General features: G+C 40.1%; 1 protein-coding gene across 1 annotated transcript; it reads right to left on the bottom strand.

Moving 5' to 3' along the window:
• Positions 1–2923: 2923 nt before the first annotated feature.
• On the bottom strand, positions 2924–79294 carry NR5A2 (nuclear receptor subfamily 5 group A member 2). Its single transcript, XM_062003624.1, has 7 exons — positions 78864–79294; positions 76456–76574; positions 75025–75166; positions 71658–72304; positions 37524–37643; positions 29046–29193; positions 2924–3710 (listed from the first exon to the last, which is right to left on the bottom strand). Exons 1-7 carry the CDS (start codon positions 78943–78945, stop codon positions 3463–3465), a joined length of 1506 nt encoding a protein of 501 aa, XP_061859608.1. The 5' UTR covers positions 78946–79294; the 3' UTR covers positions 2924–3462.
• Positions 79295–121896: the final 42602 nt, after the last annotated feature.

The raw sequence follows: 121896 nt of genomic DNA, 5'->3' as shown, positions 1-121896 counted from the left end.
CTGAGAGGTTATCCTGAACTTTGCTGGATCCTGTTACCTGATTTTCTTTTGTTCTGTCATTTTCCTTTTCTGATGCTTTGGCTGCTTAACTCTTTACGGGCAACACATAAAATGAAGTGTGCAGTACGGGACAAAACGTAGTAATTTGAAAGTACTGTCTGGTAAATTCCTTTTTGATTAGAAATTCAACTCTTGTGCTCTATTTTGTTTCATTTTGCTTGAGCCTAGGCAATTGCATCACCGCACTCTGAGCTTCTGAAGGCGCTGTTCTCCACCTTTGTGTCTTCTGTTCTGCATAAAATTCTCTTTGGTGCTCTTATTCCTCCTGCATTTTTACTCTTTGGAGCGCCTGATTTTTGACTGGTGCTTTATTTCAATGAAATGATGTTATGATAGAGACAATTATAAAGTGATCAGCACGGGCATATCAATATTTATTGAAATACTGAAAAAAAAAAGATTCCATTGGCGATGAGAAACTTCTGGCAAGTACTGACATGACAATATGTATTTCACCGATACAGTAAGAGAACTTCAACTTCAACAAGTAACTCACTGCACATTCTAAGAGTTGCATGGATTTAAATCCAAGGCAGCTGTAGAACATCTGTAATACAAATAGTCAGACTTTACAGATTGTCTGTTGACAAACACGGAACGACTATAATAAACCAGTCAAAGCCAAACCCTTTGAACTTTAGTCTGCTTTTACTAATATGTCCTGTAATCAATAAGGCAGTCAGAAGTGAACGACTGGTTACAAAGTAGTTAACGATTAACGTGAGGGGGATTTTGGGGTGATTTGTTTTGTTTTGTTCGTGTACTTTGGGCAATCTGTTTGGTTTCTTGGAACTATGAATGTGGGCAAATATCTGTTACTTCATCTGAAACTGCTTCCATTAAGCTGTATGAAAAATAGTTCTTTTCTTCTACGTCCTTATTTGAATTCTTTCATCCCTTACACAGATAATGGTGCTGTGAATACAGTTTGCAACTTTTTTTTTTTAAGCTTTTTTCTTGGTATTCACCGAAATACACTGTAGCATTTCAACAGGAAAAGAAAACAGAATGCAAACACTTAAAATACGCTTTGCTTTTCCTTCAAAAAGGAAGGAATGGCCACACTTACATTGTACACGTGGGCAAACGTATTTCGCAGCCACTGTCAATTGCCACCTGCATCTTACTCTGTTAATTCAGATTGAGGGAGAATGCTGCTGCCCTTTCAATACTGCTTATGTGTCTGCAGTGTGGGATGGCCGAGGGAGCTGTGCTTGCTTTGCTTTTGGTCCGTACGATGGTACGTGCGTGCTGTGATACAAGACAGGCGTGTAGGAGTCGCAGACACTGGGCTTTGCTGTGTTTGTACCCTATGCATGGACAGAATATCAGAGCTGATTAATACAGGCAATTAAAATAGTGCGCTTTGTACTAATGTGGATGCAATAACCGATGTCTTTGGTATATAATGTATGAATGGTTGGAAAAAAAAAGTATGAGAAATGCACCTTTTCAAGTTCACATGAAACAGAAAAAGCTGTAACTCACATAATTTACAATAGATTTAAATAAACTACATTTAAGATTATGAAGATTTACAGACACTTAATTAAGTGAATGATTTTAATTTGTAAAGACCCTTGTGTGTCCCTGAACTATGTTCCACTAGCTTGAAGACATGCTACAGTAAACACATATATTTGGCTTCTTCATTCTGGCTATATCTTATATAAAGATGAAACCAAAGAACAATAAATTAGCATCATAATTGTCTACAGTGAAAACTATCATATACAATATAAATAAACTATTCAAAAGCCAGCAATCTTCATGAAACAAAAATTAAAGGATTAGCATTTTATACAGTTTCTACAAGTGATTGTGCAGCCGATAATCTCAAAAATTAAAGTCAAAATGAAATACCCCTATTGATTTTAGTGTCTCACGACATACAGTAATTAAGTACTGGTAAAATAATTACCAATTTAAAAGAAATAATAAGGAAATCACTGCTCTGCAACTTTAGCACAGTTTTTTCCCCACAGGACCTAAAGAATGTAAACACTATGTTTTTGTTAGAGATTAATACTTTATTTTAAGCATATGTTGATCCACACCTGCACAGTTACCTTTAAGGGTAATGAAATAAGGCAAGACTTATAACTGTGGCACGACATGTTAATACTGCTATCTTCATTTGGACAGAGAGAGAATTGTTTGTTCTTCTCTAATATTTGTTCTGCAGCAGACTTTGGCCTACATAGACATAGTAGTATCACTCTTCTTTCTTTGCCTAAAAGTCGTGTGTTACCTAACTTTAAAAAGAGTTTCATTACATAGTGGACATTTGAGTTGATTTATTTCCTTAATTACTGGGAAGTTTGAAGATGATGCTCCATGGTATCATCAGAGCACACAATTCATTTCTCTATTCTTGTATTGCTAAATGCATTTTTATTAATTGTATTTTCAGTTTCTAAGACAATTATTTGGTGTCCTTAAAATGTGCATGTGGGGTGGGTTGCTGGGGTCCTTTTTGTGTGTGTATGTCAAAGAAGCTATTGTTTGTGATAGCTAAAACATCTACATTCCCTTTATGTGGAAATGGCTGTGAATACACATCAGAGCCATATTTTAGGCATTGCCCTAGTTCAGTATGGAGTCCAATGGGCTAATTTATTTTGGAATAGTTATCTTAGCTATTTAATAGCTATCCAATAACAGTGGTAGAAGAGAGATATTGCCTGATAGAACAACATGAACACATGACAAAACAAACTCCAGAGCATAGTAAGAATGCCAAGCTAACTGGATAACAGACTCTTCAGATGAGTGATTTGTGGGCCTGGGAGACCGAGAGTCAAAACCAGCCTCCTCGGAGTTGGTGTGACACGACATAGCACGTGGCCAACGCCAGCTCTCTCTCACAGGTTGTTGAATGGATGCCACATCATTTATCACAGAAGTGGTAAGCGTTGGGTCCTTGGCAGGATGACAGGAGGTGCTACGGATGCAGTTTTGCATCTAAGTGTTTCAGAAGTCCTACTGTACAGTGGAGGAATTCGGTGCGCTCCAATTCCCCACTACCATAGCTCAATAATATCGATCAGGTTTTGATCTCCTAAGTTTCTCCATAGTGGCAATCAGCAGAGTTAAATATACAAGAATCATTCTGTCCTTTTTCACGTTGACATTGATAAGAGTATCCACTTGGTAAGTTCACGTCACTCCAGTATGAAGTTCTATGTAGATTCCTTTGGGGATGTGTAGCATATGATTCACAGTTTGCAATACAAATACCCTGATACATCACTTATTTACTATTAGTATTTGATTATTACACCATTTTCCAAAGTCTTAAAACCACGTTTTAATTAGTGTTGCTTGGAGCAGTTCAGAATATATATTTTTTTCCCTTTTTTTTTCGTTTTCCTTGAAAGCAGAAGCTCTAATGGGTATAATTTAGGCTCTCTTTGCATGCAGCATTTCAATGAGAAGGTTATTACACGGCACATCCCCGTTCAGGTGTTTGTAGTAGAGGTATTCTTCGGCCTGCATACTGATGGCCCGGATCTCTGGTAGCCGCAGGAGAAGCTGCCCAAATTTGTCTGTTTGCTGTGGGTAATTACACATGGTGTAGTCCAGCAGAGCAGCATTCACTTGTTCCTGAACACCTTCCACAAGCTGGAAGTTCTCGAGATTTTTGACATCTGGATGATAATAAAAAAGAGGTAACAATTCAGTTGCATTTTAATCCCTGTTTACGAAGGCAGTGTTTCACTAAATGGATGTATTTTTTTTTCCTCCTGACAAAAGCATACTTTACAAGCTGCTGAATATTCAGTGAACCCTTTTGCCAACTTTCCTGGGAAAATGATCACAAAAGAGCTTTAGCGGAGTGTCTTGTTGAAATTCTGCATATACCTCAAATCAATTAGACACCAATGGAGTCTGAGCAAGGTCAGCTCTTTTCATAGCTTACAAAAAGAAAGGTTGAGGATTCCTAAAGTAGAAGACCATAATATATTGCTAGCAAATGAGTCCCAAGAGGAAGCCCTATCTTTAACCTAGTATGTTACACAATTCATATAATTCTGTATTAATTTTTCTGACCCAAGGTGAAATCTGTGTCCAGGGTATGATGTAGTTAATTCTAATAAAAAGTGACAGGGTTCTTGTTTCTGTTTGACATTTTCTAAATGATTCTGAAAGCCTTTGACTTGTCTAGCCTATGTTAATGAACCATCTGGTACACTCCAGTGACTGCCAAAATAATCTTCCCTACTAGAAACTCTCTAAAATATATATTTCACTGACTAATGATCTTTATAAAATGAAATCATTGTCCTTTGGGTGGAATACCAGATAAGAATGGTGCCCTTTAACCTGAATATGGTTTCTGAAATACAACACTGATTGGGTTTTTTTTTTTTGGTATTGGACAAGAGGGGCATTTACATCAGTCAGGCAGGTACAGTTTGTTCACTCTGCCTCTGTTTGATTATCTTCTGTTCCTATATAGCAAGTTCAAGCTCTGGAAATGCTGGTCAGAGATAAATGACAGTGTATTAACTCCTCATTATTTGCTTCCCTGACTGAAAATTACACTGATGGCATTGTTTTTCATCAGAAAGTTATTCTAAAACTTGCAAATTAGAGTGTGGAAAAAGTGAAGCAATCCAAGTCCTCTTGCTGGAGAACTTGTCTTGGTTGATGTTTGATCATTTATATCATTGATAGAATAACACAAATTCTTGCAATGCTAAAGCATGGTGACACTGAGCATAACTATGCAGGTAATTCACTCTGAATAAGGACAAAACTGTTTCTCTCTGGATGTTCATGGAGCACAGGAGATGGGGATTTTGGCAGAATTTGGTTCATTGTAAATTCCAGCCTTTGATTGGAGGGGAAGTGAGTGTTTTCCTTTGCAAAACAGGAATACACGTTGGTCTCCTGATCCATCAGCAGTCTGTGTAAATTGAGTCTCACTGCCTTTCCCTAGAAGTGCTTTAAATAGAGCAAATGTGGGTTCCTGAACATATCTGTGTGCTGAAACGTGAGGGAGGTTGTTGGAGGCAGCAAATATTTTCTTCAAAACAAGATGATAGGAAGGATGCCAAGGATCCCAATGGCAGCCCAGGGTAGCACACACAGCCTGATGCCAAGGATCCCAATGGCAGCCCAGGGTAGCACACACAGCCTGATGCCAAGGATCCCAATGGCAGCCCAGGGTAGCACACACAGCCTGATGCCAAGGATCCCAATGGCAGCCCAGGGTAGCACACACAGCCTGATGCCAAGGATCCCAATGGCAGCCCAGGGTAGCACACACAGCCTGATGCCAAGGATCCCAATGGCAGCCCGGGGTAGCGCACACAGCCTGATGCCAGGGATCCCAATGGCAGCCTGGGGTAGCACACACAGCCTCCACAGGTTAGAGGCTTTGAGGAGGAACCTCTATGGAGTGTGCTGCTGCTGATGCCACTTTCACTCTCACGTGAGCTCAGGTGAGCATTTCCTGCTGTGATCATTACTGCCTGCCTCTTTCCTGTCTTGGTTTCACTGTGGAAATGAAGCAAGTGGGTCCTGCATTTGTGCTGCTTGCCTGGGACCTGAGGACACATCTGAATTTTGCCAGCCAGTTTAAGGCACTTGCTAGCAATACTGAAATTATGATGCTGTCCAACAGAGACTGTCTGAACTTTGCATTATCCAGAGTGAGGAGAACTGGAAACTTCAAAGCTGCTATGCCTGGTCCCTTAGCTATTCAAACTCATTTATACAAAGTCTTTTTGCTGGTGTCTCTGGAGATGTTTGGATAATCATGTATTACACTGGACATTTTCTCACATAAAATACAACTGTTTATTTTTTTGACATTCCTACACAAAAATCCCAAGGTATTTCATAAGGAGTGTAACCTGCTTTAGAAATTGGGTGTTCTAAGCATATTTTCATAAAATTAAGTAAGGAGCAGTAGCAATTATTTTAAATAGGTTGCTTTCAGATGCAGAGCACAGTCGTGAATGAATTGTTATAACATAAGAAATTCCCACAGAAAACAGGGACGAGGCTGGAGATTAAACTGTGTTAAATAGCAAGATAAAATGCACAATGATTTCAGAAGCAGGATTTTGAACTTTTTTTTTTTTTCCCATGTTAAAAATAACTTTAAAACATCAGGAAGTTTTAGGAACTTTAGATTCCAAGTGCACCTTTCTGTTGCTGGCTGTCCATTCTGAATTATACTGTGAGATTAAATTGTGCTGACTTCTTGGGAAACCAGGTTCATTTGCATTTTTACTTTCTTTCTAAATGTTACTACATGCAATATATATTTATTGGCAGTATCATAAAATCAATTTTTATAAAGATCAAGAAGAAACAAAATCTGAGAAGTTCAACTTTTCTGTATTTTCCTACAAAAGCAGTGCATTCCATAGGTGTTTTATAGAGATGCATTCTGTCTTCAGCTACATTGGTATCACACACCTGGTTAAAAGGAGGCATGCTATTTGATCTATATTACCCACACGCAGAGGATGGGTTTTGCAGTAGGTTTACTTGTGTGTTGTACAGGTGTTCCTGTAGGCTTCATTAGCTATGTGTCCGGGCTTGAATAGCATGGAAGTCACAGAACTACAGGGGAAGAAGATCTGTGTCGGGTTTTTATTTTTCCTCATCTCAGTGGGCACTTCTTTACATACTCATATGAGGCAACATAAGCAGTGAAGTCAGATGTAAAGCCAAATTCAATTAGCAATAAACAAAGAGTGGTTCTGAGGCTTTTATACCACATCCAGCCCGAGGATATACTTTTAATGTATTTCCTCTGCACAAAATCTTGGTATTTGTGGTGAGGTTCAGTGCTTGTAAACAAGAAGTTATTAAGTTAAACAGTGAAAATATGCAGAATTTTCCTGACTGTTTCTAAACTGAATCAGACACTCGTAGTCCAAACGATTGCAGTTTAGGACATCATTATAGAGTTCCTTTGTGTGTAGACCTCTCTGGGACTGCAGTCATGATAGTGAGAGGTGGGGAGGGAACCTGATGACTAGTTATGTATTTTGGAGTGAGTCTACATGAAATAAAGTCATCAAGTGTTCTTATCTCATGTACACTAGCATGTTCTTATTTCATGTACACTAGCAATAAATGCTGCAGTAAAGCAGATGAAACAAATTGGACAGAGGGAGAGAAGTGAAAGGACATGTGCTGAAAGCACTGCGTGAAGCTTCTTCACCATGTCTCAGGTTCTCGTATGATATTTTGTATACTGTTAAAAAAGAGGTTTATGGAACTCACAGTTGCAATAGAAATGTCATGGTTAATTGGGAGAGAAAATCTCAAACCCTAGCTCTAATAAAGATGAATGCAGAAAAGGCAAACACGAGTGTTATTTCCAGTAGCTCCCAGTTCTGCAGGTAGAACAAGAAATACTACACAGTTTTCACTTCTGGCACTGAGTGTTTATCTCATAGTGATACAAATGTTATGAAATACCAACTCTGGTTTGCAAGCAGATGGTTTTCCTGTGGTTTGGGTTTGTTTTTGTTCTCAGTATTTATTATATAACTCTGGCTAAAGGTATGTGATTTAGTTTTCCAAGTGTTTCCTTATGACCAAAATGCCTTGAATGCTAATGAGTTAACTTGGTTGAAATATCCAGCAATGCTGGTGTAAGTCTGCTGAAGGCAGTGGTGTACAACGAGCGTGAAATCTGCTGCTGATGTCAACAGCACAACAGTCTTTTAATCTTTCCTATAATTCTTCATTCCTGTCTGCTTTTTAGAATTGAAATGTCTCCTATCAATCTTTATGTCGGTTAGTAACAATTTAAAGTACACATGTTTAAGCTTAAGCAAGAAACCATTTTCTGAGGTTTAGATGCTTGTAAATTAAATGGGAAGGAATAGGTTCCCCCCCTCCCACCCACACACCCTTTAAATCCTAGCAGCTAGAAAAAAGTGTTTTGTGTTGCTACAGTAAGTATCAGTCTCTTATCTCTTCTACTTTATTCGCTCAGGGACTAATTACCAACTTTTTACATGAAACAGCCTTACTGTGAGCTCACAGTGGGGCACACATCTTTTTCTATCCTTATTGGAAAGTAAACCCTTAGGTCTTGTAGAATATATTATATGTTTTATAAGAAATAGCAATTGCTTTTCTGTCAAACAAAGAATTTTTTGTTCTCTATAGCTTACTTTTGATGATTAAGACAAAAACAGTATTATAGTGTGTCGGGATCTGCTCTGCAGTCACAGTAAAGATCTGCCAGTATTCCCAGAAATCCCCCCATTTTGATGATTTTCTACATCTGCCATAAAGCTGTGTATTAAGCTGAAACTGCACACAACATTCAGCCCGAGGAGAACACTTTTGCATATTTTTCCCCAAAATGGGTCTGGTCTTTAGAGGGAAAAAATATTTAGGTTTCAGAGAGATTTTCTCCCTCTCATATTCCAGACACGAAATACTGAAAATTTGGTGATGTACTAATCTGTAGAGAGCTTCCCTGGGTCTGGGAATTTGGAAAAGAAAAATGAAACAGAATGAGAGATTTAAATTTGAAAACTAGGAACTCCTTAGCAGCAGCACAAATGTTTCCCAGAGAAAGACAGTTCAGTTCTACCACTTGCATCTTTCATCAGATGCTCCTTCTACGTGAAGTGATGAAGAGAGGCACATACAGAGAGCTCAGGTGCCTCTCTGCATTTTGCACCATTGCAAGGATGAAATAAGGTTGTGTTTAGGCTTCTCCATGGGGAGAAATTTCTCCCTTTCACAAGGCTGGAAACAGTCTTACAGATCTTCCAGTAGGACTCAATACCAGCCCCCTGAATGGGCCGACGAGCCTCATCTTTTGAGGGCTTGATTAAAATCCAACTGGCCCCAATGCTTAGCAGCTCTTTGGAATGACTGTTACAAGTGTAGCTAAAATATGTCTTCTAAACTCTGGTGATGGTATTTTTGGCCAGGATGGCCTTCAGGCTCGTTCTACAAGAAGTTTGTTCTCTCCAACGCTAACAAGCAGCATTGCATCTGCACATAAACATGCTCTTTTATCTGGGAAAGATACATCATGACTCCTCAGCCTGAAGTTGGGTCTTCTGTCATGGGCTTTAGATGTAGGCCAATTCCCATTGACCTTGAAGGTGGACTATGTTAATTCTGATGAAGGTTTTTCCCCTGGTGTTGCTCAGCCTAGAGGAAATGAGGCTGAGGGGAGACATAATCACTTTCTACAACTACTGACAGGAGGTTGTAGTGAGGTAGGTGTCGGTAACAAGTGACAGGACAAGAGGAAATGGCGTCAAGTTGCACCAGGGGAGGTTTAGATTGGAGATTAAGAGGAACTTTTCTTCTGAGAGGGTTGTTAAAACACTGGCACAGGCTGCCCAGGGAGGTGATGGAGTCACCATCCCCGAAGATATTTAAAAGATGGGTAGATGAGGTGCTGAGGGATGTGGTTTAGTGGTGGGCTTGGTGAGTGGTTGGACTCTGTGATTTTAAAGGTCTTTTCTAAGGGCTGAGGTGATGTTACCAAAACTTCCTCTATTGAAACACAGCTTTTCCCTATTTTTTTCCCCACTTTCTGCTAGCCCTGCAAACCCTGTGGCTTATGGGACTTAAAGCAAAGGTAGATTTTTTGACGTGTGAGAAAAAATTTTGTGAGGGCAAGAGTAGTAATAGTTGATAAAGTGCCAATCTCTGAAAATTACCCACAATTCTCCTTCATCGAAACTAATAGCAACAACGGCAGCTCCATACAGCACATCTGTCACAAGGGTAGATGTATGCCATTCTACAGCTAAGCCTTCTTGACAGACAAAATGCTATAATGAAGGAAGATTTATGGTAAAGATAAGCTCCTTACTGCAAAACTCCCCTCAATTTTATTACACCAGGGTTGTGCTGAATATTACTCACTTAGAAGTCATGGGAAACAGTTCTTGATAGATGTGTTTGTTAATCAGCTATATTTAGCACTTCCCAACTTTGAAAAACCTTTACACTATAACAGCAGAAACCACTTGTATTTTCTTCAGACTCCAAAGTCCAAATTGAGTGCATAGGAAACTTGTCCTGTCTTTGGAAGGGCTCTTTTTTGGCAGTGGTTAAGCTACCTGTAACAGTGTAATTACTGATCTCTAACTGTTTATAGAGGTCATAAAGTAATTTTCATATGAACACATAATCAGATAATGGGAACATTGTTTTGAGAATCTTGATTAAATTCTTCTATAGCAACGTATTTGATTCACGCCTAAGTCCTGGGAAAAATGATATACATTGTTAAAGTGAGAACAAGATGCTTGTGAAAGAACAAGCTCTTAATTCTTAGTCTGAATCCTGTTTCATCCCCTCACTATTCAATCTTGATGGACTTCTGGTTTGTTTCAGAATGACTCAAACTCAGAACATATTCTGGTGGTGTTTTATAGTGGTAGGATTCTTTCTAGTGCTATGTAAAGTATTGAAGCATATTTTTCTATCAAAAATATTGTAAAAGATAGATCCTTACTGAGACTATCAGCTCATGATGTTCGTAAGAATTGTGCTTATTGGCTTTTATGAAGAACTTTATAATTGCATTTGCTACTGTTAGCCCTGAGATGGAAAGACAAACGTGGGGAAACATGCTGGATTCCTCTCGTTGCAGGGCTGTGAGATTATGGTACTAAACTTCAATTGTTCCTTGTAGTTCCAGTAAAGACAAAGGGCAAAGCCTAATTTGATTTCTTGAATCTTTACGACTGGTGTAATTACTGAGTCATCACTCAGGAAAATAAACCAGCTTGACTTTCAGCAGCTCAGGCTGAATTTATTGACTTGAAAGTTAAACAAACAAACAAAATCTCCACCCACTTTCTCATCCTGGCACCCCAGGAACCAACATCCTTATTACTTGCAAATGAGGCATATGTGATATGGTGGCCATTGGAACATAATAAAACAAGGTCTTGACAGGCCTCTTTGGAGGAAGAGCTGCTCACGAGTCCTGGCCCAAAGTCCACAGCAAGCTATACCCTTAAATACAAAGTCCAGTGTTTCCCACTGAGATTCACGAGGGAAAAGCATGTCCAGGTACAGCCACACAGGCAGAGATGTGGAGATGCAGCTGGAGAAGCTGAGTGGTGAAACTATAGCCCAGCCCAGAAGATGCTGGGACAGACCACAGGCACCAGGCCCCGAGCAATGATTCCACTGCTGGAGCTGCATCTTAGCCATGCTTAAACTCCAGTACCACCTCACTTTCTTTTCATGTCCTAAAGCTTTCTCCATGCCTGGACTTATGCCCTTGCTGATGTCCCAGACTTGTTCCTGCTTTGGGGGAGCAATTCAACAGAGGGTGCTCTTAGCTACTGCTATCTACAGGCTGTAACCTGTAGATAACCCTGGGTGATTGAAGCCCAAATTTATAGCCTGCCTTTGTAGGCTGGTGGTGAGGGAACCTACCTGGGCTGGTATAGATTTCTGGTTCCTCCTTCCAGGTTTGTTTGTAGATTTGACCTAGTGACCCCTTAAAGTAAATGATAGATTAATCCTAGAAAAAAAAAGTCTGAATCGGTCTCTTTTCCAGGGAAAAAGTGTGTAACCACCATCCGTGGAGCCATGGTCATATTTATATGCCAGCATGTTGACAAACTGGGGCAGAAGTGATTTGGCAAAAATCTCATGAATAAAATGAGAAAGAATGTGAGTCAAAACTCGTTTTTCCTAACTCCTCACTTAATCCCAGCTTCATATTATATGTCTGCACTGGAAATGTTTGGCTTCCGAGTGTTCAGTTGCAATAAATATAGGTAAGAAAACCAGTATGTTAATTATTCTATCAACAGGCTTCAACAGACAAATATATCCTTATATGCAGATATGGCTACAGCCATAGCACTAGTTTATAGCACACTTACAGTTACCAGAAGAAAGTATCACATTGAGGAAAAGCGTAAGCTAGGCTTCTGATAAGAGTTTTAAAAAAAATAGAATAGATAGCAGATTTATTAAACCAAATGGTTTCCCCAGTTAATTTCTGAAGCCATTTTAATCTTCAATAGCACGTGAACAATACAGCATTGTTGGTGTTTTCAAGGAACTGGCTGTTGATGTCTATAACTTGTAGGGTGTGAATAGTTTAAGATGTCATAAATATTTATGAAGTTTCTGGGAATGGTGATAGGGACATCATACAAAATCCTTGAAGTTATGAACTGAGGCAGAAAGGGTGTTATATGCAACTTGCAATAATAGACAGTATGGTATAATGTGGAGAGGAGCGAGAAACAATGTGTTCTTTAGCTGAGAAGCTGAATGTTTAGGTCAAAATGGAATGAAAATTTTAGAAAGATTTGCTTTTATCTAGAAAATATTTGCTCTGCTTTTGCTCGGATGTTTGCAACTTTTCTGAATGACTGGACTTGCTGCACTCCTGAGAAGCTTGCACATTATCTATCCTCTCCCTTTTTATCCCTTTCTTACTAATCAAGTACTATTTAAAATAGGAATAATGTACCAGATAAATCTGAAGAGGTATTTAAACTGCTGCCACTGGAACTACACCAAGGGATGATATAGTCCTAAAAGAAGAAATAGAAATATTTTCTGGAAAAATATTGAATATAAATTTCTACTGAGGTTAAAACACAGAAGTGCAGCTGCCACTGAAACCCTTTTGAGTAGCAGGCTGTATCCTTTTATAAAGCCCATCTGTCTCTGCAGAGTATAAAAAATGCATGATCATAAAAAGCAGTACTCCTTAGGGGAAAAATTTCTCTCTCTACTTATCTTGTAGTCACTTTACAAAACAGTTTTTAATCCCAAATTTGCATTTGATTTTCAGTCAGGAACTTTTATGGTTTTTGCAAAGTTTTCTTATTCCATTAGAATAAGATATGAGGTACAGTTTGTTCAGGTGGCAAGTCCAGACTATGAATAAACCAACGTTATCATATGAAAGAGAATTAAACAGGCAGATCCAAGTGGGGATATATTAAGCCAAATTTAAGCTCCAGTAGTTGAATTTAGCCTGTACTAGATGTCTGGTTTGCCTCAGGATATATTCAGCTTTCCAGCTAATCGACTGAGGAAAACTGCCTCAGGTATGATAAAATTTACAAGAGACCTCAGTCGAATTGCTCTTGTTATAAATACTAGCTTAAAGGCATTCTTCTGGTCTTTGGGATCAGGACTGTATTTGCATTTAATTACTATATTTCAAACTTTTTTTGAACTTGGTTAAAAATATGAGACCAGCCAGTTATATCATTATAATGGTTTCCAGATAAGGGTAGCACTTCCTACAACTGTCGTATTACTTGGAGAATTTTGGTTGGCTTTATCCTTCTGTTTAGATCTGAAGTCCCACAGGAGTAAAAAAAAAAAAAACACAACAATTTTTTCTCTTTAAAAGATGGGAATATAGTTGTGAAGGTGGTTTGGTGATATGCTGATCTAAGAGGTACAACGCTATGACTTTCCGACAATGTAACTGACACATAATTCAGAGTTTAGAGCCTTTTGCACTGTCTCAAGACAAGGCTTAGTATGAGAATCAACCAATCATCTTTCAGGTATTTATTTAAAAACTATTATTTTTGAGACTTTAGAAGATTTTTTTGGATGATTTTACTAGTTTTAAGTGTCAATATTTGCACTAACACTGAACTAAGTTATTTCAGTAGAAGCTGACTCTTGTATAGAATGATCACGAGAAAGATAATCATCTCTGCCTGTGTAAAACATGGCAAGTGGTTGTCAGAGAAAGAGCTACTTTATTATATAATTGTCTTGAGATAATATAAAGCAAAATGCACTCATTTAATTGCTCAGTGCTGAAAGCACTGCAGTAGAAGCACACTAGAAATAAATATAGCACTTGTGTTAGCCAAACATTTGGTTTTTCCTATTATTATGTAGAAGAGTAAGACTCTGGGCAGTCATAATTATTTACTATGTGAATGGAACTGCAGACAGCTCACGAGACCATTGATGGGACATTAAAGCCACTGTGTTTCAGATGCTGTTTCAATTCCATATCAAATTAGCATTCACAAAAAAATTGCCGACTTAGTCGAATGGCACTGGTAAGTTTGGTCTCATCAAATATGTGTGTGTATCAGTCATCATATCATCACCACATCTGACTGCAACAGCCCATGAATTTGCTTAAATGCATTGCACCATGCACTGGTGCTTCTCACTGAACAACAGCAGAGGTGGTGGCCCTGAGACAGGGCTCCTGACCTGACCCCCTGCCAGGTGCTGGAAAAAAGGAAACCTTTTGTTCTCCTAAACTGATAGGTTTCCTTTCATGGACAGTAAATACAACCATAGTGAGTGATTTTCTGCTGCAGTACTTCAAAGCATATTGTTTTCTGACATTGCCTGTTGATCTGAGTGGAAGATGCAAATTTCATTTCTTAGCATGACATATGTCAGTGCTTCACTGTGGAAGTGTTTTGGCAAACAAGAGTGGCAGAAGCCCAAAGGGACATCTGCAACTACATTGACACTGCAAGAGTCAGTGATGGCATGCAGGAAACATTGCAAAGGCACCTAGGTTCATGTCAGCCTTTAGACTCTTTTCTCAAAGGCTTTGGTGTGCCACTGCTCTTCGTCCTCATTGCTTACGCTTTTCAGCATATAAATATGTAAGCTAAAGAAAAGCCCACCTGAAATTCCTCTGGCAATATGGTTACTCAACAGTTAGATGGGAGAGAAGTATGGTACACAGGAAATGCTCTTACACCTGCATTTCAAACGTGAGACCCTTAGAAAAGAGTTTTATTTCTGAGCTGCCTTTGATTTCTTGACAAGAAGCCCTGATCAGAAAGGACTGGAGGCTGTCAAATAAGGTAGTACCTCAGCACAGCCCATTAAGTCAGGTAAACCCCAGATTTGTACTTGGTGCTCAGCTCAGAGTCAAATGGTCAGATAAGGGTGAGACATTTCCATAGACAACATAGCTATAGGTTTAACATGAGCAGCATGAATTAAGGAGCTCCACATCCCCTAATTAGCTTCTGGCTGGAGCCACCCCTAATGTGCTGCGAAAAACCTCATGTTCCCTGTACACAAGCTCAGGCAGACGTCCCCTGAAGCCCCATGCCAGATTCTGACACTGCACAGTGTCTGCTGCAATGGTCTGCAGAGGGGCTTGGGAAGGGGACATTGCTCAGCCTCCTGCAAACTGAAGTTTGCACTTTTCCTCCCCTATCCAGGCTCTCCTCATTTTCAACTAGGTGTTGAAAAGCAACTCAGTGCTTCTCCTAGTGCACAGTCCTAGGAGCACCTTTGAGGCTGCAGAAACACTGTAGCACCTCTTTCACCTCTATTCTTATTCTAACACAGGTTATTGGTTTGTTCACCTTAATCAAGGTCACCTTACTTTGACTAGTAAGATATGGGCGAACTCCACAAAGATGTTCTTACCACTTCTGTCCAACCAAGCCTAACAAGCTTACACTTCAGCACAGCTCCAAAATACTTTATTTTTATATTAATTTCCTGTGTCAGCTTCAGGTCTAAAAAAAAAATTACCCAGATCCCAGCACAGAAAATACAAATCAAGCCTGACACCTGGAAAGAAAGAATCACATGCTGGAAAAGTCTGACACAGTTTTGACACAGTGGTGTCAAAAATCCTAGATATTTGTTGTTTTGAATTCAGACATTCTTCATTTAGAGCAAAATAACAGACATTTATAGTGTATCTTACTGCTGGTGACTATTTAACAGCTAGGTGTTCTCTCAGCATGCTGCTCCTTATGTGCACAGTAATGAAAGTTGGCTATTGATTTTTCTGTAGCTGCTTGTAACTATTATAGTTGATACATCAATAGAAAAGGAAAGCACAATGTTTCACGGGAGGCAGAAAATCAGAGAATACATGACGCTGTGACAGTAAATCATGGCATAATCTCAAGAATTGATAGATGGTTACTGCTAACTTGAAACCCGTGGCTTTCTCTGAAAAGACTGGCCTATAATCGCCCAATATGTTCTAACAGACTGACTGCCCGTAATAGTGGGAAAGGACACAACACAATGTTTCGCCTTCAGAGTAATGGTTTCCACAAGCCCAGTTGTTTTGTTGTGGTGGAATTCGTTTTGTGTGCTACGGCAGAGGGAGGGAGAAAGAATGGTTCGAATGCTGTTTAGGTGAATACTTAAAGGTGGTAGGGAAAAGAAATTCTGTGTTTCAGAAAAGAGCACAGGAGGGTTTTGTTAAAAAAGGGGGGAAAAAAAAGGAGAGAAGTTGTCATTAATTTTTAACTTGCAAAAGTCCTCAGTTAGTTGAAAAGGAAAGGCAAAAGAGCTGATTATTCTTGAGATCAAAATAGTGGAGCTGTTTTGTCAAGACAGGCAAATGCAGAGAAAATACATTTACCACGGCTGTTTCCAGTTCCACAGCATCCTGAAAGGGAGCCAAAGGCACGTAAGTAATTGAGAGCCCTTTTAAGTGTTTGCTTCTCTTGCTGCATTTTTGAGGAGCACAACAATCTTTGAATTTTACAGTATGCCTGGTCAATCTTTAGCGGGAATGTTCTTAATGGCCTTGTTCCCTCTTTACTCCCAGAATCATTCGTGGAAGTTTTATCTATGGTTTTAATTAATTGTGAGGACCTTCTTAGTCTCAAAACAGAAAGGGAGGAAGAAACGTAACTAAGAGCTGGCCAGCTGCTGCACAGTGTGCAGCGTAGGTGACACCCTCCCACAGTAACCTCTTAGCAATGTTCCTCTCTAAAAGAGTATTTCCAGTGTGCAGTGTTGTTTTCCAGCACTTCTTGAGGGGTGACTCTGATACCTGTCCTTTTCATCTTAGCTGGCGACTCCGTTCTCTAAAGGCACGAATCTCCCAGAACAGATTCACTTAGACAAGAGGAAAGGACTTTCTCAAGCTATTACCTCCCCAGCCTGCCTCAGACTGGGCTTGCAGATCAGTCTGTATCCTTTATTGTGCTTAGGCTATGGGTTTTCCACTAGAGAAGGTCTGGATAGCCTCGTCTATCTTGTCCTGAGTGGTTCACTGATCTGTATTACAATTTTTGGTGTTGGGAGAGAGGAAAGATGCTGTTGTAGTATCACTCCTTTTTCTGATGTTGAAATCTTTCTGAGACTTTTCTTCACCTGGCAAACAGGAATTGTGCAATATATTTATAATACACATCAAACCCTCTCAGTAGTGGAGATTATATTAAATATAGGATTTTCCTTATTAATCTTTGAATAATCTTATAAGGAAGAACACTTAAAATATTTTTAGGAGGATGGCCATGTGCAGATTTAACTTTTGCAAGGCACACGGACTGTTTGGGGGCTTTCAATTTGTCCCGCACTCGAGGGCTCTGCAGGGGACCAGAGCAAGGCAGGGAACCCCTGCTCTGCAAGGTTCATCCAAGCTTGGTAGCAGCTTTGCTAAAGGCCAAAGAGTGGCAATTTTCACCCCCTCCCGTTTCCTGCCAGCACAAGTCATCATAGTACACTCCAAGCCACAAGCTTGGGAAAGTGTTTCTATATAGTCCCCTTCTGCCTCCCAATTCACGATCACAGCCGCATTCAAAGCTGGGCCATAAAGTTTCTGTTTTCCTTCACTGTTTCTTTCCTGTTTGTTTCTATTTCCTCTCCCTCCACCTCTGGCTTGGCTTTGATCATGGTTCCATGGTTTCTCCTTCCTTCCTGTCCTTTTCCCGCTGTTTTCTTGACTCCTTTCCTATCTCAAGCCCTCCAGTTTCTGTTCCACATCATTGTTGGCTCCTGCTCTGCCCAGATATCCTCTTCTCCCATCACTTTTGCAGATCCTTTCTTTCCCTGTTGCCTCCTGTTTAATTCTTCTACTTCTTTTCATTGTTTCTGCATGGTATTTCACCTATTTTATCTCCCTCAGACACAGCCATTGCTTTAATTTCTCTTCCAGTGTCCAGTCTTGCACAAACAGCAAAGGGATAAGAAGGGAATTTGCCATAGTCTACAGTGCATGTCCAACAAATGGCTCACAGTCACCTATATATAACCTTTCAGGTAAGAGCCTCTGCAAAGTGCATTTTTAACTAGAAATACACAAGAAGCAGTTTTTAGTCTATACATTCTCCTTAAAAAATATTGAATAAATTTTCTGTTACAGCTGCCGATTGAATTTAGCCATTATATCCCTTTAGCATGTTCCTCATTCAGTGAAGCATTTCAGCACATGCTCAATTTAAGACTGCAGAGTGGTCTTACTGGTTCTAAGATTATTCATTCATTTGTCTATACCTTAGTATACAGGCATTTATTCCTGTGTTATGCTGGGAAACTTGGTGAACAAAAGTAGCCATTGATGTTAAACACTTCTACCAATAGCAGCTAAAAAGATTCTATTTAAGCCCACACTTCCATCTGTTACATATAATAGATTCAAACTTGCACTTTAAACATCTAAAATATATATTAAAAATGGGATGGGAATTGTTAAAGTATATTAAAAGTAGAGAAACAGATAAATGTGGGTTATGTGCAGGTAATTTGTCCCCCTTACAGAAGCTGTTTAAAAGCCACGCTTACTAGTATTCTATAAACATATTAGAGAGGGAAAAAGTGCAGAGCACACTGATTGGGTTATTCTGAAATCCCCACTGTCTACACACAAAGGCAGCAGTACAGAATACAAATATTGCTTGATACCCATGTTTCTAATTACTTGCGAGATTCATATCTAACAAATATATGACCTAATTTTCTCTTAAGCATCTAATCCTGTTGTTATTGCAAAACCTTGTCAAATATGCATTTTAGGAAAAAAAAAATCCAAAACAAACATGAAAAGAAAAAGTATTTGCTGAAGACAGTTAGTCCTTTTTTTTTCCCCATGGCTTGCAGCTGTCAGACAAGCAGACAACAGAAACCAGAAATAATCAGATCAGATCAGATTCATGCCTCGAATAATGCCATTGTACTCAACAGTTAGGTGAGAGATCAATTTGCAACATTCATTGCATTTTATGAAATAAAATCAGGACGAATCAACAGTGATTATTAAACTTCCTCTATAATGTAGTGTAGTTTATTAAAAAAACTCAATCATCCATGAAACAGAAGGAATTCCTGCAAGAATTTTATCATTCAGCACCCCTACACTCAGGGCTGAGATGAATGATTAAAGATTTATTTATTAAGCATACTGGTTTCATTCTATTAATCTAACTATACCTTATAACTTCAGCATTTGTATTTCATTTAAAAAAGACCACCTCACATAATATAAAAGAAAAGAATTTACTGGAGATTTCTTTAAGATAGATACCTGTAAGGTGGACACTGTTCTCTATTTCATACTGTCTACATGGAAGGCTGGACTAAAACCTGGCAGCTCACTGAAAAAAGTGTTCTCAGGAGCAAATGGTGGTTTATCAAAGTCCTGGCCACATATCATTTAGCATCTATAAGAAACTGAAGGAATAGATTTTAATTGTTTGGCTTTGCTATAGGTTCGGACAGATAAAGTGATGGGAACATGACTTTGCTTTTGTCTCCCTGTAAAGAAATCACAAAAAGCATAGAAGAACAGGGCAAAAGAAAATCCACACTGAATGTGCTAAAATGTAAAATTCACTTCTAAAAATAGTCTCTCAAAAGGTGAATTTTCAAATTTCTTAGTTTTAGTCTGAGAATCTGAGAATACAGCAAGGAACTATTTTCATGCTGAGTAACTCATGAAGGAAAGGATCAAATTTTCTCAAACCCTATTCAAGATATTTTAAATCAGATTTCCTTTAACAGTGGTCTTTGTTATGATATCTGTAGCTATTTCAAACAAGGTTGTTTCAATCTGGTTGTACCTTACATAGTGTCTTTAATACTCTGGATTTCACCACCATTTACAACAATAGATAATGATTGTTTTCATTTACCAGATAGGGTGGTTGAGATATCATTAAAGAGACTTCAAAGCTCCTTAGTCAGTAGTGGAGTCAGAAGCAGCATTAGAGACAAGAGGGTTGATTTCTCTGTTGGGCAATGCTGGCTCCATGAAATGAGAATGTCCCTCATGAGATGATTCTGAAATGAGGTTTTGTCCATATTCATTTGCTTTACTTGCCCAGAGGATTAGAGAGTGCATAACCGGCTGGCTAGATGAGGGGAGAGCAGTGGATGTCATCTACCTTGACTTCAGCAAGGCTTTTGACACCGTCTCCCACAACATCCTCATCAGAAAGCTCAGGCAGTGTGGCTTGGATGAGTGGACAGTGAGGTGGGTCGAGAGGTGGCTGAATGACAGAGCCCAGAGGGTGGTGATCAATGGCACAGAATTGAGTTGGAGGCCTGTGGCCAGTGGAGTTCCACAGGGATCGGTTCTGGGGCCAGTCTTGCTCAATGTCTTCATCAACGACCTGGATGAGGGGACAGAGTGTGCCCTCAGCAAGTGCCCTGATGACACCAAACTGGGAGCACTGGCTGATTCCCCAGAAGGCTGTGCTGCCATTCAGCGGGATCTCAACTGGCTTGAGAGTTGGGCAGAGAGGAACCTCATGAGGTTCAACAAGGACAAGTGCAGAGTTCTGAATCTGGGAAGGAACAACCCCATGCACCAGTACAGGCTGGGGGTCAAACTGCTGAAGAGCAGCTCTGCAGAGAGAGACCTGGGAGTCCTGATTGATAATAAACTAACCATGAGCCAGCAATATGCCCTTATAGGCAAGAAGGCCAATGGCATCCTGGGATGCATCAAGAAGAGTGTGGGCAGCAGGTCAAGGGAGGTTCTTCTCCCTCTCTACTCTGCCCTGGTGAGGCCTCATCTGGAGTCCAGTTCTGGGAGAAGTGCTGGAGAGAGTCCAGCGCAGGGCCACCAAGATGATCAAGGGACTGGAACATCTTTCATATGAGGAAAGGCTGCAGGAACTGGGGCTGTTTAGTCTGGAGAAGAGGAGACTGAGGGGAGATCTTATTAACATTTATAAATATCTAAAGGGTGGGTGTCAGGAGGCTGGGACATCCCTCTTTTCTATAGTAGATAGTAACAGGACAAGGGGTAATGGGATGAACCTGGAACACAAAAGGTTCCACTTAAACAGAAGAAAAAACTATTTCACTGTTGAGGTGAGGGAGCCCTGGCACAGGCTGCCCAGAGGGGTTGTGGAGTCTCCTTCCTTGGAGGTCTTCAAGACCCGCCTGGACATGCTCCTATGTGACCTGATCTAGGAGAACCTGCTTCTGCAGGGGGGTTGGACTAGATGATCTCTAGAGGTCCCTTCCAACCCCTACCATTCTATGATTCTATGATTCTATGTGCCGTAGCTCTTCTCGTGGCAGAGTGGAGTAGCCTGGATGCTTTGAGTGAGACCCAGAGAAGAGTGGTATGTTCCAGAAGCAGACTAGCTATTTAACTGTTTTCCTGACCCTCATCATCTCAGTAAGAGATGTACCCCTACTTTCCAAGGCAATGGAGGATGTGCAGTGGTGAGGGACTATATGAGACTGCTGACAACTGCTCACATTAGAAGTTATCAAATGCAAATGTGGCAAATGGAGATAGGTTTGTAAAAACTGTGAAATTAGGAAACTCACGATAAATTTAACGTTCTTGCCTATAAAATAGACTTCCACTAATTTGGGACCAAGAAAGGAGCCATTTAATCATTATTATTACCTCCTCCAACCTTCTGCTCACTGCAAGCCATAGTTCTCTGGATCTCTGGCACAGGCTGCCCAGGGATGGTGGGGAGTCTCCTTCTCTGAAAGTTTTCAAAACCCACTTGGACATGTTCTTGTGCCCCCTGATTGAGGGGAACCTGCTTTAGCAGGACTAGATGATCTCTAGAGGTCCCTCCTGACCCCTACCACTCTGTGATTCTATGATCTCGATCCAACAGTTGGACATCAAGTCTATAACATCTGATTGAACTTTATCATAACAATTTAGAGAGGTGGTCATCTTGAGTTTGGATTTCAAGACATGGAGCTTCCATTACACCCAGATATGAGGTCTTCCAAAGGACAGTGATCTTCACCTTTGAATTTGCCAAACACAAGTAATCCCAAACTATTATTACATAGCTAATCCTGTAAATGTGTTCTCATTGACTTCATGGGATCTGCATAGAAGCCTTGTTTACTAAATTAAACTTTTAACAAATATCACATTGCCTCATCATATTACACCTCAATTAATTAGTTTGTCACAGTGAAAGGATCATCATAGCTATATGTCTCATTCTGCCTTCTCTGGTTTCATTCCCAGCCTATCTGCAGGTGAGATGTTCATTTCAAAAAGTCTACTTGAAATACTGTTAGTACAGCAAAAGACCTATCAAGAATATAAAGAGAGCAAATGTTTTGTCAGAAATTAGTATGTGGAAAAACGTACTTAAATAAATCTTGGTTTGATCTATTAGTCAGGTGTCAGCTAATAATAAATTATATTCAGTCACTCCCTTGTTGTAAATACCTATCGATTAGTTTTAAACTCTGAACTTCACAATGACTTATATCTGGTCATCGCTAAACTGCTCTCTTCACTAAGAAAAAAATCCCCAACACCTATTATACTGCATTTAATTAAGACAAGCATCAGCTTTATGTACCATCATTTGCTTCTGCCAAGTCTCTATGGTATAAATATTGAGCAGTCACATCTCCTGAATACTAATCGATCCTTCCCGAGTTCCAAATGATTACATAAAGTTTAGGAAATGTTTCTTTGCCAGTGTTATCCTCTGATGTTTACTGTAGTTAGACATTAGGGTTGAGATGTGAGCCTGGATTTGACAATAAGTATTATTCTAAATTCAAAGGTAATGTGGGGAAGCTTGTAAACCCTGGCTGAGTGCTAACTGTAGAGAGCCCCTTGACACTTACTGGTGTTTACCAAGTGTAATCTCACAAGTACACTTGGGTAACAAAATGGATGAATATAGGAAAACTGCCAGTGGATTTAATAAAGCCACCTTGTAATAGCAGCCCAGTTATATGTGTGTGCTATAAATAACATATATGTTAAAAAATAATACAGGTGCAAAAGTAGTTGCATATTTACAAACTACAATACATAAAAATGGCTTGGAGTGACTACTTGGAAGAAGAATACATTACACCTGAAGTACCGCTTGTCACCGCAAGTGAGAAATGAACATAGTTGGGATGACAAGGCTGTCCCTGGATAAGTGCTCCATTCATAGAATCATAGAATGGTAGGGGTTGGAAGGGACCTTTAGAGATCATCTAGTCCAATCCCCCAAAGCCATTACTGGCTTGCATAGGCTTGCCAAGGAAGACTGTGATACCTTTTGCTTCAAATTCACAGCACCTCCTTGAGATCCTGGTTGCTTTATGAAGACAAAATAGAGTTGTGAGTTCCTTGGTATCCTGCCAAAGAACCACCAAACCCATTTTACAGGAAGAATAGAAACCCTGAAAAGTACAAATGGCTCACACCTACACCATGAGAGCATGAGAATGGCCGTACTAGCACTCTGGATCATCTAGACCACTGTTCTGTCTTTGACAGTAACCAACAGCTGATGCCTTAGGGAGCAGCGTAAGAAGAAAAGCATGGAGTGATATCTCTATGGAGCAGGTGCTCCAGCTCCAGCAGCTGGAGGTTAGCAACAGCCAGAAGCAGCAGTTTTTGTATTTTGTAGCTTTCAATGGATTTTCCTTCCATTAAGTTCTGCAAGAGATTTTGCTAACCACAAAAACTTTGAAGAATGAATTCTTGCCTTTTGAGCCAGTTACCTGCTAATTTAATAAGTTTCCTTCATATGCTAGAATACCAGAACGATGGGAAGATAGAGAAGCTTTTTGGCTAATCCTTGTTTTTAGTAAGTCCTTATGTTTCCTGGACTGTGCTTTGAAAAGCTGGTGCAGCCTTATTAAACAGTGTAAAAGGCAGATCTGTATTTGCTGAAAGTATAATGTGACTATTAGGAAGGCTGAAAGGTCTCTATGCCAAAATTTGCTAAGTTATGCCTTTATGTCAGTGTTACACTTAGATGTCTACAACCCTGCAGGAACTCCTTCTTGCCTAATTTTCTGGTCTTGCTTGCTGTTCTCCTTTTGGTCTGATAAAACTTGCTGCCTCACTAATTCCTAGTTTCATTTTCCTATTGGTTTTGTTTGTGTGCCCTTAAGCATTGCAAGTAGTACAAAAATGTAATCAATGTTCATTGTCATATTGCTTCCAATTGATGCTTATACACTTATTTTCCTATCTGCATACATGATACCCCAGATTAAACCCTCAGCAAAAACTGCAGAAGTTAAAATATATCCAGCACCATGTTTCATCATTGTTTGCTGCTGCATTTTTTCTTATCTTTTCTTTATATTTAGATTGCAAACTCTCTAAGGCAGAGACTCTGACTAGTGCCTAAGTCTAACAGATCAATGATGGTACATGATGTATATTAAAAAGTGCAATAGCTATTTGAAAATGTCGTTGTTTTTTTTTATTCCAGCTCCAAGGATGCTGCATAACTGCACTGGTGAGAATTGCTGGAACCAGGTAAAAAGGACAGGCAGGCTTTGTGCTGCTGCTCATTGGGTGCAGTTTGCAGGAAGCTCCTAGTCCTGTGAGTCGTGAGGGCAGAGTCTGCCTCAAAAATACCTCATTTCAGACTGTTTCTTCTGCATGAAAATCTAACAGGCACATTTCTTTCCAAAAGTGGAAATGGTGGGGCTCAGTACCTCTGCTATCTCCTCCCATCTCAGCTCTGACACCTTAAGGAGACTAAAGCAAGGAAAGATTAATTTGTTAATATTCCTCTTATTTAACAAAAATGGGAACGGAGTGTTGCAGATCCAGATGGATTTCTGTTGAACACTTCAGGCTGTTGATTGTTTGAAAACTGAGTTCTTTTTCTGTTTGGTCTTTTTTTTAATGTTGTTTAAGCAAGAGCCCATTGTTTGGCATCCACAGAGATTAAATGTTTACCATTTCTACAGGACCCTCTTGTCTCATGTTAACTGAGTTATGAGATCAATAGTAGCTCTGCAATTATTTGTCCATTGATAAAGCCTTCATTTTTTAAATGAAGTACATTTATCTGTGTCCTGACAATGATAAGAGAGCAGCACTAGTCAGCTGCTGCCTAGTCTAGCATTTAGCTCCACAGGCAGACAAGTGCCTGGACATGGGTCAAATGATGTCTAACTTTCCTCCTATTGGCATTTCACTTTACAAACTGCTCTGATAGGGGGTTTGACAAATCATCCTTGCTGAGTTCAGATAATAAAAACTAGCAGGACAAATGGGAAGTTTTGGTAAAGAGAAAACAATGGCTGATTTCAGGTTAAGTGACCACTCTGTAAAGCTGAATGGTAAAATGAAGAGATCTGTTGTGTCAGAGGATGACAGAAAGTATCTCATGCAAGGCATTCATTTGGTTCTTCAAGCATCATTTAAATGTAGTCATTTAGCAAATTTAATTGCTGAAAAATCAATCTGTGATAGGAAGCAAATCAAAGAAACAAATTTTGGCTCCAGTAAAAACAATTCTCTTTAGCTTTGGTGAGGCCAAGGTTTCACTGCAGTGGAGCATGACAATCTCTTCCAGCCCCAGAATTAGAGAATTCTACAGCACATGTAGGGTGAGTTTTTTTGTTGATTTTTTTACTTTTAAGTTTCTAATTCTAATTTAAGACAAAAGCAGTGACTGGACTGAAGGACAGCACGAGGAATCACTCAGGGCAGACAGACAGTCAGTGAAGTACAAAGATCCATGGTCACCGAAGAGGAATTTGTGTAGGGAGATAAGAACTACATACCTGTGAAGACATTTAATTTAAATGTCTTTAATGGTGGGAATTTAAACGTTACATAACTTTAATATATTAATACTCTATAGAACTACAGAGATGTCACACTCAAGAAACTAGTTACCAAACTACTCTGGCTTATTGAATAATTGCTGAGTCAATTGTACTCATTATATATCTGGTAGTGTTGGTCAGATGGGTGCAGGCAGATGAGACAGCTCACTGGAGAAAGGAGCTGAGCTCCTGTGCCTGTGTGTACCACTCACTGGAGTGGGTATGTGCAGTTTGACTGCAGGAAGATTTGTGTGCTGCTAGCCACAAAGGCTACAATAAATATGCATCTGTCTAAGTTTGAACAGTATCTTCTTTAATGTTACCATCAACCAAAAGTGTTTTCCTGTAAAAACTCTTTAGAATTTTTGACTAGTAGCTAACAAACAATTACCTCTCATTTAAAATCTAGCAATCAAAACTGACATGATTTGTGTTTTGAGAAATCACACTATGTGCATTAGGTTTTTTGAGTATTATTTTACTGTTACATTACTAAGATAGTAACTTCTGAAATGTGAGGAAAAAAGGCAAAGGCAAAGTTTTTTGCCCTGAAGGAGATTGTCACCTTAAAATGAGGCACACGACATGGTACAGCCATGAATAACAAACAGCTTTACAAGGCAGCCTCCTATCTGCACGGTTGTAAAAAACAAGCAGCTTCTTAATAAATTAGTTCTGTGGATTACTGACTTTGTGTTGCCTTTAAGAGGCTTTATATTAGGCATTTACTTTTCAACCAAGCACTACACTAAAGAACAATGGCATAAGGTTTTATTGGTTTGGTCAACACTGTGGCATGAGCACCCTTAGAAATGTAAAAAGGCTGCTATGTCTTGAACCACTTTTTATTCCATGAAACATTACAGGGCTAGATTCTCAAAAAGAGACAGCTGAGGCTTTCAAAATCTTTTTCTGAGTAATTGATATATACTTGGCATTAAGACCAGTTTTCTGGTCTAGCTACTTAGGTACAATACTGCTCTTAGCTATTTATGTAGGGCTTGCTTCCTAGCTAGGTTTGACAGCCCTGCTGAATGCCCACCAGCATTGTAAGGCATGTCAATGTTTTAAAAGATCTGACTCACTTTTAGGATGTGAGGTGTCATATTAACTTCAGGCACACAATTCCTTCATACTTTCAGGCACAAAGTTAAATATTAAAGAGTATCTGTGTTTTTCATTTCAGTTTTGTCATCACTGTCATTAAATATTTGCCTCAGTCCTGTGGGTCAAGTGGTAACATCTTCACATTTTACTCTTTGCAGAGTAACATCTAGCATTGACCATCAGCAAATCGAATGACTCTATATGCTAAATGATGAACTAATCTGTTTCAAAGGTGTTGAACTTTCCTTAGCTATGTCATTTTACATTCAAGTGATGTGATTACAAGCCTTCTCTGGGCAGCAGAATTAGCTCTTTTTATATTAGCATAAATGAGAGAAAAAACAGATACCCTAGCTCAGTACAAATTTACAAGGTATTCCTGCCCAACTGCCTCAGACACTGAGCACACTACCTGGCAGAATTAGAGGAGCTAAAGGTATAAGAATGGTTCCTAAATCAACGCAAAATGCTAGAAGAGCCAACGAAAATGATCAAACAAAAAGGCCACCTAAATGTGAGAATTTTTGAATATGCATTTCACTTATTCAGCTAATTTGAAATTTCACTGAACTGAGATGAATTCTCTAAATATTTTATCAGAGGAAAGCTACAGGCTCTTGAGGCTTTTCTGTGCCACAGTCTAATGACTGAAAAACCTACTTATTAGGAATTGGGAAATCTGAATTCTTGTTATTCATCAGATTAATTCCTCAGATATTATTTCTGCAACAGATGACTTGCTTCTCCTTCTCTGAATCTAAGATGTTGAAAGCAACAAAGCCCTGAATACAAAATATGAAGTTACCGGGGAAATCTGTCACCTCTGGCTTGCATTCAGAATGTACATACTTCCTAACAGGCCATTTTGTTGGCATCATTATAATTTGTTAAATAATTCTGTTTCCTATACCTCTGATGTATTGATCTTTTATGCTCCCTGTGTTTAAAGACAACTTAATCTAAAACTTTCCAAAGCAGATTCAAATTCTTTAAACACCACATGGAAGGACATGTTTAAGACAGTAACTAGCACTTTGCAGTGTAACCAAAACTGTTTCTTTTAGTCTAGTTGCAATTGTATTTTAACAATTTATTTGAAGAGTTTTATTCCTTTACAGAAGATTTTTTTTTTAAATCTGAAAATTAAAGTATTACTAATGTCACCACTGCTGATATTTCGTTCATTGTCATGCTTAGCTCAACATATTTTGTAGACAAAATACCTTTTGAGTAAAACAGGAGTCCTGGCTGTGTACAGCTGCATCTAACCTTATTTATGCTTCTAAGTTTTTCAACTGTCTGCCAGTAAATAAAAATTCACTTGGCCAAAGTTTATTTAGACCAACTTTATTAAGTCAACAAAGTGCAAACCTGAAACAGAGGACAGGCAGAAAAATCTGTTCCTATGAAGTCAATAGGAATCCATTTCCCTAAGCCCATTTTTATTCCTGGCACCAGTGATTTTTCTTGACTGATTCATTGGAGGGCACAGGTTTCACTAATTTGTCTTGCATAGGTATCTTTCCCATTCTATGTCCTCTCCACTAGTACAAAACAATCTTCCCTTTAAAGGTTATTTTCTATCCAGATCTGTCATAAAGCTATTATAATTAATTTGCACTTTAAGAGTTCCTTTCACTTTTTAAAAGCTGTGAGATACATTTCTGATTAATGGCTTCCTATGCGACAGCCATCACATGCAAAGAAGATTGTTTATACTTACCACAGATGCCTTTGAAAAAGAGGGGTATTTCAACCATATCCCCACTCCATCTGCTTTATGTAACTATATTTAATCTTACAAAAAAGCAATCTGTATTTTCCACTGGTCTCTAGAATCTCTAACAGAATTTTATCCTTGTTCTGCAACATTCAGAAATGGCATACAGAAATACAGAGAGCTTGTAACACTCTTGGAAATTCCATAGGTTTTAGGAGTCATTTCCATAGAAACCCACTTTTAATTCTTATTCATAATTTTCCTGCAAGTGAAAATGAAAAAATAATCCTCAGGTTACTCTGAAGCTCATGAAATGTATTTCTGAATGGTGTTTTTCAGGAAAAAAACAAAGAAGCCAAATATTTTCAACATTTTTAGAGAAGAATAATGATAATATCAAGTGTGAAGAGTAGAGTGTACCTACCTAAACTAAACAGCACCAGGAATTTGAGACATACAAATTCTCGTAGATCAAACTGCAGAGAACGAAGCTTTGCTACTAGTTCTTGTGCGTGGCTCATGAGATTGTTGAGGGTGCCTCCTGCTTGGGATGCTATTATGGAATAATCCACCTGTAAAAGAGAATTGTATTGCTGTCTGGTTGTCATGCCTGCAGAACCACTTTAGGACAAGCAGAACCACTTCAGTTTCAAGCAATCACATACAACCAGGATTGAGAATCACTCTCAGTTTAGTGGTATTATCGGGTCAGGACGATTTTATATATATAAACTGATTTTAGCACAACAGTATATATAGAAGACATTATTAAACCATATATCTTAATGGTATGTGACATCACTGTGAATGCTGGTTTGTCTGTATTAGCTTTTTATTTCAGAAGCTTCATATATGAGTTGTTTAATACGCTGGTAGCTGTCCCCAAACTACTCTCTTTTATTAATTTGGATGTCTTGTGCTCTCACTGTAATCGCATGATCTTGCAGAGAAAGACTGATGGAATGAGCTTCGGGCCTATGCTGGGTGTATTGGTCCACAGGGACATAACGGTATTCATGGGAAATGGTCCAGTGTCCGTAACTTGACCAGAAACATCTATTCAAGCCCAGAAATGTCGGTGTGTTCCCACAGGAAACAGAGGTATTGTGTGGGTGATTTCTGTTCTCCTTAGCTACACAAAATCCTGGTATTTATTGGGGTTGGTTCCAACGGGCTTGTTCTAGTGAGTCCTCTCCTGCCAGCGAAGGAGCAGCAGGTAGGTGCGTGACACAGGCCACATCTGCGCTTGCATTCTCCCGAGCAGCAACCACAGGGCCTAAAACTGCTTTCTCTGAGGCACAGGAAAATGTGAGACTGCTCTAACCCCATCTCACAATAAAGTAGTTAATAAAGAACTGACAGGTATCACCAGAGGAAATAGGCCAATGCTGCAAAAGTTTGCTTTTACCTTTTGTTTTGTTTTTACCTTAAAATCTCCTTTAAAAAAGAACATCTCTTTTTAAAATAACAATTAAGGAACTTGTATTTTGAAATATGTGTTTTGATTTTGGAACTATTGAATTGTTTTTGCTCCAGCATAAACAGCAGTAAAAGGAAAAAAAAAGGCAGACTTTACACCTGCCAAAATTTCAGGCAGGAAAAACAGATACGACTGAAAGGAACCAAAAATAACTTCTCCTGGTGATGACCTTCACATAATCAATAGGTTACTGACTTTTAATAGGACATTTTATTTATATATATCCTTAGTGCTCCCAAGACATTGACTGAAGGCAACTGTAGATGAAAAATGAAGTTACATTTTTTGTATGGGTATTAAAAATAACACTGCTCTAAATGTGCAAAGCATTTAAAGTTGTGCTTATGTTTCAATTAAGTCAATGGATTACGCTTAAGTATCCTGTGAGGTAGTTTTTATTGCTGTCTTTTACACCTGGGAAAACTGAAATAGTGACAGTAAATCGTTTCCTTGGGGCCAAAGAAACCTGTGACAAAACTACAGGCTGGTCTTTGGAAATGCCAGCCAAACCATCTTTCATAAACTGCTTCATCTGTTATTTCTCTCTTCTTCTGTATATATACTTATACATATTTCTTTATCTATAAGTGTATATAAAAGTGTAAATATTACAGAAATCCCGAGCAAAAATAAAGTAAGATACCTCAAATGGTGTTCACTTTAAGAGCGGTTTAACATAGTGGCATCATTTATCTGCTTCATATTGAGAAACTGGTCCCATATAAATATCAACTTTCACAGCTTAATTTCCCTTTTGTAATTGTTAAGGGGGGAAAAAAAGCTCAAAATCCCTTAGTGAGGTTCCAGCTTGTGAAAGAAATATGCTAGTCATGTCATAATAAGAAGTTAAGATGTCTGGATGTCAAGAATATCAGTGGCCTTAGTGCAGCGATTATGCCATAATGGAAAAACCCAGTAGATGCCTGGATCTCCCACCATCCCTCTACTGGAGAGCTCTCAGGCAACCTGCTACTCTTTCAGGTGCATTTAATATTTGCAGCACTAGCAAATTTGTCTGGGAGGCAAGTCCTCATCTGCCACTCACCAAGAGCAGGCTGTATTAAATTTTTATATTTATTGACATTTCATTACCATAATTGACTGCAGTTGGTTCTCTAGTAGAAGGCACAGGGCTGCCTCCTAAGCAGGAGAATTGGTCCCCTGAGTAGGATTTGCAATTAAAAACAACGCAGAATGGATTTTTTTTTATTGTGTAAATATGATGAGTTGAATTTTCATCTTTAACTAGAGAATACTGGGTGTGCAGAAGGCTTTTTTCAAGAGTGAGCAAAATTATGAGTCAGTGGAAAGACGACCCCCAAAGGTGTCAATCAGTTTATACAAAATCAACTGTGCATGAAAAATCCTCAGTTAATGCCTCTTCTGGAAAGGCAGTCACACTGAAGAGTACACTGTCCTGTTTGCTTGGTCCTGTAGGCAGAAATTGATACTAGGAGGTGTATTAAATCTTTCACCTTCCAATTTGTGATTAAAAATGCTTTTAAAAGATAAAGATTCAAACAGCCTGGATCTTGAGCAAAATGCTTAACTGCACACTGAAGCCTTAGCATTCACTTTACATTGTACCATTAATTGCATTTGGTAAAGTCAAACCTGCAACTGAAATACTCTTGCTTCCTGATTAATAGTACTTCATTTCACAGCTGATTTTGATGTTTAAGGTGGTGTGCTGGACACAGAAGCTTCAGTTAAGCTTCTACGTAACCTAATTTAGAAGTAAAACGGTGGGTGTAAAGTTGTGGCTGCACAGACAAAAGGAAGTGTGGATGTCTCATGTACTGAGACACGGTCCTATCTTGCATGACAAATATAGTAATGATCAAGTAGTAATGATAGAGGCTTCAATGGATTAATTTGGTACCAAAGCAATGCAGGCAGAACAGCACTGAATAATTTACCCTGCTGCTCCTTTCTTGCCATTCTGGTGCTTAAACTGGTACGTTTAAGGTTAGAGTGGACATTGCTATCTGTGTTATAGCACAGGCTTTGCTGTAGTATGCCATTGGCTAACTGAAGGGCTTAAATCTAAAATTACATACTCAAAACCCTCCGTTCTGCTAACACCTAACTTTGTGTTTAAAGTCCTTACATCTCCACCTTCCACCAGGTTTTTAGGTCCTAAATTGCCTCTGCACGTGGCTGGGACTACCCAAGTCATGAGAGCTCTTAGATTTATGGACTCTGTGGCTTTCATCTACCTATGGCTGCAAAAATGCCAAAGACAGGACAGAACAAAAGACAAACCTTCTTTTACAACACAAAACTATACCATGGGCTAAACAAATGCTGAGGCTGAAGGCCAGAAATGCAGGGAGCATTTGTGCTTTTTTGTTTTGCAAATGATTTCTTATGGTAATGAATGATTCTTGAAGCCACATCCCTGGTTTCACTGAGCTTAGACAGAAACTTTCTGGTGGAGTCAGGTAATGCCCTCTGGTATTGACTCCTCTCCATGCCCACAAAATGGAGCTGAAGATTTAATGGTGGAATTGGGTTCCTCCCTTCTAAAATTAAATTGTGTTTGATTCCTAGGATATGACAGTAGTGGGGTCATAAGGTGTGTGGAAATGTTACGTGGAACTGTACCAATCCCTTTTTCAGTGCTTCAGCAGGCTTGAAAGAGTGTCTAGAATTTAGGATTAGAATGTTTTTACTTGTTGATGGCTGTTACAGGTACTATCACTGAATGCCATTCCTTTCAGCCAGAGCAGGAAGAGTGAAAGGAAGGAATAAAGCCCCTGCCATGACTGTATACTTGGGTCACGATCAGATGTTCTAGAAGACTAAGGTAGTTCAAGTTAGTGCAAGATGGATTTACTATTTAATACCTTAGATCAGTGTGTATTTGGAGCAGGAAGGCCAAGGAGGCAGTGGGTGCCCAGACACAGCAAAGGGACTGTTCTGCTCCCTGCTGTTTTGCTCTGTGCAGCCCTGGCCAGCACAGCTGGCTGGTGATGGAGGGCTTCATCCTCACTGCTCCCTCCTCAGGCCTGCCCTGGGTTTTGAAGTCCTGAGCCTACTGAGAGCCTGTGAGTTGACTCTAGGGTATGGCCATGTGGATGGATGAGCCTTTCTCTCGGACGGACGCATTCGGCACAGTACATAGCAAGCAAGTTAACTTACCATCACAACTACAATTACTCTTCCACAGTTTCCTAAAATACCTGTTTTGGTGGCAACTATGGTGGTTATTAAGCTCACTTTCAGCTTTTCATATAATTAATACTTTCATTAAAACATTTAAAGCAGTATTTATGTTTCTAAGCAAATGAACAAGGAAAAAGACTTTGAAGAGGTGCCTATGAACAAAAACTGGGGAGGGCTCAGCATGGACAAAACCAACAGATATGCTTAAATCAGGTTTAGCTACATTAATTAAAATTGTGATGACTTGTACAGCAAAAGATGCTTGTCATTTTACCATGATACATAATAATAGAAGATAATGAATTAAGTTGCCAGTGGACCTTTCCCCTAGGATGATGTTACTGTGCTTGCTAATTAGCTATAATATGCAAGCAGTAGAACTCCAAAGTCGTGCATTTACTTTGTCTAACTCGTTTTCTCCAAAGGCCTCTCAGCAAATACAGCCACATTGGGACAGAAGAAGCCTTCTTTGCAAGCAGGTAAATCTAACAGAGATTACATTGCCACAAAAAGTCCCCAAGCCACACATCACCACCTTTCAGTAAGGTATACCTTAAAGACCTACAGAGAGTCCTATCTAAGGGGAGATTCAGAGATTCAAGTGTGGTTTTGGATGGCATTTTTAATATGAAAGGCTTTGACCAAACTTTGACAGAGGAAAGATTTGGCAACAATGAGCAGAGTATAGGTATGAACAAAATGAGCAGCTTGTGTCTGAGCAGCTGAGGCTACAATTCGTGTGTTGTGTGGTGTAGAATGATGTTCTCTACAGAGCTTTAATATCTGCTCCATATGTGCTGGACCTTGGAAGCTGGCAGAGTATTGCTGGTGTAGAAGACACAAAAGGAAAATGCTTGAGTTGGAGGAATTAAAGTTCTATAATTAGAAATGGTCTGTTAAAATTACATGCCACATGGCAAGCCCACAAAACTTGATGTGTGGAGAGCATATTGGCAATGAGTTACAATTAACCATCACATTGCAAATCACTCCTTAGCTGTTTTCTATTATGAAATTTGGAGAGTTGTAAAATGCATTTGTGCTACTTTATTTCCTTTTGAAATGGTAATTGCTACTGCTGAGGGGCAGTACTTAGTGCAGAAAATGAAGTGTGCAGCGTAGGGAGGAACTAGTTTCTGAGGAACTGCTGAGGAATTGTAATGATCTGAAAAAAGTGCTTTCTTGAAACCCATACACACAAAAGAGCTTCACTTATGAAACTCGAACCAAATAAATAACAAAATAAAACATAGCCTGTTTCTGTGCAAAGGCCAATGCTTACGACTTTGTTGCTGACTGCACTTTTTCCCCATCAAAGTCGGAACAGTGGATTGACACTGAGTAAAACTCATAAGCCAACGGCTTGAGGGAAATGCAGATGTATGGAAATGTGATAGGAATGCCCTAGGGTAATGGGTTTTGAGCCAATGTGTTTGAAAATTATTGAGTGTGCTTCTAACTACTAGCCCATTTTAGATACCTAATACAGAACTGACAGTGGAAGGGCCCTGGGGAGCTGGATGAAGTTTGACTTTTTTGTCTGAGAAACAGAGGCTGTGCAGCCTAAGTGGGGAAAGCAGGTATGTTCTAATTCAGTGGTGATAAGTTCTCCCCTTACAGGTTCCCCCTTGATTGTGATTGTAAAACGAACTGTGTTTATGAGGAGCTTTTGTGGAGGGATATCCTAAGGAAAGCAAGGAGTGAGGCTTCTGAGGTCTTAAGTGTGACAATAATCACGATCTCTCAGGTAACAGTGTAGGCTATCTAGCTCATGTCCTCAGTTTAAAGTTAATATTTTTCGAAAGCCAGGTGATTGACTAATTTTGCTCATAGTGCTTTGCTGGTAGTAGAAAATAAAAACACCTACAGCAGTTTTCATCAGAAGGAACATGTGAGACTGCTGCTGGATTTTAACTGGTGACTTAGTGACAGCAAACACAAACCAGGCTGAGGTACTTAGTAACACTTAGCCTCAGTCTTTCTCAAAACGTCTCCCAGGCTCTGTGCTTGCAGCATGGGCAAAGGAGAATGACCAGGATTGGGTAGTAGTTGAAAAAAACCAGAGATTTAGACCAGAACTACAAACAAAATTCCTCTTCATGAAGATGGTCAGGCAGCGGTGCTGGCTGCACGGGGAGCTTGTGCAGTTTCCATCCTTGGGGATTTTCCAAGCCCAACCAAACAAAGTGCTGAGAAACCTGGTTTGATCAGGGTGGTTAGAAATTCCTTAAAATCCTTACCAGCCTGGATTATTCTGTAATTTTAAGATTTGTGGCTCTGGTGATCCACCTTAAGCAAATGGACTGACTCTAGTTCTTGCTTGCTGTTCTCATGATATGACTACTTGCTCTCCAAGCAGCCAAAATGTGAAGAGGAAAGTGCAGAAGATGATGGGAGATGCTTGGAGTGACTGCCCTGACTTCAGAATGACAAACAACACAGCAAAACAAAATTGGGTTGAAATGAGGATGTATTAAACCTACTTGACAAACCTGGGGCAGGAATGGGTGCAATCAGTCCAATTTAGCCAGGCTTTAATTTAGTTAGAGACTATAATTCTGCCTGGAAATAGACAACTGATTTGCAAGCAGTACACTTAATAAGCATCCTGCAACCTGTTGTCCAACAGTGATGAAATGCTCTGCTTTGCCTTGAGATTGTGTTACAGATGGGTTGGTTTTTTTTTTCAAGAAAAGATAAAAGTGTCTAACGAGGTTAGAATTATTACTGTGGAAAAATGGGGACAATGGCTAGAATTTAAGGGTATTTAGATGTCTCTAATGATTTCAGTGGGACTTTGGCACTCAGTACCTTTAAAAACTAGCTAATCACATAACAAATGAAGCACTAATTTAGCAGTTCTCTCAGGAACAGAAAACGGTCAATGTACTTATAGCTCAGTAAAGAAAGGAATGAGCAGTCTCCCTATGTGGTAAATAAAATAATTGTCCATGTTTTGCAGATGATGTGATGGAAAAGGGATCAGTCATTTTCTCAATAATACCAATATAAATCAAGAGTAATGCAACTGATTTTTGCTCATATAATTGATGTTCAATTCATAAATGACTTGATCTCAAATAGATTAATGACCTTGAACGAAGGTGCAGGAATCAGTTCAACAGCTAGAATTTGAATTTTCCCACTTCTTTTCTTGGACAAGCCTGTCCTTTCTCCCTTCTACTGTACACCTTTTAATCATGAATGCAAACAGTTATTTCTCCTTCTGATTCTTGCAATTTTTAGACGATAGCTAAAGCTATAATGTTGTGGCTTCCACATCATGCAGACACAAATGGTGTACCTTAGAAAAAAAGGAACTCTTTCCCATGTGTGTATAAATTGATGCAGTTCAGTTTGCAGCTATTTAAATACCAATGAACCATCGTTTGTCTTCACTTTGAATCGGGAGCATAATGTCCAGGCACATTTTGCTTCTCTCTGATACTGTGATTTTTTTCTTTTTCTGCTAAAGACATATTGGGAGTCTGAGGAATAAGGTTCTTATTTTACTGTAAAGTTCTTTGTGGTTTGGAAAGTACAAGGAAGACAAAGCTTTCTGTTTCCTTTAGGTTTTCTCACAGCTTTCCTAATATTTGCCACATTATTGCTCTTGCATTTTGGGAGATCTCTGCATCTGACACCTGAAGAAAGACACCTCAGAAAGCTGTGCAGAAACCGCAAAGTGCCTGCCCTGAGACGGTTCCTGACACGATATCTGCTTTTATAGCCTACAGATTGAATACTTTTCCTGGGATTAGATGTCTCAGTCACCCAGTTTCTCACACATGTGCATACTTCTCTAAATGCAAGTTATTTCTGAGGTAGTAGCTGCAGGTTCTCTAGGTTTCTGACCCAGCTGGTTATTCTTTTGAGTAAACCACAATTCAGAAGGGAAAATAAGCTATAATTGCTTAGACCTAAAGCACCAGGTCTGTGAGTGTTGTTGTTGCTGTCAGAAACCATTTTAGCTCCAAGGAAATACAACTTCTCAAGAAACACTTCTCATCTGCTATTTTTCAATCACTGAAGTATACAACTATATTTGAAAAGCAAAGTGCTTATGATTATATCTGCTTTTATAAGTTTAACTGTCATCAGCAGACTAGGAACAGAGTGCACAAGTCATTTTATCTACATTATTTGTGGAGAATCTCAGAGAACACAGGAGTGCTTCTGACCTAGTTAAATTTCTGCTATTTTGAAAATGATTATTAAAAAGCCATCAATACTTCTCTGAGGCCACATACTCACTTGTTGCCCGGTAACCAGAAGGATGGAGCCTTCTTTCCCATGTACCACTTGCCGGTAAATGTGATCTAGAATTAAGAGTTCACTCCAGCAGTTCTGAAGCAACTTCATTTGGTCATCAACCTGTAAAGCAAACACAAACGTTGGTGGCATCACTTTGGGAGCAACTCTTACATCACCCTATGGAGTCAGCCCTTCTTCAAGCATCTGGTTAATGTCATGAGAACAGAAATGCTATCAAAAATTATCCATCCACAAAATTGCCATTCTCAAGTGAGTAAATAGGGCACTGCTGAACCCCTTCGCTGTAAAATACACAGAATATTTACTACCAATTGCACTCTAGGAAAGGAGAAGTATGGTATTGTTGTGCAAAGCAATAATAATAGTGTATTTACAAAATGCTCACAGAAATGGGATTTATTTTTTTTTTTACCCAAAACAAGGATAGCAGAAATAATGCTGAGGTGAACTTTCCTGTACTCCTATCCTTAAACCTCAGCTTCTGGAAATAGTAAGGTATTTGCAGATTCAAGAGCATTGTTGCTACAACAAGCTCAGGTCAGAGACAGGCCCCTTGCAAAGAAAAAAGTGAAGAAAGAGGTAAACACTCCCTATAAAAATTGTTCTGGTACCATGAAAAGAGAAGAAAGCAGCTTCAGGTGTGATTGGTAGGACAAGAAAGGGCTGTATACAAGGCAACAGTGTGCAGTGAGCACTGAGTGCATTTAGTCGCAGAAGGTAGATCGTGGGCACTCGGTACAAGCAACATACATTAAGTTTTTTCTGGGATGTTACTTGGGATGTATATATTATAGGACATCAAAGTATGTCACTACACTGACTCCTGTTGCAACTGGATTGCATTCATTTTTATTCACTTCAAAGACTGAAAAATAATTAAGATTTAGTTGGAAATGGAAGAAAAAAAATCACAAATTAGTGGAAAGCAGGCTATGAATAAGTCATGGTAAGTATCAATATCCTCTGGCCCTGCTCTTATTGAACTTACTGATTTCTTCCAAAAATCAAAGAAAGTCTTTGACTTCAGACATTTCTCCTGAAAGAGTTGAGAGATGTGTACATTTAGACTTGCTACAAGTGTCTGGGGTGGATGTGGTAATAGCTTGTATATAGTTAAAAGGACACTGCGAACCTGTATAGATAGCAATTGCTGAACAGATTAACAATGCCATAAATTAGGAGAAAAAAGAAATCAACAATGGGGTTATTTAAAGTTGAGAAATGCCTATAAATTCCTGGAACTGTTAAAATTGTTTTCAAAGTTTCTAATTTTAATTACTTTAGAACTAGATTTCATAATGCCCAGGAAACTGCATTATACACAGCAATCTTGCATGAGCTGAATTAAATAATGCAATACATGTTTCCAAATGTTATCAGCTATGACCTAATGATTTTTTGAGCTTTCAAGCATGTTTTCTGGTTATGTGGTAGGGAAAGAAGTAATGTGTGTTACTAAATACATTTTTGTAGTGTCATTTGTGAAAGGCACCTAGTACTGTCTACCTCTTTCCAGTCACTTGTCATGGTGCTCAGACTTCAACATCCATCAAAGTCTCTGCCTTTTTCATTCATCTTAGCTTCCTTTCTCTCCACTTACAGTTTTCTACCAACTGTTCTTGTCCCACTTTCTCTCCCTTAGGTATTTGTCTCAAACTATTCCCTCTTGCTGGACTGTGCAAGGAAACTAAATCAGGAGAGAAAGGGAGCAGATTAACACAAAGCCCATGGGGAGACAAGGGCAGAAGAACTGCTGTGCAAATCACGTTCTCCCACACAGCCTGCACCAGGACTCTCTGTTCCGGCTTTTGCCTGCTCCTTGAATGCAAAAAGGTATCCGTGCTGGAAAACCACACAACTCTTTTCCTCCACTACTGCTTTATCTAGAAGATGATATCATTTTTATGGGGTTTGGTTTTCATTTTATTTTTATCCGCACCTTTTCTCTTAAAAAACCCCAAACAATCAAAGCAAAGCAAAAAAACCACAAAACAAAACTATGTCCAAAGATCTGTATCAAAATAATATTTTAGGGTTGCAAACCAAGCACTGCAGAATTAAATCATGCTTGTATTCATCTGTATTTGGGTGTTGTGCAAAAAAAAAATCTCTCATTTCTGATGTTTGTAATGTTTTCCATGCTTTGGCTTTCCAGTATTAAGAATAATCTTTTATTCTTAATAAAGGTAGGCTGTTCTGTAGGCTTTTCTGCCTGCAATCACAGTTAATACAAGTATGCTCAGATAATTCCTATAAGCTACATAACCATTAGCAATAGAGATGGAGGAAAGAAAGAGGTATGGACTCTGTAGATGTATTTATTACTAAGTCAAAGTAAAGCTGGTGCTATCATAAACTCAGGCTGGCTCCGTCCCCGTGTTGTCTGTGCCCATGATAATTCATTTCTGTTCAGATCACAGAGCAAGGTTGATTCTGCATTAAAGAACTTTTTTCTCTGCCCACAACATGCATTTGAGTACAAAACCACTTCAATCAAATGACTTGATAGCTCAAGAGAGGACAGCAAATTACCACATTGATACCTACCCCGACCAAAACTTGGGCTGGGTTTAAAATAAGACATTATTTGAAGAAAAAGTTTGAAAGTGAACAGATTCTAGTACTCTTGCTTGTTATATGAAACTGTTTTGTGGCCATTTTCTCCTCTGTACAGCAAGGTGTTACAAAAATCAAATCAATCGAGCTAACATGATAATTTCATTCACAATTAGCATTTCACACAAAGCTATGGCAGCTTAAATCTGAATGAAACAAACTGTGAGGCAGTTGAAACATTCAGCATCCATGTCATAACAACTAATACCTGAATAAGAGGTCAAGCATTTGATTATATCATAAATGACATGTTTCCAGCTAACACATCTGTCTCAGCCACAGGCTTTTGAAAACAAACTATAGTTTAGAGATCTGGCTTTCTGAGGGCCCCAACTGCAGCTAGTCTGCAATCAAAGCTTACCTCCCAAGCTTTTTTGTATCATTACCAAGCCAGTGCTGTGAGAACAGTGTGAGATGGCAAAATCACAGAAAAGAAGAGTGTTTTGCACAAAGTCTGTTCCTGCTGTTCCACGAGACTCCTAAAACTAGCAACAGCAAACATCTGCTGGTGGTTCACAAAAGCTGCTCCTCTGTATTTACTGTAATTTAACCAGTGAAAGCCTGTCAAATGGATAGCACAAGCAGCACAATACACATCTGAAACACAGTATTGCCTTCAGAAGACTGTTAGATCCAGCTGCTCTTGCCATTTTAAGAAAGCTGGGGAGATGGCAGAATGTTTCCTAGTTTGCACTAAGAAGAAACTGAAATGACTTAGAGAGGGTCACAGAGTAACAAAATGTAGGGCATGCCTTCTGAAAGACATGGAGATGAGGAAAAACACATCTCTGCTCATACATATGAAATGAAAAATAGTAAACAACATAGGTTGTGTTGAACAACACGGTAACACGTTGCTTCTTGTGTTAAAATGAGCTGGTGGCTTTATCGTGTGTGTACCTTTAGCCAGAACACAATCACCTTTGTGTGTCAGTTGCATGTCAACAAATGAATTGCAGAAGCATATTATCTAGCAAAATGACAAAAATCAGCCTTTCACCAAAACAAGTGTCTTAAGCTGATCTTGAGGGCAAAGAAACTTAAGTTTGGTGGCCAAAGTGGAGAGTGAATTCTGAAGAGGAAGGTCCTCTGCAGAAAAAGCACGTTGTGGGCTTCAGTCTTCTGATTCCAAAGCCAATTCATGCTAGTCTGCCATTAAGAGGGTGAGCAGGAGAAAAGATTCCATCACCAAGATAACTTGGCTCCAGTCTGGGACCTCCCTACAATCAGCATAATTTTTAATTGTGGTGTACATTGAATTAGATACAAGCTCATAAACTTGTATTAGTGGCTAAAGTGAGGTTTTCCAGTTTGTGGAGATCTTTAATAGAATTATCAATGTTTTAATAAAAATGAAGGGAAAAGTGCCCCTTGTCTCAACTACTGGGAATGCTTATAAATAAAAATTGAACATCATACAGCCAATATCAGGCTGCTGAAAGTACACTCCTCAAATCTGCAGCTGCTCCCTGCCAGAACAGAACATTGACACAAGGATAAAGTAACGCATGCCTTACCTAAGCAAGTTGTCAAACAAGATACCCCTCTGACAGCTATCTAGCCTCGAGCAAAAGCATTAGTGAATACTGTGCCCAGATGGTTAAATTTAGGTCCTCTCTGGCCAGTGACATTCACTGAAGACATGCCAGTAGGGATAGCATAACTGGAAATTGTTGCTGAAGAAATGGCTTTTAAGGAAAGATGTGGAGGAAGCTAAGGAGGGGCATGTGACTCAAAAGAAATAGGAGACCATTTCCAGCATGAGGGGTGGCAGGAAACAGTAATAATGTTGCAGGTATGAAAGGAGTAAAACATCACACCTGTAAAACTGCTGCTAAGTGACAAGGGAAGCAAAGAGACTGCTTAGGAGGAGGCTTTAAAGGAGGGGAATAGGGAGGCAGTGCAAGTGCAGTGAGAGAAGACCTCCTTTAGGAGGCTGGATGTCAGGTAAAACCTTGAAGGTGAGGATAGTAAGATTGGATGAGATGCAGACTTAAAGGGTTTGTGTGACAGTAAATCATGCTGCTGGAGCAGAGGAGGAGCAGAGGATGGTGGTTGTCACCAGCACAGGCAGGAGAATTCCCAGAGGTGAAAGTAGGCCTGTGCATTTTCTGCTCTCTCAAACAGGAGCATAGAGGTGGTGCAAGGGATAACTTTCTGATAGCATTAATACATGGCAATAGGTAAATCCTACTTCCTATACCAAAATACTCTTTACCTGCACTCACAGTGAGGACAAGGAATCCTGTCAGAATTGAGAGTCATCCAAAACCTTCTATCTCATGCTGTTGGACTACTTCTCCAAATCATAAGCTGGAAAACAAATGGTCATTGCCCCAATCACCCAGCTTCATCCCACTGTGCTGCCTACTGACAGCCAAGCTAGCCAGAATAAAACAATATAAGAGCATAATGCGTGGTGTAAAAAGGGTCTTCCAGCATCTGGAATGCTGCTGGGTGAGCAGGTAGGACACAGTGGATGAGACACTCCACAGTCAGTTGGCCTGTGTAGTATTCACTGCCCAGGTGTTCTGGGCACAGGTGGATGGCAGGATGCAAAGCACTATGTTCTGATACCTTTTAAGATTTTGTCTTTCCTGTGTCAATCTGGACATGTATCTTCAGTGACCTCATGGTATAAATGTGCACAGTATTAGTATTAATTGACAGCAGTGTCAATTAACATGTTGACAACATATTGTGATCTCTCTAAAAGAAACCTGTAGCATGCTCTCTCTCCCCCACCACAGAAGGGAATTACTACTTTTGTATTACATTTGTCTGCTAAACCCTGGACTCCCACTCGGCTGGGTCCTGGGCTTATGTGTCTGGGACTCGGTGGAAGTTTGTTAGGCTCGTTGAGGCCTTTGTTGACACTGCAATACACAACCACGCATTATCAATTGTGGTTAAAGGAAGGGCTTATCTCAGAAATGCTGCTTACTCATCTGAAAAACTATTTGTAGTGATGTTATAGATGGGGAAGGCTAGTGCGACACAAGAGTAGTATTGTTGTAGAGTGTATGCTTCCCACAGCACAGAACGTTAATCATTAGAAACTTTTGTTTTCTCTGAGGAAGAACATTGAAATTGCCAAACAGTAAAATGAAGAATAATGTGTATGCTTTGCTGAAATGCACCTCAATCTTATCAAAACCACACTGTGTCTTTCTTTTAGGAAAGCGTTTCACAATATTTAGCTTACCATAACCAACAACTGCAGATTTATTATGATTTTTCTTCTGAAGAGGGATTTTTTAGCCTGACATTTGATGAATACCTGTTAAAAGTTTTGGGGCCAGTTTTTTGGTGTGTTGCTCTAAGTTAAATATTTTCCATATAATTATTGCTGCAGATTCAGTTAAACAGTGCAGTCACCACCATTTACCCATTCCACACCTCCCTCTCTGAGAAGTTGGAGAAGCTTTTTCCATCTCTTTTCATTTGCATCAACTTGCACTATATCTTTGGGCTTTTCTGCTACTAAAAATTTAAAAGGGTATCTAATGATTTAAAAAAAAAATAAAGGATTGAAATTTATGTGATAAGACCATGTTGGATTCAGCTGAATTGTTTTTACTTATGCTTCTAAAAGGGAATATCAGTACAGAAATAACATGAAGCATTCATCTGATGGTGCCACTTTTAAATTCCACGGCCATTGAATAGCCATTTCCTAGTGAATATGAAGTGATTAAACATCTGTCTGAATTGTTCAGCCTGAAGCATACAGGTTCAAGGGATGGTTGAACTTTCTTTCAAATGTAGTTAGGAGATCACTCACAAGTCATTGCAGACATACAGCTTGAGTTGTTACTCCATTTTCTTATGCTATAGTGAAGCAAATTGCCCCAAATCAGTTTTATAAGACAAGTGCACTCCAGAGGCTAATTTTTATTCGTGAATGCATGCACGGTTTCCAAATCATTGCACAGGTAGAGAAAGATTTGGAGTCTCCAGATGGGTTGCTGTTAACAGTGGGAAACCTTCTCTGCAAGATTGGTATCCAAAAGCAGCACGTAACACACAGTGTGGTTTGAAAAGTAAATGCACATAGCTTTCAGAATCAGTGAATACCCTAATAAAATATGATTATCACCTATAACCTCAGTAATAAAATGCTACAAAGTTCAAGAAAAAAATTACTTAATATGAACTATGATTGTTCCAGATCTTTCCTAGAAACCTGTGTGTTATATAAAATTGGTAGGTAAAGGCAGGGAGTGACCTTTACAAGCCCACGTTGGGTTAAGATGACCTTCCTGTTGCCATCTAGCTCTAATGTGACTTGAGTATTAAATCTACCCCAGTTTGGTGGCATTTTACATTTGTGATTGAAAAATGAAATGAAGTACAGCGATATCTCAGTGTGTGCCTTTCTGTGCTTCTTTACAAGATGTAAAGAGGCTGTTATAAAGGTGCAATTATACTTGGTGTGTGCCTCTGTGTGTGTGTATACACTTCCTCAATAACTTTTGAGTGCATCAATCAGCCCTTTCAAAATGTGAAGCCATGAATATGTGGTGCCCATGCTCTGAAGGGTGTGTGATGCTTCCAGTTTAGCAAATGCACACAGGGAGAGAGATGGCTTTGCAACAGCTGTCCCTGGACAGTTACATGTATGAATCCTGTGACAGAGGGGATACATGCAGCAGGGACCAACCATTTCCCAGTTTTGGTGCACATCGTCCACTGAGTCATAATACTTTTAACTAAAAGCAGCCTTGAGCATCAGTTCACACTTGTTCTGTTTTCTTGCAGGAATATAACACAAGGTGCATGGAGTGTATGGGCCTCAGGCTGCTGCAGGGCAAGCAGCACATGGTGATCCTACCAAAGAATGAGACCTCTCATTTATGGATTGTTGGACTCCACTTAGAGAGTATTCTCCTCTATCAAGGACAAGGTAAAAAACAAATCTCAGTTCCTCAAACATCGAATGAAAAGCCTGTTACAATAAACTTTGTGTGTGTACATATATATATATTATACAGTGTGTCAAATGCAACATGTAACACTTCAATTATTTCTCTTTTTCCTGCTAACTGCATTAAAATGACTTAGTATTTCACAGTCAGCATTATTTCTGATGAATTATAAATGTGTTTTTCTTAGGTTCTTTTTTGGATTTTTTTTTGTTAAGAAACTGAAAACAAGAAAAGGATTTCTTTTTAGTTCTAACTGAAAATTTTGCTTACAATGTAGTGTTTCTGCCCTGTCAAAATGAACACAAAGGTAAGGAAAGAAGAAAATTGCTTATTCTTCTCAGCATCTGTTTCAAAGTGCTTTCTTACTGGACCCATAGAACTGACCCTCAAAATCCTACTCACGTGAGTATCTCTACTGATGTTAGCACAGCATAAGTTTATACATATTTAGGTCTAGAATTATTTTAAACCCCCTCAGAGAATGCTGGTTTCTGCAGCAATTTAGGTACTAAAGGTGTTTTATTCCCTTCAATTACTCTGGAAACCACTCTTTTTTTTTTTTCTGATGTCAACAAACTAACTACAGAAATGCACTGGGCCATATTCTTAACTTTTAACTGGTGTGAACATAAGTCTTTTGACTTTCACAAAAACAAAATCCAAGTTAGGCTCGAATTAGGCTCAAATTAGGACAAAATCATCATTAGCCTTGCAGGTCTCATCTGCTTTTTTAGCATGCACAATGATGTCCTCCGGGGAATCAGAAAACAAGACTGAACCTAGTAAATTTTATGGTACTGCTGGTGAATTTATTTTCAGTATATCGAATTAGCAGTTTCACTCTCTTGTCCGGCAACCTTCAATTAAAGTCTCTGTGGTCTTCTCCAGGTCACACAGATTTCAGTATTATCTGAAAGTATTTCTAATATGTAATGTTCCTTCTCTCCTTGGTGATTTACTGGATAAATTCTGATTTCATTTTTCCAGCTGATGCTCATTCTAAGAGTCTACAGATAAACTTTACTTCCTACATTAGTTTTCATCTGTACAATTTCTTAGAAAACAGCAACATCCCATTTTGACAGAAATCAGTACCACACCCAGGGGACCATTGTTAATATTGAAGACAAAACCCTAGTAAGGGTAAAAGGTAAAATTTATTTACCACAAAATAAATATTCCATTAAAACTCAATCAACTAAATATAATATGGAAAATATTTTTAGCTCGTGACAGAAGAAACTTCCTAATTTCAGTAAAGCTCTTTACTATGGGAACAGGCAGGCAGAGTAGTCTCCCTGCACACTTAAGAGTCCTGTTCTTTCAAGTGCTGCATGCCCCAGAACACTTTTTTTGCACACATCAACACAAGAGTTACTTCAGTTGGTTCTTGTTTAAATTACACTACGTGGTTAGTTTTCTGTTTAATAGAGTTTGTTTCCAGTAGAGCTATTCAAAGGGGTGTGGAGTATGGGAAAAGGGCAAGCCATAAGATAAGTATAACCTTACTCTTTTAACAGGTGACACCTACAAAGGTTTGTTTGTGTACACAGCGTGGGACAGGATTCACAGTTACACTGATGGCAGTATGCAAATAATCTTCTGATGGCACAACTAAAAAAGGACTTACTTTAACATTGCAGCAGTGTAAATGACAGGAGAATAATTTTCCAGGCAAGCAATAGTGATACCCAGGGTTGAACACTAATAAGCCCCATGAAAAATCCACTACGTGGGATATTCCTTCTAGTTATCATCAAAGCAACAGTTTTGTATTTTAATTGTTATATATCTTTTGATTGCACAATATTGCAATCTTCTTCAGGAATTAAAACCTGATGGTTTATATTTTACTTTTCATAGTCCTCTTAAGACTTTTGACAAACATTCAACCATGTAAGGGCAGGTATTTCCTTCTGCTTGTACCCGAATCCCTGAAACGTGTGGATGTGCAGTGTCAAGATTGGGAGTTCTAGCATGCTAAGCAGGACAGAAAGTCATCTGTAGTAGACCTTTGGCAACAGAGACTGATGTCATTGTAAAATGCTGTGTGTGCCATACAAATGTATTCCACTGTGTTTTCCTCTGTTTTGTAACAGAAAAGAAAAAAGCCACAGCAAAAGCAGTCAGAAATCATGAAAAAGAGTATCTTCAGTCACAGTGTGGAAGGAAATGGTATACTGATGAAGAAAAAATGCAGAAAGGTTGTCTTACATCCCAAGGGCTGCAGCAGTAACAGTAAGTCACTGGGGCAGGGATTAAATACGAAAGAAGACTCAGTGATAAGGGAGAAAGTGAAAGAAAATTATGAATGGGAGTTGTCATATATTAAACCAGGATACATCTGACTTGATAGAAAAAGTTAAAAACACCAAAGGAAGCTGAAGTCATATAAGAAGGTTGTGGAGAAGTAATGAGAACCAGTGATGCCCGATGCAATGAGCTACTGTACATAGGAATGACTTAGCACTTCTCTTTACATTTTAAACACTGCAGGAGGCTCTTGGCATACAGCTACTACCAGCTTCACAAAAGTTAGCTCCTTTCCCAACAAAGTGTAAAAGGGTAAACAGACCCATGCTACTAAAAATCACAGGAAGTGTTGGTTGAACGAATGTTTAAGGAATAGGCAAGTGTGTATTAAATGTTTTTTCCATTCATCCTTTCATTTGGCTTTGTTTCATTTATTCCCACTTCCTGTTTCCTGAATTCTAATTTGGAAATCTCTGAAGGATCATTAAAATAAGGTTGTCACAACTCTGCCCAGGTCCCATACAGACGTTAGCACTGCAGATAGGATTCACATTAATGTTTAAAAATATCCTTGAAGAAAACGTTTTTATTTGGGCTGCTGTTGGCGAGAGGAACTTTGGTAGTATAAAACACAGAATGAGCAGGAACCTTATAGGTACAAAGGACTGGACTGTGGCATGGCTCAGCCTCCCACATATGTGCATGCAATAGAAGATCAGCTGTGAGTTTAGGAAAAAGGGAGACAGTTTGTGCCATCTAATTTATTAGGTTTTTCTTAGCTCATTTCTGAATGACAGCAGCAACAAAATCAGGCTGCTCTGATTACTTCCCGTTCTGCCACACACCGCAACTGTGGGAGCTGAGTTTTAATCAGACCAGCAATTGGGCAATGGGCAAGAGCTTGTAATAAAGTGGCAAATTTTTCATCAAAAACCCCATTTATTGCATAGTTTGTATTCCAATGTCTGGCAATCTACTACTAATCCGGGTGTGAGTATCAGGTACTTTGGTGTGTAAGTTTCATATGAGTTTTATTTTTTAAGATTTATCATGACTGAAATACTACTTTGATATCCAAAGGTAAGATTCAGTGATTAATCCCAGACTTTAAAGGAAAGTGCACCACAGCTGTGCCTCTAATAAGTTTTTCTGAGGTATATTAGAACTTCTTTTAATATGGCTACATAAGTCTACACCTGGTACATAAAACAGCCTGACTGATTCAGAAGTATCAATGATTGTACAAATATTCAGCATCATTTTCTGATAGGTAATGGATTGAGTTCTCTCTTTGTCTCTCTTCTGCTTTTTAGCTACTTTGCCTGAGGGTCTGTTCCTTTTAGAATATAAGGTCTTTAGGGAAGGGACTGCCTATTACTATGTTTTTATGCAGTACCCATTTATGTTACCATAAATCTAACAGCAGGAAAGGATTGCCTTGACAGCCTGGAGCATATGTAGACACTTTTCTGTACATAAAATTATCTATTTTTCAATTTAAACTGCCAGCCCCCAAATAAACCCAGAATGTCCAGTTAAATAGTGCAACAAGCTGTTAGTGAAGCATACTGTCTCCTTACGTAAATATAGGCATCAGCCTAAGAACACCATGAGACTATTTTACTCAGTATTCTTTCTATGGTGGCACAACTACATAACCTGACATCCTATGTAACACCATCCTAGGTATGGTATTGTACAGTATCCTGAGCTTGGACAGTATATAAGAAATTATTTAATTCTAAATGTCTTTGAGACCGATTCTGGAATTCAAATGCAGACACAAATACAAAAATGCCTGAGCTTCAACAGCAGAGTTCAAGGAGCCAGTCCTCAGTTTTATTGCTTTATAACTGGGAAGGCTCTGATAATGCACACATTTTTAAAGTACAACCTAACATAAGCCAACTTCTAAATTCAGCTTCTGGCGACAGCACCTTTTAGATTTCCTCTTGCACGAGCACACACAGCACCAAAATCCATTCTACTGTGTCAAATATATGCATTTTGCAAATATACGACCATTTGATAAATGGAGTTGAATCTGGGTTTTTTAGGTTACTTTTAACAACTGAGAAATGTGCAGTTTATTTTTTAGCTCACATGTTGCATGCAAATTGCCTCTTTCTACAGGGCAACATGCATTTGAAGTTCCCAGATGTCTGAACTAGATTCACTGTGAGTACTTATCCAGAATAAGCAATTAAAATGTAATTCATTTCTAGATATCATCAATATTCTGTCATTGCATGAGGGGAATGGACTAGATGACCCATGAAGTCTCTTCCTACCCTCATATCTATTATGATTACCTTATATTAGCAAAATTGCTTTTTAAGGTCACTTACATGTGGTAGTTTCCTTTACGCAAATATTTGGTACATTTGGCCACTCGTGTGTATTTCTCCATGCTTTGTTTAGAATGGATTCAGTACAGGTAGAGCCTCAAATGAAGCAAAATCCTGATATTTTGTTGTAAATAATTCATAAAACAATGTTATGACCCTTATTCCCCGTGAGGCATCCACATAATGAGCCACCCAAATGAAGCAGCGAAAACATCCACTTCCCCTGCCATGGGTGTGCCCCTGACAGACTCCTCAGGGTCAGAAATCCATCAATCTCTTTTCACACATGAGCTAATCAATTCAAAGAGGGAAGTACCAATGAGCTATTAGATCAATATGGTGAAGTATGGAGATTGATCTTATCCCAGAGTGACTACATTAACAGACTCGTCAGTGTGACCCCTGCCCTGCAGCACACATTATGCAGGATTGCAAGTCTGATATCTGAATGAAGACCTCAGGTCATTGCTTTTAATAATCTACTTCGCTAAAGAATTTGAAAGAATTAAAAGTAAATCTGTAAAGGAGATGACTAATGAAAATATGAAGTGCTTTATTCTCCTCTAGTCTTGGAACACTTGCAGCAATCACGGCAGCTTTTCTCAGCCACCGGCACCAGTGGCTGTCTCACACAGACACTTGCCCGGCCAGGCCTGCCTGCCGGCATTTCGGATAACACGGGAAACACAACCAAGGATATTTTGCTCTCCTGCCACGAAATTTAATACAAAGAAATGAAATACAAACCAATACAAAATACTAGCTATGTCAAAATCAATTAAAGTCTTGTGTGAACTGCTCCAATTGGTTTATGTGAACGAGCAGATCGAGAGCTATGCTGGAGTGCTGCTGGGCTGAATTACTTAACCGGACTAAGTGGGATCGCAGCAGTGGCCGCAGCTGTGAAAGCTGCTCACAACGCTGCCCTGCACTGAGCGTGCTGCCCGCCAAGCAAAATGTTCCCAACACTTGGATCAAGTCCAGGTCCAGCCCTGGGTGTCTTAGTCTGTATTCTTGTGGGTCAAAGGCCGATGACTTTAGGGAGAATTGATCTGATCAGAGGAGCCTAGCTTTGCAATATTTAGGAGCAATATATGAACACATCCTATAACACTTTCCTGTCCCTTAATCAACCTATGCTGTGGTAAGTGGCACCAACTTTACAGGAAGTCTGTACGCAAAGTGATTGGAAATAATACTATAAGTGACCATTTCAGGCCTCTCATTTTAAAGACTAATCTTTTTGACACATAGTTTCAGAGATGCTGGAAAAATTGTACACTATATTGTCTCAGAGCATGACATTAATATTGATCATTTTTTTTAAACCCAGAATAACCTCATAGCAATTAAACATTTATGTATGTAACACATTTTTAATGCCGTATTTTTATTATACCAAACATTTTTATTGTTCATGGTATAATTGAATCAATGAATTAGAAGAAGGTTACTAAAAAAGGGTTAATGCATTTTTAATGAAACAGAATGATATAACTTCTGTTAGTCACTAAAAATAATGGTAGATCTATCAGGTTTATACAGATAAGAGCTTTGTGAGTTTATCTGAAAGCTCATATAATGGCTCTCATTTAGCTGTAACCTAGAAAAACAGATTTAGTAATCCTACTTAGAGTTTTAATTCATTGTTTATGTATTTGATTACTCTTCTACCTTGTGATCAGATCACCTATCTAAACATGAAAGTATGAATCTCTTTGGCAGACACATCTCTTTCCAGTTGTAAAACACTTCTTGAAAGCAATGCTTTTTCAGAGTCTACATACCACTGAGAAACATTTCTGAACTCTTAGGTTAATACAGGGGAACTAGTGAGAACTTTGGATGTTAATAGAATGTAGATGTTTCAATGCTTGCACAGCTCCAATCCTTAATTAGCCCACCAACTTAAATTAATACTTTCCAGGTAGAAACTGCTATGCTTAAAAATATCCCAGTAGAAAATCCTTGTAGTAGTATAAGACTGATTGATATTTGAATACTGCACGAAATAATATCTGGAAAATAAACAGAAGTTGCAAACTTGGCTCTCAATCCTACACAGATGTGTTCTTTGCAATATAGCATTTAATTTTCTATTATTTTTCAATAGATACAAAAATAGATATTGAACTGTTATATTAGTACAGGGATGTGTATTGTGGAGGAGGGATCTTACTATGGCACCCTTAGAAAAGTATTTCCATTTTTCAATGGGAGGTATGTTATCAAACTTCTTTTAAAGTGCAGGGTCCTAAAATTTCTCCTGTGTCTAAGTAGTAGTTGTATGGGTAAAAAATGCATGTGTATAGTACACAAGATGCTGTAGCATTGCTCAAGCACTTCTGTGAATGTTGGGACACCATATAATCCACAGCAGTGAACCACAATTAAATAAATCGCACCACTAAAATGGGCATACATTTTTTTCTACCTCTATGATGTGGATTTTACATCATGTTATTTCCAAATTTAAAAGCTGTTGTATAATAGAAGTGGTTTAGATTTAAAAGGTTTTTAGAATTCTGATATATTTGTATCTTTCCACTTATACAGCAAGGAACTTAATACACATCCAATAGTGCAGGCCTCAGAAGGACATTGTTTCAGGAAAGCACTTTACACATTTATTGAAGCATTTGTCCTAATTTCACTGATGGGAAGCTGATGCTTATATATTTTCACCAAAACAAAGGTGATTCTTCGAACAGGGGCATGGGAAATTAAACTTATAGCATCTGCCAACCTAAAATACCTTTTCTGTAAATAATAACAATATTTTAAAATTCAGCATCTCCTAAGTGCTAGAAGTGAATGCTGCCTCCCAATGGAAACGAGAAGTTTGTTTCCCGATAAAATAAGCCACAGAATTTCTAGTCCTGTTGTTTTATCAGATGCTTGGTCTTCAACTTACTTCTCTGAAGAATTGAAGAGTTTTCATTCTGGATTTCACAATCAAATGTTTTAAGAACTTCCTATCATGGGCTCAAAAGGCAGAGTTTCTGGAGCAAAGAAGATGGGTTTTTATCCCTTTAACAACAACTACTTGAAAAGGGATCAGGAATGAGGAAGCATAAATGGATTACTGATAGAGTTCAATGAGGCTACGAATTTCCCAATAAATGCAATTTATCTTATAATTCCGCAGTTTATCATGTAGCTCCAAAATTCGTAACTACAAGATCACTGTCACACAGGTGCTATCAACAGATGCATCTGTCTGGACCCAGAATCTATGGCTGCATTAGAGATATCTGCTAGTGGCATCTTGTTTAGATGGTTGTTAGGTATCTAGGTACAAATAAGTGATACACATCATTTTATAATCAATGAAACATGTTACTAGCTTCTGCACAATGCAGTAAGAGCTGGCTGGATTCTTGTTCTTAAAACCCTCTTTCTAGTTTTTACTGTGAGTGAGCACTTACAGGCAGAGAACGTTCATAAAAACTTTTAGAACAAAAAAAAGATCATCTTCTGGGATAGTTACAATGGACTGAAAATACATTCCTAGAATGGAAATGCTTCCTCAGCCTTGACAGGATAAAAAAAATAAATGCTTTCTAGGTTAGTACTGTAGCTTTTTTGATAACATTTATATTAATAAATTAAAAATGTCTATAGATTGACAGGTGTTTTGTGGGCTTATACTGGAAAGCCAATAGCTAATTATGAAAGCCTGACTTGACTAATCAATTATTCAGATGAGCATTAGGTGCCTATTATATGTGTAAACATGGGAATTATATTTTCCCTTAAGTAACTTCCTAAAATAACAAACCCACAACATGCAAATTTGAAATAGGCAGAAATGGCACTATTATGCACTTATTGCATATGCAGAACTCCCACTGAATTATTCAGGGCACACAGAATTGGAGCCTTGGTCTTCTGACTGAGCACATGCCGTGTTGTATATTTGTTATGCATGTAATATTGATTTAGCTCGTTCTCGCTGGTCATGTTTCAAATTCATTTCATGTTTAGGAGGTAAGGGAAAGGAGAAGTATCCCCGGACTGATATTTGCAATATATTTTTACGCCCGTTGAACACAAGATTATTTGATAAATTAATAAGACAGTGGCTCTTGAGTACAGGAAGAATAAGCCTTTGAAAAGGAACAGAAGTGAGGTAACTGTGTTTTGAAAAGGTTTATATTTGCTTCATTCCCCACCTCCTATATGCAAAGATTGGGAGAGTGCTAGTATTACAGAACAGATTCACTGGTATTTCATTTAATTTGAGAGGCACGAAACACAGTAAGGTAAAGCATAATTGTCCTTTGCATTCAGAAAAGAGAGTGCTCTTAAACAGAATACAGCAACAGGGAAACCAGAAATAGATGTGACCAGACACCTGCTGACAAACAGTGACAAATCCCAATGACACTACAGTGACCCCCAGTTAGTCAAGATTTAATTAAAGGGTATAATTAAGTCAGTGGAACAGAACACTAATGAGTGGTGGTTTTTTATATGGGTAATTACACATAAGAATACAAAGTAAGCGAGGCCCCTGAATATATCATTAAAATTAACAGTATAGAATGACAATCAGAGCTTGAAGTACTTAATTTTTTTTTTCCTTTCTCTGCAATAATGCAGGTTGAACCAACACAGCTTGTTGTACAGCACATCTGTACACACACTAACAAATGCTACGGGCCCAATCCTGCATGTGTCTCAGCATGCTGGTAACATGACCCCAGTGGCATAAGGCACACCAGTACAGCTGGGCGTGCATGGGTTCGCTGGGCTCTGTCTGTCATTGTGTTTGCATGTGTTTGTACCACGCAGGGGTCACTTTGTCTCCTTTTCTATCAAATGACATTCTGTTGCTATTCTCTTACAAGTAACACATCCTCTAGATTTCATTTATCGAGTGTATTGGTTACAAGGAAGACATAGATTACAAATTGTTTCTATGATTATCTGCACGTTCGGCATAATATACCTTTACAATCAAATTTCTTACAGCAGTGGTATTTTGTGCCTGATCCAGTTCTCAGGAATTTATTTTGGGAATCCAGGCAGTTGAATGAAATAGCTGAAATATCTTTGCCAGCATGATATTTGCTTATATTTCAAACAGAAAAGTATTGTAAAGTAGATTTACTAGACCAACATGTTAAACTGGAGGGGAACACGTTGTCATAAATAATGATGATGATGGTAGGAGAAAAACAACTTTCCTATGGTCTCAAAGATTTAAAAGAATGCCTGTGTAGTTTGGGGCCAGCCCTCTGCTGGGATTACTCTATCTGCTCCCAGCTGGTAGCCTGCAGTTCCTGACAGCCTTTTATCCGTTATCAAAGCAACAAGTGGAAAAGCAGATCCTCCTGCCTGCTAACACTCTGCTCAGTTCTCTCTGTAGAATTTCTGCTTCTAAATCTTTCCTTTTAACAAGTCCTCAGATTTCCTTCCTACTGCTGCAGGAGACACTAAATACATTTCCCAAGTCTTTAGCTCACTTGTAACTTAAACTCTGCAGGACACTAAAGGAAGAGAGAATAATTGCATTACAACAGGACGTTTTCTACAGGAACTGACTGAAACTCACAATGAGCCTGATCCTGCTTACCCTAGAGTGCTGAAAGTTTAGTAACTGAGTTCAGTGACAGCAAAACCAGACCCTAATTACTCAATGTAGTGCCAATATAGCATTTGAGTTACAATTTCAGTCTGACATGAGTTAGTCTTAAATTTAATATACTAACCTACTAATTTACTTATTTATATAAGTGCAGTTTTAATGTAACTAAAGCAGAGCAAAAAAATACATTTATACAGTAAAAAATATACATATCACTTACCTGAAATCATTCTATAATAGGTCTTAGAAATCGAATCCTGTAACAGTTACCACAAGTACATTTTTAAAACCAAGAGAACAACTTCAGAAGCTGTTATGTAGGCTATATCAAACCCTATGTGAAAGGGGTGTAATTGTATTTTTAAATCTTTGGATTTAAACTGAGTTTCCCATGATTTACAACAGTTACGCAATGACAGAAGATGCTGTGGGAATGCTACATCAGTGGCTGTGACTTGCTCCCTCTCTGAACCGTGGCCTTTGCCACCAGGCTCCTCCATGCATGCCCAGTACATCCTCGAGCTGGGCACGACAGATGGAACACGGGCCAGATCCTGACAGTGCTCTGCCGTGCCCACAGTACAGTCCTATCTCACTCAGCAGTTAGACCTCTGAAACTAATCCTACTTATTTAAGGCTGTTAGAGATTTTTAATGCATGTGAAAGCACGATTTGGCTCTGGGCCCTGAAGTGCTTTGCTAAGATGTGGGCAATTGCATCGCATTTTTATGAGGTGCCTGAGGTAACTATTCTGGATAGGGTCTCAGAAAAGGTAATTTTACGATCCTCAGTCACTATTTTTGGTTTTTCCCACTATTTTTGGTTTTTCCCACAAGCTGGAGCATATGTGAAAACCCTAACAAAGCCAAAATACAATTAAAGAAGAGAGGTCATAAAATCATGTAAATGATTTCCCCCTTTTTATCTTTCTGCAGGCATGTGCCAGTATAAAATATGAGACTAGCTGGAGCGACTTCTGCCTGGGCCACAGACACACGTATGCATAACGGATCCCTGACATCTTCTTCTCCCCCATTTTTGTCCCCTCGAGGCCGCCCCTGCCCAGCTGCGTATGAATGAACAGAAGCGCCTTTCATCCCCCACTTGCCTGGCGCTTCAAAAGGAACTACGAAAATAGCAGCAACAAAAATCCAGCCGCCTGCCAAAAGGCCCGCACACGGCCCATTCTCACAGGCATGCGAAAGGTTGGAGAGCTCAGCAAAATTTTTATGTACGGGAGCAGGCCCAAGGAAAACTCACACGCCATAACCAATTGTGGACAGAGGATCATCTATCAGCAGACAAATGCAGGAACTCCAGAATGTCTCTCCTCAAATGAAATAATATATCTTTGAAAGCCAATGCCCGTTTTAGGCCTGAGGCCCATATATCAAGCCTGAGAGGCTTGTGGATACGCTCCAGGGCCATTAACCTTCCACCTGTTTCCCCTTGTCCTTCAGGATGAGACCCTGCCCTTGATTTTACTCCCTTCCCCTGTTCATCTTCCGACAGAGTGTAAATGTAAAGCAGAGGGCCTGCGAAATAATTCAAAGGCAATGGACCAGGGACATGGTTACAAATCTCTGCCACTGGCACTGTGACTTATGCAGGCAGTTTGTCACACATGAGCCAGGTGACCTCTGTGACATAACAGAGAAAAATATCGCCCGAGATCAAAAGATGAGATTCAGAGCACTCTAACTAACTCTGGTGAACACAGCCGTGCTACGTGGTGGCCAAGGGCTTCCTCTCTGCAGAACACCATTCACTCCGCTCGCCCGCGGGCAGGCCGCACTCCTGCTAATCTCAGTCATCTCTTTTTCTCTTGTCGCTTTGGAAAGCTTTCCTGTAACCTGAACATCAAAATTTTCCTCCTCGTCAAGCCTCTCTTTTTCAAAAGAGATGATTAAATTGACAAAGAGAGACAGCAAACTGTCATTCAGCAGATAAAAATTAGCACACAAAATACAGCATCACTGAAAATGGTGGAATAGTTGCTTTTGCAAATGGGTCTGGTTTAATCCAGTAAGTTTTGAAATGCTAGGTAATATTAAACTTTGTTATAAGCATGTGCCATCCCTGGTATTGCAATGAGAACTCATCTAAGTCTCAAACATTTATTGAGATTCAACTGTCATGACAGTTAAAATGACAGTAGAGTTAGTATTAAAAATGCCGTAATGCACCCAAGATGACATACATCTGTACTACCTTGTATTTAACTCAGAGATTTACCACAAAACAACAGCCATTTGAAATTAAACCTAATCAGGTTTTTTTTTTTTAATCTTGAATTAGTTTTTCAAGCTGTGTGGTACATAATAAGTTAGTTTCCCATCTGTTTTGTGCTTTCAGGACTTTTCTGCTGTATGCAGAAAAAACAAAAAGGCCTAATGGAGTTTTTCTTTCACTCCCTGTAACCTAATGGTATGTCTGGTATGGACATTTAATTTTGTCTATTTCATAAATTAAAAAAAGCCCAAAACACAACTATCACAGTATCCCTGGCATGATGATGAAACGAGGAATACAACTGTAGCTAGATCAGCCTAAATCCCCCAGAAGAGTCCTAAATCACTTTGGCACTTGCCAACACCTAGTTGATGAAAAACTCAGTTTAACCCCTGAATGTATATAAAAACATGCATATCCAGACACACACACAAATTCAGCACGTTGCTTACAAGTGTGCTAAACATTTTCTCATCAGCTATTTCACTCTGTCTTATCAAATGCTGACTTTGAAAATTTTGTGTTGTTCAACCCCTTACCCAAAGTCATCAATTATGGAAATACATCTAAATTCACTAAATCTAAAAGCATAAAAAAAGTTAAACTATAGATTGGACTTGAGGCCAAATAATGCAGCAGTTACAAAGAAATGCACAGCTGAAAATTATTGCATGTTTCCCCTTGACTAAAGCCTGATATAGAGCATAAAATGACTCTGTTGCAGAACTGCAACAGTAAACACAATAAATACAAAGATAATATCACAAAAAGACTACTGTGAAATGTTAGCACACATATTTGTAACAATAAGACCATTATTTGATTTTACAGTGCTAAAACCTTTTGCCTCTGATTACAGACACTTTTGCCTCTTTTTAGTATCTCTAAAGAAAGCCTGCCAGAGATACAACAGTCAGTAATTACATGAGAGCAATTACATGTGAGTGAAGATTTTGCTCATTTGAGTGTTAGATCAGTTTTGAATGCCCAAATTGCCTATTAGAATTTCCAAGACCTAAAGAAACCACTTCAAAATGTTATTATACATATAAAATACTATTATATGAATATAACAGATATTAATATTTATAAATACATGCTCAAATACATGTTACATGATTTGTCCCATTTACCTCTCACCATATACTTTTTGTGTAAATAGCTACTCAGGATCAAATATTTTGTAAGATTAAAGATTAGAGCACTCTGATCCTAAAGAAGAAAATTTAACTTGTTAGTTTTCGTATAACATAATGTCTTGTCTCAAGGAAAAAGCCTCAAATTAATTGGCTGACAGACTACACAGTTGCTACAAGTTCAGTTAATTATATTTTTGCATGCTTGTACCTCCCTAATTCAGTCATTTAAAACAAAACAAGGATTATTTAACATTTAAAATAATAATAATAATAATTTGAGGCATGAATCATTCCTTACATTCCTTTCCAGCTACAGACAATTTCTGTTGGGAAAAGTGCCATATAGTATCGACAGTGACAACAAATTGTATTGTCCAGTGAACATCTGTTTCCGACTCCCACACTGATATTGCAGGTTGGGTATTTCTGATTTAGTCTTCACAGGCTGCCTGACCACAGAGGAACTGGAAATTACTGGTACGTTCAACTTTTATTATTGGAACACAGGAAAACTTTATCATCATGCTGGGAAGTTCTGTGTCTTTTGAAATATTGGAAGAACGTTATGGTAGCAAAGAAAGCCGCATGCAATAGTTCTTAGGATGAAGGAGAAAAGTGGCTCCCGTTCATTGTATCTGCCAGCACTTGTGAGTCTGCAAGTCTGTGATTAAAATCTCAAAATGGAAGAGTATTTCTGGTTTCAAGATGCAAGGTTTGATGGCAAGGTGTTGGGGGATGGGAGTGTTGTTCTTTTGTTAATAAAACCAGTGGCACTGCAAAAAAAGGGACAGATTCTCCCAGTCTTGCTCATTATATATTCTTATGTCTCTATACAAAATATCTCTGAAATCCAAAGCAAGATCTATAGGGTGGAGCAGGCTGAGGTTTAGTATGAGTTGCAGCATGTGGCCCTAGAGAATGTCTATCTCAAAGAAAGAATGGATCTTTTCTATATCACATTTATCACACCAACTAACTATGATTAGGAAATTACAGGGAAAGGATGTTAACTAGCTAAAATTATGGCTGTTAAAAAACCTAAAGACAATACTAAGCAATCTCAAATATTGAGGGGAATTTATTAGAATGTGTCAATTTTTTTTTTCACAGTTCCGAAACCATTTGTTATTCAGTCTGGAGAAGAAATAAGATACAATTATTGATAGGCATGATGTGCCAGTTTGGTAAAGCTCCAACTCCTGAGTTTTAAATACACCAGCCAGTGCTGGGATAAATACTGAAAACTATGCTCTTTTACAGAGAAAGGGGGAGAGATAGAAACTCCACTGAAACTCCTATTAAAACTAATTAGAGTTGTCAGCATGCAGGAGAATCAAAGGCAAAACATGTGGAGCTCCCACTGAAGTCAAGAAGAGAAGGCTATGCCTTAAAGGCGAAGCATGCAAATTAAAAATACATGCTTTTCAACATTACCAAATAAATTAACCAAGTAAACACTGACTTTGAGGTGTAACCCTTCCTACTGGGAATACTCCCCCTGAAAGTTCATTCTTAGTTAGCAGAGAGCATTGGCCTTGGCCACGCTTGCAGAACAAAAATCTATCTTGTTAATGACAGGTCCAAAACAAAGCGAAGTAATTGCCATGTGTATATTTGTACTTCAAGTTGTTATTATTATTGTTGATGTTGTTAATATTCTTGTTGTTTATTCACTGCATTATAAACAAGGACAATTGTTTCCCAAGTCTTGCATCGGAAAGACTTTTTTCTGATGCAACATCTTACAGACACTTTGGATTTCTCAAAGACTAGAAAGTCTGGGTAGAATATTAGCAACATGGCCAATACTCAAAATACTGTTGGGAGATTCTAGGTCTCATCCTCAAATGCAGAAAATTGACTGATCTTGTTTTTCATTAGTGGAATATGTACTTATATATGTACTAACCCAAACAATACTTCAACAGTATTTGTGAGTAGCTTGCTTTCTGTCTCCCTCTCGTCTTTCCATACATGATGAAACATCAGTGCTTATGGAGTGGTTACAAAAGAAGCTGAACCTATTTTATGCCACAGTTACCTGGGTATGAGCTACGCATTGGTTTTGGCTTCCACGTGCACATTAGAGATGATTTGGACAACCACCTAATTTATTCTCATGCCTCTCAGCAGCCTGTCTACTACATCCCCACTATTTCCCACAATTCTAATGCCAGGGTTGTTACGCTCTAAAACTACTGCACTGACAAATGGGAGCATAAGCAGAGACTTTGGGCAATTGTCACCTGTTACTCTCTCTGCATGTTTTTGCTGTTACCTGAAGGAAAGTTAATAGTTTAGATTAACTAAACTTGTGGTTTGTGATTTTTACTGAGCTTCAGGAGTAGCAAAATGGAAAGGAGGCAACTGGCCTGTCTTGACCCATCCACTCTAAACTTGTTCCTTAAAGACTTCCACTTTCTCCCAAGGAGTTTAAGTGGTCGTCACTGACACACAATGAGTGTTGTTGAAGATCTCTGTGGGTTACTTCAGTGAAGCCCAGAGAAACAAATAACTGTACTTACTATCTCCTAGGTAGTGCCACTACCTAGCTACTAGCTACTACTACCAGTAGCTACTACTACTAGCTAGCCACTACCTAGCACTACTAGCTGTGCCACTAACGCTATTCACAAGAGAAAGGAAAAGAATGATGACATAAATAACAAAAAGGGCATTTAGCAATAACATTTATCAAATCAAACGTAAAAAACTTGACATAGGCAGCTTTACAGAAGAAAACAGGAAACTGGCAGATGCTGTGAGTGAAACTGGAAATGTGATATTCAAAGTCTTAACTCACACTTCTTATTTGAACAAAATTCTCATTGGCTTCAGTAAAGTCTTCTGATAAGCAGTACAAGACTAGACCCTAAGCAGAACCAGACTCTCCCTGAAAATTGCTATATGCAATACTGATTCAAACAGCTCTATTTAGGAGACTAAGCAGTTGTAGGTACACATTTATTTCCTTGTACAGGGAATTCTGGCCATAGCATGGAGACAAGGATAGTTTGTGGCACCCTTACTGTTTTCTCCCCATATCTTGAAGAGTGATGACAGGAGAGCCCTGTGTCCACCTCCCCTGAAGTGCTAGATTAGCCCTCAGATTAAATAAGCAACTGTTGCTCAAGGGCTGCAGCAAGCTGCTTCTTGAGTGGTGAGGGATTATGACTCAGCATCACCAGTCGCTGTGTGTGCTCATTACTCAGGACAAATTGTGAGACTGCAGTAAGTATTCTCCAATAAATACCAAAAGGCATCCAGATGAAACAAACAGACGGTGCTGACTGTAACGGCAGAATAAAGATACAATTCCTCGTCACATCCAGTGTCACTTAGTCAGGGTGATGCTTCCTGTATGCAGCAAACATGCCACTAAAAGAATTTCCTTGGCATACAGACAACATGGAAATGTCCTTTTAAAAATCCGTTAATACCAACAGAACTCATGAGCTAGCTGGAACCATTTCCTATGCTATGGAAAGAACACTTGAATAAGGTTAACGAAGACATTTCACCCTCCCAACCTCCCCCCTCCCCATCTATTTCTGGATGTCTTCTTTTGTTCACCCTTTGCTAATTATAGTGGCCTTGCTTAGGTGATATTTATAGTCTTAAAAGAGTTGCCTGACTTTTAGAACACTTTATTCATGTATATTTCCTGTGTTTATTGTTGCCTTAACTAATTTTTTTAATTAAATTTACTCGATCCAAGATTTTATTTAGCAACAAATATCAAGGTAACTTTTCTATCAACACATGCAAGAGCTGTATTTAGATGTAAAAAGCATTTTTCTATTTCTGAATTTCTGAAAACAGATTTTAGTTTCATTCCCTCACCAAGTGATGGGTGTAACAGACAATTCCAGACTAAGATAAGATTAAATTTCTTCCTTCACCACAATATGATTATTTAGTATCTTATGTTACCATTTTATTGTTACTTACTGGTTTTTTTTCTGTAATTGTTGCTCTAATGACTGAGGTGGTTCCAAGAAACAGTGTTAAATATTTGTTTGCCCAGACTGCCCCAACCTTTACCTAACCACCTATAACTGAACTTATAACCTATAACGATATAACCTAACCACCTATAACTGAATCAGTTACAAAAGTGGAAAAAAATGCATTGAGGATCTCTACCTAAAATTATAGCTTCGCTTTCGCAACAGCACTGTTTTTTACCTCTAAGTTTTCCTTAGTTCTTTCTTAAATATGCCCTTTTATTTCTTCAGTAGTTGCTCTGCGAATCTGCCTGTAGTGATGCCAACAGTAACAATTTTGAGTCCCTGTTTCAAGCCAGCAAATAAACGACACTTTAGGGAAAAAAATGGTGCACATCTTTCAACTCTGCTGAAAGCAGACAGATCTGGAGACACACTACAGTAAAGTGTGAGAACAACAGATGGCTTGCTCTTCAGCAGAAGACCCTTTCTCCTTCCTGCCACCCCCTCAGACACACACAAGCAGAAGTGCACTGCACCTCTGCAGAGAAAAAACCCAGGCAGCTATGGCCCCATTTAGTGTGCTGGTGCCCAATGCCTGTGTACGTATCGCTGTTCTACACCCAGGCAGTGTTGCCCAGTGGGACTTGGGAGGGGCAGAGCAGCCTGTGTACAGCCCCTTCCTCATGGTGACATGAGGAAAGGGGTGGTCCCTTCCTGAGCAGTCTGCTAGAGCCCCTCAAACCTGCTTCCACACCTCAACCTGCCCCACAGCATTGCTTGGTGCTGCATGTGTGCAGAAACAATGGTAGCACGGTGTCTGCCTAGGAAACAGTGTCCAGCGTCCTGTGGCACCTTCAGGCTGCCCACACATACGCTGCCTACATAGCACACAGTCTCAGGTAGGGAGACAGAACATGTAAGAGGCAGAGCAGCAGCCCTTGAGTTAGCCTTTTTTTTAGGGCTTGCTGCCAGACTTATTTGCTGCTGTTTCACGCAGGACATAGCTCTTCTTCCTGAGGCCACCTGCAGGCACTAACAAGCCCACCTGGCCCCCACCCATGGCACCATTTTATCTCAGGCCTTAGCCCTGCCTGGGCTGCCTCCTAGGTAAGACTCTCTGCCTGGTCATGGCCTTGCCTTTTCCCTTCAAACAGTATCCTGTCCTGGGTGTTCATGAGGCCTCATGTGAGGGTGTTGGGGTGGCCTTCCCCTGGTTTGGGCCCAGGAGTGGCAGGCCAGTGTCTCTCAGCTCAGCTGAGGTGGCAGGGCTTGCAGCTCCTGCCTGTTCCTGTGGCATGTGGAGAGCAAATGTTTCAGATGACTTTTGTAACACGGTATGTTGTGATTCAGCCAACATTAACTCTGAATAAAATTGTGCTTTTTATTCAGAGTTCAAATGAAGCTTGATAAGGAAGAGGTTTCTTATTAGCAAAATAAATCAATGATATGAATTTGAAAATACTTAAAGGCTTTCCTGGAGGGAGTGGTGTTACAGTTCAGTTTGGTTTTAACTGCTTTGTCCAACCAGGTGTGGGAAAAATGGGAGGGATTAAAAAGCTACTTTATATGTCACTTTGTCTTCACATTGGCTGTAAAAGAGTTCAAACCAAATGTTTATCATTCATTTGAATGTTTCTTGCACTCAGGTTTAAACTATTTATTTTTGTTAGTATCATTTCCTCTGGTACTAAAACTCATCCTTCCTTAAGGTTGCTGGTTTTGCATATTGGCTTGTGGGGGGAGTAAGCAACTGCAATTTATTTCCAGCGCATGAAGTTTTTCTTTGCTTTCCTTTAGAAGTAGTGTTGTAACGTAAGGCTATGAAATAGAGCAAACATGATAGCTTTGATGCATGACCAAATGAAAAAAAAAATCTATGGCTAAGTTTTTTTCTAGCATAAAAAGACATGCTTCCTTGGCAATAGATGGGTTGTTCTGTTTTAGAAGTCTGAACATCTAGTTGCTAATGCATACTAGACAAAGTTTGGAAATAGAGCCATACCAGATAGATGTTTAAGAGCAGTCTTGCCTCTTGATTTTAATTCCTCTGTTTGAAACTCCATTTTATAATACTTTTAAAACTGGAAATGGAAAAGACTTAAGTCCTCTAGTATGTTCCTATGCCTATATAGCTGTGTAGTGCACCCAGTCTGTTCTGAGTGATCTTATAATTCACAGCACAACTGGAAAGCTCTCAGCTTTAGTCCTTTTCTCTAATGATGACTCTGACAACTGAATGTTGTAGAAAATATCTTATTGGTGCTACTACAGGTAGAACACAGTTCCTCACTTTCCAAGGTCTTTGTTATGTTCAGAGCCTGTGCTTCTACATGGCTGCAGATATAAATATTCAGATCTCTTAATCCGTTTTCATGAATAACACTTTCCTATGCTTTTCTTGTCATTTGTCATCATTTTTCAGCCCAAGAGCTGAATGAATTATGTGAGCTCTTGACTCCACAGTGCTGTATATACAAAGATGATGATCCCTTGATCTGGAGCCACTTACCTCTACAGATGAAAGTATAGAATAATATCCACTTATATTATAGGGCTTCATCAGGGCTGATAGGAAGTCTCTAAGTGACTTTAGAATGGCTAGAATTCCATCATTACTGCAGAAGATCTTTAAGGTTACACACTAACAGAAGAACATACTTAAATCTGAACAGCTGTGATAGATTTAGCAACAAACTTCTATTGTAACTAGGAACTCTCCCATACAACAGAAATATCGTACAGGAATCATACACAAATGCTGGACCTGAATGGTACAGGTATCATAGAGAAACTCTGGATCAGAATGAAGCAAGTTCTCTTTCTGTAGTAGGATTTACTGCCCGATTTTAAGAATGTCATAATTTGCAGGAGGAGAAAAAAAAAAAAAGACTAGTTTCTGTGGCAGAAACATGCCAAAAATTGAGTTCTTTACACGTGAAGATCGTTCTACCAATAAAACTACAATTTTATTAAGCAAAACCAAGAAACAGCTATGACTTTCAAAGAGACTGGAATAGTTTAATTTTTAATGTGCAAAGCTCTCTCCATTTTTTGGCAAAAAGAGCAAATCCTCACAGCTGAAAATAACAGTGAAAAATAGTGGTCTGGAAATGCAGTAGATTGTTAACAAGGCTGAGTATTCACTGATCAGTTCCTTAGCCAGTACAGTCATTGTTAGAATTCACTTTAATACACCTTTGGATGAGCCACAGCATGCAGGACCTAAAGAACACTATTTGGTAAGGCACCCAAGCAATCTTTCTACTGTCACTGCTGACAATTGTCAAACCTAAACTGGAAACTTGCACTTTGAACGAAAAAAAAAACAACCAAAAAAACAACCGTGATGTTTAAAATTCTGTGTAACAAATGCCTTCAACTTGCAGATAAACATGCAAGTGTGGCTCTTCCTTCCCATCAAGGCTGCAGTGTCTGCTTCAGGCCAGGTGGCAGGAGCAGCTGTAGCTGTGTGATTTCCCTGTGTCCACACTACAGCCTATGATATCTCTGCTTGTAACTAGCATCAGGATGGGCTGGACAGCTTTTAGAAATATTACTTGCTCCAATTTTCTCTATTAATAAGTAAGACAATGTTCTCATTGCATCATTCCCTCCATGGGAACCTGGGGAAGTTTGTTACAGTGAACTGGTGACTGTAGAACCACTCAAGTGTTGAAGTGGCAGTGTTTCAAAAAAACTACTACATGGAGCATGGTTCTTAGTCTCAGCATGATGAGTGATATTGAGTGATAGATGGTTTTTCTGCTGAGACTTCTTTCTATAGTAATGATTATACTATCTGTCAAATGAAATTATTTTAAAGTTAAGAACTATCCGTTTGTGCAAGAGAAATATTTTTTCCTTTTCACAACATTTGAGAATTTTTTTTTCAGATCCAGACACACTTAAGACAGACTAAAAATCAACAGCTGCACATGGCAGCTTAATAATCAGATTACTGATATTAAGGGAAATCCTGGACATCAACTTCTTTCTTCCCTGCAGAACTTCTGTTTCATCAGCTGTGTTAGTTACATTTCCTATCCTGATAAATGCATTATACAAAGTCCAAAACCACTGCAAGTTATCCAATTGCCTTTGATTACTTAAGCCTAAATAGTGTATCAACCTTTCACCATCCCAAATAAGAACTTTAAGGTATTCCACTGATGTTATTTTTTTCTCAAAACTCCACCCTATTTTTTTCCTATTCTGTGTTACTATAGTTTAATAATTGGATTATTGTACTGAAATTCCTTCTTTTTTACATTTCTTGATATAGAGATGGAAATATGAAATTAAAGGTGATGTACTATTTTACTACTAAATCTCTCTAAATGCACTTCACAGAAAAGAAATCAAGAGACTGCAGGACTTCTGTTAATCCTATTCATGCTAATTTTGCAGTGCTTTCAGAAATTATTTGAAACTCTGCTTATGTAGTAATGCTTATGGGAAATACGTAATGCAAAACAAGGCCTCTGTTAGCTTACTACTGCCAAAACACCTGTGTTACCATGCACAGCAGAATTCTATAGACAGAGTCCTTTCGAGATATGTTGTTAAACCATTTCTTTGAAGACCAAATTTGCAGCCAGTGTGAGCATGGACAAATTTATACTTATAGGGAGAAATCTGTCCCAGGACTGATACAGTCTGACATCAATGAATGGCCTAAATTTGCAAACTCTGTGAATAGTTCTATGATGAGCTTCTTTAACATGAAACACGCTGTCTCTTCCTGTAATCATTCACTAAATGGATTTGTGCTCACTTAGTACTTTGACCCATGACATTCTCACTAAAATAGCCAAATAAGTCAAGGTAATTTTTTTTGTGAGTCACAAGCCCTTCAGTGTCTTTTTTGTTACTACCAACATTTAGTTAATTTTCTGATCCTCAGCCAGCAGAAAGTATCCTGAGGGTGGTTCTAGAGTGCAGGTCCTGTTTTCTTCCTGTCCCAAGAAGAGATTGCTTTCTTTTATGGGTTTGGGAATACTTGGCTTTGGAAGCAGTTGTTGAATTTTCTCTGATGTAGGCTGATGAGGAAACACCAGTGCAGTGGAGATGTCTGTATCCTTTCTTGGGGCCAGGTAACCTTTGGACTCTAGAAACTCCTGCAATATTTTCTTTTTAGCTTTGTACAAAGACCTTTCACCTGACTAAGACAGCTGGTTACAAATCTAGCATCCCCAGGGCATTCTTGAGTTTTCTTAGCTGAGGTTAAGATGGATACATCTTACTTTGATATTTACTGAGCTTTCAACAACTCCAGGATTGCAAACAAAGGCCTTCTTTACTATTACTGTTAGTATCGTGAGTCTACTGGGAGGTTAGCTCTGTAATCTTATTTCATCGGTGTATGAAAAGTTATGCAGAAACGTTTCTCATTTTGAATAAGCAAGCAATGTGTCATGTTAGTTCCCTGAATTTATGATGTAACTAGTAAAATACTAGGAATTCTGACTTCACAGGGCAGAAAGATATGTTTGAGACTTTAGCAGGTGTTACTGGATTGCAACTGGCTGCTTTGGATCTTTCTCTGACATCATTACTAATCCTGACTAGTTTGCCCCATTAATATTTGTGTTTATTTCTGATATTCATCCTGAAGATGGGAGGATCTGCTCCTTAGAAAATATGAGCATTAACCTTAAATTACATAAATTCATATACAGGTGAAACTGAGTAAAATGTAGTGCATGCTTTAGGTAGTTCTGCCAAGATAATATTTGTACCTGTTAAATGCTTATATGTATAATGCATTCCAAAAGAGGTGTAGACTATTTGTAAAGCAACAAGTGAGATGACTGTGATAAGCATGAGCTGAAATAAAATGAAATAAACTCCATGAAATAAAGTTTTAAAACATGTTTCCTATAACTTGAGATTTCTTTAAAAAAAAATCCAATTTTCAGCATAACAGAAAGAAAAGGAGCAAAACAAAAACCTGTAGTACACTGGAGGGTTTTTGTTATTATCTCTAGGGTAAATGTGGCCTAAACTACTGATGGGCTGTGACAGCTTTTTGTAGTTTTTTTATATCCTTCTCCTTTTCCAGTCCCTCCTGAAGTCTCCCAGCTACAAATCTCTAGGTGTAGCAGAAAGGAAGATGTTTGCCCCGTTATGTGAATATAAGATACAAATGTATGAAGACACTAAATTTAGAATGAAGGGATACAAAAAACAACTGCAAACGTGCCAGTTGTGCAAGGCATCATCTTTGACAAAATTGTTACGAATGTAATACAAACCATATTTATACTTTTTTACTGTTTAATTACTTGAGTAATTTTAAATTCTATTCCCAGATATCTGCTAATGCACCTGTCTTATCTGAAGACATCTTAGGATTTAATAGTTAAGTTCAGACAAGTAAGAATAATGTGAAAATATCTTCTTGAGCATATAAATACTTCTCAGCTGTGTATAGGTAGGGAATGTGCTAGCCGTTCTGACAATCTAGTTGCATCTTTATCACAACTGCCTCTTCCCTTCCTTCTGCATTTAAACCCACGACACCTAAGGATATGGCAGAGAGATGATTTTTTTTCCCCTCCCACACAGATATTCACGTTCTGTGAAGTGATCGGAAATAGCTGGTTTTGCTATCTTGATCAGAAGGAGCTGAATCCATGGATGACAGAAGACAGCTGTCTGCAGGAAAGGTTTGGAAAACCTTTGTTTCATTCTCCTCAGCAAAGCATTATGCTGTTACCTACTAGCAGTGTAGAGTCTATCTAAGCACATTTTGAGCACATCTCTTTTTTGAAGTTGAGAAGCTTAAAGTTCTTAGCATTGTGTGTAATCTGGCCCCTAAATACTGGATTTGGATGGATTTCCAAGTGTGCTGCTATTGTTCTGGAATGCTGTGCAGTTTAGTCAATCTTGTCCAGTTGGAAAAAAAAAACCCAACCAAAACCCCTTAAGATTCTGTGATTCTGTGAAAACAAAAAAACCATCTGGATATCCCAGAAGGTATGCAACTGTCTGGACTGTAGGTTTCTGAGATGTAAAGGGTGCAAATACAAATAGCAAACCAAGGCTTTCTAGAAATGTATGAAAGTTAGTTCACTAGCCAAAGATTACATATAGAATATAGATTTCCAGAAGTCTGGATGTACATGATTGTGTGTGTGTGTGTGTATATATATATATATCTATATGTCCAAAGCCAGAAGTTGGTCAGCACATTCGCAAAACAAATCTCTTCACCTTTTGTCACTATACTAGTAAATATATACTGGTTGAAGAATGTCATCCAGGCTGAGATTGGAGGTGAAATCCACATTTGAAGCTATTCCCAGTATAGCATATTGAATACTTATAAAATCTGCCTATTGATTAAGCCAAGAAACCATAAAAAGTAACTGTTGATTGAATATCTCTTCATATTCTCACTGTAATCATAACTGGAATTTTAAGGCAGATCATAACTTAAAAATTCGTACACTGAAGAGGATCTAGATCAAGTCTCAGTAATTTTTTTGACATGGTTACTCCAGGCTGAAGTAATCCTCAGTATATGGATAGAAAGATCTGTTCCCTAATATTTAGACATTTAGACTTGTTTGCAATTTTAATTTTTAAGTTATTTTAAATGGATGACATTCTTATGGGTTACTATAAAATGGTGAACAGCTTAAATAACAGAGGTGTGACATTCTCTTACCCCATTTTCTTTTTCCTTTCTGAGTAAACTTCCTCCCTTCTTTCTCTTTACATAGACTAAGTTTTTAATGGTTTCTGTAACCATTCTTATGAAAAATGAGAGAAGCTGACATTGTATTGGCAACATATACAGCTTGTTTTTCTTGTAATCAGGCTTTATTTCTTACCGCCACATCATTATGGTTATGACAAATACTGTTGTGACAAGTCCTGACTGCGGCTTTTTACTGGGATTTCCCTTCTGTGCTCTTGGTTCATGTAGACTCCATTCCCAGTGAACTTTGAAAATAATGGTTCTATTTGGATATTGCACTATTTTCCCTTAGCTTGAGAGTAGTCAGCAAGAAATCATGGGTGGTCACGAAACTTTACAACTTTCACCACCAAATAGCTGCAGCAAAAACATCTCTGTGTAGTAGGAAGGGATTTGGTAACTAGCAATATAATAAGGAAATTCAAATGTGATTTCATTTCATCATCTTTAGGGGGTTTTTGAGACAGATCCTTTAGTCATTCCAGAGGTATTTTCTGTATTGAGAGTAGTTCAAAACTGTAATTTTTCTCTATTGTCTGATCCCAAAGTTCTGGCTTATTTTCAGACCTGACCACAACAGATCACAAAATGTCTTAACAAAAAGTCTGAGAAAGGCAAATGGGGGACTCTCTGGTTGCCAGGAAGCTGTGGAGGAGGATTTATTGGGTGCTCCAACTAAATTATGAGCCTAAAGGTCACTGTAGCCAGCCTAGGTTAAAGGAATCCCCCATGTATCAGTGATGATGAGAATTAAAAGGAGTACTTAAGGTATCTTCCTCTTCCTTGCTTTCTGTTCTGTGTGTACCCTGCTTAGGATTCAGCCTTCATGGTTAACTACACACATCAGAATGCACAAAATAATATTCCAGTGAGAAAATGAATATTCCAAATATGGACTTATATAAGTATACTGAGACAGACAGAAGTGCATTTCCCCATACGTTAAATGGGGTAATAAAATAATTATACACATGAATGTAGGATGGTTTTACAGGTGTGCTTACAACTCTGAATGCAGCTGGACAGTGAGTAATACTGACAGGGAAGAAATAAAATTGATACGAGGTCCTATGAAGGTTAATAACATTTGTGATAAATAGAAAAGCAAAGAAGAGCTGAACTGAAACTTGAATCTCTTTGCTACAGCTAATTACAGGCTCAGGTGGAAGACAAGTTTCTCCTCATAATAGTCTGCCTACTTCAAGCCAAATAAATTAAGAATTATATGCATGGGGGATAAAAAACCCCAAATAAACCATACTTTCTTGCTTGAAGTACAACATTGTGACAAATCACTTTTTTTTTTTTTTCTTGATTGAATGACAATGTAATGTAAGATTGTTACCTACCTTAAGTTCTCTAAAAAAGATGCTACTCCTAGCCCACTCAACAATGGAGAAGAGGGTTTGGTCAGCCATTTTACACATAAGCCCAAATGTGTTGAGCTTCTCGTGTTTGCTTCTGTTGGCTTGCTCTTGCTGCAGATATGCCATGATCTTAGCTTGGACTTGTGGCTCATCTGGCTCACATTTCAAGAGTTCCAATATCAGGTGTGGAATACTTGCTGGTGAGCTTGTTTGATAACTATCCATGTATGAGTAGCCCATTATTGACTCTGGCGAACTGGTGTAAGGGTCAGGGTACTCGGACTTGATAGCACGGCTTGGAAAATGGCCATAGGTTTGGTAACCTTGCAAACTGCCGTGGGGCGGCATCGTCATACTAATTGGAGAGGTTACAAAGGGACTTCTGTCATAGTCTGTAGGAGGCAAGGCAGTATGGTTCAGAGGTAGGCCTTTGGAGGCAGAGTGGATGTTCTGGATTGCAGAGGATATTGTCAGGTCAGTTGGCATCGCTTGGATCACCTGAGTCATGGCTTCCAGTTTAAGTCCATTAGCTCGGATAAGAGCTTTTTTCTGCTGCTTCAATGCCCTGTCTCTCTTGTACATTGGTCCAAACTTGTTTCGACCGCCACGCATTCGGTCGGCTCGCACAGCTGGCAGGGAAAGGAGGAAGGAAATCATAATTAAAACTTGAGTTCAACATTCTTTAATGAAACACATGGTAGGATGGTTCAGAAAAGGAAAAATGGAACTGCTTTTTTTTTTTTTAAATTCAAAGTAGCACTTTTATTCCTAAATCTAAAGATGTATTTTGACTTAGCAAATGATACTTTTTTTTCCTGACAAATTAAATATCATGTGCATATATTATTAACATAGAGGGACTCCTCTTTACATTGATTAGGACACAGGGACAAACACAATGGTTGGCTACAGGAATTTCACACCTGCTATGGGATCATGTGGGGATCTCAATGTATATTTAGTTTTATGTCAAGCCACTGTGTCATTAAGAAACAAAGGCTGATGTCCAGAATTTGTCTGAGACGCATCCAGTGGACCACACTGTCTCATTTTAATCATTCCATTACTGCATCCTACCGCAGCAAAACATCTGAAACCTAAATTGCGACATGTTCAGTAGTCACAAAGGGGAATATGTTTTTCTTGGTGAAAAGGAAATGTTTCCTTCTGACGATTCTGTTCAGGTTGGTGTAAAACTTTAAGAGGATTTCTAGTTAGCTGAACATACTACAGAAATGTTTAGCTGCAGTTGGAATGTGCAGAGAGAAGGCTGTCAGCTTACTGGCTTCCACACAGAAGGTGGAAGTGAAACAGAAACTATTGACACTGTTCTAGCTTTTAGTATCTCTGGAATTAGAAATAATTAAAACAAATCCACCTCAACAGCTGCCTTGGGAGTCATACTGGTGGTCTCTGTCACAGCAGTGTCTGTCACCACAGTCTATATGTAATGGACTAGCGAGGAGCTCTCACCAAGCCCACCTTGCCCAGCGGCAATTAGATTGAAAGAGGAACCTTTGACAGCCTGGTGACATGTTGAGACTGCTGAGATTGCTGGAGGTTAAGTTCTTGAGCTTTTTATCTTAAGGATTAGTAGAACATTAAAAATTTATTATGAATGCTAGATACGCATAATACAGTACATTATCATATGGACTTTAACGGTTAATGATTTTGTTTTTTTGGTCCATGGTAATTTCTGAACTAGACTTTAAGGCTATATGTATATTGCTATCAGGGAAATACACATATAAATGTCACCAGTATTTATAAATATTGAAGCATGTGCTCTTCCAATTTTCTAAACAAAGAAAAAGAAAAAGAAGTTGTACAGACACGTGGATAAGGAACCTAAAGTATCTTTTCTAGAGTATCTTTAAAACTACAGGTGCTTTGCTTAAATTTGTAGTAAAAAGGCTGCTGGTAATATTGCTGGTTTATGTTCATTTTGAGGAAAAGGCAGGAAATTACAATAACAAAATCACTGTACTGGTAAATATAAGTACCTAGAAGGATATTATGTATACAAATTTAAAGTTATTTTACAATTAAAAACCACAAGACAAATAAATTAGATTAGCAAATGCTTTTGTGTAACTCCTATAGAAGTTAAGGTGAACTACATATAATCACAGAGGACAAACTTTGGTCCTGTATTGTCAGCAGTTGAGAGGAGTAAAAAATGGGAGTACGTAAATGTATTTTATCCTTATTCTTAATGTCCACAACGAGAAAAGGATTCCAAATGTCTTGTTATTGCACTATCTGAATTTGGAAGAACATCCAGTAGTTCAGGATGTTCAGTGCAGTGTGTCAGTGATAGCTCTGTTATGTGGGCAAACAGAATAGTGTTGAATCCATTGAACTGCAAGAGGCTAAGTTTTCTATTTATCTTGGTTATATCAACAGCTTGCTTTTGCCCAACTCAGGTGATGGGGTCTTAACCTTTACGGTTCCCTTAGTGGTTCACGGTTTCCCTCCTTGGCTTGATTTTTCCTGGTTAAGCATCTAAGGTGAATGTCGTTTCGGTACAATTGTAAAAATACAGAACTTAAGAGGTTGTCCTTGCTCAAGCAGACATGTCATCTGCTGTGAAATCTGAATTTTAATGTTTCCTATATCAAAGTTAGAGTGAAGTGTGTATGATTCTCAAATTCAAGTTGATGATAGTTTTGCATTTGGTTATCTCAAAGGGTATTGTACATTTTTCATTGTTCTCTGTACATGAGAAAGTGAAATGAAGTCAAAGTGTGTACTTCAAAATGCCTTATTCTCTTTCATTTGTAATAGTGTCTCAGGTGTGGCATCACAAAAATATAGGACACAACTTCAGAGATTATTTGGTTCCTTAATCCCAAGGGCAAGTTGGTGTGAGGAAAAATCCTTATTTTATCTTTCTCTGTGTTCTGTTTCTGTCACAAAAATATATATCTAAACCCCCAACCCTAGATAAAATAGAAATAAAATCAGATCATTTATTGTAGCAATGACCACTTTCTAATCTGGACACTTCATCTATATTTTATGTTAAATCTAAATTATTTTTTAAAACCTGCAAACTATTCTATCTAGATACATTTACTCACAAACTCTAAAAGACTAAAATATCGAATTATATACACCTATGGAAAAAGGGATGTTTTTGACTAGTTGTTAGTGATTTACTATATTAGATATTTTTATAAATCAACCATTTAATTGAGCACACAAACAGCTTTTAATGTAGTTTCAAAATCATGATACATATGTAGCATTTTTTAATAAATAGCATGTAATAACATTTAACCCTGTCATTTTCAAAAGAAATCTATAGCATACATGACAGTATCAGCAAGACTATAGCTCTTACCTTCCAGTTTCATTCCAACACTTAGACATTTCTGAAATCGACAGTAAGGGCATCGTTTTCTCTGTGTTTTGTCAATCTGGCAATTCTGATTTTCTATACATGTGTACCTTTTGTTATTCTGGACTGTTCGCTTAAAGAATCCCTGTATGAGACACGCAAAAGTTAGCCTGTTATGCTTAAGTAGCGTGTTTCAGCATTTTATTTCAAGGAAATGATTGTAACACAATTTTCAGACACCACTCAAGCACTTACAAAGATACCTAGTTTATTTTAAACTACAGTGAGATGTACCCGGGAGACTCCTGAGGAGGTTTTGCTGTGTTAGTGCTATGTTTTATAGGCTTATGTCAAGGCTTGGTCAGACTGGCTGGAGTCTCCTGTGCCCCCAACAGTGGCAGCAGAAATAGCGAGGCTGACCAGTTCCTTTGGTATTTATTAATCATTGCAAAATTATTAAAAGTCTTCCTTTAAATATAGTTTTACACGAACTAAGTAAGGACCCTGTTGCAAAGATAACAGAAATACAGAGTACCTCTGGCTACTGCACGTCCCAGAGGTGCATGCTAGAGGCAGAAGTGCTTGTTGTTCATTTTGCATTGATTATTTTTTAATGCAAATATAATGTGCTAAGTTAATTTTTCCCACACAAGTAAATATTTTAAATTGCATAGTTCTGGCAAAGGAGTTTTCTTTACAATGCATTACTTAAATAACCGGAAAGAACTTGAAAAAAAATGTTACATGACAAATTTGACATGTCATAAATTCTGAAGTGTTTAAACCCTGCAGTACAATAGAGCCGTGCAGATGCATTTATCTTCCAATATGCTAAATTGCATTTAAAAATATTTTATTCTCCAAGTGAGTGAATAATCTAAACCAAATCTAATTAGTTACTTGACTTTGTGTGTCAAGAGAGCTTTGACAGATACAGTTTGTGTAACAAAAAATGCACGGTCATTGTAGTCACAGAAATTTTCATTTTAATACCATTGAATTAAAAAAATCCCTTAAAGCTGCATTAGATTTTGCAAAGCTGATCTGTATTGAGGAGACTTTTCCTACTTCACCCTCCAGGAACACAAATACTGTGAATGTATATAAATCAACTACAGTCAATATTTAGGACAGCTAAGATGAAAGTTTTTGTAGAACTACATCACTTTACAGTAGCAAAATACTTAAAAACAACAATAAAACTACAATGGAAAATAATCTGAGTTGTTTCCATTTGTGCAGATGAGATCTCTCCAGGAGACTTCTAAATCCTCTTGGTGGTTAATTTTTTTATATGAATGTAACAAGAACCATATCAGAAATAAGTCAAATTATGAACATATCTGTTTCCTTTAACTATCTTTTTTTCCTGCTTATATTTAAAACTTTTTTTTTGCAGTACTTGTGTTTATAATTAAGTAATTAGTACAGAACCTTGCAGCTTTCACAAGTGAGAAGTCCATAATGGTACCCAGACACTTTATCTCCACAGACTGGACACAGTTCCTCAAGGTCTTCATCATAAGAGTAATTCACCATTTTAAACTGAGACACTGGGGAAAGGAGAAATAGCAGTACATTAGTAACTCGAATTTTCTGCAACTGTTCTCATCTAGAGAGAGCACACATACCACTGCAAATTAGGAGGGGGAAAAAAAGTTACTTTTAAAAGCACAGCTGGCATTGAGACATGCTAACTATCACACAGATTTGGTGTTGATGAGAGGTTGCAAGTGGAACAGCTCTTGGGTTTTATCTTCTAAGTATCTCTATTTTCAGAGTGCCCTTAACCTAATCCTTATTTTATGGAATCATAAACTAATATGAATTCACTTAAATCCCAAAATGATCGGGGGCAAGTTTTAAAACAGCCAAACGAATAGACTAGGTGTCACTCGTGTATTTAGAGTAATTCAAATCGTTTCCTTTAAACTTTTCTTTCAACATCAGTGTGCAAATATTTACGTAGACTAAACTTGTGTCTTACAGACCTACAAGGTTTGCGCGACGTTAAATGCCAGTTACTTGTAAAACCAGTTGAAACCAACGTCCTCCGCGACCCTCAACCCCCATCTCGCTCCCAGGCCATGGGGTGGGCACTGTAGCAGGAGCCCCTGCGCCTCTCTGCAGCAGTCCCGCGCTGACGGGTAAGACGCTTTGAGACTCCGCTGGCGCGGCTCCCCGCAGGCGAGGGACAAGGGGCTGGGACCGCCGTCCGCAGGGGATGCGGTCCGGGCCTGCCAGCCAGCACTTCCCAGTATCGGGGGCTGGCGGGAAACATGCATTGCCGGGGCTGCCTGAAGTTTCCGCCGCTCGGGGAAAAAGGCAGGGAGGAGCCGGCAGTCAGGAGGAGATGGGGTGGGGTAAACCAAGTTGAATGAAGGCACAGAGCGTGGTCACTCGAGCCGGGTTCCCCCCACAAAGAGCCCAGTCAACTGCTCTGGTTATTCCCCAAAAGAAGCCCCTGTGCTCAGTCCGGGGCCGGTTTCCTTCCCCTTCCCTGCCGCTAAACCTCCGATGTGCTCGGCAAGCACAACGACAGCGGAGGGCTCCTGAGCAAGGCGAGAGGCGTCGGGCATCGCGGCGGCACCGCTTAGGGTGTCGCCTCTTCGCCGGTAACCTCGCGGCTGCCACAGGTCGGAGGCGCCGGAGCTGTCAGAGTCCACTCGAAGCCTCCGGACCGCGTGGGCGCGGGAGCTGAGCTCCCCTCGGGGCAAGAGGTCTGCGGCCCGGCCTCCGGGGCAGTTGCCAGGGAGCGCTGGGAGCATGAACTAGCCAACACACAGCCGTGAAAACGGTCTTAGGCACGGCCGGGAATCACCGCTTGCCAGCAGCATGCGCTGGACACGGGGCGGCCGCAGGCGGAGGAGGAGGAGGGCCCGACCCTCCCCTCTGCTCTCGCGGTCACCGCTTCGGGGCCCGGCGCTGGGACGAAGTTCCCCCCTCCTCGCAGGAAAAAACAAGTGGGAAAAGCAGGGTTTTTCCGAGCGCCGTGTCCCGGCACGGAGCCTTCCCCGCGGGCGACTAAAGGGGCAGGCGGGCCACCCCCAGCACCTCCGAGGTCCCCAGCCCACGCCGCTTCTTCTTCCCAGCAGGCTCCCGAGAGAAGCGAGTGTAGTTTCGAAAGAGCGGCCGGGACAGGAGTTTCTGCCCCGGGCGCGGCGCGCAGGGCGGGGCGGGCAGTGCTGCCCACCGGCCTGCCGGCTCCGAGCCCGGGAGCCGACCCCACCGCGTAGCGCACCAGTCCGGAGCAGAACACCGGGAACAGCTCCGTCCCGCCTCACAGAGGCATTTCCAGTGCCATCACAGCTTGAGCATCCCGCTGCCGTCCCGAGTACGTCGCAGGGCAAAAAACCGCCGCGGCGTCGGACTCTCTGTTGCCAAGTTTCACACCGCCGCCGCTGCCACCTGCGCTGTGCCTGCGGAGCCCTCGGAACTCCGTTTCAAGACGGTGTGTGGCATACGGGGTGCTCAGCAGGTCTTACCCACGTACCTCCCCCTGCTATAAACTTCGAAGTCAGTTTTGCGCGGACTGGGGACGAGACTGACCCACCCCCGATCTGCAGCGGGACCACTGCAGACGCATCCCGGGGACGGTTCCTCGGCCGCGGTAGCACCTCCTGCCCGGGGCCTTGCCGTCGCTTCGGCGCTGGTACCCCGGTCCCCGGTGCTGGAAGTTGGGCCGCGAAGGCGAGGGTTGGGCTGGGCGCGGAGCCGGGTGGCGGCGGGGGAACTCGCAGGCAGCAGCGGTAAACTTTTTGGCAGGACGAAGGGGCGGTTTGCCGAGGGAAGCCCGACCGAGCGTGGAGGGAGAGCGCCGTGCCTTCCCCGCCTTCCCTTACCTTGCATGTTTTCCGGCATCTGCCCCTGTTCCCCATTCGAACGGGCGAGTCCCAGGGCCTCTGTCTCCACTTTGGGCAGCATGACAAGGCGGCTGCGGGCCGGGCTAGGGGCTCCGTGTCCGTCCGCGGCACCAGCACCTGGACACGGCAGCACAGATTTAACTGGAGGAAGGGGCGCTTGGCAGCCACTGCCTCTTCCTCCTCCTCCTCTTCCCTCCCTCTACTCCACGCCAGCCCTTGCCCTGCTGCAGCGAGAGCACCGAGCGGCCCCGGCCGCCGGGTGCCCGCGACTGGGGAAGCCGCGGAGCGGTAGTCGGGCTGCTGGCGGCAGGGGCGGAGAGGAGGAGGAGGAAAACCGGAGGGTGCCGGGGAGGAAAAAGGAACCCCGGGAGCCCGCAGCAGCTCCGCCCGGGGCTTAGCGCTGCGGCAGCCCGGCGTCCCGATCCATGCGGAGCGGCACAGTGCACGGGAGCACTCTGCCGCCGCTGGTGCTGCTGGACAGGGTTCCCACCCCCGTCCCCCCCCTCCTTTCCTCCTTTTCTCCCTCCTCCTCCTCCTCCTCCCCCTCTTTCCCCCGCCACAACTACGGAGGTGCGGAGTCGGGACCTCTAGCCCCGGGTCCGCGGGGAGGCGCTCCCGGAGCCCGGGGGCTGCAGGGCGCGGGGGGCTCCGGCGGAGGGGGGCTCCGACACCGCCTTTGCAGCCAATAAGGATGAGCAACACTCCTTGCGCACATACAACACACACAGGAGCACACACACTTGCCCAGCGCGCTCGCCCCTGCCCAGTAAACTAGTCTGCAGGATGGGGGCCTGGGCTGCAGCCATCCCTTCTCTGCCCCAGCGGAGCCCAACGGGCCACTGGCCCCGCCGACCCGGGTTGCGGCCGCCCTCCCTCCCGCGGCGCGCTTCCTTGCCGGCGAGCAGTCTCGCTCCAGCTTCTTAGGGGCCGACGGAGCAATCCTTCCACCTGGCCACCTGCGGCTGCAGGACCCCTGGCCCTCGCCTCCCCTCCAGGCAGGCGGGGTTGGCAGCAGGACCCCTTCGCGCCTCGGAGAACCCTGAGCTTGCGGCCGCGTTGCCGCCGCGTAGACTTGAAGATCTGATCCCGAGAAAAGTGAGCGAGAGCCGCGCTGGATCCCTCTGTACCTATCCTGGCTTTTTGGGTCTACCTCCCCTAAACGAAGTTTGTCGCTGCCAGTGGCATGGTTTGCACAAAAGCCAATGCCCTGGCAGAGACATCATTTGAGCAAGAACCTCCCTTCCCTGGCTCACGGTGAGGCAAACGTCACTCGTTTACAAGTTGTGCCAAAGAACTCGTTTCTGGCAAGCGACTATCCACTGGAGAGAGCCGGGATGGCCGGGGGCTGCGGGATGCCGAGCCGCACGACGAGCCAGGCTGGGCCGGTGGTCTGCCCACCGCCGCTGCCTTTCCCGGCCCCTCCCACGCCGGGAGCGTCCGGGGGGCTCCGCGGACGCGGAGGTGCGGAATGAATCATGTTCGCACTTTTGAAAGCATGGGAGCCCCCTTCCCGAGCGCTCGGTAGCCCTTACTCCTCTGACACTTTAATCTCCGTTGTGTATATTAAGAGCTGAAAATATTTGGAGGTGAAAATTGCTTCCGATTGAAAGTGAGGCGCGGAACTATCTTGAGCGCAGGGTGTAGCATTTCCCATCGGGCAGGAAAACTGACCCTTGTAACTTATTAAATGCTTGCGATGGAGGCAAGGTAACCAGCGGTGGGACAAGCCCTCCACGTGCAGAGAGAGGACTCAACTGTGCTCTTTTCTGGCCAGTTTAAACTTTTCTCATCCCGTAACTGGAAGAAGAGACCTTTGCTAAATTCAGCGCAGATCCCGAGCCTACCCAACACTAGCACCACTGGGGCAAAAAATATTCTCAGTGCAGGCTGAGGGAGGGTGGAGGGGAGGGTGGACCCAATACGAGGAGAGACTCGAACCTCCTGTGCTCCTTCCATCCTCACTTTTTGCCTTCGGGCGGGAGGGCGAGGAGGCGAATTCTTGATCTAAATCAACGCATTGTTTCTCAAGTTATAATTCACGGTTTAGCAGTCCTCCTGAGACTAAGTTTTAGCACAGCAATGCGGCAAGCTGCGAGAGCAGCTAAGATGGCTAAAGAGGGGTGGCTGAACACCACCCCGAGGGAAGGTCTTTCATTTCTCTGAGACCCCTTCTCGACCCATGCAAGTTGTTCCCCGATCCGTTAATTACAAACAACCTTTCTCGTAGGCGTCGCCGTGTAGCATCACCCTGCGCTGAGTCCGGCCGGCTCAGCACCGGTGGCGGCCGCAGCTCAGCGGCGGAGGCTCTGCTCCGCTCCCCGGGCGCCCGCCGCGAGCAGTCGAGGCTGCGGGCCGGGGGTCTCTGCGGCTCGGCGGAACCGCAGCCCTCCGGCCTTGCAAGCCTGCAGCGGGGCCGCGGCAGCCCGCTGCTGCCCCGACGGGTGGCCAGAGGACCCCAGGGGCGGCTCGCAGAGGAGCGTCGCCTTCTCGCACCCCTTCCCCTCAGGAGAAGCGTTGCCAGAACACAACTCTGGCTGTCTTCGCAGCAGACCGTGTGAAATTTAAGACCCATCGACAGGACACGGTCCGACCTGGGTCCTGCAACCCCCTGGGCTCCGTCGGGGAAGAAGCCACTCGCTTCCCTCCCGCTCGCCCCTGGGTCGCCCGCTGGGGCACTCCGTGTCCCCGGTCTCGTTATTGATGCTCCGGGAAAGGCACTCGCGTTGCCTGGGGAAGGAAACCCCAGGTCCGGTCAGGGCAGGCGGAACCGGCCCGAGTGCAGCCGAGGCCAGGCTGGCCGTGGCGCCGGTGGGCAGCCCATCAGGGCCAGTCGCTTGTCTCGGACGGCGGCTGGGCCGGGCTAAGCCACCTCTCCCTCGCCAACACACCCTGTCGGGCACGGCCCCAGCAAAGGTCCCCGGGCTTTTCGCTCTTACTCGTGGATTTAGCGTCATTCCACCGGGGAAAGGTTTGGAGCGAGTTCAAACTATACATAGCAAAGCTACTCCGCGAGCTATTGCTGAGAATGAAAATATTTTAGAGTGGTTATTACACATCCACAATTCTCCGAAGTAACAGTTTAGGGCAGTACATATTATAAATGATACCTGGTCCCTTGTGGCTACATTTAATTTAACATGGAGTTCTAGCTCTCACGATTGCCTTGCACAACCTTAATTACCCCTTCTTCTAATCTCTTCTCCATTCCTTACTAAGTTCTCCAAACTTTTTTTTTTTTTTAATGTGATTTCTCTCCTGAGTTTGCCTGCCTTGTTCTGACTTTGCCTGAAGGTCTTGATTGACGCGTGTAATTATAATTATAAAAGATGATGGCTCGGGGAGCCTCCAGCAGCCTTGATTAGTACAAGGAGCAAGACCTGGAATATTTTATACTTCCCTATTTAAATGTATGTACATTTACATTTAAAAAAACCCCACTGTCTAATTTTAAATAATCTGAAGCTTCTTCCACCCCTTTGTTTTCAAGGTAGAGGGTTCTGTGATGATATTTCAAGACAAGCTCCAATTTCTTCCAGCTTCAAAAAGGCCACAGAACCTGGGTAAATTTCAAAGCCTTTTCCCTAAGCAGAGGCATTTCCAACTTGCAGGGTCTGCTCGATGAGCAACAAATAGCACGCTCCCTTCTAGCTTTGTGTCAGAAAGCGTCCCGGAGGTTTGATTTATCTTTCCAGCAAAATAGTGAAAGAGAAGGTTTTTTGGGGAATGTTCAAGACACACTTCGCAGAAGCCAGTAAAATAAATAAATAAACAGAGGACCGAAACTTTTCTGCTGGGAAGTCTAAATCAATCCATCAAAAAGACTTAGGGGGAAGTATTTCAGGAGAGAAATCCGCATCCTCTCCCCTCTTCCTCTCTTTGCTGAGCATTCCCGTTCGACATCTGCCCAACGCCGCTCTGACCGATCGCTCACTGAACGGTGACTTCAGCCAGGCGCAGACAGGAGTTCCCGCCGCTCAGCTCAGCCTGTCCCCGCCGCAGAGACACAACCCCGGGCACCGGCTGGCGCGGCCCCGGGCACGGAGAGAGTCTCGGCAGTGCCCCGGCGAAGGCACCGTGTGGCAGAGTGGTGGACACAGGACTCCTCTGCACTGCAAAACTTTATAATGCGAGTTTGCTGCTTCATCTCATATATCTCTCACGCCCAACTTTACGAGACTCTTTACACCAGGAAAAGTGTATCGAGTACCCATTCCCTCTCCTCTCATCTCCTCATAAGCAGATCAACTCCTATAGTACGAAGGGGAAGGTACCTCGAAACCTTCCAAATCCCGTAGCCACGGGCTCCTCTGAGCATTTTGATTATGAAATATTGCTTTTAATTCCCAGGGATTCATCTGAGCGGAGGCTGTTAGTGCCTCCAACTCAGGCTTTAGAAAGTAAACTATCCCCTCCAGAGAAATGAAAAACAAACCCAACCCAAAGAAACTCCAAACACAAAAATATACTCTTTTTTTCTGTATCTTTTTGGTTTTGATCCATTGTTAGTGAAACAGAGAGGATGCTTCAGGCTGAAATATTTTCTGTAGTAAAACGCACACCACAGAGGATCGCTTCCAGGAGCCTATTGCCTTTTTTTTTTTTTCCCCCTTTTTTTTCTCTTGCGAATAATTCACACAGAGATGTCGATCCTTTCTGGTCCGAAATAGAGAACCATTTCCAAACGGTCAATTATTGACCGAGCTACTTTTAAAGCACGGCCAAGCTTGCCGCTGCTCACAGCAATGCGCGGCTGCCTTACAAACACCCGGCAGCACCGTGATGCAAAACTGCAGGAGGCTGCGGAGCGAGGAGTGAGCCGGACCAAGTGGGTGGTAAAGCATCTCTGTGATTGCCTTTTTTTTATTGCTACGTGACTCATCAGTGAAGTGTTGTAACTCTTCGCCTCGGCCTGCACTGGCCGCCGCGCCCCGCCCGGCGCGGGCGCTCCCCCGCGGGGTGGGCTGCTCGCACCCGCCCGCGGGCCGCACGGCGTGGGCAGAGGTGGGCAGGCATCTCTTGCCGCAAGGCAGCTTTCCCAAGGAGCGTTTGCTGAGCAAACTGGAAGGCGTGGAAGGGCTGAGGCCCCGGGGAGCTGCGGAAGCTGAAGCACCCGCGGGCGCCCCTCGGGGAGACGGCAAGCCCTGCCTGGAGCGGGCAGGGGGAGTTCCCTGGATCATTAGCTCCGGCAGCGAGCCGCAGCCTCTTCCGCGCAGCAGCCTTTATCCATCAGGGCACTTAAGGGTCCAGTTTCACATGCAGCAATTCTGCATTACACGAGTTCCTTAGGGAAATCGCTTTCTAGTCCCGCGCTGCTCGGACCTGTTGCCGCTAACGGTGCAATGGGAAAACGTGCTAGCCCTGATCGCTCCTGCCTGCTGCGGGGGTGCCGGCTCCCTCCCTAACGGGAGGCGAGGAGGTGACTCCAACAGGAGGGGCCCGCTCCTCTCCGCGCCCGCCCCGCCGCGCAGCCGCTGCTCGGCGCGGTGGCTCCGCGGTGCTGCGCGGGCGGCAGCGCTGCCGGCGGGAGGCGACGCGGGGCCGGGCCGAGTGAAAGCAGCGGACGGTCCCGGCGGCCACCCTCCGCCGCCGGCTCACTGCCCCTTTCCAAACCTGATAATTGTCTACTTTTCTAACACGGCTCTTTTGTTTCTGCCCGTGCTGCCCCTGTGAACCCGAGTGCGGAACACCTAGTTAAAAAAGCCAGAGAACTTAATCTGGAGATAGAGCTCCAAATATATTTGTATAGAATGCAAGGCTCCTGTCAGGGCTGAACGCCGGTCGCTGCATCATAAGAGATAAGTGATTTCTATCCTGTACAGACAGGCTTAAAAATGAAATTTCTTTTGCTGAGGAAACTGACCTTGATCTGTTAGTGGGAAAAAAGAAGAAGACGGTTTAGGTCTGCTTCTTCTCCCCCAATAATGTTTTGAAGCTTGAAAAACTGTGTTTGTTTTTAAATATAATAGCTGATCTTTATAATGAAAAAAGTTTAAACTCATATTTATTTATCTCACCTGAGATTTCTTCAGACACAAGCAAAAAATCATAAAACAAACAATGAGAAGATAAACTAGGCATAGTTTATACTGAGAGATCTTGATAAGGATTGTGTACATGTGCATGTCTGCTCATTGTATAGAAGAATGTCTTAATATACATTAATAGATAAGGGTGCATACCTGTGTAATATAATGTACTTGTGTAACATATGAGTAAACTACAGACATTAATAATAGTCTGTTATAAGAAGAAGTTGTAAAAGTTTTCCCCACAATGCAGCCAAACACAACTGCTGCTGCAGATAATTCTTCCCTTTCACTCTTTATAAAGACAAGTTTGTGAGCTGACCTTTAAATTACCCACACAGATGAGTGGCTGGAGGCATTTTGTCAGCACTGGAGGTTTCCCTCTGGAGACCACAAGCATCATCATTGTTGCTTTGCCTCATGTATTTGGGTATTTAAAATCAGACTAACTGGAGAAAACCATGTGTAAATGTAAATACTGTAATAAATCCTGTAAATACTTTTGCAGATAGCTCAGTTGCAGTATACAGTCAAGAAAAGTATTTAATGGAGGAAAATGTGTTAAAAAATACCATCAAAAGTTTACTGTTACACCTTGCAGTTCTCAGCCCAAACTGTTCACTCCAGTGGAAGCTTTGTTTGCCTCATTGCTGGCCAAAATCCTCATCAAAACTTTGAAAGATAACATTTGCTGTCTTTGTTAAGTATATGAAATTTCATTATATATTATTATTAATAATAATAATGGTAATGAAAAACAATCCTTGCTAAACTCAAGAGCACTAATTAGAATACTGTAAACTGCCTGAGGATATACATTAAAATTAAGATGACAGTAAGTATTGTACAAGCTGAAAACTTTCACAGTAAGGAACTACAAGTGGATTACTTTTCCTCTTGTATAATCTTTTTTTTTTCAAAATAATCACAGAATCACAGAATCTTAAGGGTTGGAAGGGACCTCAAAAAATCATCCAGTCCAATCTCCCCTGCCAGATTAATGCAACAGTTATTTCTGTTAAATAATCATAGCTAATGCTTATAAAATTGCATAGTGTCCCTGATTACACTAAGACAAGAGGCTGATTAGAGGAAAAATAAAACTAGTCAAGTAGCTTTGTATTGCCCTGGAATCAAAATCATGTTAGTTCCATAAAAATTTTCCTAAGTCCATAGGATGTTCTTCATGTGGTAGATAGGATACTATTAACATTTTGTGAATTCCAGCTGTTTCTTTGACTGTATGCCTGTAAATCTAAAAGCAGGCATCAGCAACAGGTAGTGTCCACTCACACTGCAGCTCCAGGCTTACTAGGGGAGAGATCCACTGCTATTTAAATCAGTGGAGCCTGATTTGCACTTATGACAGACAGATGAGGCACTCCTTGCTGGGAGAATCATAGAATCATAGAATGGTAGGGTTGGAAGGGACATTTAGAGATCATCTAGTCCAACCCCCCTGCAGAAGCAGGTTCACCTAGATCAGGTCCAGGCGAGTCTTGAAGACCTCCAAGGAAGGAGACTCCATAACCCCTCTGGGCACTCTTGCTGTGATGTGTGGCTGATGTATACCAAACTGGGGCTGGGAAGCAGCAAGTGCCCTCGCCCCAAGGGGCTGTTGTGGTGAGGTCAGTGGAGGCTATGTCGTGCCCTCACAGTCAGGGCCCTCACAGGCCTACCTGCTCTGCCTCCCGTTAGAGAGGAAAAAGCAAAGGAGGCGCTGGGAAGGACTGGACCAAAGTGAAAGTCCAGGGATGGGATTTACTCTTCAGACCACTTCGCCTTTCTACTGATTGTACTTATGCTATGGGAGGACAGCTTTTTCTTCCAAAGAATTACTTTTCAAGTGAAAATAAAAACAAAATCCAGCTCTTTCCTATTTGTTTCCCCATCTCCAAGCAGAGGCCCACAGCATGGTACTGGTTATATTTAACCCTTACAGGTACATGGTGATCAGTTTACTGTGCTGAATTAGATGTGTTTTTCAGAGCTGCCACCATGGACTGTGCAGCCTCATACAAGGGCAGAATCCTCCCACTGACCCAGGCCACACATGTTTTCAGAGGGTTTCACAGGATTTATAAATGCTTTTTCTGGGCTGTGCTTTGCGATTCTGTCCTGATGTATCGGTGATACAGCACACATATAACTGCATTTTGGAGATATGGTGACAATAGTGCTCTGCTACCTTATGTTTCCAACCAATCTGTTTCTCATATCCATATGATTTAGGGAAGCCAGATCTGCCAATATTTTGGAAGCAGTGAAAATGGCACTTAGTTTGTCTAAATATGACAGAGTGTCTTATTTTCCCTTCCCTCTGAGTTGTTATTCTTTCAACCTGAGAAACCTTATCTGAGTGACCACTCCTCAGGTACATGAGAGGTATTATTTACTATCCCCTGCTGAAGGCTGAGAAGAGAGGAACAGAGGTTGCTCCAGCACCTTTCCCTACCTGACAGCCAAAAAGACCAAAAGTCAGAGTAAGGCCTGAGAGAGCGAGACCGATCTAGGAAGCTGGAATTGCCTTGTTTCCCATGTGTTTCTGGGAGCAGAGCTGTGTGGAGGAGCACACCTGTAAAGAATCACCAAAGGGTCTCTGGCTTTGACTTCTCTGTGACTTTGTTAGGATCAGCCCACCTGGTCACTGCCATGTCCAACAGCCTTTGAGTACCCTGTGCCCTCTGGCTGTTGTGGATGGGATGCCCTACCAACACTGCCAGAGGAACCACATGGGTCCCTTTTAGGAGAGCCAGCAAGAGCCTAACCTGGAGTGAGGCTGGCACCAGGCACAGCTGGCTGGGAGACAGGCAATCATGGGCCTGGGGGTGTGATCCATGGGGCATTAGTCTCTAGCCATCTATTTGCAGCCCATCAAACCTCACTATGGTATTGGGCACAGTTCTCAAGCGAGAGGCACAGAGTTGGTGTAAAGGGTGAGGAGGGAGTCCCTGGGAGCCAGTTGCCAGGGACATGGCCGTGTCCTAGATGAGGGCTCTTCCAGTGGGTACCTTCCCTTCCCTGAGGAGAAGCAGCAGCTCCACCCAGGAGATCAAGATCAGGTTTCATCTTTATTTGAGGATATTTCCTGCAGCTGCTGCTGCACCCTTCATCCCCACAGTCCCAAAGCCTCCCTTGATGGCGAAGTGCCCATATCACACCCAGCACAGGGTGAGCACCTGACCTGCGATGAGCTGACACGCTTTGTAAGCAAGAGGAGAGTGAGCCCTGGTTCCCACATACAGGCCAAAGCTCCCTTCTTTCATCCGTGCCATAAACTGCTGTGCCGAGGCACAGACCTGCAAAACCCTGGGCTGTGGAACTGCAGAGCCGCTGGGCTGGCTTGCAAAGAGCCTTCCGCTCTGCGAAGGAGAGGTTTCCCTTGGCAAGCCTTCCCCAGCCCTGCTCGGCCCTGGCCCTGACCCCAGCACAGGTTGACAGGGTAGGGGATGCTACTGCCTGCCCCGCCAAAGAAAAGGCATCTCGCTCCTGGTGTCTGGTGAGAGACAGACTGACCTGAGACAGGAAGTGCGAAGAGAAGGGCAGGGAGGCATCGGGGAGAGGCGCCCACTGGGGCTTGGCCACAGCCAGGCAGCCCTGACAGCCTGAGGGAATTGTCTGTGCAAAGCCCCTTGCACCTGCAATCTGTGTCTGCCGGCTTTCTGGTGGGCTGTAGGTTCTGCTTCTGTATGCTAGTGAAAGTATTCACTTCTTCGCTGCTCTGAAGTCTTAACTGACTTTTATTATCCAGCCTACCCTCCCTGACTGATGATATATCTGCATGTTTAGCTATAAAACCCAACCTGCATTTGACATGTATATTACAGACAGGAACCTGAAGACATCCCTGAGGTTTTCTTGAACATCAACAAGAATAGTCAGGCCAGAAGAAACTTAAGTCTAATTTTTTCCAAATATTTATACATGTACATGCACGCACACACACGCACACACACACATAATTTCACAGTTATTAGCAATTGTAAAAGATATTGATATCATTAATGATCTGACTAGATATTTGATAAGTGCATTATCTCTGGAGAAAAATGTTATTGACCAAATAATCAGCAGTTTTCTGAAATTTTTACATTATATCATGAAGTTCTTTTTTGACTAAATAGACACACAAATTAATAGATTTTTTTTTTATCTTGCCCAATTGTAATGATATTTTCAGTTTGGAGAGCCTCAAGTCTAGTATATTTATGTAGAGTCTTCAAAACACATAGAAAGCTGTTACTTACCAACTGGTGTGAGTCCATGTTTTATAGATTCCTGTATGATGGCTGTGTGGGAGCCAGAAGACATTATTAGGTGTAAATACACAATAGTCTTGGGTGCAAGGTGTACAGCATTGAGTACAGAAGAGGTGCAGCCCGTAAACTTTTCTGGCCTTGAGACCCAGGCTATAATAACCTTCAGTGAAAGTCGGTGTGATGAACAACAACAACAAAATTATCCAAGAATTCAGAAAGTAACAAGCATGTCTTTGAGTGGACTCTGTACTTTTTCCAGCATTACTGACCTGCTGTAAACCATGTATCCCATTTCATGATAGTCTGTAATCAGAAGAATTGGAACTTGTGATAGGTTTGGCACCATCACGTGATTTTGTACAGCTTGATAAGAGAACCCTGTTATAAAGTGACAGCAAAAGAGATAAGAACTCTTGGCAGATAATGGCAGAGAAATGATTAACCGAGAGTGGAGAGGTGCTATGAAGCCCAGAGAGTGGAAGGTTGTAAAGTTGTGGGGTCATAAGATCATACTGAGAGGATGAGAAGCCATACCAAAATAAGTGTAATGACTATAAACTCAGACTTGTGACCTGTCTTCTTGATGTCATCACCTCTTTGCACAGTGGACAGCAAGCATGGCTGGATTGGCTTTTGTAAACACTCTTTGGATGGCAAAACAAGCAAGTGTTAATACCTTAAATGAGGCTTCTGAATGCGCTTGGGATCCCACACTGAGCAACAGCATCAGCAAATCTCTGGTGCTGGTTTGTCAGACAAAACCATTTTATTGCCCTAGTCCTCAGACTGGAGAGTAGCTCCAGGTTGCAGCCACTTCATTGCAAACCTATGCTACTTTCTCAGTAAAGAGCTTTACAGCATGGTTAAACATTGATACCCCAGGATTATAAGACATAGAGAGTGAGTGCAGTGCTCACCTCTAAGGCTGCGAGCTAGGATGCCGATGCCTATTGCCAGCACGTCAATTGGCTGCCAAGCTTTTGCCGTAAATAATTATTCTAAAGATGGGCAGCTGTGTTGGTGATGGGGTGACTTTTCATCTCAACTGTGAGCTGGTCAGGTTCTGCTCTCACACCCAGCAGAGGAAAGGCTGGTTCATGCTGGTTCCGGGGTGACGCTGCGCTGCATTTACAGCAGCCTGAGCTGCTCCTTGCACTGCACTGCCACCGGCAGCCTTTGCAGCTCTAGTTCAATAGATGAAGTCTACATACAACTGTGAGATCAGACTTAAGCCTGAATATTTGATACTTCAAGTCTCTTGAAAAATAAAGGGAGGTTATTCCACTGTGGGATAGATCTGAAGTCAGCAGGAGTTTCTCTCTAAATTTGCAGAGGGCTGTAAAGCAGCATATGCCCTTTCATATATTTTGTCATGATGGTTAGACTTTCATGACCAAGTGGCAGGCAGGTTAATTCATGCTCAATATGAACTGATTTTCAGGCTTCTCTCAGCCAGGATGAGAGCTAGAGAGCTGATCTCAAAATGAGGTTGATGTGGCAAGCAGTGCAGTGATTGGGCCTTACAGCCAGGAACCCTGAATTATCACTTGGTTAATAAGTCACAATAATAAATACTCATTTTGTCTATCTTATATGCAACAGGTAAAATCATATAGATTTGTGCACCAAAAACTCCCAGAAATCATGTTTCATTCCCTCTTTTTTATACTTGTAATGATAAAGTGAGTGAGCCATACCAAGCTACCTCACAGCAATGCTGTGAATATTATTGGCTTGCAACGTGTATGAAATGGCTTGAAAGAAAAATAAGCTGTTTGAGTGTGTCTTCCTACATATTACAGGAAAAAAAACAATTTAAAAGTCTGGTTAGACAGACAAGATGAGTGTTTTTTCAGGATCAGTGATATTTTTTATCTGTTAAGACTAGGGGAAAGCTGGAAGCGAGCTTTCACAACAGATTTCATACTAACCTAAGGAATTTGATACTTGGTCTATTCACATTCATTTGGTCATCAAATAGATTTTAAAGTCTATTAATAAAAAATGAAAACAATTATTTATTCGGTCAGAAAAAGAGGGTCTTTGGGGACTGGGGATAAAATAAATGAAAAATGCTGCAAATGATACTGTGGTTAGAAACTTTCCACTGTGTCATCAGAGACGTTGCTGGAGCACTGTTGGCCCATATACAAGAGTTTCTGTAAAAGAATCTGCTGTATGTGGGAGAGAGAGATATTAAATCATAGGAAATATACAGAAACTTCATGCTTTTGGCTTCAAACGCTGTCATTCCTTTCCTTTTTTTGCATCAGTATCAAATGTCAGGGTCACTGAAAAATGTTCTTTTTTTTCCTTTTGATACTTTGTCTCCATGGACAGAGGAATGTATGCCAGGTGCATAACCAGACAGACTTTCTTTGCCTTTCTTTATACCTAGTCCAGTGGGGGAAAACAAACCTGTAGGGAAACTGCAGGGCATGTCAGCCTGTGATCCAGCAGCTCGATATGTTTAACAGTGAAATGTTTGGGCCTCAGCTGAAAAAAGTACATAAGGAGGCATCTGAGTTGTACCATTCAAGCTGCCTACCTGAGTTTATGGCTGAATACCTTGCTTGGTGGGGAATTTTGAACTGTTGCTTGTTTCATGGAAGTCCCTGGTGAAACAGCCACTGATCTTACTCAGAGCAGCTTTCCCTAACTGTGTTGAAGCATCATAAACTCATTTTGTATCTTGGTGGTTTTCAGCCTCCATCCACCCCCGTCCACCTTCCCTCTTTATTACCTCGTCTGCTCATCCTGAGAAGGTGAGACAAGGTTTTTGAGAGGTAATTTTATTATTTCACACATGCTTTTCTGTCTCAGGTCTTTCAGGAGGATAATGAGTTGAAAAAACGTTCAGAAATTTATTTTGTGGGTTTTCTTTGTGTTGGGTTTTTTTTTGCCAGTCCTTGTATGATGAAATTGTCCCTTGTTTGTCCCCTAGACAAATGTCCCACAAAGAAAGTGTACCTGATTTCAAAAGCTTGGCAACAGTCCCTCCTTTGACTCTTACACATCAAATTATTTTGCAACCATTTACCACAAAAATGGAGTCAGAAGGAGCTTCTCTTGTGTGCATTTTCACAAACAGTTTTTTATTTAGGCATGTAAAGATGTTAAGATACAAGCTCTGGAAATGGACTTGATGACCTCTTCAAAGAGTTTTAATACCCAACTTTTATATGTTGGTGTAAATTTAGTGAGATCAGTCAGGACTTTGTAATTTTCCTGTAACATTTTGGGTGTTGCTCTTCTGAATCCAGTATGTTCCTTGTTGCCGTTCCATGCCATCTCAAGCTATTGTTATCTTTATCATCAATATATCTCAAAAAAACTCTAAGTGTTCAGCACGGCACACATCAAACAAGGGACATGATCCTTGTTCTACTGAAAGTCCAGGGTAAATGTGGCATTGACCCTGGCATGGCGCCTGCCAGGCATGAGCTGGCTGCTCCTGAGGTTAGTCCAGTTGGTTTCAGCTGGAGATTAGGTGGAAAGAGATGTGCAAACTCTGTTCTTTGATCTGGAAATCATTTAAAACTGTTCTTCATTTCAGTCATTCCAGTATTCCTCCTGATCTACCACAAATATTTAAAATTCTTTTGGATACTTCAGTGTATTTTCCCCACCTTCATGAATTTTATATTACTTCACATGTACAAAAAACAAGGCATTAAATATACAGTTTTATGCCTTTTCCCCAATAGTTCTGTAACAGAAATTAAGTGAATCTGATATATCTGGTGATCTTCACCTTTTGGGGTTTTTGGTCAAGTAGTTACAGTACTGAAATGTAAAGTTCTAATTTATCAAGTTATTTCCATCAGTTGATTCTCAACTCATGTTTAGTCTTACAGTATGACTGCACTGTTATATTTCTTGTTAGTTTTGTTTTCTTATTGTATACATATATAAGGATGTTATGTTTATTACTTCAGGAATAGAATACAATGGCATTAAACCATGTTTCAGTACATGCTGCTCCTTACCTGTCATTTTCACCATATTGAAATGCATCTTTAGTGAGCAGAAGCATGATAAATTCTTTGAGGGTGTTCAAAATGTGAACTGCTTTTCCCTGATTGCAATAATGAGAATATTTTAATCTCTCACATGTTTCTGTTCTAGGTTTGGATGAACACAATTTTAGAGAGACCGTATTTCGAGAGAAATAATGAATTGTAGGGATTATAAAATTATTCCCTGTGACTTTTCCCTAATAATTACTTGCAAAAATGTATTTTAGTGAATATTTGTGCTCATAGAGGAGATAAATGCAGACACCTGTAAGTACTTAAATTAGCAATCAGGAAGGAAGCATACAGTTGTGGATCACACAAGTCCTCTTTTGGCCTTAGCTGAAGGAGTAGCATGAGCTTTGGTGGCATGCAGATTTAGTGCCAGCTTTGTGCACTGGAGAAACAAAACTTTTTCTTGTTGTGAGAAGAGTTATTTGCCTGTCTGTCCGTTTATGTAAGTACCTTCAATTTTAATTTCTTGTGCATCTCTTTTTCTTCCATAGTCTAACTTACTGGCGTACAAAGTGAAATTATAATAATTATTTACTTGTGGAACCTTTTCAAAGCTTATCTAGGAGACATTTGCTAGAAATAGGAGCAGAGTGTTTGTCTTTGTGAGAAAAGAACAGATTCTGTGAACCAGGCAGGGGGAAATTGCTTCCACCTACAGTAACAGGTGTTGCGAACTCATTCATCATCTCCCGTAGCACTCAGGAGCAGAATACAGTTTTTTCTTAGTGTCATTAAAAAAAATCAGAAATATATTACTTTGAAAGGAGGAGATGAGAAAGAGTCTTAAAGTGTATCTTAAGTGGAACTTAGAACTTTTTGAGTTTGATAGCTAGATTCTGTGTTTTTTTCAAGATATGCACATATTTGCAGGGATGACGCTGTTATAACCCAACTACCCCCATCAACCCAAGAAATCCCCAGCACCTAAGCTTGAAGCAAGATGGAAATATCAAGTCTTGCCTAAGGAAACTAGATTCAGAAAGACCCTGAGCACTCCTATGAATTTATGACTAATTTCCATCCCTGAAGGAAGGTGATTGTGTGCTGTGCTACACGTGGCCCGGCTTTACTTGATACCATGGAGTAAGCTCAAGCTGATTGCTAATGAAAGGTGAAAGGCTGGCAAAAGAAAGCAATTCAGAGTGGCATTTCATGTGTAAGCAGAGAGAGTCTCCTTACTGAAACTCATTTATTGAACCAGGAATAGAAGGATGTCTGGTGGCTGATGAGCTACAGGACAGCATGCAACGCATACTCAATGGGCCACATGCCAGCCAGAGGAAGGAGGAATCAAGGCTTAATGCTTAAGAGATGGATCAGATCTGGTGCAGAGGAATGCTTCCATTTCTTTCCGTCTTCCCAATAAGCAAGTGCAGATTTTTTTTCAGTTACAAACCTGTCTTTTCTTGGGAAGGACATTGGACAGAAAAGTAGGGTAAAAGTCATTCCAGAAATAAGGATTTCTGATCATTTTATAAATAACTATGAGAAATTTAGCACCTGTAGGGAGAGATAAGTGGATTTTCCTAAGCTCTGTTATAGGCAGGTAAATATTGCCCTGGTTTATGGCACTAATAATTAAACACAACCCTAGTCTTTTTCTTGGTAATTTAAAATTTAAGATGGTTGTTTTCTGGGGATACATCCTAAAATCTGAACAACAGTAACTACTTTAGATGTAAGCTTCATAATAAAAATCCATATATATTCTGTCCAATGACTATAGCATTCCTAAACATCTAGAGCACTGAAGAAACATTTTTTCATTGTTTTCCAAGACATCTAGGCACCACTCTAGGTAAATATTGCAGTTCTTAAAAACCAGAACAAGTAGACTTAGGATCTGAGAAATACTTAATTCCTCCAAGAGCATAGTCTCTCTAGTGCAGTTACATGAATAATAGATTAGTATAGCACATTAATTAATATTTTTTATATCTTTTTGTACAACGAGCCAACAGTTTGTTAGACAGTATACTTATTTTATATGTTTAGACCACAGTAAAAAATCCAGATGACCCTGGAATTAGAGTGCCTGTATTTCTGGGGAGAGCAGTAACACCTGGGATTTCTGAGGAGTCTTGGCTTTCAGGGATCAGCTTGAAGTCAGACTGTTAATGCACCTGCAGTGGCACGTAAATCTTTATTTCCCGTTCAGCCATTCTGTTTGTGTAATACCTAACCAAGTCCTCTGTCTCGTACTGGGGCTTCTGGGTAATTCTACTATATCGGAAAACATGAACAGAAGTTCAGGGACCTTTATTAACTGTAAACTCACATTGTTCTCATTCTAAAACTGTTACTCTTGCTTTCCTCTGGTCACCACTGCCTCTCCTCCCATTAGACTGAATTGCTTTTCAGTGGTCCAGACAAAAATGTGTACAACTAAGACCTGAGCATGACCTCTGGAAAACAGTTAGAAATATATATATGTATACACACAGTAAGAAGCATTTAATAGTGCCATAGTAGGAAGATATAATGGTGAAGCTTTTGCCAGGGCCCTGGGATCACTAATAGGCCTTTGTGGGCCTAATGAGCTTCACCTGAGTCCTCATTCACACACTCCCCACCCACAAGGCCATGGGCTCATTTAAGCTCCAGCTGGAAGCTTAGTTCGTTTCTTTAGCTGTGCTGGATATGTGCTGCTTTTTTGGATTTCCTGGACTGACTTCAGACCTGGCTGATTTTATTGCTGTCACCCAATGGTCATGGGAACATCGGTAAGGCTTGCTGTTACTCTGGCCACCTCCTCTGTCTTGGGATAGCACTCTGTCAGTGAGCTCACTACCTCATCTACGGTGTTCCTGCCCTTAGCTCCCAATTTGTGTGTTGTCAGAGTGCAGCTGGCCCTCCCCGTTCCTTGAAAGGTTTTGTAGGCACTCTCTCAACCCTTCCTAAGAATGGGCTATACTATAAAGAAGCACAGGAACTTACTGGGGACTTGTGTATGCTTTCAGATAGAATGTGGAGGTTTTAGTTGAAGTACTTGAGTGCTCTGATTGTCATAGAATTCTTCCTGTAGACAATATAGCTTTTTTTTTTTCTTTCCCCCCCTTTATAAAGGGTAAAGCAGTTTTGCTCATGTAGTTCACAACAAAGGGCAGCTGGGAAGAATGTGCTCTTTCTCTTTGGTGGCATCTGGACAGGGTGCTACTGACCTTCTGATCTTGTTTGTGAAAAGCTTGCACTAGTGCCAAACCAGGTGTTTGCTATGTGGGCCCTTCTCAGATGCTTATTAGTGCCTGAGAGAGGACAGAAGTTTTTGTATGGGATGTGTATAATGTGCAGCTCAAGCCCGTTTCTGAAAACAGACTCCTGTGCCTTGTATTACCATTAACTTGCTGCTGTATTTGACACTCATCCATCACGTAAATGATGGCAAGTAATGACTGAACAATAACTATTGATTTTTTTATTTCATATTAACAGCATGGCAAGTTTCGAGTCTGATAGTGAGCATAGACTGACAGTGTAGACGTTTCTCTTTGGCTGTAAAAGGAGCGTCTTTCCTGGGTCTTTATGTTGTATCTCAAGAAGCTGTAGAGAACTCTCTGAAAGGCATTAGTTTCATAAACTATAAAATATACACAAACTTGTGACGATTTTCAGTCTTGGAACAAAAATCCATTAAGCCTCAATAAATGTACTGGATCAATTATTTACCCAAAGCACACTGAGACAAATGAAAAACTGAACGACAGATCAGGGATGGAATGGGGTGGAAGTTCTTTCTGACTCAAGATCAGTGTTCAAGCAAATGTAGAGAGATATTGACTTCAGTTGGTTGAGCAGGGAGAAGAACTGAGACTTTATCATTTTGAAGTTTCAAAAGTCTGGAAAATATTTTACGATTTTGTAACAGACTCTAGAATTTTGGCAGTAAGTCAAACATTTTTATGTTATTTTTCCTATAATATCAGCAGACTATTGAAACTAGCAGAATTCAATTGAAATTGTTATAGTTTGAAATGTTTCCACAACATGAACAAAAGCACATTTTGTTACTTCAAACACAAACATCTTTATCTCTTGCTGCTTCTTTCTGTTGCTGTCTGATCTTATTCCCTTTCTCTTTGGAATTTAGATCTCATTTTTCTCTCTTTGCCTGGCCTTTCAATGGCTTCTGTTGTGGACAGCTTTCCTCTGGCTGTTGTTTCACCTATGTATCTGAATGCTTACCCTGGCACCTTCTGAACTGCAGATGTTGAGGATATTCCCATGTTAGCCTTTTGTGCTGCTTGCAGTAATAGCACAGCTGCTGTTATTAGAAATAATTCCTTTCTACAAGAAAGGAGTATAGTAAATATTCTATACATGCAACGTTAAAATAGCAGACAACACTGGTAGCCTAAGGTTGTGCTCTTGTGCAGTGGTCTTTGGAAGAATAAGGCTTGCTTTTAACATTTGAGCTTGTGTTGTATTTCTTCACCTCCTTTGAGAGCATTTGTATAGAGTTGCAACATGGCATTTGGATCCTCATGGTTTTGCTGTTCTGGAAAGTTGCAATCCACAATGTTGCTTCAGTTTCCCAGCCCTTCTGACTATGCTGGGCACTGGAAGTTGTTGGGATCCCATTTATGATCTGGTGTATGCTGAAAGCAGCTGCACAGACAAAATCCATCTTGCAGGCAGTTTTGTCTGAGCAGAACAGTTTGTGAAGCTACAGCCTCACTGATTCTGTCATGGAAACAGGCCCTGTTCTGTTAAAAAACAAGCAAACCTAACCCCCCCCAAAAAACCCCAACCACCACAGTAAATGCTACAAAGCTTTAGCTCTGAGGCTTTATGGTAGATACTTATGGGATTTGAAGCCTGATCCTATTGCAGAAGGTTATTTGTTGAGAAGGGCTTCAGCTCAGCCAGCCATGTCAATATGTCCTCATGCACGGGACATAATGGTGTTGATAACTTCAAAGGTGAATACACATTTATCATATCTGGAAGTGGTCTGTAGGGCTAAGATCTAGGTAATCTTTACGAGAAGGGATCATATCCATGAAGCAGCTTCTATGCTTTGATTGCCATAAAAAAAATTATGATCCCACTTCAGTATATTTGTTTGACCATTCTGCCTAGAGTATAAGCACTTCAGAATTTTCACAGCTGTGGTTTTGATTCTGTCAAACCATCTTTGAGATGAGCTGACTAGAAAATACAAGTTAAATATGTTAAAATGAAACCTCCAAGAAAGCTTGAGCCTTTCCATGTAAGACCTTGGTGTGCTCAAGGGAATTCTGAGACCTGGCGGAATTTCAGAGGTTGAACCTGTAGCTTTCTGCTTATGAAAGATTAAGAGAACCATTTTTAAAGCAGACAGACCAAAATGGCTGGATAGTGAATGAGCTCATCCTCACTTAATCTTATTTGATTTAATTACCCACAATGTTGAAAGCTGTCTGCAATGTATGGTACTTTGTACTTCTCCTTAAGCCTCAATTGCTTTTATGCCATTGTTCTGAGAAGCCATTTAGAGAATTTTGAATCACTGTGATGATATGATTTAGTCCTGGAGTCACTCTAAAGCACAAAGGCCCTATTGTCCTATGGGTTACTGAAGTGTTGTAAAGGACAATTTGCTACTTGTAGTTTTCCAAATGGTTTATCACGCTTCAAGCATGCCACACAAGAGGAGAATCCTTAATAAAGTATATAACTTAGGGAGGAAGCCTACTTGTTACCCTTCCCACACAGTGTGAATGTGCCTTTAGATAACAGACCACTAAATACAGTCTATAGCTCTCCATGGTCATGATCATATTTTCAGGACCTTCCACCTGCTTCTGAAGTGGGTACATAGATTCACTACTAAGGAGCTAGGTTTCATTAGATACATCTGAGATTTTGTTATGACCTAATGGTTTTCACAGAAATTTGCCTCAATTTTACACAGATGTGATGTGAAATGAGGGCTGCAGTATTGGTAGATGTATTTCTATATATATTTTAATAGAAACCAGGTGAATTGTCATCCTGGCTTCCAATGGAATTACACCTGAATGCGGAATTGCACTGACTTATCAATATCTACCAAGTGCTTTAGCAACACTAGCAGTTTTAGTTGTATCCATCCTAAAACTGTGCTTAAACAGGACAGTCCTAATTACAGAATGGGAAACTCACTGAAATGTCATACACACCTTCCCAGTTGAAGCAACATTTTAGAGAGAATAGAAGTGGTTTGGCTTACAGTTTCTACTGGATTTTTAATTGTCTTGTTATTTCCTCATCTTAAATGAGATGAAGTGTTATTAGCAAAATTCAACAGTTCTCTTCTTAGGGTGAAGTGGAAGTGGTGCATGGGAGAGGACGAAGTTTTTTTTCCTTTAGAAATCTGAATGTCATCAGGGCACCTCATACTTCCTGGATGACTGGGCAGGTCTCCTGAGAACTTAAGGAAGCAGCCTTACTCTCCCTATGTCCCATGTGTTTTTATAGGCAATTGTATCATGTTCTGTGGACTCTTTAATTTCTTATAGTTTTCTGTGTGCAGTTTTTTGGACTTCAAGTTACTTCATCTTTACTCTGTCACTATAAAAGTAAAATATTTATTGATATTCAGGAAAAACAATAGTGTGAGGCAATGCTGTTTTCATTAATATAAACACTTTTTGTACAAAGAAGATTAATCTCTGCTAATAGTGAGGAACTATTCTGTGGCAGGGTTTCCTGTACATCTGTGCTAAAGTGGAGCACATATCATAGTGAGGGAAGTGCAATATATCAAGCTCTTGCAGTCAACCTGCAAAATAGAATAGAAAAAAAATATCCAGATGAATGCATAAAAATCTCTTTACCATGCTGGTATTTGAGTTGAAGCAAACTAGTTTATAAGCCAAGCTGTCATGAGAGGTTGCCCTATCAGGATAGGTAGAATAAGGCAGAGTTGATCTCCCTTTGTTATGCAGTATGTATAATGTGCTCAGGACTTAATTTGAAAAGTGTCAAAATGCATTTTTAATTGATAGGATTTATTTTACTGGAACACACCCCGGATGAGACATACTTAACTATGTAACATGCACAAGGTGATTAGAGTGCTTTTAGTGAGCTTTAAGCAGTGTTTAAAAATGGCAATTCCATCAGATGTTTTATCTCTCAAAATATTAGTAGCATCACACTTGAGATCTACTGTGTTTTAATGTCATGTCATTGTTACATGTCCCTTCACCATCTACAGAGCTGTGCAGTATCAGTTAATCACTCTTCATGTGGGTACGATTCACAAGAGTGTTGTTAAAGTCAATGTAGAGTTCTGATGATTCACACCTGCTGAAGATCTAGTTCAAGGTTCATAAAGTACATTGAAATATGAGATAACAGGCACCACAGAAATACAAAATGTATCAGTGAGATGAAAGGTGAAGACAGTTTTCTTATAGTTATCAATGAGAAAACACAAATCTAAAAGAAAGTTTTGGGCAGATTGTCACTTCAATTTGCAATGATTTCTAGTTTTCTGGTATCAGTTCTGGATTTTGTTATGTATGGTAAAATATCTTGCTAAATTCAACTTCATCCTTCCATCCCAGATTAACAATAGTCAAACTGGTCCTCTGGACTTAAGTTGCTAGATCTTGGGCATAAATGGAGTTTTGTAATGAATAGATTGAGGCAAAAGGATTTTAGAACTATTTCAGTTTAAAAGGAAGATAGTTTCAAAATGCTTGATCACAAAAGCCAGCTTTATCATGCTAGATTTTGCTGAGAGAGGCAGCAGGATGCACTTCACATTGCAAACTTAGTTGATGCTTCTATATGCTGTCATGGTACAAATAATTGTGAAGAGCAAGGTGTCCGAGACACATGTGGTAGCCTCTGTCAGTCTTGAGGCCTGGCTGTTCTTTCTGCTTTTACTCCAGTGGAGTATCTGGGGAATTTACTTTGGGAACTTTGGCCCAGGGAGCTTGGAAGCCAAATCAGGAATGATGTCTGTTTGAACTGGCAGACAGTGAATGACTGGCACTGAGCATAAGTAATCCATGTTGTGAAGCTTTAAGGTGCCATTAGTTTTGAAAAAGTACTTACTGTCAGTGTTCCTGAAATGCTGACTTTTTGAGGCAGAGAGGTCTGTCCTTTTGAATATTCTTGAATAAAGCATAAAATAATCCCTCTTGCAGGCATTATGCCTGTGCATCCTGTGGTGAAAAATCTGTGTCCTTGGGCCTGGTGGGACAAATCCTTCCTTGGTTACATGACAAAGTGCAAAGTAAAGATATAGCTGTTGCTGATTCCTTCAGTGCTCAGAGATGCAAATGAGGGCCCCATTCATCCCAGTGGTATAATACCATGTGGTATTTTGCACAGAAATGCTCACTGTGCTGAAATATACTCAATTTGCAAGAATGTGTCTGTGTAGTTTACATTTCCAGTTTTAATTTTTGAGCCATGCGTAAGAGACTCCAGGGAACAGTGTGTACTGTCAGCAGAAGTTATCTTTTTGATGAATCAGGCACATTGTTTGTACCCCTGCATTTGATAGACATGTTGTAATAAGGTCCTGAACTGCTTACTGTGTCTTTATGTACCTTCCCCCTGAGCAGTTGTAACTATTGTGCTGCTTGACCTATATTAATGGTACTACAAACAACAAGTTTAACCATTAACTTGTGAGCCCCGTTTAAATGGATTTTGCCAAGAGATGAGAACTGAAGATTTAAGGAGGTAAAAATTAAAAAGAGGGCTATCCAAAGTGAAGTTTTCCTGTGCTTACTGAGCTGATGGGTCTTTGAACTTCCCACCCTCCACAAGAATAAAACCTAACATCATGTTATGGTCTGAACAACTAGTGCCATTCAAGGTATGGAAAAACACTCTCTGGCTGTTGTTTAAACAACTTGTGCGGTTTATCTATTTGGTTATCCCAACGAGGCTGGCTTGCTTTAGTAGTTGTTTCCCACATGCTCTGTAGCAAGAACAGGCTGGAGGGGGCGGTGGGGTGAGGCGGGGCGTAAATATTGCCTCCTGCTGCTGCCTGGGAAAAGGGTTCTTGGGAGACAGTGAAAGGAGCCAGTGTTGGACTAGTGCTTTATGTACAGAAAGAGTAGCCTGATTCAGCTTGATGTAGTTGGGCTGCATCTCAGGAACTTAAGTTCTGTTACAGAAATCAAATCTTAAGCCGTTTAACAAAAGCTCAAACTCTCATTTCTGATACGACTACATCACCTCTGGAATGAACAACCGTGGCTGCCAATCCATGGTAACCGTCCTATGTGTGCACAGAGCCAACAGCAAATGTGATGTGTCAATATCTGGTGTGATTTGATCCTTCATGGAAAAGTGAGTCTGTGTCTAAGTTCATTGAGACTGGTGATTTTTTTTACTGATGCCCTTAAATGGTGGGCAGGCAAAAGCTAACTAGATGGGGTAAAGTGGTGTGCCCTGGGATGTCCTGCCAAAACCTCTGTCTTCCCTCATAGAGCTACCTCATTTTATGCCTGAAGACATTTAAATCTGCTACTGTTTCCATTTGGTGGTTATCTGCTGGGATTTCACCTTTCTGTCTCCCTAGGACATAGTGTTTTGTGTAATTAGTGTGTGTGCCCTACTGGGTCCTGGTGATTGACAATGCCAGAAATGTGTGCTCTAGCTAAAAGTAGCAGCCGATATTCATAGGTACAAATAGCTATGGTTCATTTTCTGCAACAGAGCTATGCTTGGGCATTGTTACAGCCATGAGTTATGTGTTAGGTTGCCCTGTGGACATAATCAAAACTGCAAATCTGAGTATAAATCCTTCACACTTATTCCAGTCTGGTGTAAGTGCTGTTGCAGAAACATAGACTTGCTTATTGTGCTTTAAGTGCAGTAGCACGTGTGTCAGTCCTAGTTCTGATGTAGCTAAACTGAGGTGAACAGAACTTTATCTGTCTTGTTACTGATACAGATTTTTGGTTGAAATAGGTGAACTGAGACAAATTCTTGTCATTCCCAATCTCTAATGTTGTTAACTGAATAATACCTTTTGGGTCTTGAAGATTGCAAACAGCATGGTAAACATTTAATTAAACCAGAAAAAGCTTTGTAATAGGAAGGGAAGCAATGAGCAAGACTATCAAAAATTTAGTGATATATAAGCCAAGTCAGGCAGGAAAGCATGTTACTATGGCTGCCAGACTTCTTTAACCAGTGATTTCCTTGTATCCCCAAAGAAAAATTGGCACAGTCCACCCTTACAAGGAAGTGATCTCAATTAGAGTCAGCAGGAGAAGAAAGTAATATTGGGGAAAGATTATTAGGAACAAATGGAAATGCAACTGTGCCAATGGAATTTTTCTTGCCTCTGGGTTTCTGTAGTTTCACTTTTCTCTCCTCTGATGTGAGTAATTCCAAAGGTTTCCACTTAAGCAGGTTAAACTGGTGAAAGCCTATATCCAGGTGATTCCTAAGGGTTATTTATTACATGGTTCCTCCATAATTGCTTACATGAACTTGCTATTCCTGAATTTCTACAGAAATAAGTTAAAAAAAGAAGAAAGAAATAACTCCGCTGAAGCTGGTTAATGTAGTGGCATTAATCTGGATTACAAGGCACAGTTCTGCTTCACCCAGCGCAGAGGTAGGAGCAGGACAGGCTCCCGTGGCTATTCTTCTCCCTTTTTCTTGTCTATCTATCCCTTCAACTCATAAACAGCGATGTTCAGAATGAGATCACAGCATGATGATTTTGTTCTGAACATTAACTTTTGTTCTAGCAGCTGTGCTGGCTGGCACCCATGCAAGGAAATTTAGCATTTCCCACTGTATTGGTACAACAGTATGATTTTTATTTTGCTCTGAGCCTAATGGGCACGTTCCGGCTTGTAATCATGAGAGGGTCTGGCAGATGAGCTTTTGAGATGCTTCACAACTCTGGTGAGCAGCTCCTTAGGATTTTGTCTGTCCAAACTAGCTAGCATGTCATTAGTTTTTCTCCTGGTGAGTCTAGGTGGGAAGACTTGTTTACTTAATAGTTCAAAGCACCTTGTCTAGGTGTTCATAAATTAGCCTGATGGAAAGGAAAATTTAATAAACTGACTTTTTGCCAGTTTTCAGATATGAGAGAGAAATTTAGTCACAGAATGTGACCTCTAGAAATATGGGCAAGACAGCAGATTAACTTCATGTCTTCTTATAGCTTGCAAAGCAGTTCCCTGCCAAGAGGAGTATTTTGTGACCCCGTGACAACAAACTGTCACAACAGAGCACAATTTGGTTACTTTTTGCTCATTTAGTCTCCTGCCTGTGTTGTCAGTCTCTATCCTGCAGCAGCTGTCTTGACAGGACAGCATCTTTTAGTATCTTGATACTTTCTGTGCTAAAAGTTTAGTGTGAGCTGTCTTGAGGGGAATTTTGTCTCAGAGCTGTAAACCTTATCTCAGTAAATAGAATAAAGCTGGCTAATGATCACCAACTTTATACTCTTTTCTTTCAGGGGATAGGTTTGAAAAGGTAGTAACTTTTTTCAACAATACAAAAAACATCTTAGAGAAAATCGTCTTCATTACATATCAGTAAAGATAAGTAACTCTTTTTAGACTACTTATCACTTGTATTTTCATGTAAAGGGTGTAAGTGTGGTGTGTGTAGCTGGCTTGGATAGATATGTTTCTGAGCATTTATATCTCAAGCCCAGGCTCTTCTTCTGCAAATCATTCATGGAAGTTAGTGGAAACCTTGAGTGTTTTAGGATTGTGAGATGTTCTTTTATTGAAGAGACTTCTGTGAAGAAAAACTCATTAGAACCATCAGGGAGAAATGAAAATCACTTGTGTTCATTATGTGGCTCTTCTGAAAAGGAGGGTTGCCAGCTGGAGGCAGCCATATGTATGTACAAGACTGCAGCTGGGAGGGCAATCTGAATTCCTTAAGAGCAACTAGATGGTGCTTGTATTTATTGCAAACTATGTGAAATGTAAAGTTCATAAGCAGGGAAATCTGTTGTGGAATGGCAAGAAAAGGATCATGTTTGCAAACAACTACATTTTAAATAAGTAGTAGGATAAGGTGAGCATTACATCCAGAACTCCTGAGACACCTTGGGATCCCCATGTGCATGTCAAACACAGACAGGAAAAAAAAACAGACACAGGAGCTGAGTGTTTCTATTTGTACCCAAAAAACTGAGGCATTGTGTCAATTACTCATTGAAAATCAGTAGTTTCTCCAGCTCTGTATATTTAGCCTTTCAATGGCATTTGAATTGATACACAGAATCAGGTCTTTTAGCCCTTTTCTTTTTCAGCCTCACTTAATTGCTTTATCTCTGGACTTCTCAGTGCTTGCTCACTTTTATCTATTGCTACTGCAGAGTTTCTTTTTATGTAAGTTTCAGCTATTCTGTTCACTCCAGTGATCTTATTTGGCAGTTATTCCAAAGGATGCACAAGTTACTAAATGAAATAGTTCTGCTTCATTTGTTTCCTTGTGCTTTTATCTTCTACCTTATGAACTCTACTGTACTGCACACAGGTTATCAAAAGCAGTTATAGTAAATCATGCATTAATCAGCAGTATGCTTACAGTGTGTGTGTGTGTTTAACAGCATAATACTACAAACAACAGCATAATACTACAAACATTGCATATATATCAGGAAAATAACTCAGTAAAAAGCATGTTGTTATGAGCTAAAAAAGTGAACAAATTAGAATTTGGATCTCTGCTTAAAATGAGAATTTTGGATAGATTGGCCTTGGGAGTTTACAGACTATAAAATGTAGCCTGTGCAGACCGTCTTCCCCTGTCTTCATGTGGGAAAACACCTTGGACTCAGTTGGAGTTTTGCCTGTATGTTATAGGGCTGGAGCTCAGCTGCAGCAATATAGAACATCAGCTGTGCCAGACAATTCATTTTGGAATGATTTGAAGATTTTTATAACTGTTGATATTTGAAGGATTATTTTTTCCCCCAAAAGCAATTCTCTTTATCAGCATCCCATTGAAGCGTCCTGAAAGCAAATGATGGATCTTATATGACCACATTTTGCAAACATCTGAGAAATATAATTAAACTGTTCTCAGTGGTAGATTCATGAAGAGGTTCATGAGAGAAGAACCCATTCATTTACAAGCTGCACCAGGAAATAGAGATGTGTGCCTGCCTCTGCTGTTTTACTTGTTGCTTTTGGTTGGGTAGAGTTGGCAACCAGACATCTAAACGAATCCATGTCTCTGTTCTGCAATCTATTAGTATGTATGGTGAATATTAGTATTTGCTTACAGGTTTTTATGATCTGAGGAGGTGAAGAGTGTTATATTGCTTTAGTTTTGGAATGAGACTAGTTACAAAGTGATTAAATACTTTACCAAGCCAAAATGAAAAAGAAATGGGAAGCTGACTTAGTTCTTTTGATTACAGTCTGATGTCTTCATCTGGAAGACTGTTGTGATGTGAGAATCTAAGGGAACTTTTGCTTCAGAAAATGACTGTTTTCATAACAAAAGACATAATGCTTTGTAGCTGAGCTCTTTCTTTTTAAATGAGATTTTCACAAAGATGATGTGATTTTTGTCACAGATGGTCTACCTGGTACATTTAATCCAAAACTCTTGAACTTGGCCATACACTGGCTTGTTTCCCAGCCACTCCTGTATTCCTAACAAAATACATACCTCCTCCAATAGTTAACATTGAAAGACTTGATATTTTGAGGGTGAAAATAAGAAATTAAGTGCTCTTAGTGCAGTGGATACAATGTGGATAGTGATCAGTTCTGCACTGGAGTACTGTAAATCCTGTATGTATCTATCTTCTGTACTAGCAAATCATGTTGGCAGGCCCTTGTCAGGCTTCCCTGGTCCCAGATTGCTCATGGCTTTCTTCCTTGAGTTGCCAGCTATGGTGCCTGTCTTCTAGCCATGTGTATGGAAGATCAGTATCATGTACCTTAGCATGCAATGTGAGAAGTAGAAATCAAGCCTCATGTAGTTTTGCTCAAGTACTCCTGCACTTTTCTAGTCATAATGAGCCTCCCATTTTTGAGGAATTGCATCTGGATCAAGGTTTTGAGGACTGAGGATTTGCATTTTACTAAAAGGCAAAAAAGGTCTTAGTGTTTGTGACATTGCATGGGAGCAGCATCCTGAGACTGTTATCCAGCGCCATCAGGAAAAAAAGTCTTCTTGGAGACACAGAAGGAAACTGAAAATACATCTCTTATTAGAGAATAATCTAAACCACTGGGGAAACTCGGGGTATTTGGGATGTGATAGAAATGTCCATAAAGCTCACTTGCTCTCTGGCAAACATTATTTTTACTGTTTCTACACAACATTCCTTTTCATGGCCACAGTCAGACCAGTCTGAACTTACTCTTTCTTGACCCTCACTTAAAAAAAGGTGGCATCCCTTATGAAAGACTTAATGATGCTTTTAATAATGTTTTTAATATTTTATTTTTTGGGAAGTAGCCTGGACATTTGTATAATGAAATGAGCCAAATGACTTTTCACAACAGCTGTGGTAAATGTACAAGTGGTTTTGCTGCTTTGAAAACAGGAAAAAAATCCTCTTGTGTTGCATCATTCTGGCTGGGAAGTGCCTAAAGTTGTTGTGACAGGACTGTATTTTGAGCAATTGTTGGTGATTTGTTTTTTAGCACACAAAGAAAGTAATAAATCTGTCACCCTGAAAAATCAGGTTGTGACCTAAAGGAAGGAGCAAATTGTGGCTTTAGGTAAAAAAGAGTGACCTGTCTGTGAGGGTCATTTATCATTATAACAAAATTGCTGGTGCTCTCCTAGCTGACCAGGAAGAAAGGCTGTGGTAAGCAGAATCGAGGGATGCAAGCATCCGAATATTTTTAACTGATCAATATTTTCAGGATTTACAAGCAGCCAAAACCCTGTTGGCATGCAGAGTAAGTGCACTGTGCATCTATTCTAAGCTAGAAAACAAGGGAGAACTGGGTTAATTTGACAGTTAATAATGATATACATTTTAGATTTGGCTCAAATAGTTTAATTCAAAACTGTATCTTAGTTCAGATGCACTTAGCAGCTTGTATACCTTGCACAATGGTACAGAAAATGGGTACTTCCAGAAGGTTGAAAATAATAAATAAGGAACAAAATAAATATCTTCAAGGTGGTGTTAGCCTTACTTTCTAACTGCATGTGGCACATATGGAGTGACTCAGAACTCACTTGGGATATGTGGGTTTATTGTTTGAAAGTAACAGTCCCAAACTGGTTTTGATTAAAAAGAGAAACAAACCCCTGAGCTTTCTTACCCCACCGTGATTTATTCTACATTATCCTATATGTAAACAGTTTTACATGTACCTTATTAAAAAAGGAACTGCAGAACAAGTTGAGTACCACAACAGAAATTGTCAGGGATTGCTTCCCCTGCAAAGGATATATTCAATGAGTTCAAGTCTGACTTGCACGGAATATCAGCTGGGGGAGTTCCAAAGTAAATTGAAAAGATGTATTCTTTTTTATGTCATTATACTGAAGTGTCAAATTTCTCTCAGAATTAAAATCCTTATGGTTAATTCTGGAAAATATTTTCCTGCTGCTCAATCTCTTCCACTTGTGAATTTTCCCTTTAATCTGTTTTTTATAGAGTTTGCAAAGGCATAATGAAAGAAGAGTGGGTGGCAGGAAAACCCAGCACAATTTCGTGTACAGTAATTGCTAATTTCCAGTGACTGCCTTAGTGCAGGAGTGTCTTATCAGAGCAGAACATTCAATGCTAAAAAACAATGCTAACATGTTTAGAAAAGCATTTATGATTCAGGTTATCACATATCATTAGGCATTGCCAGTATTACACTATATTAGGAATGCTTAACAAAGCTATTTTAATACAACCTATGAGAGTATTTTAATATACCAGGGCTGACAAAGTACTGTACCCTTTCAGTGCATCATAAAGACATTAAGATAAAAATCAGTAGTTTAAAATATGAGCTGTCTTCTTAATGCACATTGATAATACTTTGTTTGTTGTGGTTTTGTCAAGGAAATCTCTTTACTATTATTTTAAATATAAATATAAATGCCATTGATTTATTCAGACTTGACTATGTGGAAGTGCTAAAATCTGGTATAATTCTGCACCAGAACTCCCAGTCAGATCTTACCATGATAGAGGACTAGGCTGGACTGAAAGCACTTATCTGAAGTTTCATGACTAATGCTCTAAAATGATTAGGGTTTTTTTCCCAGAAATTCCTCCACTTAAATTTGTCATTAGATAGCAACATTTTCATCTCACTCCTGTTTGAGAAGATTGAAAGTGATCTTGATAGTATGGTTCCCCCCCAACTTCTACTTAAAAGAGAATTAAAAAGTTCTGTCACTAACATCTCAAATATTTTTTTTTTTGTCCAGTTTTGGCCTTAAGATTTAGTGTCAGATTTTGTGAGTGTGTGCTTTTGCCATTGTACTTGAGAATGCCCAGTAGTAAGTTAACTAAGGTCAGATTTCGGAAAATGCTTTCATCTATTCTTTTCAATTATTGTGTATTCTGTATTGCTTTCATTGAAACTGTTATCAAAGATTGGTATCTAAAGGTGTCTTCCAACATTTTTGTTGCAGATTCTGATTCTTGGATGTAAAAAAACCCAACTTTTTCAAAAACAAGGGGTGGGACATACTGGGATTTTCCTTCCTGATGCCTTAATATTTCAATTTTTATCACTTTATTAAAAAAAACCTGTGTAGCAAAATTCCAAATTCTGACAGCAAAATAATGCACGAGCAGAGAAAAGCTGTGAAAAGGCTTCTCTGTTTGTGAGGTATTTCACCATAAATACAGCTGTTTTCTTTAATTTTTTGGAAGAATTTGAGGAAGGATTATCTGTAAATGTCACGAGATCCTCTAAGCAGTATTAATCTTGTTCTGTCTGTGAGGTGCAGCTTATACCTATTGCAGTAAAGATCCATTATACTTTTGCCCGCTTCAAATATTCCCTTAAGAATGAAGTTTACGTTTTAGAAAGTGTCAAGATATTGACTTTGCCATGAGGTTATAGCATGTTGTAGGCAACAACTGAAGGAGATGTGTTGTTACACACTGAAACTGAAGAAATTTCTGGTTTTTATGAGTATAAAAATTGATGCTGAAGCCTGTTTTTGGTTAAGAGTATAATGCATATTTTGGCTTGCTTGTCCCTGAGAATTATAACTGAGGTGGAGTAGTATAAAATACAGGATTTGTGAAAGCAGAGAGCATGCACAATTTCAGTATATAATCTGAGGTCCTTAAATTATTATCAAATGTTTGGATAATCCTTCCTTCCAATATATAGGTTAATACTGTTAAGTATCTATAAAACTATCAATTAGACACTTTTTACTGTTCAGATAAAATGTCAAGAGTTCTGATTTCTCAATGTCCTGTCTGTACAGAAACTATTTAATGATATCTGCAACAATACCATTGTTGTTTTGCTCCTACTTATTAATCAAATTTTAAACAGCAATTCCTTCTTTTTTTACATCTTTTTGTATGCCTGGTGGGAGCCATAGATGTTGCTAACCAGCTCCTTTTCACCATGTTATTTTTTAAGAACTTCCCGATTGAGATGTGAAGTATTGTTAGGACAGAGGTGACAGGTCTGGGGTCTTTTTTTTTTGGCCAACGGATTTTCTTGCTATTTTTAGAAACTAATGCACTTGTGCATCATGGATTGGCACTTGGATGCAGTTAGGGTAAGCAGCTAATCAATCATAGCTGTATAATAGATATCGGTGATATTGCTTTGCAAGGTTTGCTTTCTTTGATTTATACTAGAGGATTATTTTTTATGGGACTTTTAGAATATTTGTCACTGAATAATGTTTTTACGACCAATCCACAAACACAATATTTCTTTTAAAGCTATGGATCAACAGTTTGATTAAATTTGTGCATATTTTGGGAGAATTCAGACTGGATGCCATCGAGTGCCATGAACAGAAGATGTCTCTAAAACAACAGTGTACTAGGCCTTAATTGCTACTGACTATCACCTGGTAGAGTCATTTACAACAGGTGGATGTAAAAATACAACCAAGTCAAAATGGCATCATTTAGCAGGCTGTCCTATGCTCCCTTTATGTTGATGTAAAAGTCTGCATGAATTTTAGCACAATGGAGATTTGAGCCGTTGTACACGAAACATTAAGAAATATTCAGCTAAGAAACCTCAGTTAAGTTTTAGACTGCTTCATTGAGTTTTGAAGTATTTAAAGCTGTTGTTATAACTCAGTTGCAATGAAATTGAAAAATAATCACAGGTGCTATATTGAGGCTTGTCTATCTTTGGACAGTAATATTTGTGCTTGTAAGCAATTACAGTGTGTGTTATGTTTGCAGATATTCCCATGCTGATGAGCAACTATTACTTCATCTAGTTTTAGGTCACCTAGTATAGGAAAGAATGGATTAAACTGGAGTGAGTTCAGCAGGAGTTATCTAGCTCTTAGTGGGTTGGAGCAGTGGCCTTGTGAAGAGTGTCTGAGTGTCCAGGATTTTCTTAGCATGGAGGGAAGGGAGAGACCTAACAGACAGCCAAAAGTGGAGCTGGACTCTCACTAAGGTGCACAGCAGGAAAATAAAAGAATGGCCTAAACTGAGAATTTGTTGTGGGTAAAAATAAAGTCACTACGTGCATAATGAAGCAGTGGAACAGGTTTTTGGGGAAGCTGTGTAATCAGTCTTGGTTTTCTGAAACTGGAAAAACCCCAAGAAACTTGGTCTGGATTTGGAACCGAAGCTTCTTTGAATGGGAGACTGGATGGACATGCTCTGAGATCCTTTCTATCTGGAATTATTCTGTGATTTCACTTGTCCTGACAAGATTAAGTACTGGGACAGGTTTTGGAATGATCTAGGAGATATGGATGAATCTAGATCCTCCAGACTTTTGAAATGGCTTGCAGAAGGGTTTAGAGCCTGAGCTGTCTTTCAGAGGCCAATGGGTAGAGGACTGTGCCCTTGGGAATTTGCTCTTACTTGTAGCCTCATTTATCTTAGTGATTCAAGTAAAGTCATCAAAATATACCCAGAGCAAGTACTCTGCCATTTGATGGCAGTGTAGAAGGTAATCACCAGTGCAGCAGTTGCAATGAAAGCTGTCAAAATCTATAAAAAAATATACTGCTGGGTAAGTGATCAGGGCAAAATGCATGTGTGCACAAGGAAGATGTGATTAAGTTCCCCTTAGCTATGCTGGGCTGACGAGACTTGACTACACTGATTAGATAAAAGCAAGACATTACAACTGAGTAATGGAGGCTTCTTAGCCTGTAGCTTACAGTCAAAATTAAATGTTGTTTTAACTGTATCCTTGAGGAAAACTACAATGTAAAGTGAAGAGAACGGCTTGTTCCTCATTGCTATGCAGAGGAGGCATTGCAATGAAGAAGTCTTATCTAACTATTTGTAAACTAGTATTTTGTCTTGAATCTACCAATGGACAAACTATTCTGATGCCCCTCTTGTTTGCTTTGGTTTGCTTTGCCCTGGTCCTCATGTACTGGTACTTGATTCAGCTCCAAAACATCCTTCCCAACTGAGATATTTTTATTAAAAGCCAACATATTTTTGATATTTTGTTAAGAAGGACTGAGATTGTTCAGCAAACTTACAGTGCCTTGTTTTGCATGGCTCTAGTTACAAAAACTTGGTCAGGGCAGTGGAGAGGAACGGCATCCTGATTCCCCAAAGAAGAGTCTATCAGAAATCCTGCATGCTTCCTTTTAAAAACTTTTGTAATTTAACACATGAATTAGTATTTCCTCCGGCTGTGTCAGGCTGCATGTCCCTGTGCTTAGGACTCTGAAACCCAAGAGCTGTTTGGGATAGAGCTTTCTAAATAAGGTAGCTTTGTCTTGAGAAAATCCTTGTTCTAATTTTCTATTTTCCCTTATTATGCTGCATGGAAGAGAGGTTATTCAGAAGGTAACCATAGGAAACTTATTTTGAGACTGTGTAAATAAATGCAACAATTATTCTGAAATAAAAAATTGCAGAGAAAGAAAAATCAGAATATAGCAAAGAAAATGCCAGCCTGTATTAATGTGATACATGTCACCACAGAGGACACATCGTAAGTGAAATAAAACACAGAATGGGACATAGATCCATCTCTAATCTGTTGCCTCATGGCAGTGATTAGTAATTGATGCCTTATAACGCATCTAAGCTTCCTAAATGTGATCTGATATTCAGTGGATCATTTTGAGTGTCATTCGTCAGCATATCTGGTTTGAGAGGGCACAAGCAGAAATGTCTTGGTGACCAGCTAGTGTTTTCCATCATTACCTTGACTGTGCTGCAGAGTGCGTACAGATGACCGTGATGGTTTGGGGCAAACCAAATAAACAGTAAATGTATCTCAACATATAAGCATCCACTGAGCTCAAGGAGGGTTCACCACTTTCAGAATATCAGTAGGAATTTCTTGGCAATTTGTTATTACTGTGAACCTTTTGAGTCATGTACTTTTTGTCAGCCTGCCTTTATGGCTTGGTTAGTACAACAGAGACAAATAGTGTCAAAGGGCCTGGTATATAATTAGTTAAATGCCCTGTATTTGGCCTCCTGTAAAGTGTGGGGATTTTTTTGTGCTTAAATAATCTCCTTGCCTATTGATGTGTGTGTGTGCAAAGACCGTCCCTATGGAGTTTTAAAGGTTTTTTTTGTTGCAATAGAAGGTTTATGAACAATCGGGTAAGGTGCCAGCTTATATAGTAGTAGCTATTCTTCAGAAGTTGTTTGATGGAGGTGTAAGGTAATGTATGTCAGAATACAACAACTGATGCTGTGATTATGGTTTTAAGCCATCCTAGAACTTAACAAAAAGACAAGAAGTTTCCATCACAAGTAGCTTGCTGTACTGCTATTCTACTTGGCAGCAAATACTTCTCAGTAGATCAGAACCAAGATTTCCATGACTAACTCTTGATGGACTATTAACTAAATTACCTACCTAGACTAATTTACAACTTAACACCATTACATAAACCTAAGGAACAAGTATTCCTTGGGGGAAAAGACACTAAACCTGACTACTACAAAACTTCCAATGCAGTTGTTGCTGGTGGAATGACACTGGCACTAATGTGATGACATTAGTCAAGTTTCTTAAAGCATAAAGCAAATGCAAAAAACTGGATTTGTACCAAAAAAGAATGAAATCTAAACAGGCATGTAAAAGTGATCTAGACATTGGTTCTTTTTATGAGCAAGGAAGCTATCTCTTTGATGTAGAGGAATGTAGTTGTATGGACAGTATAGTAATGTGAAAGAGGGATTGGTTTAAAGCATTTTCCACATTATTTTTAATAAGATTTATATGCAAGTCTTCTAGTGCTTGTGAAGACCACATTGCTATTAAAAGCTTACCTTCTATTCTAGGTATAGCTGCAACAGGTAAAATGGGCTTTATTAATACCCGCCCTCACCCACCCGAAACTTTCAGTCTGAAGAATTTAAAATTTTCATGCTGATTCATACACATATATCACTTAAGCTTTAAAGTAGGGCCAAGACTCATTCATGAATAGGTGAAGATGTTGACTTGTAAACCTATACTGTGTGTCAGGATTTGCTATTTATTCCAAATGAGGAGAAAATATTTGTTATGGCTGAATTAAGTCAGGAAAAATAACTTTGCTTGATTGACATTAGTTTTAAGCCAAGTATAATAGGAACAGTTTCACTGAGTTTCCAAGTTACTGTGGTTTCTATGTCATGTCACATACTGGTGTCTTAAGGTGTGAAGTGTTTCACTGTCTTGCTGTAAGAGTACAGTGACCCTGTGGCAGAGCCAAAACCGAACCTCAAGTACTGGTTCCTGATCCAATGATTCCTGGGGATATTGCAGCTGTCATTTTAACAAACATGAAACGGGAAGGTATACAGCCTTTTGACAGCATCTTTAAAGTGGGGAAAAAAAGTGACGCTGGCAGCCACTATCTCTCCTATTTCCATTTTTAGCCCCAACTCCAAGCCTGTTTTGGCACAAATCTGTGTTTATGACTGATAGCAGTTAGGCCACTTTGGAAATTTGAGGAAGAATTTTTCAGATAGGTACACTCTTCTGTATCCAGAGGAATTTACTGCAGAGAAGGAATGCTGACTGAGATAAGTCATATAATCTCCCAGCAGGTGATCCCTGATGCATACTTTTGGACCAAAATGAATATAATAGAACTCAATTGAGTAACCTGGGTGTGAGATCTTTGAGCTCTTTCATAGATCCAGAGAGCTTCTCCAGCCTTTAAGATCTCTTTAGAGGGAATGAAGCCTATAGTGTTACTGTTGCCTAACAAAGATAACTGTGGGTAACAAGCTACCAAGCAAGTGGAATAATTCCTCTGTGCAAATATATCTTCATAGACTTACAAGTGTATCAGCACCCAGGGCACCTGAAACAGGTTTGGATTTTTTTTTTTTTTTTAGCAGGATCTGTATTAGAGGACTTTGAGAAGGGAGAGAAGAGACTATAATGGTGCTGCTGGGAAAAACAATAACTCAAAGCGTCCTAGACACAGCTTGGCATAGAGCAGTGTCCTGTTAGGATCTTTCATGCGTACTATGACCTTGTCAAATATCAACTTGAAAAAGACAGATCTGAGAGTATACACATGTATGAGGTTAGATGCCAGCTGCATACCAGACACTTAAGAAAAAAGAAAACTCCTGACTCAGACAATGCATTTAAAGCTACTGAGATAACAAATTGAAATTCCTAAAATGCAGGATGTCCTGCTGCAGGAGGAGCTATTAAGGAGGAGGTGGAAGGAAGCTGGACAATCCCAAAGACAACCATTCTCACAAACTTATCCAAAACCCAAGCATGCAAGTAAGCTTATACAAGATAAATTGTTGCAGCTAATGAACTCTGTTACTTTCAAGGGGATATTGTCAGTGTGGGCAGTTTTAACCAAGGAGCTGAACTTGTTCTTAGACATTTAATAAGTTTTCATGAAGTGAAGGTATGTGATTTATCTCCCTAAGCTAATAAAAAAAAATAGTAATCATCATCCTCATGGATCGTGATAAGGCTTAATATATTTGATAAATATGCCATAATTTTAGCTATACAAAACAATCTCTAAAGAAGCTTTGAGCCTGCTGCCTAGTTCACTCGGCAAAACTTTGAAACGTGCTTTAGGTAAAATCTTAACTTTCAGGAATTTGTTTTTGCTCATTCTTAAGCTACGTATTTAATTTTCATTTTTGTAGTAGTAGTATTGCCATAGTATGTGGTAAAGATGATTTTATTAACTACATTTTGTGCTAAGTACAATCACTAAATCAAACTACCTAGCAGTATTTGCTCTGTGTATGTATATATTTAAAGATACATTTAAATATACAATTCAGTATTGATGTGTGCAAGCATATATATGTGCACACATATTTTTGTATATATTTATAAACATGTATTCAAAGTGTGCAAACACCATAGACTTATTCTTGTTAGGGATCTTTTGGGAGAAAACAGGTTTGGAGACAAAGGATCCATTGCTTCATTTTTTGAGTGGAAGTTTTTGCAAGAAATAGCAGAGGAGAATACATACACTTGACAACAGACAACAAGGTCAGAAAACTGCAGTTTGATGTGGAATGCAGAGAACCAGAGACACCAATTTGCCTTAATGAATTAATATGTAAAGGAAAATGTGACAAGAGTTATATTTTTGGCCTTCTAATTAATATTCATACTTTCAAAGAGTTCTCCCCCCTTATGTTTAAAATTATGTTGGTGAGTTGTACAATGTAGATTTTTTCCCTCTCGAGCAAAGTGTAATACTGTGGAAAAATGTTATGCTAAAGAAGAAAAAAAAGCTTGGAACACTCTCACTGGCGGCCATGCAATGTACTTCTCAAATATCAGATGGATGTACATGACAATTAGCTCAGGCTTGCCTTAGAGAAGCACAGAACAGGATGCCAAAGTTCCTATCCTATGATGCAATTAATTCTATTTTATTAGGAGAGCTTTGGTTTTCGGTTAAAAACAACCAAAACCTGCACTATGTCCTTTATTCTGTTTGTGATATGACTCAATGCTCCTTCATGGAGCAACTGATGCAACTCTTCACAGACATTCCTTACAAGAGAACAGTTAGCAAAAAACAACTGGAAATTCAAATACTTTGTGTGGTTAAGATTGATTTATACCAGCAAGAAAATATTTCAAAGTAGCCTAATGCTGGTTACGTTTTTTCCTATTTCTACACACACGGAAAAGTAATATAATCTGTGGAACATCCATCATCCAATAGGCCCTGTTTCTTCTGTGAGTGCTACTTTTCTTTTCAGATTCTCTGTGCAAGTGTGCTTTGAGCAGATAAGGGTGTTAAACGCATTTTCTCATTAAGCCAAAAGTAGGAATAGTTTTGTAGTTTTATTATCTCCACATATGGAATATACTGCTACATTTTAAAAAAAGGTAATCGACATCTCTGACACAGAGAGAGATGTATTCTTTTAGGAGACAAAGGTTTTGGAGGATTAGAAGACTTGGCCTAGTCAGGTTAGATGTCAAATCACTGCCCACTAGGGGCAAAAGGAAGTATGGTCAGTCTTAGAATTAACTCTCAGCCTGACATTTATAGGCATTAATTACACCTGATACAAGAGTGACCAGAGCTGATGGCAGGCAGATTCTGCTAAGGTTCTGTTCTATTGGCACTATGAAAGTGTACTATAAAAGGATTTTATCACAAAATTTCCAAGTGATTCTAGTTTCAGAAACATGCAAAGTTAGTATGTTTGTACTACAAAAACAATTACAGATGTTGCTTTCTCTGACTTGCTTTGGGATCACTGGAGATGAGAATTCAAAATTACTTAAACTCTGACAGCTCTTCAAAATGCTGTTTACATGAGCATGCTATGTCTCATTCTAACACAGTTGTCCCCACAGCAGTTAAAAGTCTTCACATCTTTTTGAGGTGAGATTTTTTTTTTTCTGTTCATCTTCACTGAAAAACAGCTTTTTATCACTGAAATACCATCCTTTCTATTTAGAAATGTGTTCTACTTGAACTGGAAACCAGTTTGGGGTAATACCTACCTAACAAGGAAATCTAGCTTTAGGGCATCCTTTTTCCTGTGGTGACTTTAGACAAGATGTGATATGGTTTCTAATAATAAAGATTACTTTTGTCATTGCCTCTTTAATGACTGATAACAGCAAAATACCGAAGCCTGTGCTGAACTTTAAGAACCACAAGAAGTCTTAAGTACAAGGAGCCTAAACTTCCAACTCAAAGCAATCAAAACCAATCAAAAGATCATGGCATTGTAATGGCTTGACACTATTATTTTTGGTGTGATTTCTGTTTCAATAAGAGTTTTCTTTGCATCATGGTCTTTATTCAGGGCAAAGGATTAATTTTTCCTGACCAGGGCAGGGTTTTCTGTGGTTCTCTATGGAAGATCTGAATATCTCCAGCTATGAGTAGCAATACAGCCATGGGTATTGATAGCATAGGGATTAACCAACAGTGGTATAAGATGAAAAAAGCTTGTCTGAACACGCTGTGTATCCTATGTGAGCTCTGAAGAAGAAAACCATTTTGTTTACAATCCAAGCTGGCATTTTTTTCCTGTAAGACCAACGTATGCCACAGGACTGATGAATTTCTTCAGATTGGCTTCCTTAACCTCTGAGATCAAGCAAGTGTCAGGGTAGACTGATGTTTTTGCTTGATTGGGTACCTACTGAGTTTTCAAATGCCAAGACAGGTCAGTGTGTCTGTCTTTGATATTGCTGGGTATTTTTTTGTTTGTAGGGAGTGATTAGCTGATATAGAAGCTCTTTGTCTTCATCAGACCAGTTTTTCCATCTCAGCCACTACCTTTTTCTCAAGCTGCTCCCAAAATGGGTGCAGGAAACCACCCTAGCCAGTTACAGGTTTCTGCTTTCCTGAGGGCCGTTGGAGATTTGCATAGGCTGCTGGCCAAGAGGGTGATTCCTACCATTTGTCATGCTAGAATTATCTGCAATCTGACAGTGTGGTAGAGAAAAGGAAAATATATATTGATATTACAGAATTAGCATACAGCAGAAGTTAGGAAGTATTTTACTGCCCAAAGGCAGCTGAGCATTACAAGAAGTCATTACTGAACTCTACTCAAAATTGTCTCTATTCAATGAGAACCCTGGGAGCATCCCCAGGATTACAATGATTTCCTCTAGTCATACAATAGGTTCTTCTGTTTTGTTTTGATTTATTTTTTTTGTGAGGTGGGGAAGGAGGAGAGAAGAGAGGAAAGCACATGGTAAAACAGCTTAGACTTGCTGAGTGTAGGTGTTTCTCCCTTGTAGACCTGCCGGATTGTTTCTGACAGTCCTTTTGTATAATACTGCCTGACAGAAACACTTGTAGGAGGGCAAGTGCCAGATATTTTTAACATTGAACTATTGCCAGCTCTTTTCTGTGTTACTTTGTACAAGTTGAATCTATTTATTACTCTTGTTTCAGTGCAAGAGTTTTGGTATAACTTTCTTCTTTGCCAGCTCAGCTGCACATCTGGGTGGCTGTATTTAGCAGCCTAGCTGCATGGCATACAGGCAGGACCAATGTATTTCATAAATTGACCAACGATGCAAAAGCTGTAATAAAAATGAATGAAAGTGGAGAGCTTTTTCCTCAGAAATAGGATCTTAAGTGTGATGATAGTATAGAAACATGTCACAGCTCTTCTACCTTTCTCTTTTGGAAGCTAAATATCTGAATATCAACTTGCATACATCTAGGCTGTGCATCTGTTGGAAGCCTGCAGGTTTGGTTTGGCTTGCTTGGGATGCACACAGCATTTCAGAGTATGATAGGAGATGTGAAGTCATCCTGCCTCTGCAAGCATCAGAAGATTTCTCCTTTTTTTATCTCTATTGGAGAAACTCTTTGTGAATTAAAGCAATTCAAGTTGCAGGCTTGAGGGAGATCTGGTGGACTAATGAGAGTTTGTGTGTTCTTGTTGCGCAGCTCTGAGACACTTTCAGGATTTTCTTTACTGAAATAAACTAGAAAACCCATTTTAGAACACTTTGTATTTTCTGATGCATCTTCCTTGGAGTGAGAATTATTAAAACAAAATCAATGTGAGTTTGGTGCTAAATTTAATGAGTACTTGTTTCCATTTCAACTTCTCATAATTGCTGTTACCTGATAGTTTTGTTTTATTTTTCTGTGCTGGGGTGTGTGTGTGTTCAAAAGTAGATGCTTATGCTGCCACCTGCATACAATAATCAGCTTGTGCAATCTCAGGGATGAACTCTGTTGGTTGCATAAGCAGCAGTATTCAAACCAAGATGCATGCTGTGACGTAATCTCATATAACTAAATCTGACACATAGGTATTAAGGAATATACAAGGTATGGGCTGCCAAATCAGACCTTAGTAGGAAATCATCCCTGTCTGGGAGACCTCACTGGTTAGAAAGTCAAGCCAAGGGTAAGGTAAGAAATAGAGGGGATGGTCCCAAATTGTAATGCAGCAGAAGAGCAGCATAGGCTTCCTAATGCCAATCTAGTGCCACTTAGTCCTCTGCCCCCTTCTCACTGCTGGGTTAGGTGCTGGCCTAGACCATTTGTGCATTTCAATTACCTGGCAGCAGGTGGGGATTGTTTTCCTTTAGAACAGGGTTCTCTACCACAGCTGGAGAACAAGAAGCTTCCAGCAGGTCATGTAACATATTAAAGCTTCAGGGTTATATGTATGAGAAGCAGAAGAGAGCTCATGAACGACCATTGCTAATCCCATATGAATGATTACAAGGTAAGGAAAAGAAAATCCAAGGAAACCCATAATGTTGCTAGAAACTATTTAGTGCAGCACAGTACATAGTTATAAACTTCATATGAATTTTATGACCGTGTTCTCTCTTAACAATTACATATCGCTTAACCTTATTGTCATTTTCAGAGTCATCTATGATGTCTTTATAATAAAATATTAGAAAAGGAGAAAAATTGGAATGAGAAACCCAAGGAGAACTATTTTTATTCCTCCTCCTTAAGTACAGGGAATCATATGTGGGGGTGTACCATAAACTCCTTGTATTCCCTGGGGCCCCAGTCACATCCCCCCCCCAAAAGGTAGAGACTAGCACTTTGACCTATGGTGTGTGCCAAGAGGAGCAGAATACAGCAGCAAAGCCTGGAGATTGAGGTGTTCCAGACTACTCAGGCATTTCAATAACTGCCATGCTCCTGCAGTGGAGCCTCCGTTTTCTATCCTGTTTCCTGTAGACTTTTAGGTCTCCTTCAGTATTAAAGTTATAGGTCTCAACTGATCCGGGACCAGAATTGTGTCACTTAGGTAAAACCAGCAACTCCAGCAGCATCTGGCAGGGCTCAAGTTCCTGTTCTTTTTCTAGTTATTTCTTAATCTTACCTATTAGTGGAGATCTCTTCTTCAGAATGTCTTTATCTTTTTTTCTTTCTTTTTCTTAGTAAATCCTTTTCTCTAAATTTCTCATCGACTCAATGCATCAGAGGAAACATTGAATCAAATTTGACTCAAATTGATGAAATCAGTCTGGATTTTTTTTTTACTTCACTATATGAATATTTATATATCATGTTTAATGACATAAATGGAATTATATTTATGATGTGCCAACAGTTAGAGTTGTTATGCTGAATAATGCTCCTGTGCAAGCTGATAAGTGGTGCTCTGAGGACAGGTAGTATACTACAACAGCGTGGAAAATACTGATGTTAAAAGTTAGGCAGTTTTACTGTAAGTGTTGTT

The sequence above is a fragment of the Colius striatus genome, chromosome 10 (genome assembly GCF_028858725.1).
Source record: "Colius striatus isolate bColStr4 chromosome 10, bColStr4.1.hap1, whole genome shotgun sequence".
In the NCBI taxonomy this organism is placed as follows: domain Eukaryota; kingdom Metazoa; phylum Chordata; class Aves; order Coliiformes; family Coliidae; genus Colius; species Colius striatus.
The sequence above is the reverse complement of the archived record's forward strand: the minus strand, read 5'-3'. Positions and strand labels throughout refer to the sequence as shown.

What these genes read in the sequence shown, in the direction of transcription:
- NR5A2 (XM_062003624.1), bottom strand. Translation starts at nt 78,945, where the DNA reads ATGCTGCCCAAAGTGGAGACAGAGGCCCTGGGACTCGCCCGTTCGAAT. An exon ending in GATGCCGGAAAACATGCAAG is followed by an intron (nt 76,575 to 78,863) that starts GTAAGGGAAGGC and finishes TCCTTTCCCCAG; the next exon opens with TGTCTCAGTTTAAAATGGTG. An exon ending in TCTTTTTTAGAGAACTTAAG is followed by an intron (nt 37,644 to 71,657) that starts GTAGGTAACAAT and finishes TTTGCTTTACAG; the next exon opens with GTTGATGACCAAATGAAGTT.